A 144,179-nucleotide genomic window follows, 5' to 3' on the forward strand; every position below is an offset into this window, starting at 1 on the left:
ACAACAATTTCACTTGTTGTAACCGACTAACTTACTTTCTTTTATGACTCAGATCATTTATAAATTTTACAACAAAAATGTTGTGGCCACGTCCATCATCGTATGCCATATCTCTCCAGCCAATCAAGAATAAAAAACCTCAAAAACATGTAGATTATGTATACAGTAAAACCTGTTTAAGGCGGAATCGCAAGGGGCCGAGTAAAATTTCTGGTTTAAGCAGGTTTTCCGGCTTTAGACAGTGAACAAGCATTTCTTTAATTATATATAATTATTGAGCGGAACGTTATACCTGTGCGACTCAAGGGAAGTAAGACGTTTGTGAATAACGTTATTATACTGGTTATGCTATGTTTATCAGAATAAAAACAAAATAGACATTCAAAATATACATAATTATACAAACTTTTAATCAAATTTATTTGAAGAAAGTGTTCAATTTCAACCGTTTCATTTTTTAATGAGTTTTCCCATGCGGTTAAAATAGAACGCTAATTCTACGGCCTTTTCATGAAGTTCCTTTTCCCCCTTCATTTTTGCATACAATTTGATAGCGTTAATATAACTCAACACTTGCGATGAAGTAGGAATTTCTATTTCCTCACTATCCTTTTCATTTTGTTCATTTTCTGAATCTCTCACACTGTTACCATCTTGCGATTCTATTATAGTTAAATTATATATAAATTATAAATAAGAAATATATATTTAATCAAAAACATTTTCCCGCCTCACTCAGATTCTAATCCTACTTGTTTATAGATGAAGGTTGGTGAAAGATAGTTTTCCGTCCGCGTTACGCAGGTTGCGCCATATGGAGGGCCTTTGATAAGAGAAATCTTACGGTAAATACATCAAAATTTTCATATTTCTGGCTTATACGAGGTTCTGCCTTATGCAGTTTCCTACTTAGACAGGTTTTACTGTGTGTGTATATATATAGTGTGCAACAATACAAAAAAGCAGTACATATGAACAATAACGAAACAGGCAAAGACTAGAAGGAGAGGTGAAAAACACATTTACTGAGTACTGACAAAATCAAGCACTGTTGTTTCCTAATCATTGAAAATGTGAATCTTTAGTGAAACCTGCTGTTTCATTCTAACTTAGACCACATAAATTGTCTGTCAGCAAACTCTTGTGACTAGAAATTAGACTGCTAGATAAGAATCTTATTATAATTTGAAAGAAGTTTCTTTGTCCTCTAAGCTTTTGTATTTGGACCTATCAACTATGATTCAACCAACTAAGAATGAGTTGGGATGTGCCAAGACTAAGCTATTTTTACTTTTAAATGTATATATACTTCATAACTCCAGTGGTGGCTAAATAAAGACCAGTCAGTGGGGCCAGCCACTAGAGGTACTGATGGAATATTTTCAGTTTTTCATTATATAAGGTGTACATACAATCTATTTACTTTCATTTATTACTATCATATTTAGAACAAAAACAGCAATACTCTCAGTATTCTTAGCCAGTAAAATATTAATTATTCAATTGTATTCCGTTCTCAAATTTGAGGGATTAATTTTTCACTTTATTTATTCTTACCTTTAAGATAGACACAAATATGTTAAGTGAGATACTTTTTAAGTCACATGTTACTTATTACTTGTCAATAAAAAACAAACTAAAATATAAAATTAAATTAGCAAGCTCAGTGAAAATGAATAACTTTATTGTTATGCGTTTTTAATCTTCATGTTGCCACTGGTATATTTTGGAACAAAAGTTTCGTTTCAAAACCTCATCTATCATTCGAAAGATTTAATATTCATTGGTATTAACACACCTATCAGCAATGTATGGTTTATTATAGGACATCTGAATATACAGATTATTTTTTTCTGTTTTATATTTACCTTTCAATTGGAATGTGATTATACTAAAGGAAGTATGGAAAAGAAATTTATTAAAAACAGAAAAGACAACTGAAATAATAATAAAGAAATGTTGTGAGGGCTAAGAATTTTTTGCTGATAATGAATACTCAGTATTTAATTATTTAAGCATAGTATTATGTTTCCATGAAATATAAATTACTCAATTTATTTTTGTACTGAAATATTTGCTTCCATATTTTTTACTGAATGTCAATCTGTTATTACACAACCTGCTGTACGATAGAAAATGTTCAAATTGCACAGTTGTTAAATTGTAACTTTAAGATGAACATCTCAGAACCTTAGTTGGGAGGTAAGATGTCGGTAATCATGTAAATCATTAACGACCAATTTTCAATACTACTAATAATTATCATTAATTCCGTTTCTCTCTCTACTTTTATTAATAACTTAATAACTTTTTGTTTCATACTCGCTTAGTAAATTACTTAGAAAAACTACTATAATGGAAGATAAAACAGGTAGCTTTAAACTTTTAATGTAATTATTTATTGTCTTTAAAAAACGAAAAAAAGCTTTCCAATTTTTGTAAGAACCGACTGGGTCTTTGGTAGTTTTTGCTTGACAGTCTCAAAAGTTGTAATTGGCTAAATCGGGTAAAAAACTCGACAAAAATCTAAATTAATCGCACTTCCTTCACAATTTCTACAATAGAGGAGTTTCAGTCCTTTCAGTTTAGGTAAACAGCTATGAATATTATGCCTTTAGCTGAAAATAATCAAATAGTTGAGTAGTTTCCATAGCAATTTTCATTCTTAGAAGTGCTGTAAATTATAATAATCACAAAACACAGCTTCATATAAAGCATTTTCATATTTTATTTAAAAAATAAATTTATATGATAAACAATACTCAGCAAGATTTGAAAAAAATGTTCTCTCTTACAATGAAACATACTAGTTTTTCAAAAGCTTGTATTTATCATTTCAGCTTCTTACAGAAATGGTATAAAAGTTACACATGACATAGGAATTCAAATTGATGGTAACAAACTGATATTTTTCTGATTATGAAAAAATGACTAATGTTGTATTTCAAGACTTATTGCGTATTTCACCGAATTTGAGTTCCACATATGTTACTTTCCTGAAGATACTATTATATTGAAATAGACAGGATATAGAAATTCTTCAACCAGTCAAAAGAACCAGGACAGTCTTAAAGAGCAAACGAGAAAATAAATTTTTAAAATGCGTAAACTGCAATATTCTTAACTATTAGCCTCCAGTAGTTCAGCAGTAAGTCTGATAGTTTATAAAGCTAAAAATTAGGCCTTGATACACCAAAAATAGCTCATTGTGTAGTTTTGTGCTGAACAACAAAAACAAAGTTAACCATTACATCCTTCCAGTTCAACCCAGTTACTTGGGGAAGAACGGTATTGATCAGACATGTTAACCAGCTCAACTATTTGTTGTTTCTATTGTCAATCGACGGATGACTCACGAGTCTTTAAATGGTTGAAGTGACGTATTTAAAAGATATGAATAAAATAACTGCTAACATATCGCTTGTTGATGATTTCTCAAAAAAACCTGCTAAAGTTTCACTTCACGTATTGTAAAAGAATTAAGTTTTCTGAAAACATTTACTAATTCAACGTCTGTAAACAATTTATGAAAGCTGTAAAAATTACTTCAGTTCCTCAACATTTATTTCAGGCTTTTAAATCATTTTCTCCATTGATTTTGAAATTAACAGTGTTGTGTACCATGACGATTTCTACTTAAAAATTCTAAGAACATTCTTCGTCTATCCTTGTACTTGTTTTAGATAAAACCTTAGCTCTAACATTAAAAGTAGCAAAAATTCTTATTGCGGAACGATACGATACAATAAAGTGAAGTTTGATTATTTTCCTCATTAAAATCATTGTCAATTCCAGTTATTTCGTCTTTATGGTGTGTTCTCGATATTGTGGAAAACTGTTTTTCTACATCTCTCTGTACGATAAAAACCTATTCATCTATATTATGTCATTAGTGGAGAATTCTGTTCATCAAATAGTTTTTTGTATTGTGGCAACTTTATCAGTCTCTTTCTGAATTATGGCAGTCGTAGAAATTATAATTTATTGTATTTTTTTACTTGGCTAATAAAGCAATGTTTGATGATGTTTACATATATTACTGGATATGAAATTTCAACTAGAATTGCATAATGTGTGGATAACCGAACAAATATTTTCAAAAACTTTATTAATGCAGGAGTAAAGCTGGTCGTATATAGCTTTGTATGTATAATACTATAGGTATAATGAGTTATATCAATTAACACTATCATTAGTCAAAAGGAACCAGTTGCAGCGATTATACGAGCAAGCAACTGACATTTAAATGATCAGTAGTCAAGAAATGTGTTAACTTATTTGATTCTGTTGAGATCGAAATATAACTCACGTCATACTATCGATATAATACACTAATAACTTTTAGAAGATAAATAAAGTAATGAACTTGTAACAACTCACGTGCTGTAACTCTACAGTTCAAATAAGAGACGCGGACAACTATCACAACATCGAGCCTTTCCAATCAAATTATTAAACGCCAAGTTACATCAGTATATTTATAATTCCAACTACTCCTGAACAGAATATCCACCACCTTAAAAAATTACTAAACAGTTACTTCGTGTACGAGTTTTGACTTCTAAATGCACGATTTTATAACCTAATAATTTAATTCAAAATTGCTCATTCAAACCGTCAATTGTTGTTTAAACAACAATTGTAAAGAAACAGAACACATAAACTTGACATTGTAACAAGACTCTTATCATACAAGTTAAATAAAGAATAAGCTAAGAAGGATAATAATCGTGTGTTGTGTTTTCTTACAGCAAAGCCACATCGGGCTATCTGCTGAGCCCACCGAAGAGAATCGAACCGCTGATTTTAGCGTTGTAAATCCGAAGACATACCGCTGTACTAGTAAGGGGCGGATAATAATCGAAACTTGCTATAAGAAATCATAATTCTGCACAACATACATAAGTAGCTGTCTAGTTTTATATCAAGATGACGAACAGTAGTAATGTTTTTGTTGTCTTAGTTTTATAAAGTTCAATGAGAAGAAAAAAACAACGAAAAACATGATTTAATTCTATTTGAAGAGTTTAACAGTTTAGAACTTTCCATAAAACACATAACACACGTATATTTTTATGTGTTGAATTTAAACTATTAAACTGGATATCTTCTACATTATACTACGGTGTCACATGTAGCCATATGTGATATACCTTCACGAGATTGTCTTTCTCTCTTTCAAACAATAAAACTACACCTGGCGGCACCAAAACCCAACATCGTAAAATTGATTTACGTTTCACGTGATGCAGCAGACATTCTTTATACAGGTTCTGGTCTCCATTACCTCAATTTCAGTAAAGAAATATATAGATTTAATGTCCTAGTAAATTAAATTAAATATTTACTCAGAAGCATGGAAAAGAAAATTGGCTGATTAGCAGCTGAGACAGGATTTTTAGTTGTTGATAAATAAAAAAACTTTTCTATGTAGCATTAAAGAGAGAATTCCGTAATATCACGGCTTTGGCACGTTTATTACTAAACACAAAACTGCACAATGAACTATATGTTCCGTGTCCACCATAGGCATCGAAACCAGGTTTTAAAATTGTAAGTCGTCACACCACTGGGGGCTAATCTCATAACCAGACTGAGATGCATTTCACCACTATACGGGAATAAACCAAACAAACATCAGTTATGTCTACTGTTCTGATGTATGATTAATACGTAAAACATGTCACTACACGTTTGTGTTGGTTCACCAGAAAGAAATTCGTCGATTTTGCTGACTTTCCACATTTTTTCTTATCATGTATGACTACAGATGAAGCACAAAATAGTCTGTGACGGTATTATTACACATGTATACCGAAATATCATTTGATGATCTTATATGTATTACTAAATAAGAGCTTTCAATAGTAATCCATTCAATTTGGATATTCGAACAAATATTTTCAAACACTTAATACCACATGAGCAAAAGTGGCCCTTTATAGCGTTGACTAAAATTCACCAGTGGTAAAAAAAGCGACAAATGTGTTTACTTTTGCATCTTATAATTTATTTGTCTGATATTAGCATTCTGACACTTATTTTCACTTATAGTTAGATTATTTGTCCTTTGATTTTATTACTGATTAGCTATCTCCCCGTAACTGGCTGCAAACAGTTTCGTTCAGAATATTATGGGTTTAAGCACTTGAACCTTGCCCTCTAATAATTTTAAGCATGTTCATCTGTTATTGTATAGCAGATTCTTACCTCTGTTGTTGTATAATTGAAAATATTCATCTAGAGGGCTATCTGTGTTAGCCGTCCCTAATTTAGCAGTGTAAGACTAGAGGGAAGGCAGCTAGTCATCACCACTCACCGCCAACTCTTGGGCTACTCTTTTACCAATGAATAGTGGGATTTACTGTCACATTATAACGCTCCCACGGCTGAAAGGGCGAGCATGTTTGGCGCGACGGGGATGTGAACTCGCGACCCTCAAATTTCGAGTCGCACGCCTTAACACGCTTGGCCATGCCGGGCCAAACCGACATCAGGGAAAAAAAATCTAACATTTGGAAAAAACTTATAACAAAACACAACATTCCAGTAAACACCAAATTTATTCAAAAATCAGGCACAACACTACAATCATAAAGACAACACCAACATAATTTATAAAATATAATGCAACAACTGGCACGACTTCTATGTTGGAGAAACAAGCAGAAAAATGGAAACTAGATTCAAAGAACAAAAAAAAAAAAAAAAAACACCACACGTTTTTGAACACTGGAAATCAATTAAATACAACATAACTACAGCAAATACCCAGATATTAAGTAGGGAAACAAATACAAAATCATAGAAGCCTTACTTATAGGGCAACTAAAACCAAAATTAAACCAATGTAGAGAAACACCTTTATACCTATACTAATTAATAACCTAAGATCCACCTGCAAAGTGCCCTGCAATCCTGCACCCGTTTATACTCTCGCCTTATGACATTTGCCATCAACGGTCACATTTAAACTCTCTTTTTTAACCTGAAAATAACCTAGGAATGTCGAAACGTTATTCTCCCCTTATCAATAAAAGCCTTAATTCTCATACCAGCCATTCTGAGAGACTGGAAACTTTATTGTTTTTTTCTGTGAAACTTTCTGGGTTGTTATTTTCAGTTAGCATCTACGTATAGTTAAAGATATGAAAATACTTACTAACATTAAGGCTCTCAAAACACGAGTTGTTTCTACTTTTCACTTCTTTATATCTTTTACACATATACTGTCTGCATTTAGTTTGCCTACCGATTTCAGTCGGAAGGTAGCTTAATATATATAGAAATACAAAGTATATTATCTGCAATAGTCAGCACAATAAACAAAGGTTTCAATAAACAATATAAAATAATAACCTGTATAAATGTTAGCCTTTAGTTACTCAACTGTCAACTATTTTTGCAGATGCTTTCCTTTAACACTTTCGTTACTGAAACTAAAACTGTACACTTATCTTGTGTTTCACAAATTTCGTGTTCACACGTACTATTGCTGCTGAAATTAATTAAAATGAAGATTTGAAAGGTGCAGAAATATAATTAAGAGTTTTTAAGATTAATTTCTGTACTGAAAAATGAGGGGACTAGTAACTCTCTCTGATTAAGTTGTGGAAATGTTAATCTTACTAGCATTATTACTGAGTTTCTTCATTTTATTTTCAACCTCTAACGACACCTATGCACCTTAGTTTAAATAGAAACTTATGCTATTATTACATGAATCTGGTCCAGTGGGTGGGTAGCATGCTGGATTATGATTCCGAGATTCTGTTTACACGTATTTTGGTGTCGTGGATAAGTTATAAGAGTGACTGTCAAATCTCATTACTGGATGAAAGTAGCCAAGGAGTTATTGGTAGGTCGTGTTGGCCCAGCTGCCTTTCCTCTAATCTGTCACTTCAAAACAACGAACGGCTAACACAAATAATTCAAGAAACAAACTGCATGAACCGTAATAAACTGTAGGACGGTATATTTCGAGAACCACACACTCAAATATTTTCAATACACGGGAATAAGTAGATGTGTAAGTTTATACCTGAATAGATTTTTATTACTCCTCAGGATCTCTACCAACTTACCCTTAAATTGAAATTATTTTAAGCAGGATTAGAGTATATTAATCTATGAGATGAGACCTTTGGTGTGGTTAAATACGCGAATAAAAAGGGTTTGATCTTCTGAGTCGAAAACTGTAAGTAAACCTCAACTCGATCGAAAGATAACGGAGCTATGAGCTAAAATTTTGTACTTGTAAAACTCAGAACCGTTCTTTGAGCAATAACAAAATGCCAGTTCAGAAAATAATATTGATTGGACTAGTTATAATATTGGACGCTAGATGGCAATAAAGGGGCTTATACACTGCATATTTTAAGTCGTATAAAGACCTACACGAAGCATTTCGTTAGTTTTACCTTATAACAAGATGACTTTTATAATTACCCCGGCCTTAGCAGTGCAAGATTTCTGTCGTTGGAAAGTAAGCCTACAGCGGTAGTGCTCACGCATCGTCATGGAAACCAGGCTGTTATAAGAAGATAATTTCTGTCTGACAAAGAATTTCAACCGCGAACGATTTTAACTGCTTATGCCACGTAAATAAATTGATAAAGCTTATTACTTATTATGGCAGAAAGCATTTCATGACTGTATTATAAATTTCTGATTCACACTTTTCCGTAATATTACACCTTGATAAACACTTTTTCACTTACCAAGGTTGCAACGTATATATAGCTGTGTAAAAACAACACAAAAGAAATAAAAATACACTTTACGCAAATTTAAAGTACAGTTGTTTAATAACAATCGATTTATAACGTCATTTCTTCAACTATTTCCTTATCGTCTTCTTCAGTTCGAACTATGCTCGTTAGACTTGTTGATTCTTTTGTGTGCATTTTTTTCCTTTTTAAATTTTAAAAACAAATAAATAATAACAATACACTACAGAAAACTTACCCTGAAGTATGTGTTTTTGTATAACCGCTGTAACTATCCTATTAAACTGTTGTTACACAGCTGGCTACCATTCATTGCTCTTGGTTGCAGGGTAACGCCTGTACAGGCTCTACAGGATATTGATTTACACGTCAGTAATCTCGTGAGTGCGAGCAGTAGCGTCGTTCACTTTGCAGGGCTAAAATTTTTAAGGGGGATGAGGACTCCATGACGGCAGTTTGAGGAAATATGGAAAATGAGGTAGGTATGAGTTTTTTACTTAATTTTAGAGTAGTTTTTATGGTACAATACTGAGTTTAATTGATACATTATATCGCTGAATACGACGACTGTCATATAACACTGGTAGCAGTTTATCAACACTGCAGTGCTATCGTTGTTCTTGGCTGCGAGATAAATTATAATACATAACACCAACAAATAGCTCAGTTACCAAACTTGCATATTTTTCAGTTGATATGGGGTGTTCTTAAGTAACTTTGAGTATTTTCTTCAGTAAAAGTCTCATGCTCTTAAATATTTCTGTTGTAAGATCGAAATAGTTTTCTGCATTAAGAATATGCAGACTGCGCCACGTTTTTTTTTTTATCTTAATACAATTCAATCTAATCACTTGTTTTCCACAAAATGTACAGGGTGGCCCGTACGTCCCTATCCTTCCATATGTTGTTATGTTATATTCAATTATAAATATGCATTATAAATATGTTTCTTTTTTTCAGAGAAATATGGCCGATATAAGCCCATTTACACTTGAAGAGCGTATTGTGACAAATACGTGGGTACATGAGCGCAAGAATACTGGTGACACCACACAGATATACTGGATACATAAGATATATGGATGGGTAGGGACTTACGGGCCACCCTGTATATCGTCCCGATATTTCAAATTAAATTTGTTATTTAACTGAATAAATTCCACTCTTGTGAATATTATATTCATGTACTTAACGCATACACAGAGTAGTTTAATATCTGTCGGAAAACAACAACAAAACCTGATAAAACACGTGACCAAGGTTATCGTTAGCATTGCTACTTTGTTTGCACCATCGTATTATAATAAAGTTTGCGGTGTATACTCCAAAACTCGAATCTTGGTAACTACCCTACCGATCATAACTGGGTGATATTTTTTATACCTAAGCGGTATTTTCATAGTTGAACAATAAATAAAATAATTGGAATTTGTACAGAAATGATATATTTCAGATTTAACCAATAAAAATTACAAAAGAGGAAAAAGTTTCAAAAATAAAACAATCAATAAATTAACTTAAAAATATTTGTTTTTCTTTAGTGAACGTTTCATAAGTTTTGCAAAAGAAAAGCAAGGCACTTTTATTGATAAACTGCATCTACAAAAAAACGCTTCTAAAGTACAAAACAACTTTTCGACCTCAGGTCATCTTCAGGTTAACAAAGACAGTTTGAAACTGACCGTTATGGGCACAAGTCTCAGAGACGAGAGTGTGAACGGTAACGAGAATGCATGGGGCGTTGCAGTCAGATGTTAAAATATAAATAAATATCGATATAAAGATGGTCTTTTATGTTGGCTCAATTTTGGTTTGAGTTCTTGTATAAGTAGGACTTCTTTGATTTTGCGTTTGTTTATATTTGTTTCCCTACTTAGTATTTGAATGTTTCCTATAGTTTTGTTGTGTTTATTTGATTTGCAGTGTTCAAAAATGTGCAAAGATGTTTTTTGTGTTCTTTGAATCTGGTTTCCATTTTTCGGCTTGTTTCTGCGATATAGAAGTCGTGGCAGTTGTTGCATTATATTTAATATATAATGTTGGGTCCCCAAGTCTGAGGACCTATACTTCTAGAAGCCAGGTTTCGATACCCGATGTTTGCAGACCACAGATAACCTTTTGTGCAGCTTTGTACTTAACAATAAAAACGAATAATGCTAGCGTTATATTGTTTGTCACTGTAATTTTAATTTTGTTTACTGGAATGTTTTGTTGTAAGTTTTCTTCCAGAGTTTTGTTATTTTATCGCTAATATTAGGAATATGTGGTGTCCAACAATGCAATATTTCATAGTTCGTTGTTTTATTGAATTTATTATTGTTTGTTGTTGATTGTGTTTTTGGTCTAGATGCGCGTGTGTGTAATAATAATTTTTCAACGGTATTTTGAAGGAAATTTGTTGAGGAAGTGTTTTATTTGGTTAATTTCATCATTACTTTTATCTGGGGAGTATAGTTTTGTAGCTGTGATTATTTTGTGTGTAAATATGTTTAGTTTTTGTTTTGTTTCATGTGCTGATTCCACCCAGAGAATGTATACTCCATTATCGGTGATTTCTGTGTGTAACGGTTCTTATGATCTTGAGATTGAGAAATGTTATTTGATTAGTTTTCTCGTGTTCACAGGTAAACTTAATGTTGGGATGTGTGGAGTTAACGTGGTTGAAAAAAAAAGTAAGAGTGTGTTTTGTAGATGTGAATCAAGCAATTATATCGTCACCATATCTGTACCGGTATAATGGTGGGTGTAAGGCTGAATTGATGGCTTGAGATTCCGTGTCATGAAAATGTTGGCTAGAATTTATGACATGAGAATGCCCACACTTAAGCCTTTTATTAGTATGTAGTTTTGGTCATTGAACATAAAGTTAGTTTTGATGGTAGTGAATTCTATAAGAGTTTCTAATTTGTTTCTGTGAATATGTATTAAAGCGTTGAGGTTTTCAATATAAAATTCTAAAACTATATTAGGGGCTTCGGTAGTTGGGATTTCTGCGAAGAGGAAGATTACATCAAAAGTGGCCATTAATGCTTTATGATTTAGTTGATTAAGAATATATTTAAAGTTGAAAGAATCTTTGAAAAAGGACTCAGCTGATGTTACATATTTAAAAAATGCCCACGCTATATATTTATCAACGCTGTAGTTGACTGATTCATATGTCGACATTATGGGTCGTAATGGACAATCGGGTTTGTGAAGTTTAGGGGTACATTATAGTTGTTGTGGTGTGCCTGAGTCGGCCTTGTGACTAAAAGTTTTTTTGAGATTGTGTTTTTTTTCATTTGTAATATAATTTTTGTTTAGTTGGTTTCACGTGTTTTTGTTGGATTTGTGTTTATCGACTTAAAAATTTGTTTGTATCTGATAATATAATGTTCATTTTTTGAATTACTCATTTGTGTTTATTATTACTATTGCATTGCCTTTATCTGCTATTTGAATTTTGATGTTTTTGTCTTGTATCAGGTTGTTTATAGCGTTTTCTCAATATTAAGAAGTCAAAAACCAATGTCTCAGTTGTTTATACACTTTGATCAACAGAGATGGGACATATGGTATTTTATTCTTCTTATGATGTGAAGAATGTGGTTAATTTTGGATATGGCTACAAGTGTTTGGTCTTTTTCCATGAAATACGACGTTTTTGAGCACCACTTGGATACAAATTTCATTACTGAATTTTTGGGTGTATTTTTCTGTAAAAAATAATGTGGTAGGAATGTACTTTTCACTTTCTAAAAATGACACAAGTTCTATGTTTTTTTCTAAACTACAGTTATTCCTCAAATTGAGTTGTGTCTTTCCGAGTGTACTCTATTGCTTTTTCTATTGCACTGTAAATCCATTCGATCTCCACTTGATAGTACAGGCATTGTTAACTGAACAGTGATAAATTTTGCTGTGGCTGAATACAAGCAACAATATCGTTATGGACCTCCATTTTGAATATTTTTTTCTGTACCCTGTACATATGACGCTGTTTAGCCTCATGCACGTGAATTAAATGACAGACGATAGTTGGTTGCCATAGAGACCATGGAGTCATTCGGGGTGACGTTATTTACTACAACTTATGTGTTGCTTATTAAGTGATGCGGAAATAGAAGTGTGATTATAGTTCACACGTAATGCGGTATTGCCCTGGGATTAAAGTCATGAAGACCCCATGAGGCTAAACGATGTCATATCTACAGGGTATAGAGAAAAGTTCAAAATGTGAAGTTCATAACAATACTGTTCAATTAATTACGATGTTCCAAAGCTGTGTTCGGCAACTGAGGACACTATGAACACTGCAATTATAGGATAAACATTGTAGTACAGGTTGATGGCTGTGTTACATCAGTGAAGTTACTTTTACTGTTTTTTGCACACTTACTACACTTTATTTTGTGGTTTGTTTGATTGTTTTTAAAATTTCGCGCAAAGCTACACGACGATTATCTGCGCTAGACGTTCCTAATTTAGAAGTGCAAGACTAGAGGGAAGGCAGCTAGACATCACTACCCACCGCACTCTTGGACTACTCTTTTACCAACGAATAGTGAGATTGACCGTGACATTATAATGACTCTATTGTTTAAAGGAAGAGCATGTTTGATGTGAAGGGTATTTGAACCCGCGACCCTCAGATTACGAGTCGAGAGCCTTAGCCTTGCCGGGCTCCAACTTTTAGTTGATTTGTTACTGACTCAGTAAAGGTTTATTTTTCAAAACAATAATCTTTAATGTTTGATTTAATATACACTAATATGACTTTCACGAGTATTTTATTTATTTATTAAGTTTTGGTTTTGTGTGAGTTTGACAGCGTTTCGTAATTAAGTTTGGTTACATTTTTTGAAACTTGCCAAGTATCATGTATTTCAAAGAGAGTTTGTGGTATTGTTTCATCTGCAAATGATGTTCACTATGTTTAGACATTCCTGATCGAATAAATAAAAGTAAACTAAAGCTTTAAACAGAAATTAGCGCTGTTTCACTGCAAATATAAATGTTTGAAACTAAGTTTTAAGTGGATTTCATGAGCTTGTTATTGACGTTATGTAACGCATTTTTATAAATAGGTATTACAATACACTGTTTATGATGTTCTTGGTAGTGGAAACTGATGAGTCTGCCAGCAGTATAACTGTCAAAATTGGGCCCAAAGTAAATTTTCGTAATGGTACATCTCTCTCGTCTCACCTTATTAAATACATACGTATCAAGATTAAGTGTATAGTGAATGTATTAATATGTTTTTTTGTTTAAATATTTTGCATGAAGCTACATAGGTATCTCTCATTTCGAACTAACAGAGTAGAGAGGATATAGTTAGCAGCAACCACCGCCAAATCTTGGGATACACTTATCTCACTTCCATAGTATATAGCACATTTTGTCGACAAAGATCCACGAAGTCTGAGTTATTGGATTCATCTATCGGACACCAACCACTAGACCACGCCCAATGCTATTTTTACAAGACCTATCGAATTACTTCTATATGAACTTTCTCCAGCGCTAAATCCTCAGCCACTGTATTCACTTTCCTCTTAACATGTACGACTTCATTGCAGTCTTTAGTGGCTTAACGGTAAGTTAACGGCTCTTTATAACGCTAAAATCCAGAGTGTGATTACTCATAGAGGACAGAGTGCAAATAACCAGTTGTGTAGCTTTGCGCTGAAATAAACATCATTTCAGTGCAAAGCTTGTTTGTTTGTTTTGGAATTTCGCACAAAGCTACTCGAGGGCTATCTGTGCTAGCCGTCCCTAATTTAGCAGTGTAAGACTAGAGGGAAGGCAGCTAGTCATCACTACCCACCGCCAACTCTTGGGCTACTCTTTTACCAACGAAAAGTGGGATTGACCGTCACATTATAACGCCCCCACGGCTGGGAGGGCGAGCATGTTTAGCGCGACGCGGGCGCGAACCCGCGACCCTCAGATTACGAGTCGCGCGCCTTACGCGCTTGGCCATGCCGGGCCACAGTGCAAAGCAAGCTGACTTCTTTCAGTGTTTTTAAATTAAAAGTTAAAAATTAACTTATCTCCTGTAAGTATATTTACAGATTTGGTTGGATATTATATTCACATTATCATACTAGTTTAAATAAAAGTAATTGAAGTTTTGAACGCTCCATGGATGTTGTTTTGTTTGTGTTTTATGCCTCATGCTTGAGGAAGGTTGATTTATTGAAATTTTTACATAGAATTAAATAAACATTCAGCTTGAAAATACATTTCGCTGAAATATATAAAGTTAGATTGTCAATTAGAAAGTAAATAGGCTGCAACATACAAGGTAAATAATCACTCCTCTCAAAGCCTAACAATGATAAGGTTCAGTCTCAATTACTCACAATATTTGTGTCAGTTCTATTAGATAACATATAACGTTCCAACAACTTACTTGAGTAAGGAAAAACAATATGCTAAAGCAATAATAGGTAGGCAAGTAACGATTTATAAACATAAGAAGCAGCTGTTTTTATTTTGGAATAGACTTAGCTATTAGTACAAACAAGTTGCCAAAATTGATTTTCCAGTTCAAACATATACCCTAACTTCATGACATAGCCCAGGCCCAAATAGATGATGAACTTGTGTGTGTGTGTGTGTTTCTTATAACAAAGCCATATCGGGCTGTCTGCTGAGGCTACCGAGGGGAATCGAACTCCGGCAAATTTGGAGTATGTAACATATGAAAAACTTTCGAATTTATTGGAAAATATGCGAGAAGGATGGGTTTGTATTAATGTCTTCATAGTGCATGGACGAAATTCTAATAATTTTTTTTTTTCAGTTGAAAGTTATTCAACGTTATTGGTATTTCTATAACTATTTTTTCTAGTCAAATGTTAATTACTTTTTCTGTGTTATTTCTTCTTTTAAAGTGTAGAGAATCAATGTAGGATACTGCAGTAACACATTAAAAGGATTCTGTCTCTTATACTTACAACTGGAAAGACAAAAGACATTTCAAGTGCAATAAGTGTAGTTAATGTGGATATGACTATGAAAATATATTCGTAAAAGAGTTTACAAAAAGAAAAATGACACAAAGAAAACTTAGTATTCAAAAGAAGAAGGGAAAATCTGTTACTGTTTTGTATTTTAAAGATGCTAATTGAGATGCTAATGAAGCTCATCCTTTTGTTAAAACATTTTCTAAAACTTATTTCATATAAATGACTTCACTATTACTTACTCAGACGCTTCTGTTTTGTTTGTGGATACGTTTGATAATAACACATAAATAACAAAATACGTGAACTTCCACAAACAGTTAGTACGTGAATTATAAAGTTAACTAACTGTGTTGAGTATCATTCTAATTACTGATTTATCTTGAAACTCATCAATTCATGAGGCATTTTTTAAAGATCATTGTGCGTAGTTTGTTACTACTCTTATTCAGATACTTATGATACTAATCAACCCTTGTAAATATAGGTCAACTTTGACATCGAATTTAGAAGTTTTATCAAAGCCAGTTTTGGCTTCTTTTTTTTTTTTTCGGTTTTGGATTTCTTATTCCCAAGCCTAAATGATACAACAATCAAAAGTGAAAAATTATTGCTACCAGATCTAATAATGAGAAAATTGCTCACATTTGACTTGACTATATACCTTGACTTTATAAAGTTGTTAGTATCATAACTATTGTATTTGCGTCTGTTAATAGGTTTTTAATGCGTTTTGTAAAGTTCAGGTTTGGTAACAAATGTGTCAACGTCTGAAAATAATTTCAAATTCACTTTATAAACTTATATTAGTAAGTAGTACGTTATAAAGGTATTGACTGAAATTATAAATTTTTTTAAAGTGTTTGAAAGTACACCTTTGGATAAGTATTTCTAACTTTACACCGAGTTTTTATTTCCAGTCAACATTTTAAAAAATTATTAAATAACCTAAGAGATGGCGCTGCAAACGATATCTAAAGTGTTGAATCATATATGTTGAAACTTACAGTATCGGCTTTTCTCCTAATAAAAATAAACGTCATACAGCCTGGGCGCCATCACAGCTATAATTATTCCTGATACCTAGTCTTTAAATATGTGTTTTGTTTATCAAGTTGTTCGACTCGATAAGTTGTTAGAAAGAGGATAAAAAATTATTCTCTAGGATCTTCCATTTAGCAGCTATAGCAATAGGAGAAACTAATGCCCTCTTAATTACTAATCACAGTTTACCTCACCATCAAGTCTCTTTCTCTCTCTCTCTGTATATATATATATATATATATGCACAAACCTACACATATATAGTCCTCCAGGGAGTTAGCGGTAAGTTTACAACACTAAAATTCATGGTGCAATTCCTAGCTTTCCACTAAAACAGTCTCACATCCTCTTTCCATATATCTGTGTGTGTGTTTATTATGATACTCTTAAGTTTCAATATAAAAGTAAACAGTTTTCAAACTTGTAACAAATATCACTGGGCGTAATATGGCCTGAATGTTAACTTTCCTGAACTGTAGATCCAAATATTTATGGTTCATGACACGTAGCAAAAACAAAACAAAACAAAGAAAAACACGAAAACCAACAGTGGTTGTTGTTAAATTTCTCTAATCTATGAACATTAAGGATTACTATGTGCGAAATGCTGAAACAAGCAAACGCATACCAGTAACGATTTTCAGATATATATCATAATGATATTCTTAAACTGCATTGTCTTGAAAAAAAACAGGGAACAAATCCTGTTTACCATCGTGTATTTTTTTAAGTTCTCGTCCCTAGGCAGTCTGTCAATGGAAAAAAAAAATGTAAACACTATACCATGTTAAAACGTGGCGTTACTTTTCAGTGCAACTTAAATATGATAAACAATTTAGCACATAGAACTGTTTTTTGAAAGTATAGCCCTTAATTATCTAAAAAATATCTAAATGAAAATAATAGAATATTTATTCTAGAGATAATGTATTGAGCTTGTAATTCAAACATGCTATGGATTCTATAAAATATGTTTGTGTATTTAAACTGTGTAAATTTCTGTCCTTTTTTGACTCAAGAAATGTATTTCACTCTTTTAAACTTTTTTTTTCACGCTGCCTTGTACTGCTTATTTTACTTTTATCAGTGAGGACCAATTATTGGTGAACGTGTGTAATAAAATACAAGCAATAAATTATATGTCAAATAACATTATTTGTTGTTAATCCAACAAAAGAACATAAAATCACTTATTCCAAATATTCTTGCATGTAATCCAAACTTGTGATATGAAATCAAATCTTTTCAAATCAGTTTTTAAATAAAAATAGTCATGATCCCATTATTATATAACCTATTTTATTACTCGTGTAATTTTTATCATATCTTTTAAATGCACGGTGTAGTTTCCACAGTGCTCTGGTAGTAGCAACTTCTATGTGTTTTGTTATTAAATTGGGAAGGTTGATATTCATTTATGTGTAATGTGTGTTTTCTTGTAACAAAGCCACATCGGGCTATCTGCTGAGTCAACCGATTGGGATCGAACCCCTGATTTTAGCGTTGTAAATCCGTAGACCTACTGCTGTACAAGCGGGGGAGAGGGAAACTTGAACATTACATATGTGTATATGTGTAGTGACAAATAGATAAGGAGTTAAGTAATCTGAATTTTTATTTTAACAGTTGAGACAAATTGATTTCAGTGGATATCTTGAGCAGCTCTTTGAATAAGTTTTATTGGAATATTTCCCGCTAGAGGATATGTTTATCACGTGCTTCCCACTTGGCAGCCATACATTTCAAGCTTTACTTAGCTAGTATGTACTGGTTCTTCCTGGAAGAGAATATAATCCTTTAAATAGGGAAAGAAAAAGCTAGTGAGACGTTTTTGTATATCTGTACCACAATATTATATATTATGTTTTCGGAAACTAATCATTTCATCAGTTACGCTTTTATATTATCACATCTTTTTTGCTAGTTTCATTTACTTTGAGCGCCTTAGACCTTCTTAGTTTTCATTAATTTCTGTATCTGTGTAAATAAGTGTGGCATAATCTTTAACTGGAACAACCCTTAGCCATTATGTCTTACAAAACATTTCAGTTGTTAGTTTTTCAAACCATATATAAATCTAGTCTCAACCAAGGTTGTATGACGTATACGATAGTTTCATCATAGCCTTATGTAGAAGTTATTTCTTCCTGTGAATATTATTTGAGTGTTATATTATAAAGTTTTATTAAATTAAAAAATACGTATATTTTGATAATGCCCTTAATTGAGCAAATTAACCCAATTGCTAAGTAAATAAGTACTTATATTTCTTAGTTACCAAACTGTATGACATAATCACAAACGAATACTGTAAAATGGCTGATAATCGAAGTTATTTACCAATCTTCAGAAATAAATGTGTTCAGATACTGAAACCAATAACCGAAACTGTGAGAGATACAGTTTTGGATAAATAAGAAAGGAAAATTACTTTCTGTCACTTTTATTTGGATGGTATTCAAATAGTGTGGCGAAGAAGACAACGGGTCTAGCTGGAACTATATTCGCGACCTTGGTGAAGATATGACGTCACAAACTGCCTCTAAGTAGTTTTTCTTTTGTAAATGTACAGTTATAATAAGCAGAAAGAAACGACGGCAATATCGTATTACATAGGCATGCAACTGATATCAACATGAGAGGTAAGAAATGTATTAAGAAATTGGACTTCGTAAGGTGGAAACGATAATGCTTTGCTGTCCATGTGAAAAGCTGCAGTGATATAAGGCTGATCTCAGCCCGCATCAATTACAATTCCGGCATACGCTTGCCAAGGATTCTTGCGCTGTTAATTTTATTTTTCTACGTTGCTAGCCTCAGTGAAGACACAGAGCTGAAGAACGGAGCTAGACTGTTCAGTTCGCCCACATCACCCAAAGAATAAGGTCGCAGTGAAGTAAAATAAAAAGCTGTGTACACAACCACTTTAAGCGTAATTTTTCAGAGAAATTACAGAGCAATTGTTCTAAGATACCGTCTACTTAAATAAGTGGATATTTAAAAAGGCCTTCAAGATAACGCTTTCTACAGCCTGAAAGCTGTAGTCAAGGTGGGTGTTTTTTAGATTCACACGTGCGTTACGGTAACCATACATGTTGAGCCAACAACGTGGAGTTATATGTTGCTACTGTAATTTTTCGTAATCAGAATAAGATGTATCTTATTAATTTCCATGCCCAAAGATAATCTTTTTTTCATAAAGTAATACCTTCGAAACAGAGAACTAATCGTTTGCAGATATTTTTTTTTTCTATTAACAGTAACAAAGCATGTTTAAGGTGTATGATAAAGGTTATGAAAAATCTGTCTTTAGTAAATCTAACTAAAACAGTAAAGATCATTTGAATTTTCAGTAAGCTGATGAAATATTTAGTTGTTTTTTTAAAGGAAATAGCAACATAGTTTTCTTCATTTCTGTCGTTAATTGTTGTAAACAACAGCGTTTTACACATTTTTATCCCAGTTACCAACCATGCTCAAATTCGAACTCGCAACTCTTGGAGTTGCTTCTCGCTTGGAGAAGCGAAGCACCTTTTTTCTTTATTAATCCAATCTCCAAGAGGGAATATAAGGAAAACTAAATCAGTTATTCAAGACTTATCATGAAAATAACTGTACTTATCTGGATAGTAAAGAAGTATTAGTTAAGGATAATTACCTGAAATATATATACAGAAAAATACTTGTAACAAAGCAAAAACATTACAAATATTCCCACATATTAATATTGGGATGAAGTAAAATAAATTGAAAAATCGAGCGCTTTAACCACTATGTCATGCCAATCTTAATGATAGAGGAACACCATTAATCTTTTAAGTAGGTAATACCAATCTAGAGAATGGAATTATTTAAATGATTTTGAAGAATTTTTGCTTTGTAAGACTCAAACTTGTTTTAACTTTCATTAAGTAATGTTCTTTAACTTTTCCACATTCTTTTATTTCGGAATTTACATCGTTTAAGTTGTTTTCAGAAACAAACAATGAACATTATTTTTCTTAAGATAATGTTCCTACCTTTCATTTAGGAATGCTTAATACCCATGAATATCCTTGAAAACTAAATCAACGTTACTTAGAGAGGAGTTGCTGTTGCCTTCTTAAACTTCCTTTGTTGAAATGTTATTGATTTCTTAAAGAAGAAAACCTTTTTCTCATGTACCCCCTATCGAGATAAATATTTACGCGACCCCAGACAGCTCTGAAAACAGTATAGTAACCAACACATTCACAGTGTGATTTGCATATCGCTTTAGTTTTATAACAAAAATAGGCACTCAACTCGTAATCCGAGGGTCGCGGGTTTGAAACCCTGTCACACCAAACATGCTGCCCTTTCAGCCATGGGTTCATTATAAAGCTACTGTCAATCCCACTATTCGTTAGTAAAAGAGTAGTCCAAGAGTTGGCGGTGGGTGGTGATGATTAGCTGCCTTCCCTCTAGTCTTACACTGCAAAATTAGGGACGGCTAGCGCGGATGGTCCTCGAGTAGCTTTGCGCGAAATTAAAAAAAACAAACAAACAAGAACAAAAATATATACTAAATTGTAACCGTTTTCTTGCGACGCCATGGGCCCGGCATAGTCAGGTGTGTTAAGGCGTTTGAATCCCGGTCGCACCAAACATGCTCGCTTTTTTAGACAAGGGAGCGTTATAATGTTACAGTCAATCCCACTAATCGGTAGTAAAACAGTAGCCCAAGAGTTGGCGGTTGGTGGTGATGACTAGCTACCTTCCCTCTAGTCTTACACTGCAAAATTAGGGACGGTTAGCGCAGATAGCCCTCGAGTAGCTTGGGGGGAAATGCGAAAAACAAAAACAAACAAGCGACACGAAGTTGTGGAAACCGCTACACAGTTAACATAAATGAACAAGGACTTTATTTACTGGCTAAATGTTTCTGCCTTTGTTTTCAGATTTCATCTGGAATTATACCAACCATGTAACAATTTAATGTTAAGGTTTTGAGTAAATACTTGTTTCGTTATTCTCTTAAGAAGCAGTTGAACCTAACTCAAAATAAAAGTAGCAATTGAGGTCGTTTACCTTTGAATCAAAGGAATTTTGTTCTTATACCTTTTCAGAATTCTGGAAACCTGTGTTAATAGCAGAAAAACTTAATGTGTTTTTGTCCTATGTCAGTCGACATAATTTACAAGGCTTACGATGTTTATGACCACTAGACTGTGCATTATCCATGTTGCTCTTTTTGAAAGAGTAAAAAAAAATAGTGTGTGAAACCCAAGTTAAACTAAACTTTGAAAATAAGATATACTAAAACACTACACATATTACTAATTAAACACAAACACCCATCATTTTTTGTCCTTATTAATTCAGTTATAGTATTAATGAAGTGACTGTTGCATGATTCGGTGAAATATGTCAAAGTTACTTTAAACAATAAAAGTTAAGAAAACTTTACCAAGAAACACGAGAAATAGACTTAAAACTAAGGAAATAAATGAAAGACTAAGCAACTCTTTTAGAAAAACCTTAATATTTATTAACTCCCTTTATAACTTACAGTAAACAATCTTTGAAGACATTATAAAAAATAAATCTACCATCAAAGAACAATTTATCTTTCATTCACTTGTGTTAACAAAATATGTTTGTTAATTGTATGGTTAGAAGTAAGTTGCTCTGCTCTAGGTTACAGCGCTAAGTAATGCAAATGGCAAACGTTCTCATAATTAGAGGCCATATAGCACCATACAAACTCCATATGATGGCTGTCATTGTTGGCCGTCTGTAATTTTGAAATGATAGACTAGTTGGGAAGGCAATTAGTTAACATCAACCATCGCCAACACTTGGTCTACTCTAATCGAATAGTGGGACTTGACGACCACTTTTATAACGCATTCACAGCCTCAATACGGAGAAACATTTTTGTCGGTAACAGGACACGAACATGGATCCTCAGATAAGCACATTGACGCGCTAACTATTAGACCACGCCCAAACCGAAAACTAAAGAAAACTATGCTTGTTCCCCCACCACGCCACCCTAGTAAAATCGATTAGACAGTGTATTGAACATATGGCAAAGATACGTTACTATCTTTACGATATTCACAGCTGGTTACTGTCATTTCTTCAAAGAGTTTCTTACTGAACCAAGAATGATAAGTAAATACAGGATTTAAAACCGTGGCACATGACAAGCGTGCGAGAGATTGCATAGTACAATATAAAACGATATGTTTAACACTAGCAAAACTTAGTTAGTGTTAACTCAAAAATTAAACAAACCTTTTTCTCTTCATCCAGTTTTTCTGAACACTATTCATGGGTACAAATATTTTATGTGTTGTTTACGTGATTTCACGCGGTCTAGAAATGTGTTTCATAAATGTACTATCATTATGATAGTTTAAGGTTTATAGTGCAACCTGGAGAGGTGTATTCGTTGTTAAAAAGATACCTGAAACACGGCCTGTCGCTAGAGAAGACGCAATAGCTTTTATTCAAGCTAATGTTTTGCCTCTACTGCTTTACTGGGGCAAACTTGTTAAGTGATATAAGCATATAGGAAAATTTTAAAATAACAAGAGTCTGCATAATAAGGTGGACTTCACGCGATAATGTATATATGTATATATAATTGTTGTAAAAATTATATTGCTGTGCATGGTGAAATTGAAACTATGTGGTACATGCAAACAGAAAAAAGTATACTATTTAAAGTTCGCATAAACTATGTTATTATACTAATTAACTAAAACAGTAATAATTAGAAACTCCAGGGTAATTTTTTAAAGTAAGGCTTATTCTCTCAAATTATTAGGTCTTCTTTGCATTCTCTATCTGAAACCTTGTAGCAGCGAGTAAGAATGTTTGCTGCTATGCAACAATCAATATCGATTATACCATGTTTGTCAACAAAATGTTCAGCCATAGTACTTGCTTTAATATCTAATGTGTATAGAGCTCAAAAGTGGTTGTTAATTACATTTCTTGTAGTCCTGCCTCTTTTACCGATGTATACAGAACCACAAAATTTGCATGTTAATATGTATATTACAATCTTGTGGTAACGGTTTCCTCTTAAATGTGACATATAATCTGTACGGGTTTATTGCATCTTTTGGGTTTAAAGACTGATATTACCAATATATTGCTCAAAGTTCTACCTTGTTTCTATGTAACTGATGTCAAGACTTAATTGTCTCCAAGCCTGTGTAATATGAGCTATAATCTTAGGGCTAATATATGGAAAAACAAAATCCGTATAAAATTGCTTTATATCATGTTAACAAATATTTATGGATATCCATTAATGTTAATTTGTGTGCAAATACTTGTACAGCTTTGTATTTACCTTCATCAGTTGCACAAATCTTAGTGATACGGCTTAGTTGCCCGATAATAGTCGAACATTTAACGTGTAATGGGTGATGCCAGTGGTAATCTAAAAACAACGGTATTTCACAAGGCTTATAATACAAGTCTTTTAAAAAAAAAGACAAATTTGTAACAGATTTGTATTATACGCTTTGTGAAATACTGTTGTTTTAAGATTACCACTGGCATCACCCATTACACGTTAAATGTGCGGCTATTATTGGGCAACTAAACCGTGTCAATGTTATTAACAGTAAATTTTATAGTACGATGAAAGTTACTGAAGAAATCACAGAAAAGTAGTAAATTCTTAGAGTCATTCCAAAGATATCCTCAGTATGTCTGTCCCATATGTCTGGCTTCCTTATTCCAATGTTGTAAGGCTTGACTTTCTACCATATACATGTAGTTAACATAGAATTTTACGGCTACATGATTACTCAAAGCAACACCTGATAACTAACTGTTCGTAAGTCTCATTAAACCAAAAATAATTGTCTTTAATTTGTTGAATAGCGTATCTCGCTAAGTCTACATTGTCTTAATGATTCTCTACAAATTCTATGACGAAATCGATTCATTCATCAATATGAATGGAGAAATACAATGACTCAACGTCCAGGTTAAATAAGATACTATCGAAATTAATGACTTGTAATATGAGAGTTTAAGAAAACTGTTGGTGATTTATAAGTATGTAGAAATAAAATTCAAATAATTGCGAAGTAGTCTAGCTATAAACCACAACAGTTTTTACCGTTGGTCATTTATAGGCTGACACAATGGCCCTTGAAAAGATACTTTCTTTGTGGTCCTTGGGAAGATCATAAAATTCAGGTGGTCTACCGTTCTTTGGATTGAGATTATGTTACGCATTTATAAAGTGTTGAGTTTTTACTGACCTATTAAGTTAAATTTTTAGTTTTTTGGAAAACATGACTGTAGTGTTTTGTAGCTGCTTTCATTGTTGAGTTGGTCATTTATCTAGTTAACATTCACATCTTTACCCATATTATCCGTGAAATCCTTACCTTTATTAGAAACGTTTCTAATAATGTTGTTGCTACCATTTAGACTACCCAAGGCTGTCTTTTTCGAAAACGCCTTTTTAGTAAAGAGTGCTTTATATCTAAAGGTTATTGTATTTATGTTTAATGACTTCATCTATTTTTGGTGGAAATGAATACAGCTGATCAAACGGAAATTTTAAAATATTGTGATTATGTAAAACTTGAGTCTTTTCTTGAGTCTTCATCACCTTTATAAATCCACTCAGTGGATCTTTTAGATTTGTCTTTGGATGTTTGTTGGATCAGTACAGTCGTCAGTCTCTCGGTTATTCAGTGTAAGCCAATGTATAACTTTGTGATGACGTTTTGCTTCAACTCAGATTTGATAAATTGTTGATTGTAATGATGACATAATTTTTAGACCTACTTTGTCATTGAGTATAGGAGGGACTACAAACCTGGGCTTTCTTCGTAGGTTAAAGCAGTGGTTCCCAACCTTTTTTATGCCCCGTACCCCTAAAAAAATTAATATGTTCTCGCACCCCTCACAGTAATTATTTATTTAAGAATAAAGGTGAAGGTGGCCAAAACAAATGTTATCTCGCACCCCCTGGAACGCTATCTCGCACCCCTGGTTTGGAACTACTGGGTTAAAGCAATGCGTGTTTATTCAGACATTTTGTTTTTCAGGCATTGAAAATATTTTCCGACATGTCACTGTGTAATATCATGTTATGGTAAGATTAGTAATTATTTTGAACGTCTCTTTTTCTGTTTCTATTGCTCACTTTTGTGCTTATCTGTCTCATATAAAGAGCAATGGACAGGAAACACCAAAATAAAAAAGGATGTTTTAAAGACAATTACAGTGTTTCTTAAGTCATCCTGGCAGCGATTTGTTCGCATTCGTACTTTCCTTTTCTGAGTAAAGCGATGGTGTTATCATAATTAGGTTTAGCTTACATAAATGTTGTTATTACTATATTGTGTGGTTAATTCTTCCTTCAAGTTCATTGACCCTGGCTTTTATATCTGGTGATTTAGTATATATACATGTAAGCTCAATCTGACATTTACACTGTATTGATGTTTGTAAATTACCCTAAAAATAAACGATGTACGGCTAAGATATTTATTATTAAATATCAATGCATACTGCTTTTGCGGGAGTGTTTTTCATTGATATCTGTATACATGTTTTCATAGGCAAAGTGGTAATTCTGTGGACTTTTTATAAAGCTAGAAATTGTGTTTCGATGCTCGTGGGGGTGTATCATGGATGTTTGTTTATGTTTTTGTGAACCTGACGATGACCGAAGAAGGTCGAAGCTTTGTTCGCTCCTCTACATAAAAAAATTTTCTCAACCCAAACAAGCCGTTTTTACATATATACGATTATAACTCTGTTGTTGTACTCCCAACTACTTCACCACATTTATCTCGGACAAGGCATAATGTAGAGGAGTGGTTAAGAAAACTGTATATCTCCAAAGTACCGATGGCTTACATTGTATCATAGGATCGAAAATTCTAACTAATACATTTATGGATTTATTGGCATAATATTATGTCATTCATATTCGGTAGAGTATTGAAAAATGGTAATTCTCTTGCGGCCAGTATTATTTACGTGTTTTTAAAGTAAGATGCATATCTTAAATAAAAGTGAAAAGATACTAAAACTAGGTACAATAATAAGTAAGTTTGAAACAATTTTAATGATTATTGATATGTACTTAGCGTGTTTAGCGTGTATTACTTTAGAGGTTATAAGAGATTTGTTAGTAGTGTTGTCACCCTAAATCATTGTTGTCATATATTTGTTATTTTCATGCTTAAATTAACAGCGCTGTTTGTCGGTAAAATAATACTTGTTTTTTTAAATACTGAAAATATGTTTATGTTTTTAAGACGTAATATATGGACATTTAAAGTGTATTATTTCTCAGAGTGTACTCTGCAATAAAGAATGAGTTATTATCAAATAATATATAAAACGATTATTGTAAGTTATTTTTATGTTTACTTTAACTGCAGTGAAAGTTTAAACCAGGTAGTTGGATGTGTGTGGTTTTCTGTGTCCATCGCAGGAAATCGAATGTCTAATTTTAACGTTGTAAATTTGCATACTTACTGCTCTTCCATTGGGCGACTATATGGATATGAGAAGCATCCTTTTCTATCCAACTTTTATGGATTGCAACTTTATTAATAAGCAAGTTGAAGGCCTTTAAGGGAGTCTATTTATAAGTTCAAAACATTTGTTTGAGAAAATATCAATCATTCCTATGATTTTAACTAAAGGCCACTCAACTTTCTGTTTTAAATATCACAAAACGTATTAAAGACCGCGATGGTTAGGCCTACAAAACGCTATAATAAACATAAACCATTAAATGTTATAAAATATTTTAGTACGTATAAAAAGTATGCGTACTAAAAAGGAATCAAATAGTGTGTAATCAAAAATTTGTGAAGGTTGGTTGGTAATACTATAATTCGCTTTTGCTCTTGGATTCGGTCTCTGAACGTGAGCCAATGTTATCCGAGCCATGTGATATTTCCTACCTTTTATCACACACACACATATATCATATTAGCTCCTCAAAGTCATTACCACCTAATAACATGTGGTTTGACAGAGCATGCATACATGTATTTTAACAGAATATAAAATAAAATGCACGTTTAATATTACAGTACAGTAAATGTTCGAAAAATAATTTTATTAGATTTCAGTAAGTTTAGACAGCCAGACAGCAGCTATTCGTTAGTTAAAAGATCATGGGTAAATTGTTTGTTTGTTTTTGAATTTCGCGCAAAGCTACTCGAGGGCTATCTGCGCTATCCGTCCCTAATTTAGCAGTGTAAGGCTAGAGGGTTTTGTTTGTTTGTTTGTTTTGGAATTTCGCACAAAGCTACTCGAGGGCTATCTGTGCTAGCCGTCCCTAATTTAGCAGTGTAAGACTAGAGGGAAGGCAGCTAGTCATCACCACCGGGCTACTCTTTTACCAACGAATAGTGGGATTAACTGTACATTATAACGTCTCCACGGCTGGGAGGGCGAGCGTGTTTGGTGCGACCGGGTCGTGGGTATGAAGTTGATTTCTTTACAGCCGCGTTTGTAAATTTTCGTAGACTTCCATAATTCGACATGTAGATTTACAAATTAACAGGTAGATTAATAACGTTAACAATGAGAGACAAAGTGAAAGGAAAAGAAAAGGATCCAAAAGTATAGTTTGTGGATTACCTGGAAGAGCGAATGTGTTTTCACATAGCAAAGCCACATCGGGCTATCTGCTGAGCCCACCGAGAGGAATCAAACACCTGATTTTAGCGTTGTAAATTCTTAGACATACCGCTGTATCAGCGGGGGACAGAGAATTTGTCTAATTATGTGAATTTGTTATTCGTACGTTTTAATATAATGACATATTATCTAAACACCTGCCACAGTATAGTCAAAAGACACTTCAAGACTGAAGATTTGTCCTTAACCTACTGGTTAATATTTTAGTTTGTGCTTCAAAAGATCCGGGGTTAGTGGCATGATGCTAGAAAACACGCTTGACACTTGGAGTTGTGGGACGTTATGAAAATATAAAAGTGACATCAGTTTTGTTATTCATTTCAAATAGCCCAATTACGCTGTTCAGGCGTAAAGTAATGCTCTAGTTAACCATGTAAATATAATAAAGAGAATCTTTTCTCTTATTTTGTTGTCACCTAATTTTACAGTGGTGTTCTCTAATTGCCTGTTCAAACATGTACAGCATACTGTAACTCCTATTTATCGATCTAGGTTTTTGTAACCGTTAATGAATGCTATGATATTGATTTTTCCCATCAACACTGTTATAAGCACATAAAGCGTGCTAATTATTTTTCGTCACCAAATTAGTTGTAAAGATTTCATTGTGGTAGAATTATTCGTCTATGAAGACAGTTTCAACTACTTGCGACTTATTGGTATTTTTGCCTCGGTAGACACAGCAGATGTGGCTTTGGTATAATAAAACACAAACATTATTTGCTTGTTAAAACAGTTATAGTTAATACGTAAAACATTGTTTGTCCATTAAGACAGCGATAGCCTCTCACAGCAAATAAGAATTTTTTTTTCATAAAAATTGTATGAATAACAATGTTATGTAATATTTTTGTCCTTTTGCTGTTGTTATTAACTTCTAATGACCTAATAAGATGTTAATTACATTCCCTCCTTTGTAGAAAATAATAATTGACTCATTTTACTGGTTAACTATTTGTGTTTTTAAATTAAACGCCAAACGTCTATAAAAAGTGAAAATCTTCCGTATTTCACGCTGTTTTTTTATCCATCTTTTCGGGAAAATCCTAAATAGCCCACATACTCTGTCGGACACTTTCCAGTTACCACATAAAAATTACGGTAATCAAACCAACCAACTCTGGGTGTTAGATGTTAACACACACACACACATAATGAATAATCTTAATAGTAAGATATTTGAAGTCACAGAAAAAGGCATTATATGGACGAGCTGTTTAACCTTCTATAGCACATTGTAATCTTCCTGTAACAAATATATCCTTGTTATAAGTGTGTGTGTGTGTTTTTCGTATAGCAAAGCCGCAAAGGGCTATCTGCTCAGCCCACCGAGGGGAATCGAACCCCCCTTGTTATAAATGCTTCATTTTTGTAATTGAAAACTTTTACTTTCAGGTAACCATGGAATTATTTTTAGTCGTTCTTCAATTGAACACTATTGCTTTTAGGTAACGAATTTATTTATAACTTACCAAAGTATGTTTCACAATAGCATATTTTTGTGCAATATAAACTTTAGAAGCAAGAAATTCAAAAAAAACCTTTTTTCATCGCCGCATTTTTATAATGCGTGTATTAGATGGCAAATATTGAATAATGTGTAAAACAAAAAAGTAGGAAATAAAGTTTACTTTCCTCGAGAAGTTAAATCCGTGTGCGTTCTACAGACATGGGTAGGTAATGTTTTTAAACTTTTAATGGTAGTGTTTAAAGTTGACATAGTCTCATTACGGTTTTCACTAAATGACGAAGCGAGAAAAAGCTTACTGTAAACTGTAGAATGTGAGGTTTTGTAACTCTGGTTAATAATACAAAAAGAAATACATGTGGGTTTTAGAGAGTCGTTATCTTTAACGAGTTCAAAAACATTCATATCAAAATGGTCTTCCACCCACGCATTGATCCTTGTCGAAGGCTTGAAATCGTCAACGATGTGAGAGTGTACAGTGTACACCAACAACATTCGCATACAATATATAATACTGAACTAGGTTTTGATGAAGCCATCTACATTTAACATTTACGATGAGATGTATAGCAATAACACACGAAAGGTAGTGTAGTTCATATACATGCTCTCCTGTAAAAGAAGTTTAAATGTGCGAAGTTATTAATGTGCATGAAGGATAACTGCAGTTAAGACAGTTTCATGAGAAAAAAGAAAACATATGTTATTTATGAAAATAACCGACTCGGTTTACAAAGTGTATACGGGGCCTAGGAAGACACCATACGAGGTCTGTTCAAAAAAAATACGCGGACTGACGTCATAAAACAAAATGTACTTTATTTAGAAGTTACAGGTCTGGGACCCCTTCAAAGTACTCTCCTCCCCAACGCACACACTTATCCCAACGGTGTTTCCACTTGTTGAAACAGTCCTGGTACGCTTCTTTTGTAATGTCCTCCAGCTCCTTCGTCGCATTTACCTTAACCTCAGGGATCGTCTCAAATCTTCTTCCTTTCAAGGGTCTTTTGAGTTTGGTGAACAAGAAAAAATTGCAAGGAGCAAGGTCAGGTGAGTAGGGGGGGTGGGGAAGAACAGTGATCGAGTGTTTGGCCAAAAACTCACGAGTTCTGAGGGCTGAATGGGCTGGAGCGTTGTCGTGATGGAAAAACCAGTCGCCACTCCTCCACATTTCTGGCCTTTTGCGACGGATGGCGTCCCTCAGACGTTTCAGAACTTCAATGTAGTAAGTTTGGTTCACTGTGGAGCCTTCGGGGAGGTACTCGTGGTGAACAACACCCTTAGCATCGAAGAAAATTGTCAGCATCACCTTGACCTTGGATCGAACTTGGCGAGCTTCTTTGGGTCTGGGGGGGATGTTTCACCCATCCACTGGGACGATTGGACCTTCGTTTCAATGTCATAACCATAAACCCATGATTCATCACCTCCTATGATCCTTGACAAGAAGTTTTCATCTTCTTCTGAACGATCAAGCAGTTCCTGACAAACCTGGACGCGATGGACTTTTTGTTCGTTCGTCATCAGGCGTGACACAAATTTCGCAGCAACGCGGTGCATCTTCAATTTTTCGGTCAAAATCTCGTAACAAGATCCAAATGATATCCCACACTCTTCAGCAAGCTCCCTGACAGCCAGACGTTGATTTGCCCGCACCAGGGTGTTGATTTTGTCGACGTGTGGGTCGTCAGTTGACGTGGAAGGACGTCCAGGACGCTCATCATCTTCAATGGACTGTCGACCATCCTTAAAACGTTCATGCCACTTGAAACATGCCGTACGCTTCATAGCAACATCACCGTAAGCCGTGTTAAGCATTGCAAAAGTTTCAGTCGCAGATTTTCCAAGTTTAACACAAAATTTCACAGCAAGTCGTTGCTCCTTCAGGTCATTCATACTGAAATCCGCCAAACGAAAAAACCGCGTAGCTAATACACAAATGAAGATATCTGCAATCGGGAAATGGCGTCATAATCAGCTGATCTGTGCGAACCTAGCGACACTAAGCGGATTCCCCTGGAACCAACTGGAGCCGCGCAATTCAAACAGTCCGCGTATTTTTTGAACAGACCTCCTATTGTAGGATGGATACATTTGGTATATTAATATTTCAATATGTAAAATAATTATATATGAAGCATCTAAAAAGTTGCCAGTGATTTAGACCAAGGTTAGTCTATAAAAAGGAAACTTTCTTCGAAAGATTGTAATTTTATTTTCTCTTTTGGCAATGACTCTGCATGACATCACTTGCGAGTTGTTGTTTTTAATGTAAAACCTCTATTTTTTTTTTAAATACGCGAAGTGTTAGTTACTGTTTTGCTATATATAATCATCAGATTTTAATATTCTAAACAATTAGCCAGTATCCATTTATTTATTATTTATTACTATAAACTATCTCATTTTTAGATACTATTCTACTATAAACATGATTTTAGCACCCAATTTTAGTTACTAGTGCAATCAACTCACAGAAGTTGGGTGTGACCTACGTGGTTAACGTGTCTGGCTGCGTATCAAAACCGTCGTGATTTGATCTGTGATATGCAGCTAGTTACACACACGTCGCATTTTCTTGGAGTTGGGATATTATAACCGTGACTGTCTATCCCGTCGTCTGGTTAAGAGTTATGAGTGCCGTTGACTTGTTGTCATCTTTCTCGTCAGAAATTTTTAGTTAGAGATATTATTCTTGAACTTTTAAGTCTTTTTCCTTGGCCGGTTAGCCCATATGTCGTCTAATGTTTGTTTGTCTGACTTTAAGCTATTCATTTTAGGGATCCTTTTGAATTATTAATCTACTGACTATAGTCCTGAGACTCGGGGTGAATCAGTGGGCTTATAACGCTAAAATCTGGTTTCGATACTCGCAGGGAACGAAACACCGATACGACTACAACAAGGTAAAAGTTTTGTTATTAAATCACCACTACCCCTCAAATTGTTTTTTCCTTATATGAAATGCAAATGCTGTTTTTAGAGGTCTTACACAGTTTGTCTAATTTATCTCTTTGAAGTGGATCATGGAGTTCAGAGAACTTTAAAAAGTACTTATGAGCCGAAGGTGGACCTAAGATAAAACATACAAATGTTTCATTCTTGCGAATATATATGAGACAAATGGAATCCAACTAATCAAAATTTGAAGTTGAGACGTGGTTTCAAGTTTTTCAAAGTGTCAGTAGCAGAATGTGGAGACGTTTCTAAACCAATGACATTAGGGCAGTGCTGACTATCGTTCTCAATACAACCAGCCAACCATTTCCTGTCGATTCTAGCTAGTTCTAATTAAAAATACTGAACTAACTGTTTTCAGCTACATGTGAGTTCAGGGTCAGAGTAACGCTGTTAAAAACATATTTCACAAAACTGTCCACTATGCCAACGCCATAAAGGGTGCAAAAGTCTTCCAGCAAAGATAAAATATCTCGCTTGTAATAGTCTAAAGGATACATCCAATGGGTCAAAAAAATATACAACAAAGCAAATCACTTACCACGTTATAGACAAATAACAAATGTATATTTAAATATTTTTTCGAATCTGGAACCAGATCTAAACCCCATCTTAAAACAAGAACGTGATGTATAACGACATGGTAACGGCAGAAATGGACATTGAAGAAAAATTGGTCTTTACTTTATATAGAATGATGCCAGTAGTGACACACGGTATAGAAACCATGTCTTAGGATCGTTCGTAATGTGATATATTGACGCAATTGGTTTTGACTTCAACTTCATGGATAATGACATTTCACCGACTGTATTAAATTGGTTAAAACTTTATTTGCAGAAGAGAGGAATGACAATGTTTTAGCTTATAAAAGCTCAGTGGACTTCAGTTCCATCTGGCATTTATTGGCAGGATACTCTTGTAAGATGAGTCGCATCTTGTCAAGTGACTTCAAATACTAAAAATTCAGCTGTTTTAAAAGAGTTATCGAGGATACCTTATGACCTTGCCAATGCCGATTTTAAGCATACAGCATGCTACTACTATGGCTGTACTCTTATGTTCAAAAAAAATATCACCATGTAAAAATCTAAAACAACGTATACCAAATGTTCATTTTTAACTTATATATTCACGATACCTAGTTATTAGTCATTTGCAAGTCAGATCACATAAAGTATTGTCAGTCGCCTCATTAAATAAATGAACTAAGGAATTTGTTTTATTTTATAATAATGGTTTTACTTTTGCATAGCTAAAAATATTAAAAAGATAGTTATCATTTAACTGTCTTCTGTACGGTTATATTACTTAAGTCGTTGAGGTGTGGTTGTTTTTACTGTTACGATTGGTAGATTTTTGGGTTGTGATAGTTAATTGTTGCTCCACTTATTTGTATGCTCATATTTAGTTTGTAGTTACCATTTGTAATTTATATATTCACGACACCTAGTTATTAGTTGCTTTTCTAGCATATATATTTCTTACAAATTTATTATTATAATTATATTTCTATTTCCAAATATTAAGATTTAATTGATACTTCACAAACTATTTTTTGTGTTTTGTTTAGCAAGAGTTATAAGGTGTGCATATTCTGCAAAAAAAAATTACAAGATCTTTTTTAATGTGTTCTTTTCTCGTTGATCTGTAAGGCTGTATAAAAAATAAAATTGTGAAATACTCTTGACCCCACTCTATAGGTCATAGGCAGCGAGAGTATATACATATGTGTGTGTGTGTGTGTGTGTGTTTCTGTGTTTAAGCAAGCAATTTAACCCTACGAATGCTGTATTGAGTTTGTTCTCATCTGGTCATCAAAAAGGAAATACTGTTATATATTTTACGTTACGTTTGCAAAATGGTTTTTGAGGTTATAGCGGGAACTGTTAATTCATATTAACTTACGAGTAGAGAAAGCTACCTACATAGATCAAAATTAAAAATCAACGCGGTCACGAGTATAGTTAATTAAATATATTTTTCTTACGTCATTGCTTATAAAGAGTGCATTGTTTCATCAGTTGTATACCCTCTACTTAGTGTGTATTTCGTTTTATGTTTATCCAGCTTATTTGTTTGACGATATGTATATCTGTACATTTATACACTTAATACATTGCACATTTAAAACAGAAAAAAATATGAAGGATAAAATGTTTTAAATAATTTGAGGCTTGAACCACAATTCTAAGTTTTATATTTACAAGAGAGAGAAATAAAGATAACAAATAAGCACGTCGTTTGTTCTTTTGGTCGTATCGAGACAGAATGCTATTGTGCAGACAAACATGCACACAAATGTGCAAAATGTAGCTGTTGTGTTTGAACCATCATTTCACACGGAAAAATTAAAATAAAATAATTATTTATATATAATTTAATAGCTTGAAAAGTTCTGAAATACAAATATTGTTTTTATGCTATTTCATACGTACACCGAACTCACTGTCGAACATTATTCTAATATAGGCAGGAAAGTTTTGTCTATCTGTTTGCTTGTCCTAGGTCAACAAGACACTTTCAGGGGGATATAAAATCCCAAATTCTTTATTTTATTTTTACGATTACAAGTTTAATAGCTATTTCAGTTGTTGCCCTCTGCTTTGCCTACCTGAACCAATATTGACACAAGAATCGGGAAAGTCCACTGCCAGGTTGTGAATTAAATGATTTAAGATTCATATCCCGTTGCCACGAAAATACACTCCACATTTTGTGCTTTTTGCTTTTAGGAGCTCTGTGACTATTTTTGCATTTGTTACTGCGTTAGTGATTATTTTTAAAATCGTCAATTACTTTTTCTGTAAGTTGAAATTATTTCTGAATAAAATGAATTACTGAAGTATGTAAAACCGCGTAATATTTGTCAGCAGCTATATTCATTCAAATGTGAAGCTAATTTTCTTACAACTTTTGAAGTTAACAAAAATAAATATTACTCGAAGTGCCCACGTTTATTAGTTTAAGCAAGCTTAAGAAACTTTAATCATAATATAACACTTATGCCAAGTGTCAGTGGCATCTAATTTTAGTTACTAGTGCAATCAACTCATGCTCAGTGTTCTGTGGTTTTGTTAGATAATAGAAAGGGACAGTGGGAATCTCGTTAATCCATTCACGCGCGTCACTAATTAGATTTTCCGTGTTCTTGTTTTTTATAGTCATAAAATAAAAAATAATAACGAATAACGTTTATGAAAGTATAATGCTTTGTTTTTCTTTGGAAATATTTGACGACCAAACTGAAAGTATCACGCTGTTTGAAAAACAAAAGCCAAAAAAGTTGTTATGGAGGGTATTTAATGACATCTAGGCATGTTATATATTTTCAGGCAGTCTTCTGCACATGTCTTCAGAGCCCACCGCCGTATCCAAAATGGATGCCGGTGGGACAAACATGGATGCTCTGACACCTACAAAGGATGAGATACAAGTACGTTTAATAAGTTTCATTGCTGGTGAGAAGTCCGAAAACCAGCAGAACCATTGTTTAACACCACCAGTTCTGATAACGGTTAATGGCCGGAGTAGTCCACGGCATGAAATTCCACCTTCGCCCAAGTCAGAAAAAGTTAAACTAATAGGCTTTGCTTATACTGATTATCACCGAGATACTAATGGATCGGCGACAATGAATGGTAACTTCAAAAAATCATCAGAAGGGTGTTTTAAAGACTCTCAGTTCGAAAAAGAACGTAAAGAAAGACTCGCACAATTGATGAAAGAAACTCAAGAATGGTTTTCTTGTATGCGTGAAGGTAATCACAAATGGCGAAGAGGAGTGCCATCCGGAAATGCATCAGAAAAAATGAAACAGTTTTTTGAAGACGCTCGAAAGAAGTTTTCTGCAGGTAACAGTGATCTCTTCGCTGAGTTTGTGCGCGAAAACCAAGAGAGTTTTGTGCAATTGTTGCAAGAAAACAATATGACTTCTGTGTTTAGCAACTTCCCCCAGAGGCCTACAAGTGTCTGTTTTGACAACACTACAGTGCTCACAGAGAAGGAGAGACTGACAAGAGCTAACGAGAAAAGGGAAGCATTTGGTCAAGCCCGAAGCTTTAGTGCTGGTATGTCAGTTTATGATAGGTTCAGAACTAGAAATGAAAGTAACGGAATGACTGACTCGTGTTATTTAAATGGCACCTCTTCACAACAGTGTTCCCCACAGATTGAGACTGAGACTATCACAGGTGACCCTCAGTCAACTTTCACTCACGGATTCACCAAGTCAGTCAGCAGTAGCAGCTTCTCCACAACTTGCTACTCCGAGACTGGATCCTCCAATCATAACAGAGAGTCTAAATCAGAATTTCGTAATTCCCAATGTACCAGTTTCCCAAATTTTCCTACTTCTTCTCCAACAAAGATTAACCTTTCTTCTCCCACTAAAATTCGCTTCAGGGGAAGTAGAAGTGGAGCCTATCATATGACGTCATCAAGAAGTACTTTCGAATATTGCGGAGATACTAACACGTACAGGTAAGACATTTTATTAGAGATATAGAAAATAGAATACTTTAATGATCTTATAATTTCTTTTCCCGATATCGAACAACCAATTAATTCGACTATCATAATCCTCGTTACTTGTCTTAAAAAGTCAGTGCAGGTACAGAAAATTACCCGATGAAATACATTTGTAAGAGCTTATTTGCCCTAAACATTACTAAATTACCTTTTTCTTTCTGTGTTATGTAAATACGTCAATGTTATCAATATATATATACACTATATTTCACCGTTACTTTCTAATTTGTAATTTTGATCATATGTCTAATTTACCCAGAACGTATCATGCCTTATTAATTAATGTTACCGAAGTGGCTTTTCTGTTATAAATGGCCCGGCATGGCCAAGCGTGTTAAGGCGTTCGACTCGTAATCCAAGGGTCGTGGGTTCGAATACCGGTCGCACCAAACATGCTCGCCCTTTCAGCCGTGGGGGTGTTATAATGTGACGGTCAATCCCACTATTCGTTGGTAAAAGAGTAGCCCAAGAGTTGGTGGTGGGTGGTGCTAAATTAGGGACGGCTAGCGCAGATAGCCCTCAATTAGCTTTGCGCGAAATTCAAAACAAACAAATAAACAAACCTGTTATAAATACGTGTGTTTTCATTGAAATATTAGTGTACGTTTGGAAATTATTAACCATAAAAGCAACTTAAATCAAATACACTTTGAACCACTGAGAAACATTATTTCTAATATACCGCATTACTCGATAAGTAATATTCATCTTATTAACTGGAATACATATGTTAGATATTTCAGTTTTCTGAAAAAAGACACTATGTTTATATTATGAAGTTTCGTAACCTAAAATTGCAGATTGGGTCCATATGCTTCATTGTATTTTAAACGCATTTTTATAAATAATTTATACACCAAATTGTTTTTGAGTACATGAGTTAATTTGTTATAGTAACCCTAACAGCATACTACAGGAGTCACAAAAGTGTAAACGGTTAAACTAATTACTACTGCTGATATTCCTTACATATTTTGCATACGAAATGAATGATTTCCCCAGTTTGGCCAGTTATCTAGACTGAGTGTTGTTACAGGCAAAACTATGAAATTATTCTATATACATGATGCAATATGTAGACCCACTGGTAATGAACAGTATGTAAACAAATTAGTAATTTGAAAGTTAAAAACTAGTTATGTAGAACGTAAAGAACGACTTAACTGATATCAGAAGTCCAGTGGTCTATGGTGAGCGTAACCTTTGTTGTGGAATTGCATAAAGGGTTGCTTAAATTGTATCAAAGGACAAGTGACTCACAGTGAAAGTAGCCATCAGCTATGGAAGTCTATAAAAATGGGCATCATTCGGCTGATGATGTTTTTACCCATTGGTCATGGATAAAATAGTGTTTTTTTATCAAAAACTTTTAATTAATTAAAATAACCAGTAAACGCTATACTTCAAAATACAAATACAAACTATTTCAGAAGCAGTTTTGCTTAAGGGCAAATCATGTTCAGTTTCCACTAAGTAGTTTATACTGAAAGTGTAAGACATGCTACTTTACACTATCGACAAAGTATTTCACCATTTTTCTCTGTTTTACAAATTTCACCTTTTTCGTTTTTGTTTGTTTGTAAAGTGATGACTTCAAAAAGCTTTTGTTCAAATCCTGGAAGATCCTTGCGTGCACTGTTTTATAACATTTGCCTAATCTTATGTCAATCTTTTCAACAAACTCACTTGTTTTGTTCCTAAATGTTTTCTAAATTGGCTTAACTTCGATTTTGAACTGTGTTTTAAAATAATTTAACTTCAGTTGTTAAAACTGTCTCCTATACCCAAGTATAAATATTTCTCCAGATGTTTTTGTTGTGATAAACTAACAGAAGTATTAAGCACAACATAAAAGGTAACAATAAATGTTTGCAATATTATGTTATATGGTTCTGCTTCTATTTATTCTTTTCGAAAGAATTAGTGGAAGAAGTTAATGATTTCAGTACCTCCAAGGCTTAATTATAAGCTTATGTAATCAAACATTGTAGACACTATGTCTATACTAAACAGTACTGTTTAATTTAATTAATATATTTTAATTTAATTCTGAAGTTACCAATTTTTATTGTTATTATTTATTTTTCTAGGGTTTATATATCATACTGTATTGACTCATTTTATATTTTTGCATGTTAGAACGCCATATGTAAAGAAAAGATCAAAACTCTGGATACAAACCACTTAATTTCATTTGAGAATAGAATGCATAGAGGACCGCAAATGTAATTAGTCGCTTTAATTGTAGTATTGGCGTTATTTTCCTTTTAAGTGTCTGTGCGACTGTAACTTTATTGTGGACCATATAAACAACAAAGTCACTAACCCAAAAGCAACTTCGTGCATAAAAGCTTATAAAAATGTATTTAGAAAAGTCGATGGGATCCTGGACTCGATGGCAGTTCTAAGGCTAAGTATAACGAGCACAGTACGTTTTCATCCAGACATTTTCAACTAAATAGTAATAAATGAATAAATGTGGGGCGTTTCTCAAACTTAAAAAGTGTATGAATTTAATTATAGAAAATATGAAACTCGAGTTTCTAGGTTGGATTTTTGAAGAACGTATCAAGGTTGGTCACATCTATATTTATGTTAAAGTCTATAGAAAGAGCTCTATAATCGCTTTTCTTTTTATTTAGAAATTTTAGCATTTTTTTCCAAATGTACCAGCCTTTCACGAAGGATACTTTGTGTTTATTAATGTACAGAAAAAAAAAACGTATCTTGATTTAACAGTATAATGAGGCATTACAATAAGGAAAAAAAAAAAAACTTATGTTATTTAGCACCCTAAGGAAGGCTGCTAAGAAACTACACAGACTCAGTTTTGAATAGTTTGCCTGCGTAACATATAGCAAAACATAATATTCCTAATGTGGCAATATGGAAAATAGTGCAGAAAAGTGTGGTAATGGGTGAAAGAATTGAGCGGACAGTTAATCTTCAGAGTTAGCGCTGAAATACAGCATTGAAATTTATTTTTAAAAAAATAGTTCAAGGCGGGTGGTTTATTAACACAGCTGAACTTTGTGAATATTCGTTAAGAATATTCGGAAACGAAAATAAAAACCTTTATAAGATGGTAGTAAGAATTTATAATTTATATGAGTGCCTGTATGCCATATACTCGTCCCGAGTATACAATAGGACCAATGGTACGAAGTTTCCGTTACCGGTATTCAAGCGTCTTTAATCATGTGACTTGAGCAGTTAGAAATTCAACTGTTCTTCCCAGTGTATTCTCGTGCGAATTTTTTTTTTTTTTTCATATCAAACCAAACTGTAAGTTATCTGTAAGTCCACTTGATATGACGGCTATGGAAATTAATTAGTTGAACTCTAGGCTTGTTATTTGTTATAAATTTAATGAGAGTCGGCCTCAGAGGAATATATTATCAAATTATAAATAAGAATATGGCAGAGGTGGACGTGGAAAATGCTTTCAGAATATAGGTGAGAAATTATAAGGAATATTTTACGTTACATTTCGTAGTTTTCTAGGGGACGGGTGAAAAAAAGCCCAGAAGAGAAGACGACTCAAGAACAAGTATCCAAATTCTCACTAGGGGATTTGATATTCTTTTTAAATGTTTCCTTATACAATTAAAACTAATTTATAATATTAAAACTTGATTTATAATCTATCATTTGATATCACATTTGTTCTTATACCGTAATAATTAATTGGTTTAATTAAATTTTGAATATAACTCACTAAAACTTTGTGACATACGCAATTTCACCTGTCCGCATGCAGTCAGTCATGTAGGAACATTCACCTTCTCTTGCAGAGCATGGGAGTCACCACTTTCACATATTTCATGCTATTTCCGATTTTCAATGTGGGATTTACTTGTCGACTGAAGTATGAACTCAAACTACCAATTCAAACATTTATAATTCTGTAAAAAGTGAAGTTGAAACACCAGAGGATGTGTTCCGTCAAAAATACAAAGATGAAACATGATAAAAGATATTACCTTCAACATACTGATATATTCTGTACCAGTACTGGTACTGGACGTCGATTGCCGCTGGTACCAATAGTGGTACCGACTGAAACCCTGATACCATCCCATATCAGCCCACTTTGAGCACTACATGTGTGTATATACGTATCTGTTATAATAATACCAATCTTGGGGTGCATTTACAACTATTGTTTCTGCTCTTTGAGCACCAACAAAAGCTGGGAATGAGGATTGAGAAGACAAAATCACTGACAAGGGGGTCTTGAAGCGTGCTGATATACCCAGCGTATAAAATATACTTAAAAGACAACTGTTCTTGGCTGTTCATATTGTACATACGCGAGAACATAGATTTTTGAAGACTCTACTTTACGAAGAACCTTTCTCTGACCAATGATGAAGAAGTGGGCCAAAGTTGCCTCACAAAAGTGTAATAAATCATCACCTGATTATAGCTAATATACCTACTACCCATTGGGAATTCCAAGCCAACGATTCCGCAAAATGATGCAAATCCATCAAAGACGATTCGAAGGTTGCGCACACAAAATGGATGAAGGTCTCTCAGGGTCATCTCATTTGCAAACACACCTTTCCTAAGTTCATCACACACTACAAAACAACATTTGTGAAAAAATATGTAGCAGCATTTTTGGTCTGCCATTGTACAAGTGCTATAAACAGGTCGACAATCCAAATGTTGATGGTTTCTTCCCTCCTTCTCTGTGTCGTATTCGACAATCAAAGGACTGCTCACGACAGAGTGTAATAATATTTAGTTTTCTGTCTGTTCTCTTAGGTAAAAGATCAATAGGATAACACCCCTAACACCTTTTTGACTACTTTTTGTGTATCTTCAATAATTATCATATTTCCCAACTGCGAATTACTCCTTTCCTCGATCGTTTTACAACCAGGGCGACTATCCATTATCTTTTTTACACCCCAAAACCTAATCCTCCAGCAGCTCTATTCACGAGCAATCGCTGTTAATAAAGGGACCAAAAATGGTAAAAAATATATTTATTTTGTTTTAATTGTGATTTTAATATTGCAATCCTCTTTTCATATTTTAACTGTTTAATTTATTTTTTTGTTTATAACACTTTTTGATTTGTTTGTTTGTTTTTTAATATCGCGCAAAGGTACACAAAGGCTATCTGCGCCAGCCCTCTCTAATTTAGCAGTGTAAGACTAGAAGGAAGTCAGCTAGTCATCACTATCCACCGCTGTCCACCGTTTTGAAATTTCTCGAGAAACTTTTTCATATAAACTTGAATTTTGGATAACGTTCATATCTTCTATCAATTTTTGATCAGATATATGTATATCAGCTGTAGCTTTTGATTTACCATTCTGTTAATGCCAGTTAAACGTTTTTGAAGTTTGGTAAAGAGCCCACAGTATTGAAATCCATGGTAAATGCATTTCATGATGAATAAATTTATCTTGCATCCAGTCAACCAGATCACCTCGTCTCATTTATATTATTTATCTTTGCTTGTTTAATATAATTCTCTTTTGGAAAGTATTTTTAGTATTTGTAGGAAACCTTTTCTTTTACGTTAATTTCGTCTTTGGTAATATTTTACATTTAAGTAAAGTTAGCAGCTGTTTGCAATAGTTATGAGACATTTTATGTTCTTTTTCTTGACACATATGTTTATGTACCTATCAATTGCTGGAATGATACCGGTTACTAAACATAATGCTGCTGAAGGAAAAACAGTAAATGCTATTAAGCCGGAAACACTGAATAAAAATTGGAAATGAAATAATTACAGTCATTCTAACTGGAACTGGAGTTGATTAATAAGACTGTAATAACTAAATTATTGATGCATTTTTATTTCTTTATCTGATGAAAAAATTAAGTATTTTATCTTGTTTCTTTTCAGTTGTATATAATCGTAAAAACATTATTTTTATCCACAGGATCTAAGCTAGCAACATCTGTCATATCTTCTTTCTTTCTTAAATCTTCTGTGTAATATAAGATGCATAAATTTTGATATAATACAAGTATTTAACTATGAGCTGAACTAGAAATTGAAGTATAAGTTAGATACTTTTAATTATGAGTTCAACATAAATAAATAGTCAGTGCCTCTGGGGGGGGGGCAAATTCAAAAAGAAAAATATCCAGGAAGAATAAAATTATTCGAAATAGAGAAACAAATATAAGAAGTAGATAAAGAAATCAAATGAAGAGACACTAGATCATGTCAAGTTATATATCAAAATATTAAAATTTTTGGGAGGTACTCTGAAGTTATAAGAATCAGTGGTGGGTGATTAATCAATGAATAAGAGACATTAAGTAATATGTTAATAAAAGGAAACAAAAGTAAAAGGTTATATAATCAAACTATGGCATTATTAGGTATACTACTAAAAGAAAACATGATAATAAATAATGAGTTTGAAGAATATTACAGAATTTTTTTAAATATATAAATAAGTTATATTGCAGTGAACATTTAATTAACTGCTGGTTTGGGACATAAACTACGTCAGCAAGCAAAAACAAGCTGTTTCACTTAACATAGATGAGTACAAAATATCTAATCAACAAGCATTGGCCAGGCATGACCAGTGAATTCCATCAGCGCATAGGAACGATTCTAGTCATAAAGACGATCAGCCCGAGAGGAAAGAGGCGATCGTTCTGCATGAGTCTTGATGGCTAAGAAGGTGGGGGATAAAGCAGAAGTACTAGATCCATGGGAAAAGCTTTGGCCGAGAGTATCGGCGATGCTTTCGTTATCAGCAACTTTCTGGACATCAGAGAACAAGGTTGAAAGGAGGGCGAAAGCATACTGTCACTGACCTTCCGAATCTTGTCCCATATTACTTTGGAATTGGTGGTAGAAGAGATACTAGTTGTGTACTTAATCCAAGATTCCTTCTCGCCTTGACGTGTTAATTGCCAAGTATGTGCATGAACCATTGAAAAGCGTAGGTATCCCAGGCTGATTTTTGAGCCTTCCGTGTCATGTGGCAGGCAGGATTCTACCATAGATGAGGATACCGTGTTGAGGTTTTAGGAATACATTGAAAAGCTGCTTGGACATAACAGTCAGTCACTGCTGCTACTCAGCCGTCTCTCGATGGCTTAAAGACGATGGCAGGATCAAGTTTCAAGGGTAAGTGAAAGAGGGCCAGTTGGCCTTGTCCAGATTCCATCGAGGCACACGGGTCGGATGGCATTAACATTAGTAAGCAGTATAATTTCGTCTTTGCAAGTGGAAATTTGGCGCACCGCAGAAACGCCTTGACTGGAGAAATCCAGCAAGGATTTTCGACTTGGGAAAGCTCTTCAAGTCCCCCTCAACAACGGCTCTTCTTGAGGAATTCGGGGTAGCATAGGAAGCAACCTAATGCTTCTTGAATTCAGAAGGAATTTAGTATGTTCTGGTGAAAATGTTTTCACCAAAATATCTCCAGAGCACAGCTTCCTTACTCACTTAAAGGAGCTAGCAAGCCTCTCTAATTCCTTTCGAACAAAAAAGGGAGACACCTGCCCTAATAATTTCTTAGATAGTGAATGCATAATGAGAAATTTAGATACAGAAACCGACTGTGATGGTGATATTTGAACAGAGTCATCCATTCGTGGCCGTTTACCAGTTATCGTTTTGTTTACTCAATTTTATTTATTTATTAGTCTTCATTTATAAGAGTATCTATAATAAAGTATGAATATTTCAGTACCCTCTGTCCCCACCCACCACGGAGCCTTACGAGGGTACGCACTGCCATGCGAAACAAGGACATTGCAGCAACGCCAGAGTTTCGTGAGCACTATACCCAAACACCAACATGAGAAACCGTGCCACAACACATGTTGAGAACGTCTAACACCTACTTGTTGACTCTAGTACTAGCCAATTGACCCTGGGGGAAGGCACTCCAAGGTCATTTGTCTACAGGAATTCGAGGTCAAAGTGGTGTGTTAGGGTTGAACCTCTCAACCACCAGGATCTTCTCCTCTCTGTATTCACGGTAAACATGTGGGTGGATGTTCAGATCCCAGAGGAGGTAAACAAAAAGTACAGAACCTTCTCTGGACAGTCCTCTCGAGGTAGATTCATATATGTGGTTAGTTACTTGGTATTACCGGCGCACAACAATACAGCTAATAAAAAAGTTGAAAAAACAACAAACATTCTCATACATTAATTTACTTCAATACTACCCTATAGGGCAACAAAACAGATTTTTAATATTTTCATTTAACGATGTTGTTTTGGATTACTTTTGAGTGATATCTGGTTATTAAATATTTGCATTTTTTTACCTCTTAGGTAGATGCCCTTTCAGCTGTGGGGCGTTATAATGTTACGGTCAATCCCACTATTCGTTGGTAAAAGAGTAGCCCATGAGTTAGCGGTGGGTGGTGATGACTAGCTGTCTTCTCTCTGGTCTTACACTGCTAAATTAGGAACGGCTAGCGCAGATAGCCCTTGAGTAGCTTTGCGCAAAATTAAAAACAAACATAAACAAACAGCCTTAAATAGATAGTAGTATATATGTTATGTTTTTGCATTATTTGAGAGGATGAAGTTTGTTTTCGAAGTTGATTTCCATTTCAATGGAAAAGGAAATAATGGTTTGATTTCATACAGGTGGGGCAGAATCATTGTAATATATAATATATATAAACTACTCTTGTGAATGTAGGCTACTGAACTGATGAAAAGTATGGCCAATTATAATGAATTTTGTCAACTGACCTTATATTAGGTTGTTTTCTAGAAGATAACTTATGTCATGTGACATAAAGTGTTTTTTTTTTCAACTTGAAAATTCTTGATAAAATTGTCAACCACTATCCATTTCAAAGTATAGCACTTGTTTTTATTAATAAACTGTGTAGGTAGAAGTGATGTCATCATGCACTAAGCTGAAAGTGACATAGCTGTAAAATCTGTCGCCGTATTGTTTGTGTTTAAGCACAAAGCTATCTGCGCTTCACCCACCACAGGTATCTAAACCTAAGTTTTAGGGTATAAGCTCTTAATCTTTCCACTGATTTACTGGAGGAGGCGTATTATTCTAGGAGTATATTTCATTCATGTCCAGATGGATTGGTACATACTTTACTTGGCTGTAAATTCTTGTAAATACAAAAACTGCTTTTGCAAGCATATTACTAAAATTGTCATACATTATGTAAAGAAAAAGTTATAGTTACGGAAGAAATGGATATAAAAGTAATAAACTTCGTTTTATAATAAATAAACCTGCATTGCACTGTAAATAACTTATTTTGCACTAATGTTTGTCAGCGTTTCAGCAGTCCATCATATAATATATAGAAATTTAATTATATTTAAAGGTTGTAGGTATTACCGTTTCACCGAAAATAAAAACATATTTATATGAACTGAAATGAAAACCATTGGTATATGTTGAATTTTTTTTTGTTGAAGTCTTTATTTTCAACGTTCCATTTTCTTGCTGCTTTTATTAGCAACTTTGTAGCCAGAAATACACAAAACCACGTGTTGTGGTCCACACTTTTATCCACATTTTTACTGAGTTTTAACACACTACACTGTAAGTTCTTAATGGTAACATACAGATACTTTATTTTCAACTTTTCATTTACGTAATATGAGAAATTTACGTCGAAATTCAAATTTATCACATTTTACGCCAGCTGTGAGCTAATTATGTCCAATTATGACATTAATGAAGCATCATAGTTTTGCCTCACTGGAATAAAGCACTTTGTTTATGAAAATGACTCAGGCTATTCTCATAGCATACTGATTGTGTTTCTTGTTTGGCACGATAGGACTATATTTGAAGAATATTACTATAGGGGTGTGTTTATTCAAAATGTATATTGAATGTGAAGTACATATGCACCCCTTCTTTCATTCTTATTAGAATTGTTAATATATATTTACAATAAAATGTATCCGTATGTGAAAAATGTTTTTGTACTCAAAAATTATAATTTGTTGTAAAAGTGTTTTGTTTGTGTAAAATGTAAATCACCTTTCCACTGTTATTGGGATCAGCTGCAACTATTCCGCTACATAAAAAATTTAGAAATATTAATAAATATTGTGCAAAAGATATAACAAATCCCGTTTAAACTAAATGTTTGTTTTTTATATTCCCTAAACCAACAAATTCAAATACAGTGCAAAGTATGTTCCAGTGGCACTTTTAACAAGATAATATTTTCATTTTGGTTTATTCAGTTGAACTGATCCAACAAATCTGAAAGTTCACTTTTAATTTGTTAGCTGAACTAAATAAGTTTAGATGATGTATTTATTTCAGGTTGTTCGACTGACCTTGTCCACTCTACTAAAGTATTTACTCCAGTAGTTTGAATGACTTGTTCACTCTAATAAAGCACTTCAGTGATGTGTTACAAGAGTAACATTTAATTTTGGCTGAAGTAATGACTAAAATCATGTTGTGTGTGGGTTTAATTATAACAAAGCGACGTCGGGCTATTTGTTGAGTTTACCGAGGGGAATCGAACTTATGATTTTAGCGTTGTAAAAATCAACAACACTGAAATAGTCTTTCTTTAGAACTTTCTTGAAGAGTAGCAGATTAGCAACTGAACTGTGGGATAAAAACTAGTTAGTATCTAGTTTTGAGCAAAATTAGTTACTATTTTATTACTTTACCATACCTGCATAGTTAAGGCACTTGACTCGTAATTCGCGGGTTCGAATCCCCCTCACATCAAACATGCTCGCCCTTCCAGCTGTGGGAACGTTATAATGTGACGTTCAATCCCATTATTGGTTGGTAAAAGAGTGGGTGGTGATGACTAGCTGCTTTCCCTAAACCAAAAATTAAGGACGGCTAACGCAGATAACATTCATCTAGCTTTGCGTGAAATTCAAAACAAATATTTCTTTCCAGTGTATTTGACTTATCATGTCCACTGTACTAAAATATCGAATTTTTTTCAACTCCACTATCAAATACTTGTGTTGTTTATTAAAATCATTTTTATTTGTCAATTTTTGCTTCAGTGTACAAGATCATCCAAAGAAGAATTATTCGAAAAATGTATAACTTAATTTGATTACATTGATATCAAAAACCCACTAGACACATTTTTCGAATAATTCTTCTTTGGATGATCTTGTAAGTACCATTGTTTTACTGAAATATTAAAATAATCTTTCTTTGAAACCATTTCTTGATTGTGACTCAGGATTTGTCGTTTGCGACCAGTTGACGCAAAAATAAATACTTTCCGCACTTTGAGGTCGTAGGCACGCTATAGACTTGACGGTAAAAATCCCATTATTTGATCAGAAGACAGTAGTTGATGCTGGATGCTGTTACCTTACAGCTTCTCCTGTAGCCTTTCAGTTCAAAATTAGGGCAATTATGCATAGGTAACCTTCGTGTAACTGCGTAAAATTTCCATCTAAACAAATAACCTGTTTAGAGTAAAGAGCGTGAGTTGACCGTCTGGTAGCTTTTTTAAGTTATTTGAAGTTAACTTTCTGTATAAATAATACTGTGCAAATACAAAACAAAGGTGTTTGATTTTATGCAAAGTAGTAATTTAGAAGTTACATGTTATGTATTATAATTAATCTCGGACGAGTCACCGATTTATTATGTTATGTATAGTATGTATTAATATTTCAAACAGCCGAAAGTTTTAAATTAGAAGTTAATTAAATGTTAACATATGTCAAGTTTATGACATTTGCCAACAAGACTCATACAATTTTCTTTCTTAATACAAAAAATATTTCAGTATACAAACAGCAATGCAATTTATAATAACGGTTGTTATAAATAATGATTTATATAAAACAGTTTTACAAACTTACAAACTATACTGAGTTTTCTATCTTGTCTAGAACTGAATATTTTATCAACAATCCAGGTTAATGACGAGCAAATTGATTTTGAGTTGATATTATCACAACTCGCTTAAGCTAGCTAGCTTGATTGGCCTCACACCCTTACAAGCTGACTTTTTTTGGCGAAGATATTTAATGTCTTCGTAGAAATAATGGAGTTCGAAATTAATTCACTGAAGTTGAACAGTTTGTAATGTTTGAAATCTATAGATGTTCCTGGTCAGATTCTGTAATTTTCCTATTAATAGGCATTAATCACAATTATATCCTCTAAGACTTATGGCACACTGTGGCTATCCAGTAACGATACTAATAACACTCTTCTTGTTTCTTGGCGCGTTGCTTTCATACGATTCACGAGAAATTCTAGAATATTCACCAAAGTTCACTTGGCAACAATACTGTCAATCACCAGTTTTGCATACACACCTAGTACATTGTTGATTCTTACATACAACAGTATTCTACAAATTTTGAGAAGAGGCGGAACTTACGTAATACACAGCAAACAATATACGTTGCAACAATATACACTAAAACAAACGTAGGCACTAAAATAAATGTACAACAGTAAATCTGTTACAGGTTAAAATTAAGTTCATGGTGTGCTAAAACACGTAGGTGCAAGAAGTCTTGATAAAACTGAAACAGAAACCCTTATAACCCGAGCTCTTTCAAAAGGTGGAACTTTCTTCTTCAAGGGCAATCTGAGAATGCCCACTATAATTGAACGAGTGATATATAAAGATTTAGTTTAGTAACGTCATAGAGGTCATCATACTTTCCAGGAATTGTTTATTTCTCTGTGTAGTGTTGTAGTGTCTACCTTTCGAAAGTGCTCGGGTTATAAGGGTTTCTCTGCCAAGATAAACTTAGGTATGGCGAATTGCGCATACAGCTCATATATAACTTTGCGTGAAAATCTGAAACAAACACAGAAAAACATTTCCATACTGTAAAATTTGTTTTCATTGTGTTTCTGAAACAAATAAAGAACTTGCTGGGAGTACTTGCTTGTCAATTTTCACACAACCGACTTTGCTACTTGTGATATAATTTTATTTCAATTGTCCAATACTGTCGGAAGCTATACATGCTCTAATTTTAATGTAGAAAAAAACTATAATAAAATAATCGCCATGTTAAAGCTTTGATATAGTTGAATACTATTACTTCTTTTAGTTAAAGTAAATTCGAAACTTATATCGGATTTTTTTAAAGCGCAATTTAACTGCGCGAAGTACAAAAACTATGAATAAGACTACACGAGGTTTGTGAGCGCCAGTAATTCTTTTAACTAAAATACAAGTCAAATTAATATTAGTAGGCATGAAATAATTATTTAATTCTATTTCAACTGCTGAGTGGTCTGGTCATTAGCAAATGTTGTTTTGGTTAGTGGTTTATACAATCACATAAATGAATCTTACTGAGTGATCTTGTTGTAACGAATCTTGCCACGGTTAGTGGCCGACACGATCACTATTTTATTTATTTTGTCAACTTTCGAGATGTTTTGTCTATCTTTATGATCTTATTCTTACTTTGCTATGGGCAGTACATTCAGTGATGTGTGGTGGTGTGACTCATTTTTTAACAATTCTAAGATGTGCCTTTATAAACGGACTTCTACAGAAGAAGGCATCAAAGTAACTGCTGGAACATAGGATGAAAACTAAATGATAATTAGTATATAGTAATTATCCGACCTAGAAATGAATATTTTGTCGACATTCCAGGTCCACGACGAACAAAGTAACTCTGAGTTGATATTTTCACACCTCGCTTCGCTTAGTTAGCTTCCTTGGCGTAACACAACTGACTTTGTATCGAAGAAGATATTTAATGTCCTCGTAGAAACACTAACGTCCAAAGTTGATTCACAGAAATTGAACAGTATGTAATGTTCGAAATCTATAAACGTTCCAGGTGACGTTGTGTAGTTTTCCGATTAATAGGCGTTAATTAGAATTATAGCTTCTTAGGGCTATAGCATACTGACTGTAGCTGACTAAGAATAACAATACTGCATCTTGATGCATTGGTTTATATAGTTTAAAGCGAGTTTCTAGAACGTTCAGCAATGTTCGAACACTCTAGAGTTTTTGTAAAACAAATATTGATGATTCTTACTCACAAGAAGTTTCTACAAACTTAGAGAACAGATAAGACTTGCGCAGAACACATCTAACAATATACGTCACACGCATCAAGCTAAAAGAAACGTAGATATTCAAATAAACGTATGACTGTAAATCCTTTACAACTCCCTTCTCAGGAATTATAAAATTAGCGTTAGACAATTTGTAACTAAAATATATGTATATACATTGATAACAATACATTAAATATAATACATTTTGAAAGAATTATACAGCTTGAATAATCATGACAATACACAACACAATCAATACAAATAACTTGATAACTCCATTTTTTTCTTGAGCACACCATTTTTGAAAAGTAACCATGTGGAACTTTCTTCAGCTCATCTTTCGGGAGTGTATATTAAATAGTGAAGAGATCTGTGGATTTTTTTCTTACTCATCGATCAGTCTGCTTCTAGCAAATGGAACTCCCCCAGTTGAATCGGATCCCTCACTTTCATCATTGTCACTCATCAATGAATTGCCAATAGGACAGTTATTCATAAGATCCCCATCGGATCAAAAAAAATGTTTAAGACAAATTTATAATGTCGTCCTTTGAACACATGTGTGTCTTTTTTTGTTTTGTGCTTAATTTATCTTGATCATGAGTCACAGCATGCGAGGGAAACACGTTTGAATTCCCCTCAACAACAACATCGTCCTTAGATGAAACAGTGATCGGCTCGGTACCCATTTTGGGTTCGGCAACAACTTTTCTCCAGTCAAATCGTTTCCCAAAAAATAATTATACCCACTTAATTGACAGAGTAGGACTTACTGTAACCAAACTTGTTCCAAAAGTAGGTCTGACGTTAAATAAATGCTATGAAGAGGAAAATCAACAAAGTCGTCCTCAAAACCCTGAGCAATAACAAATTCATCAGTGGCAGAACTCGTAAATACGTATGGGTCTGGGATTATCAGTGTCATTTGTCAAAGACACAACCAACAGATACAAAATGTCTAAATTCCTTCCTAACTACACAACCAACAGATACAAAAAGTATAAATTCCTTCCTAACTACATCAGCTTTTCGACAGTGGTCAAACCAATAACATAGGGTGATCTGGTGAAACTACATCCATATGTGGACACAAATATATTGGGTGCTGCCTCTTTTTCCTTTTCAACCTCCAACAATCGAACATAACGTGACCAGGTGTTTTGCAGAAATGGCAGACAGGCATTGATGATATTGATGAAGTTGTATCCTGACCGTCAGAAGCTTATAAACTAGAGGAGCTTGTTTTTATAAGAATTCTCACTTTTAGGGGATTGAATAGGTGCAGGTTTTTGCTCAGATTACAATAATATCTTTTTATGAAAAAGCACAGATAGCCTTCGAGTAGCTTTGTGCGAAATTCAAGAAACAAACAATTTTATGAAAAGTGGGTTTATGAGTTAAAGTGCAATGGTTAGGAAAAGTATTTTTTTGTGTGTTGTTTCAAGTTTTTTTCATCCAAATAAGCTTTGAGGTCGTCACTTGTACAACGTTTAAATTCTTCAATTAAACATAATTGTCTTAGTTTTTCAAAACTGTTGCCAGTATGCATAGAATTACACCATTGATCAAAATAAACCTCTTTTTCGCGGGCGAATTCCATATAAGTTTGGCTGTCTTGCATGTAAAACCTCGAAACATTTGGTGATAAGCCTCCAGTTTAAACTAGAGGCTTTGAGGATAGCTACTTTAACCTTATCATAAATAATGGAATCTACTAGAAAGAAAGCAACATAACCATTTTCCAGTGGCCCATTCCATGATTTGGGCAACTTTCTCAAAAATGTTGGAAATATTTATCGACTTCATTGTTGTTTAATGGTGATACTTTAATATACCGATTGAGTTCAATGTTGTCATTTTGTCTTGTTCAATCTACGTTGAGTCTAATTTCCATTTCTTTCAACCTCAGCCTAATTTCTTTTTCGGCCTCCAGACGTTCCTTCTCTCTTTCAACTTTGATGGGGGCTTGCTCTTTTTGGGCTTCGATATAGGTTTGTACAAGTTCAATTTGTATGAGTTTTAATTGGATTTCTGACTTATCTTTGATTTGAGTTCGCTTTGGTTTTGAATTTCGTGCAAAGCTACCCAAGGACAAACTTTGCTAGCCATCCTTCTTGTAGCAGTGTAAGACTAGAAGAAAGGCAGCTAGCAATCACCACCCACAACTAACTTTTGATCTACTCTTTCACCAGCGAATAGTTGGATTGACCGTCACATTATAACGCCCCCCATAGCTGAAAGGACGAGCATGTTTGGTGTGACGGGGATTTCAACTCGCGACCCTCAGATTGCGAATTGAGCGACGTAACCCATTGGCTGGTATAGACAGTAGAGTATTCCTCTAACGCTTCCTTAGACGAGAAATAATCATCGACTAATATTTCAAAAATATGCTTTTTTAGTTTATTTTTCCCATTGATTTTTAACCCTCATTTCTAAAATTTAGGCAATTTTGAGCAATTCACTTTTTTTTCTTTTTAGTTGTTCGAGAGAAGTGATTTAAGAAAACCTTGATAATCTGACATGATCAAATCTTGTTCGCATTGATACAAATAAATTGAATTAAGATCTGAATTTGAATTCAGAAAGAATTTTATCATTGATTCAGATCTTGGACGCGAGACCCCAATTTATTATATTATCTTTACTACGTATTAAGATTTCAAACAGCCAGAAATTTTAATTTAGAAGTTAATTAAATGTTAATATGTTTCAAATTTATATTTGCCGACAAGACTGATACAGCAATTTTCGTTTTTTAATACAAATATATTTTAATATACAAACAACAATAAAATCTGTAATAACGTTATTACAAATAATGATTTATGTTCAACAATATTACATACTTACAGACAATAGTTAGTCTTATATACAGTCTAGAAATGAATATTTTATCGAAGATCCAGGTCCACGACGAGCAAATAAACTCTGAGTTGGTATTTTCACACCTCGCTTAGCTTAGTTAGCTAGCTTCGTTAGCATCACACCACTGACTTTGTATCGAAGAAGATATTTAATGTCCCCGTGGAAACACTAACGTCGAAGTTGATTCACATAAATTGGACGGTATGTAATATACGGAATCTATAAATGTTTATTGTGACATTGTGTAGTTTTCCGATTAATAGGCATTAATCAGAATTATAGCTTTCTAGGGCTATAGCACACTAACTGTAGCTGACTAATAATAACAATATTTCCTCTTGGTGCATTGGATTATATAGTTTAAGGTTCTAGAACGTTCAGCAATGTTTTCTTCAAACAAATATTGTTGATTCTTACTATCGAGTATCTTCTACACATTTAGAGGACAGTCTGGATTTGCGCAATACACATCCTACAATATACGTCACACGCATCAAACCGAAAGAAACGAAGATATTAAGAAATAACGTATAACTGTAAATTTGTTACATGTAATAGAAGCCTACGACCGCCATACGGAGCAGCACTTAAGAAATGACTAAAACAGGAAAATTTGGTTTTATTCGGTGTTTATTTTTCTTTATAAGTACTAACCATTTTGATGACTGTTAAATATTTCCTTTCAGTTATGTGTAACGTAACTGTTGTAAAGATTTTATTTTTCTCGCGGTTTCTGTATTCAGTAAAAGTATAGTCATCCCAATATGTGTTTATTCGTTTAAACTGTGATATTGAAGCACGCTCTTTCATATGTAGGGCTGTTATAATGTACAGTCAGTCCAACTATTCGTTGGTTAAAATTTTAGTCTAATAATTAGCGGTGGGTGATGATGACTATTTGCCTTCCCTCCAGTCTCTCACTGCTAAATTAGGGATAGCTAGCCTTGATAGTTTTCGTGTAATTTCACATGAAATACAAAACAAAACTACGATATTACACTTTCAGCGGTCTCCTTGACATTGTTTTTCTAATTAATACGCAGATAAGGATATTAAATAAAGCAATGAATGAAAAAAGTTTTAAATACAGTTTATTTTAATGGTGCATTTAATAAGTTATTCTGTATAAAGAGTTTACAGAAAGTGACTATGATTCTTAGAAAGTTTACAGATTGAAAGAGTTATTGGAAATTACTCGGGTTGTTGCTTCATAAATTTTAAAAGTCCAAGAGACGCGGTTTGCACAGCAAACATTCAGAGTGGCTAACATACTTTTGTAGGTTCACAATGCGTAATGATAGTATATTACTGCTATAATTATATTGTATAACTAGTAGTAAACTAATTCGAGAACAATTGTTACCGGTACCAGTGATCGTTATTTCAGCCCAAAGATGTAATTTTGACATAATTAGTGTTTTACGTTAATGACGATGTGTTTGTAAGAGTTAAAATGGGAAATATTGTAGGAAATGTGATGAATGCATAATTAAGCTTGAGATTAAATATATATATATATATTAGTTCCTAATTTCCAGAGAGCTAATGTTGAGGTCACGAGGAAGGATGTCATTTGTGAATGGAAAGAAAATGTAATGTAGTGCAGATCATATATTTAAAAATGAAATTGATTTTAATTAAAGTAGGCATATTTCTTTAAAAAAGAGAAAAGAGAAAACCAGAGATAAATTGACATATGGATAAAAGATTTGCAGAGCTACACGTTACCATGACATAGAACTTGTCAACAGGAGGTCTCAGAGAGATTTGCGGTGGAATTTAGTGGTATACAAAGATGACTGTACACGTTACTGAGTGCTCCTATAGAGAACGAGACTAAAAACTCTGCTCTGAATTCGTAATATCGAGATGCCTGTTATTCGAAAATTTAGTTTGCTTACAAATAGTAGAAAAAATAAAAAAGACTAAAATTTCTGCCCTTAATAGCACTGTGCTCGTTGTTTTGAGGTGTACATCAATCGAGTATCTACTGTATATTAGAGGTAAACATAATATTAAAATGGGAATTGGGCCTTTAGAGAATGGTGATGACCAGAATTTTGCTGAATACTGCGAAGTGGCTGAGTTTTTAAAGGTTCTTTTTTTGTTTTTACCTTATTCCTAATTCTTTAAGTGTTGGTGGGAAATTGACGTGAATCACGTATACTAATTGCTTATTGTTAAGTAGAAATACTGAGAGATTAAGTATGGAGAAAGCAGTAGAAGCATACAAAGACTACCCTCAGAATTCGAAAAGAGATCAATGATCAGAAGTATGAGCCTCTTTCTTTCATTTTGGTAGGTCAGTGACAGTGATTAGATTCCTGAAGACCGGAAAATTGCTAATGTTATTCATATTTTTAAAGGGATGATAAAAGTTGCCCTGGAGTCTATAGACCAGTTAGTCTTCTTCTATAGTGGAGAAAGCCCTAGAGAATCTGATTAGAGAATATTTGGAAAATCATTTTGTGAAATATAATATAATAATAAAAGAACCAGCCTGGATCCGATAAAGGGAAATCGTACCTACTAATCCGTTAACGTTTTTCCGCTGCTGCTGCTTATTATTTGGGTGGAATAGAAAAATGTAGATTTCAATAAAGCTTTTTATCAGTTATACACAGAAGATGAGGTGAGAAAATCCTATCGGAAGGGTTGGTAGATTGATATTTTTAAACACAAAGCTGCACAGTGCTATGCCCACAACAGGTATGGAAATCTGGTTTCTATTGATGTGAATTTACTGACATACCATTGCGCCACTAGGAGGAGGGGAGCAGGAAAGTTTGAGGAATGACTAGTTAATTGGATTTAGGGTGTTTAGGTGAGATAAAACAATAGGTTGTTAATGGGATCAAGTCATGATGAAGGTTTATTACCTGTAGCGTATCTAAGGGGTGTACGTTTGGGCCTTTATTTTTTACATTGTTTATATTGATAAGGGAATAATTAGTACATTATTAAATTGATGACATTAAACTCTTGTGAATTTTGTAACTATTTTGAAAGTGTTGATGTATTAAAGAATTACTCGGATCAATTGGTAAGTTGGACATATGGTTGTAAAATTGCTTTTATTCATGATAAGTATAAAGTAATGCAATTGGATTATTTTAGTTTGGGGTACAAATCTCATGTAGATAGAGACTCACACAAACGGATAATGCAGCGCTTTGTTGCTAGTATTAAATCTAAAAGAATTTTATAGTGTATTTATAGAAATATTCATTACAAGTGAAAAAGGAGATTGTCTCTCTGTACAATTGCTATATAGGCCAAATTGCTATAAGTGTATTGTATACACTTTTGGTCTTTTTACTTAATAGGGATATTATCTTATTGGAAAAGGTTCAGAAGAGAACTTCTGCGGTGACTCCCAGAATGAAAGGAATGATTTTCTTACAGAGATAAGTTAATTTCTTAACTTATTTTCTGGAGTGAAGAGGTTTGTTTGTTTGTTTGTTTTGGAATTTCGCACAAAGCTACTCGAGGGCTATCTGTGCTAGCCGTCCCTAATTTAGCAGTGTAAGACTAGAGGGAAGGCAGCTAGTCATTACCACCCACCGCCAACTCTTGGGCTACTCTTTTACCAACGAATAGTGGGATTGACCGTCACATTATAACGCCCCCACGGCTGGGAGGGCGAGCATGTGTGGCGCGACTCGGGCGCGAACCCGCGACCCTCAGATTACGAAGCGCACGCCTTAACGCGCTAGGCCATGCCAGGCCCAAAGGAGTGAAGAGGAGGGTAGAAAGTGATCTTATTAACATTTATAAGATTATTCAGAGGATCGTTAGGATAAAGGTCTGTGAATTCTTTGTGCTATATTCTTTAGATAAAACGAGAGAAAACATTATGAAAACCCAATCTAGTTTCTAATTAAGACAGTTTTATTGGTTTAACAAGGTGACTGGCTAATGGATTACTTTTCATCAGAAGTAGTGGAGGCCAGCACATGAAAAGGGTTAAAAAAGGAAATCAGTAATTTTCTGAAAAATAAAGGGTGGGCTTAATTTTATAAAATTAATGGTAGTCTTAAGGGATCGATTGTTCCCTTGTTATCTGTATACTATGTTGTTTTATTTTCTTTGCTTGTTTGTGTTTTTGGTTAAAAAACTGGCACTTGGAACATACTAAGCAAGTAAACTACGTAACTGGCATTTATTATAAAATGTTCTTACAGTGGCACAGCAGTATGTGTACGGGCTTGTAGTGCTAGAAAACGGGTTTAAATGCTCGTGGTGGGCAGAGCACAGATATCCCTTTGTGTAGCTGTGTGCTTAATAACAAACAAGAAATCTCCCTCTGGGACAGCGGTAAGTCTTCATATTTACAATGTTAAAATCAGGGGTTGAATTCCCTACGGTGGACACAGCAGATAGCTCGATGTGGCTTTGCTAAAAGAAAAACACAAACATATAAACAATAACTTACAGAGATAAAAAATATATACAACTTACAAAATTTCAAAACTACATAACGGTATTTTTGTTTATTTTTAGTGCTAAAGTACACAATGCGCTCTATCTACTACAGGAAATCGAACCTCGGATTTTAGCATAGAAAGTCTATAAGGGGGTACGTAACGAGATTAGTAGTTTCCTTGTTGTTCGTATGTTACGTGTCTTTGGATTTACAATGCTTAGGGGCCCGATTCGCCTCGGTGGACACAGCAAATAGCACGATGTGGCTTTGCAATACGAAAACACATATACTCGTTTATTATGTTATTGGTTATCTTCAGGTTTTATGATACATACGAGTTACTCATAGATTTGGAAAAATTATTTAGACAAACTATGCCTAAACCATGGTTTATGTTTAATGTGAAACGTCAATGCATGGATACAAATAAAAACAATCTTACGCAACTTAAATATTGTGAAAATATCTAACGACGCCAAGAATAGTGCCAGTGCCTTATATGTAACACGTTGAAAATTACATGTCCGATTTAACTATGACACGTATAACTAATATATCAAATGTATAACGTTAGAGAGTTCAGTGTGTTTGCTTGTTAGATTATTTATTGGTATTATATATAAACATGATATATAGTCTTCTGTTAACATATTTTTTGTTTTTTTCCCTCATGTGATGAAGAATCGGGCGGTCTTCTGACTGTTAACTTATATTAAGCTTTAACTACTTTATATAAAAATATGTATATACCCAAAAACTACTTGCAAACGCTTTGGTTGATTTTTTTTTTAATGTTACTCTTCGTAGTGATGTTAAATACGATTTAAGAAAAACACGAACGTATTACTAATCTATATTTTAATTCTCAGTAGTGTGAATTTTTGACACTTCTGATTAGCAACCAAGTTTGCTTCTAAAAACGTTGAACTTACGTAAGCAAATGAAGTTTCTCTGAATACCAACATGACGTATTTCTTTTGGTTTACGGGAACTTTGTTTTGTTCAAAAGAAAATGTGATGAAACTACATTATTACTCTCGTACACCTATAAATGTAGTTTGTGTCCTACATAGTTTTTCACTTTAATTTTCTTATATAAACAGTTTTATAAGTCCCTACCCGGGTATCGGAAACTATACCTTTGGTTTATTCTCAGTTCACTTTTATAACCACTCAGGAACATTTTATATATTTAGTTGTACATAATTAATAAAGTGGCAGAAGAGTGAACTTTGCTCTGATTGGTTACAGTACGTGTAGCTGGACGGTAAAATTGCTGCAATTTTGTATCATTTGGTGATTTAGCTTTTTCATGACGATAATACAAAAACATATATAAATAAATGTTTTAGTAAAATGTGACTTTCATACGTAAAAATAACCTTGTTTTAAAGCACCCATATTCTCTTTGTAATGATAATCTATAACAGGCCTAAAATTAATTAAAATATTAAAACAAGTTTAAACTAAACTTTTCAAGCATATTTTTCACAATTCTTGAAGTAAAGACTTACTTTTATAGGTCAGTTAAACATCAACTGTTGAAATGATGGAGAAATTCTATTGCATTCATATTTGTCTGGTTAACAACTAGTTATTTTTCGCTATAATATCCTGATATTTGGGCGTGTAGAAGAATATTTCCTTTGTTTGATCTACTACAAATCGACGAATTCTGCTGAAATATATAAAACATATTAAAATAATATAAAATGGCTTAGTGAAGATATTTAAATAAAAACTTGACTGGTGACATGATAGCTCTGTGTGGACAACTTTGGAGATACCGTGTTTCTCCGATAATAAGACCTACCCATAAAATAAGACCTAGTGTGATTTTTGGGGATAGTTTTAATATAAGCCCTACCCTTAAAATAAGCCCTAGTTAAGAGTGGCAGGAAGAGGAAAGAAATAAAAAAAAATTAATTTATTAATTAGTTTAATAGTTAGTTAATTAGTTTGTTTAAGTATTAATCAGTTAGTTTAATAGTTTAATAATAGTTTATTTCAAATGGTTAGTTTAATAGTTTGCAACATTAAATAGAATATAATTTTTTTAGTCATTTTCACTCCAGAACGAGATGAATGTAAGAAAAAGTTATTCGATCGAGTATAAAAGAAGCATAGTGGAGGAATCACAGGGCAAGAATCTTACTGCTTTCTGTAAAGAAATGTTTTTCGTAATTTCTATTTATTTAGAGGTCTTATAATTTTTACTTTGTAACTTCATTTTTTTAATATATCAAAATAAGACATCCCCCGAAAATAAGCCCTAGTGTCATATTTTGGAGTGAAAATTAATATAACCCCTGTCTTATTTTCGGAGAAACACGGTAATCAGTTTTATACTTTAGTGTTTGTATGCGTTAAAGGACGGAACTAGCATTTTAATTACTTAAAAGTTTATTTGCGATTTAAATGAATGTGATTCTCCATACTCATTTATCGGAACTTTTATCGTAAACTTAATGCTAAGTATGAGCAAATCAATATCGTTTGTTTTCTTTGTTATATGAATTAATATTATATTAATTTCTATTTATAATGTAAATAAGGGATTGCTGGTTGCATGTATTTTTATTTTAAATTTCTAGAAAATATGCATTACATCGCAAACTTCTTGAATTTTGACAGCTGTTTGTTGCAATGTTCAAATTTATAGTGGGCTTTAATAGTACATTATACTCTATGGTAGTAGGTTTAGTAGTAGAGTAAATCACATGTAATGGATATAGTAGTACAGTAAATTCCGTTCCAACTTTATAGAACCAACATTTTGAAATACTTGTTTTTCCAAACAAAACAAATGATGTTAAATATCTTTCTGAGTTTGTATTCACAAAAATAAAACTTCCTAATAAAAGTGATATATTTATGTAAAATTACCAATGACGTATTTCAGGCTTCCAATAAATAATTAAAGAGATGTGAAATGAAATATATTTGTACACAAGAGAGCGTACACAATTGGGAAAACCTTCAATATTTCCTATAATACTCTTTAAATGTTTACTAATCAACGCCTTATAACGAACGTATGTGTTCAACTCTGTTGAGTGAGACAATCTTTCATTTCCCCTTATTTTCAAAAAATACCGTGTATAAATAAACACGCGACTAACAGTTATTGAACGCCCCTCTGACACACAAAATAAGGGAAAAGTTAATAAAGTCTATAGACTTTGATATTTGTGTTTCACCTATGTGTCACTCGTTTCTGTTATTTAACTCCGTGGTTCTCGATTATTATCGTTCGCGGACCACCTGATTATTATTTTCTTTTTATATTTCGATGGACCTATTTGGCATACTGCCACGTTCTTTTTCATAATTGTTTAACCTTTCCTCGATCCATCTGAATGGGCGGCCCGGCATAACCCGGTAGTTAAGACACTCGACTCGTAATCTGGGGGTTGCAGGTTCGAATCCCAGTCACACCAAACATGCTCGGCCTTTCAGCCGTGGGGGCGTTATAAGTGACGGTCAATCCCATATTCGTTGGTAAAAGAGTAGTCCAAAAGTTGGCGGTGGGTGGTGATGACTAGCTGCATTTCCTCTAGTCTTACACTGCTAATTTAGGGATGGCTAGCACAGATAGCCCTCATGTAGCTTTGCGTGAAATTAAAAAACAAACAAACCATCTGAATGGATACCGTGAATCACATCCATGAATTGAGAACCACTGATTTAACTTATTAGTGTTAAATGATATGTTGTAATATGTTGGACTGATTCTAATTATCATTATGTTAGCAGGTTTTATTTTGTAAGGACATTTTATGGAATTAGATAATCTTGACAAAAGTCTTGTTTGATTCTTTTTTTATGCAAATATTTATTCTAGATTTATTTTCTTTCCAGATTTAGTACTGAACATGTGATACAGAGGTATGAACAAGGATATGAAAGCATTTCGGAGAGTGAAGATGAGGAAGAGTCTCTGGAAGATGCAACTAACACAGTTGGAGAACCCAGTGAATTTGATAACAGCAGTGTACAAGATGTGGACATTCATAATGACTCAGGTTGTTTGATGGCTCTTGAGGTGAATATCTATCTACATGTCTGTCAATAAATGTTCGTATACCTATTTATCTGGTCTGTCTGTCTGACTGTTTATCAGCTTGTGATTATGTACATACTTATCTCATTTGTCTATTTACTTGTTAATTTGCATATGTAACAAATATTATGTCTTTCTGTTCATTTCTGCTTTTATATCAATATGTCTTTAATATAGATAACTCCTGATTAGTGTAATAAGGACAGTTTTAATTAATATTGTTAATGTAGCTAATGCAAAAACCACTGTTTGTTTCATGTATTACATTACCAGTTCTCAGTTCCTTGAAAATTTATGTTTATCGTATTGTGTAATTTACTATCTTTATATTGTACTGTTGGGATGTTTACAGATTTACAGAGAAGAACCCCCCAGTAGCACAGCAGCATATTTGCAGTCTCACATCTTTACAAAAGTGGTTTTAAAACCCTTGGTAGGCAAAATACCGATAGTCCTTCGAGAATGTGAAAATATACGTTACCAAAAGATCCTTTAAGTAAAATTCAGTCACTGTTTTTTACTTGCAAAAGGTTTAGAATTCTCTGATCAAGTTTAACTTTTTTAAACTTTCTAATGTTCCATTGGATTTAAATAAGTATATATGTAGACAGATAATGTCATAGTCTCTTTTATCTATATAATTGTGAATAAATATATGTCTTTAATGTTTATATTCTGTTCAAATCTTGTGTTTCCTGTAAAAATTGTACTAGAAGTAGTTGTTAATATCTACAAATTTTTATTGACAACTGGATAGAAATAAATGAAGTGCCTTTTTGTTTTTGAAATAAATCATCCGAAGTCACTTTTGTTAATAACGTGATTTCATTTAAAACTGTTTGGTCTTGAGAAGAGTATGTAACAGACCTTTCCAACACAAACTATTTATATACTAACATTACAAAGATGTTTTCATATCGGGGATTTATATCTTTCAAGACAAAAATAACCCTTGCATTTAATAGCTTTGGAAAACAACAGAATATTGATCAACTTGGTCTACCAGGTCTTGGTCTTTCCCGAACAGGGAAAGGATATTTAACAAGACATATTCCAGCCGTGGTAAGCGTCTTCTAACAGCCAGTGGTTTACAAAAACAAAAAACTCAATAGCAAAAACCTTTCATGTGCTCCAAGCAACAGTACACAATGCAATCAAAAACTATCTCTGTCTCTAAATGAGTCCAACAGTGTTTGTGTTCGTAAAGATAAGGTTTCCAATCATACCTCTCATTCAACCAAAGCATACCTTAAGAATTAAAATCAAGTACTATTCATGCTATTCTATACAAAGACATACTGTCAGGTCACTGGGTGTGATGCTGTGCATGAGAGGACTGTTGAACCAGGTGCTGGAAAACCATTGCTCCTGTGCATTAGGTGGATTATATAAATTAAGCATAAAGGAGAGTAATGCTTTATATATGACAACCTTAAGATGGAATCTTTTTCAATGAAACTACGATGCAGGACTATTATCAGATCAAAGAATGTGGCAACATGGCCTGTTATGGTGTGAGGTGGTTCTAAAATTCTTTTAATATGGAATCTTTTGCAATGAAACTATGATGCAGGACTATTATCAGATCAAAGAATGTGGTAACATGGCCTGTTATGGTGTGAGGTGGTTCTAAAATTGTTTTAATATGGAATCTTTTGCAATGAAACTACGATGCAGGACTATTATCAGATCAAAGAATGTGGCAACATGGCCTGTTATGGTGTGAGGTGGTTCTAAAATTGTTTTAATATGACATACTCAGTCACTGTATTGGTATCCAAAATTTCAACCCAATAATTTTATGTAACATTACAAAGAGATTAAATTAATGAACATGAATTATCATCAAACATTTGAGGTAATCAAGAGTTTGTTTGTAGTTAAACACCAAGTTATGCAATGCGCTATCTGTAATCTGCCCACCACAGGTAAAGAAACCCAGTTTCAAGTGTTGTAAGTCCACAGACATACCACTGTACCATTTGGGGGGTGGGTGTCATTAAGAGCCCAAAATGATTTATTATATCATAAGAAACATAAAATGGCAGGTAAATATTGTTTTAACTGCTGTAAATAATCTTGAACATGTTATCTTTCATAAATAATGACAGAAACATGTTATATCTAACATATCGTGTTAAATAGGTCCAAAGTTGTCCTTTCAAATAACAAGTTGAGGAAAAATGGAAGACAACTTTCAATGGCTTTTTATAAGTTGTGAAAGGAATGGTTATATACAATATTCTGCTTATAGAGTATTCATTAATATGTAGCAAAATTTGTTCTGTGATTTACTAAAGAAAGAGAAACCCAAAATTTGAAAGGTACAAAGCAGGTATACAGAGATGGCTGTAAAGAGCTGATAAGGAACTTATTCTACAAAATAAATTTTAATGTGATTGTTTTAATGAGCTTGATCACATGTTGTTTGTAGAACTAAATTGTATCTGATGGTACATCAAAATGAACAAGAGTTGGAGGTTGATGGTATTGATTAGCTGCTTTCCCTCTTGTGTACCACTTGCAAATTAAGTATGACTAATAAACCAAGATATAAGCTTTTTAGAGACTATGTTGTTGAGTTATCCATTGGTTATTGCCTCAAAAACGTTCATAAGTTAATGTCACAATATTTTTGGTAATGTATGTTGGCCATCTATAACCTGAAACTTTGAATGTTAACTATTTAGAGTTTTTGATTGATATTAAACCTTAATCTTTCTCATTAATTTCCACAGCATGAAAATAAGAAAGGAAAAATAGACAGGATACCTCAAATTCTTCATAAAATTGCTTTGGAGATCCTAACAACTGAAAGGACATATGTATCAATCTTGTACTTACTGGACCAGGTCTTTGCTTTCCGTGTTGATCAAGAAAATCGAGCTCACCCAATGTTTCCACAGGAAGTTGTTACACAGATGTTCTCAAATCTGAAATCAATCTACAAACTCCACCATGACTTTTTACTTCCTCAACTTAAGGAACGACTAGAGAAATGGTAGCATTTTATAACTATATCTTAATTCTAGAAATGGCACATCTGTTCTAATAAACAAAGTTGCATATGTTTTTGTTTGGTTTTAATTTTCATCATTGTTTCAGTTTTATATACATTGTAGATTTTTTTATTTTTAGCCCCCTGCTATTACAGTGGTATGTCTATGGATGTGCAATGCAAAATCAGGGGTTTGATTCCCCTCAGTGGGCTCAGCAGATAGCCCAATGTGGCTTTGCTATAAGAAAACGCACACAAACATACACTTCATATTTTTAAATATTTATGAAGCTCAGATTTATATCAAAAATTGATGAAGAACAACATATTTTACAAAAATAAATTTTAATGTGCCAATTTCAGCTGTTTTGATCAGTTGTAGCTTATGGAACTAAATATTTTCTGATGGTACATCAGGAAGAACAACATACAAACTTTTTCTTGCAAGCATGTTGCTTTATTTATTTTGAAGAACTGTATTATATCATTATTATGCTATACAAGATATTTAAAAATGTACAGTGATCATACATATGAAAATAAAAACAATTTGACTAATACTGTTATGGCAAGAACAACGCTTTGTGATAAATTATGTATTTCAGGGAAACAGAAAGAAGAATAGGAGATATCATGAAGAACTTTGCCCCTTTTTTAAAAATGTACACTGAATATGTTAAGAATTATGATAACTCCATGAAGCTTATCCACTTGTGGTACAGCAAACAACCTCGTTTTAGCCTGATTATGGATGACATTCATGTAAGTACTGTTTTTCAAAGGCTTGCTTTTATGTTGTATCTGGATATAACTGAATTAACATTGTAACTACACAGAATAAGTCCACTTGTTTACCAGAAACGTGATAAGAATATCAACTACAAAGTAATCCTAAAACTCTTACTGACTGGATTGATGTTAAATGAAATGAAGAAACTGGATACAAAGTGTAACACAAAATAAAAAATCTTTATTATGCAAAGAAACACAAGCATAGTGCATACATCTGCTTAGATATTTTAAACATATTGTGCTGTCACTCTCACTGCATCATTGGATAGTCAAAGTTCTATTAAAATGTTCTGTAACAGACTACCAAATATCAGTTTTCTTAATTTCAGAAATACCTGGCCTTTATCAAGCACAATACACTATTCATATGATTGACTTTATTATCATTAGAACATTGCTGATTTCTAACCTGTGGACATTATCTGTCAACTACCTTACACAACATAACTTACTAATCATATGTGCACATTGTTGGTCCAATAGACCATCCGTGTATTGGAGAAAAAATGTTGATTGTAATTCCAAATGTGCTACTGTGTGAACATGAAATGTGGCAATCTTTTAATGTACACAAGTCTTTTGTACACAAAATATCAGATGTGTTACAAAGTAATTTATACTCAAAATATTAATATTTTATTTGAATAATATCTAGGGCCTATGAAATGCATATTTACAGTTTTTATCACTATTTCTGTACATTAGACCTGATGTTTACTTGCCTTCACCATGAACTATTGAAAAGTCAACAATGTAGGGCAATATGAATAGATGATAACCTTGAAATCAGATACATAATACCATGTTAGACGATGCTCTTTAAAAGGTCTTTGCATATACACATTGACCCCACACAGCCACATAGATTTAAGCAATTTTCACCCTGGGCGATAGCCAGAGTATACATCCCTCTTCATTTTAGGTGGGGGGTATGGTGCATACAATCATCCCCCCCCCTACAGTTTGGTCTGTTGAATTATTTTATTGCATCACAGGCCTACAAATTGTGCATTTGTTCTTGTGATTCTCGTGTTCTTACCAATTAAATTACATAATTAGGCCTAGATGTAGACTTTTTCAGTAGCTGAAATGTACATCTTTAATATAGGCATGCTTCTAAGCTTTTTGATCTAAGCGATAGTTCATAAGTATCAGTTAGTAGGCCTAAGTATACATGCAAGTATCGTGGCAACAAGATTACTCTGTGACTGCATGTTTACAGCTTTCAGGTTCACATAATCAGAGATTACCAATTTACAAATTGAACAGTCTACATAAATGGTTGCAAGAATCATCCCCCCCATCGGGTGTAAAAAATCTACGCCCCTGGTAATAGCAGGTATCTAATACTTTTTAGAACAACAAAGGACCAAAGTTAACTTGAAACTAGATCAAGTTAAGTGTTTCCATGACCATGTATCATGTGAAATGTACAAACATATGGTATAAAGGAGGAATTCGGAATAAATATAATTCTATAAAAAGAGAGAGAAAAACCAATGGTATATTGAAATACCGCATTGTTATAACTTTTTGCATGAAAAGCTTATCGAAAGGTTTCATATCGATAGTATTAAGCTGAAAAAACTCGTTAAGAATGTGAAATGACGTTTGATTATTACTATAAGAATGTTTTACAAATATTTTACTTTTTTAGGCAATATTGATTCATGACAACTTAAAGATTTAATATATTATTTTAATTCATTCATTTTTCTAAAAACACCTTTTAATCACCATGTAACAGTTCCAAGTATGTTCTTGACAGAGAATGGAAGAGTGTGGAAACTTGACCTTACAACATCATTTGCTGACTCCTGTTCAGAGGGTCCCAAGGTATCAGCTCTTGCTGAAAGGTAAGAATCTTTCCATGTATTTCTGAAGGAGAAATAAGCATCTTTTCTTTTACCATGACATATTAAATTGTTTTTATGTCATATTTAGTTCAAGAAAACTAAATTGTATAAATTTAAGATGGACAAGATAAATAAAAAATTGAAAATTTAAAAATTTACATATAGAGATTGTACAAAAATAAGGAAGCATGGCTGAAGGTAATGTAGACTTATTTAATCAAACCAGAAAATCTATTTTGGCTGTATTCTGTTACCTAGAATTGCATTTAATGGAGCCAAAATAAGAATTTGTAATTTGAGTAAATAATGTATCTGCAACCTAGTTTCTTTACTTTTTATTACACTTATTTTCAGGCTTTTAAATTCCAAATTTATTTTATTTACTGCATTTTGTTATGCTCAACTATGATTTATATGGTACCTAACTGATAGTGTTTGTGATTATTTACTCTAACTATTCAATATTTGATCACATTAGTTTGAGATGTAAAAGGTTAAGCTATAACTGAAGGACTGTTTGATAATATAGTGAGCACTTATAGTTTCTATGTAACTAAAGTCTGTACATAATGTATAGCAATTAAGACAAAACCCCACTAAGCATATATACAGTTTTACCAGTAGCAAAGCAACTTTTTCAAATAAGATATATATGTCTAGATCATCACTTTAAATAAACCATTGTGTTTTTATTAATAATTATTCTATGAGTGTGTAATAAAATTTAATATTATGTGTATTGGTTTTTTTAATCATTCACTTCACACATTATATTGGGATTGGCTCCCTAAAGACACCAATTGTATAATGCATAAAGCATTGAATATTTATATGTTAATGTCATCTAATGTTTATCTGTTATTGATTGGTTTTTCATGTTTCACCCTGTACTTAAGTATTTAATAGAACACCACCTATTTATAAGAAAGTTAACTTCAAGGGATAATGATAGAATTTTGATATTGTGTTTGCTTTTGTAAGCTGCAGAAGAAACAGATTGACTTTTCTATACTACAAGACATATACTATTCTACAAAAGGTTTGGGTGTCATATACCAGCAGTGTTTGTTGTAGATTGGCAATATAATAATAATAAGCAGAAGAATTACAAATGGTCCATTTTGAGCTGATTTTATTTTTCTTGTAAGGCTAGCATGCATGCTTTTTTGTGCATTTTTATGAATACAATCTCAATAGTCAGAGAAAATGTTTTAGTGCTGTTTGAATTGAATCTTTACTGTTTAAGGTGCTTTTTGCCTGAGTATTTTATTAGGGTTTTGTACAATTTCTTGAGACCTTTATTACAGACCATTATCATGGTTAATGATAGTTTAAACTAATTGTTGTACTTGTAAATTTCTTCCTCTTATGATGTGACACCTAAAACACATTTGTTAGTCAGAAGTTTAACAAATCTTATTGTTTGGTATATTTTGATTTATACAATTTCTGATAGAAGTTTCAAGGAAGTAATGAAAAAATACAAAATAATATATACTCCATTATCTCATAGCAGTAAAATTGCTTAGAAAACAAGAACTGTAATGAGTTTGAACTTTGCTAGATTCTGAAAGGTTAGTACAGAACTTTAAGTTACAATTCTGGAGTAAATGGGTCATCAAAGTAGAATAAACAGCACTATTGTTACAACTGCAAAATAAAACACTAAGATATCTAAATATAATTGAAAAAACTAAAACATCCTCTGAAAGATTTTAAATCTTAAAAGAGTATTAATATTGAAATATCAAAATAACTTTTAAACTTTTTGACACATTTTCATAAATGTATATCAAATACTAATATTTTTTGTCAAATTAAAGGAGATAATCATGCTTGTGTTTTACTTTATAATTTCTTTATATTATTTGCAGATTATTTGAAAAAATTACCAGAGAACTCACCAGATAAAGCTGATACTGAAAGTGAGTGTAATTCTTATAAAATTGCCAGTTATATTCACAAAACTTGCTCCTATAAGTATTTAAAGTACAAGAAAGTCACTTATTTTAGAAGTCCATCACTGATTTTTCTGTCTAAACTTCTCCAAAACGTGACTAAGTTTGACCTATTGGTTAGCATGCTTTATTGTGGGACATAAGATCCAAGATTTGATTCTCCATCTGCCACTGAATAAGCTGTGCACTTCTAGTTTTAGAGGTGTTATGAATGTGATAGTCAGTTATAAGGATTAAGGTATGGGCTTACAGGCTGAAGCCCAGGTCCTCACACTAATTAGGGGGCCTTACACTATGACTATAAATGTATTGCATGTAGAGGTCCTGTCTTGTGGGGGGCCTTTATAAGTTGAAAAGCCTGGGGCCAATAAAACCATTAATCCAGCCTTACTTTGACCTGTGAAATGTGATGCAAAAATTGATATACACACACACACACAAACTTTTTTTTTTTTTTTTCCATTTATTTGAGTCTTAACTGTGAACAGCATTTTTACTATAATTTCATTCCAAGGTTCCAGTAATCTTATTGGAGTTTTATTGCATTAGTACTTCATATTTACCATAGTTTTACTCAGTTTTAATTGTAATTGCTCTATATATTTTTTCAGTATTATTGTAGTTTTACTGTAGATTTACTTAACTTTTATTATAATGTATTATACTTTTACTATAAACCTACTTTAAATTTTGAATACAGTTTTTGGGTTTACTTTAAAACTGTAATATTTTCAAGTGTATTTCAAAACTGTTGTTTAGTTAAGTGATATAAAATTTTGAATGTTTTAAAGCTTGCTTCAGACTATCTACATTTGAGGAGAGAACTGTTATCAAGATAATTTAAAATCTACTTCTAACTGTATTTCATTGTTACATAGTTGTGCTCTGCATTATAAAAGTGGTTTAATATCAAAAAATGTAATACTACTTCAAAGTATAGTAATTTAGTAAAGTAGTATGATATTTTACATAAAAATCACAGTGTAGTGAAGTGATATATGTTGGGAAAGAACTGTAATTTAATAAAGTTATATATCTTTTAAGAAGATTTTAATTAATTTATGCTAACTAATAATTTAATATAGTGAGAAACTGGAAAATTTTTACTAAGTTAACATTTAAAAATTACAACCACTTCTGTTAAATATGCAGTATAAAACATTAATCAGTATGGCTTTAACTGTATTTTAGTTGGCATGAACAGTGGAACAGAGTATCATGATAGGACCTAAATTCAATTAAAAATTTGGTATCTCAGGGTATTTGCAAGTTTGTTAATATATATTTTTTTCTTTCTGGATACAATGTTAAATTTATTATATGAACACTGATTACCTCTTTTAGAAGCACTTGAGCTAGTGTCCACAGCAGCTATACATGCAAATGAGGCTATGAAGAAAATTGTGAGTAATTTTATAACAACTTTTAAGGGATTATTATTACAAAATCTAAAATCTAGTTCATTCATTTTTTGTCAGAACTTTTAAAGTGTCTTTTTATAAGTGTGTTTCTCCCAGCATCCAACATAAATATTGCATATATTAACATTATACAACTTCAAAAAGTAGGTATTCACAACTAACAACCAAGAAGAAACTCCTTATTGTAAAGGTTGTTAAAGATTAAGTATATATCATTAAGTCTTTCTCAAACTTATTTGCACAACACTCTGTACAGTTTGTTGTAACAAACTTGTATACCTGATAGCTGCACTCTCAAAAATGAGATATAAAAGATATAAATTGAAATTATTATGAATTGTAGGCCTGCACATGGAATAGAAATATCCTTCAAATTGTCTCCCAGTGGCACAGTGGTATATCTGTGGACTCAACTGCTAGAAACTGGGTTTTGACATGGTGGGCAGAGAACAGATAGCCCATTGTGTAGCTTTCTGCTTAATCCCAAACAAACAAATACTTCAAATTATTCATTCCAGTACAGTCTTACCTCTCACACAAAATTATCTCAATCTTCTTTCTGCCCTATAAATATTTCTAAAAAATCCTTCATGCTCAGCACACTAGTTTTTGTACCCCAACAATTTCACATTGCTACGACATCTAAATAATGTATAACTATAATATACTCTCTACCAATAGCATTGTGCAAACAATATTGGCACAGCACTATTTAGATGTGTGTTTTTTTATTATGGGGCTCCTATTTATAATTGTGCTTTTTTTGCCTCTTCAATAGTTTTAGTTTACTGTGTTTGTACTCACCTGTTACATTCTTTTTGGCATTTGTTTCTTGTTACCAAAGTAAGAGACATCTTAGTATGAATTCGTGAATCAATGTATTGACTATGAAAATTTCCGTTACAGCTGATAATGCTATGGGTTCAACTTTATCTGCAGAGAAAGTACAGGTTTAAATTTGCTGAAAACTAGATTCACATATTTGGCTGGTAATTTCTTATTTTATCAACTTGTCAATGTTTCTGAGGAAGAATACAATCAAGGATGAGACCATTTGTGCTCTTTTTTTTTTTCTGGCACTTCTTATGTTGATGTATTACATTTTACATCTCTTCGTGAGTTTTCCCATTTCATGTTGTTACAGCTATTTGATCAGTCTAGATTGATGCCTGTTCTGGTTTTGCTGTATAAACGTTTGAGACGTGGGTGATTTCTCTAGTTTTTTTTTCCAGCTCCAGTTTCTGTATTGCCACAATGTTAACTTCAGTGGAGGCTTGGTCTTCTCTCCCTTTATTCACATTGCTTCCCAGTGGTTCTGAGGTAAGTTTGTTGACTTGTACACTTTACAAATAGTGGCTATATCCATGATTGGAGTGGGTCAGATTCCCTTTTGGTGGCTTTGTTGTTCATTACACATGGAAGATTTAAGCATTTCATATTATTAATATTTGGATTTTGTTAAGTTAGATATTTATGCATCCTTTGTTATCTAAATTAATTAAGATGTTCTTTATTACTTGGTTTTCTAGGTAATTTTAGTAATTTTGCACATTTGTTAGTATTATAAACTTTGTAAGCTCAGCAACTTTCATGGGTTTGCTAGTTCATTATTAATAGGTATATTAACTAGATATGTTTGGATTATTTGTAAGTAACATATCATTACTATCAGTAGCATCTAATTCTTTGTTCTATTTGAGTTCTTTTTTCATCACAGTTAACTATGTAGCTTGTCTTTCTAATTTTCTTATGTGTTCTTTGTAATCTAGAGTTAATTTAGATGACTAAAGATAATGATTATTACTTTTTTTTCAAAGTGATTTTATTAATTTTGCACATTCATTAATATTGTGACTGTAAATTCCGAGGGTTTGTCAGTTCAGTATTAATAAGTATTTTAACTAGGTAGTTTAGATAGTTTGTAAGTGTCATATCATTACTACTAGTTTCATCTAATTCATTCATCTAATTTTTCTTTTGCCATTATTAAGTATGTGCCTTATAATCCTAGTTTTTGTCAGTGTTGGCCTTACTTGTGTCTTTTATCATCCAAGTTAATTTAGATTAATTGTAAGTTAGATATTGATTATTACTTTGATTTATCGATAATTTTTGGTTTGCAAGTTTGTTGTTATTATGTACTTTGTGGACTAGGTAAAATTAAATGGTTTGGCAGTTCAATATTCACAAGTACAGCTAGTACCATCTAATTCTTTGTACTAGCTCAATGAATTTTATTCATCATTGTTAACTATGTGCCACATAATCCTACTTTTCATCAGTGTAGAACTTATTTGTTTTTTGCTTTAATACATTGTTGATATGCTCGTATTTTTTCCTGTTTGTATGGCTTTAGCTTTGCTTCAGTTCCTTTTCCTACATTCTTGATTCTAGACACCAAATTTTCTTCTCATAAACTACAATTTGGGTTTCATTCCCACAGTGCCTACATTGTTGATAGTTTTTTATTGCTCAAAGTCGAGTATTCCCATTCAGGGCAATACTATTTAGACTAGCCTTAACTCTTTGAGTGTTTTGTCGGGTGGTACGAGCTTTTGCTCAACATCTTCACTCAATAAGTCTTTGCATTAAAACTTGCGTGGATGACTGGCTACTGCTTCCTTTCTTCAATTCAGTGTGAAGAGAGCATACATTTGTGGTTTATAAGAAGTAGAAGTTGTAGGATTCCTGATGAAATGGTGGGAGTCAGTTTTTAACCCCACTCAATTCCCTGTTCATATGGTGTTTTTCTTCATTCTTATTTTCACTTCTTCATCTTCACAATATTGTACAAGCAGTTCCCAAGACCCTCATCTCATATTCTTTTACACCTTGAGAGGTTCTGTCTCTTCTGGGAATGTAGACTTCCTTGGAAGCTCTCACATTCATGGGCTAGGTTTTTATGTGTTCCCTTCAGTGGACACTCCTAGATCAGTGGAACTGCTTTTATCAATTTAACCACCCTTTTACCATTCATTCCTGGAATAGAGCAAACCTGGCTTAGTGGTTAAACAGAGACTAGACCACAGCAAAGGTGCTGCTTACTCTGCCTCATCTGAACGTACATCTGTTCATGGGCTCGTCTTTAAAGGCACTTACCTCAACTCACAGGAGATTTCAAGCATATGATTGATCAAGAAATCTTCTCTCCATATCACCATTCTTGAGTTTATGGCAGTTTGTTGAGCTTTGCCCCATTTTTTCTTTCTTGCAGGGAGGGGTGGTCATGTAACACTCTTAAATCTGCATAGTAGTCACTTATATCACCAAGCAAGGATGTATCAATTCCAATTCTCTGTGATTTCCGATCCTGGATTCCCTTCTGAACCTACAATCACCACATTGTGGTCTAAGCTTGCAATGCTCCTGGTGTCCTGAAACTGGTTGCAGTTCAGTTATATTGTCCCATAAAGATTTTCCCCACAGAGTGGTACCTTGATCTACAGGTTTTCAATGCATGTGTTTCCAAGTGGGGGTACCTTATATAAGTCATTTCCACCCACTAGTACGCAAAACTTCCTTTCTTTTTTCTCCCATTCCACACCTGCTAACTTTGAGGGTAGACACATTCATTGAAGATTGAAGGGGTCTTCACATTTGTGCTTATCCTCTTATTTGATTTCTCTCTAGAGTTTTATCCTTAAACCAAGCCACTCCATGTCTAGTCCTACTGGTGGTTTCATATTGACTAACACAACCATCAATCCTACTGCTCTGACTTTTACTTATACAACTTTCTCTACTCTTACCTCTCTCTGTCTCAATTTCTAGACTGTCAACCACAACCAGATATTATTCATCCAGACATCACTATACCCTGTCTTCATGCATGGCTTTTGTCAGGTCTATTGCTCCAGCTTAAAAACTGACTCATGTCCCATCTTACCCTTCTCATTTCATCAGATCTTCATCATGTTCATTTACTAAAGGTGATGGTCTATCTTCTGCTTTTGGTCCCTTCAATGTGGATTCTGTTCTTCCCACCCTCCCATTCCTAATTTTTCCTTAATGTTCACTTGGTTGTTTGACAAAGGCTTCTCTACTTTTTAATAGAACAAGATTGTACTGAATGTTTATTAGTTTTATTTGTTCAATTCTGTATGCTGTAATTTAAAAAGAACTTATAATGTACTGAGATAACTCTATGGATTTACAATGCTATAATCAGAGGTTCAATTCCCCTTGGTGAACACAGTAGATATCCCAATATAACTTTGCTATAAGAAGAATACACAAACATGGATCTTACTAAGAACATACTAAGAACACAAAAACCTGCAAAATTTCAAGTATGTATATGAAAAACATAAAAAACTAGTAAGTCTGGAAATTTTAGAAATAAATATATAGCAAACAAACTTAGAAAAAGTTATAATTGACCAAATCAACTTAAGCATTTCCTCACTAGGTGAATGTCAAGGTCACTTCCAGACCTTTGTTTAAATTATATATAAACCTGTTACAAAACATTTCGGTCTGTAACTAATGATGTCTTTATTGGCAAAACCATGGTAATAATAAATAATGTATGTAAGAAACATACAGTGGTCTTACTTTTCCTCAGTTCTGTATTACTCATCATTTACTTTCTTTCAAATATTTGGGTAAATCCTGCTGTTAAACCGTAAAGAAATTTATTTTTAACAAATTATTTCTTTGTACTGAAAAAAATCTCTCATTCTGTAATAATGTATTGTTTGTTATGTTTTAGGATAAGTTCAAGAAACTACTTGAAGTCCAAGAAATGACAGGTGGTGTTGTGGATCTTGTTAGTCCTACTCGAGAACTTGTTAAAGAAGCAAAGATCATTAAGATTTCTGCTCGAAGTGGTGACCACCAAGAACGCCATTTGTTTCTGGTATGTATGCTGCAATAAAATGTTTTATAATATAATATTCTGGGACAGTGTGGGACTTATTGGTCTATATAGGCTATCCAATCCCATAAACTAAACTAAAACTAATAATGAATAAATTTAAAAAGAAATAATCTTCAAGCTAGCCATTATCATTCATATACTTATCGAGCTTTCTGTTAAACTCAAATCTATTGCCTCCACTACATTCAAAGGCAAGCCACCATGTCAGAAATTTAAACTGTCTTAGCTAAATATATATGCAAAAATGGCTTGTTTGGGTTGAGAAAATATTTTACGTAGAAGAACGAACAACGTTTCGACCTTCTTTAGTCATCGTCAGTTCACAAACCCAAACGAGCCGTTTTTGCATATATATTTCTCTACAAGTGGGTTTTCTCGACATCACTGTCTTAGCTAAAGATTACTCCTACATTGTCAAAATCTATATTTGTTTTCCCTAGTCCTACTATTTTCACTGCTAAATAAGAAAAAAGATGATGATCAACACTATCAGTTCCATTTAGAATCTTAGACTTCTCAATCAGATCACCTCTAACTCTTTGTTTTTTCAAGATAAAACAATTTGCGAGATTTCAATCTCTTCTCTTATGACAACCTTTCCATCCCAGGCACTATTCTAGTAACCCTTCTGTGGGTAACCTTTCCAACAATTCAATGTACATTCAAGGTATGGAGTCCAAAATGGAACACAGTACTCCAAATGTGAGATACCCAGTGGCATGTGCATTGAAATTATAACCTCTTCAAACTTGTATTCAATATTTCTCCAGCTACAGCCTAAAATCCTATTTGCTTTACTATAGTAAATGCACAATGCTTGGATGGCTTAAGAGACAGATCAGTTATTACACCAAGAATCCCTTTCTTTCATGACATTGTTATGGTTATTCCCATCCAAATCATACTTATAATTCAAACTACAATAACCCGCATGCATTATTTTGCAGTTATTATAATTAAAACCCATTTGCTATTTATTTGCCCAACTCACTAAAGTTCTAAATTCTTTTGTAAATCAGCCCAGCAAGGGAGTTCAAATTCCCATCACGCCAAATATGCTTGCCCTTTCAGCCATGGGGCATTATAATGTCATGGCCAATCTCACTATTTGTTGATAGTACCCCAGGAGTTGGTGGTGGGTGATGATGACTCGCTGCCTTCCCTTTAGTCTTACATTGCTAAATTAGGGATGACTAACATACAGGGGCATAGAGTTTTTTGCACCGAAGGGGAAAATGATTTTTGCAACCACTTATGTGGACTGTTCAATTTGCAAATTGGTAATCTCTGATTATGTGAACCTGAAAGCTGTAAACATGCAGTCACAGAGTAATCTTGTTGCCATGATACTTCAAGGTTTCCATGTAGGTTTGTATAAGTGATGTGTTGTGAACAGTTTTCAAAATGTTAATAGAATAAAGATAAATGTGTTACAAATTAACTGCCACATGAATTTATTCCTACACACTGCACAGTATAAAAGATGGCCATTATACTTGACAAGGTTACTAATAACTTTCATTGCATGAATTACGTTTTCAAATATTAATAAAATTAGTAATTACCCTTGATAAGTTTATATCTACTGAAAAACTCTTCATGTTGATTGATAAAAATAATTAAAATGTCTTTGCGAAATCTTCAAAATTACACATCAATACAATGTAACACATAATTATTCACACTTTTCATTGAAGTAAGATTCATTTAGTCCTCTACTCTACATGTTCCCAAACGTAGACCTCCTTTGTGATGATCTGTTTATGAATTCTTTCATAAGCTCTTCTATATTTATCTTGTCAACCTCATCTTTGTCAGTGTGACAAACTGCTACATGGTTGAGGTGGCACTGAGACATAGTTGACCTTAACCACGTCTTCAACCGTTTTAATGCAGGTAAGCTGCGTTCACATTCGCAGATGGATACTGGACATACAAGGAAACTTTTCATGAGAAGAAATACTTCACTAAACATCTGCTAGCTTGTTTCATACATATTACAGTAAGCATTCTTCACACCTTTCAGAGATACTGCTTTTGGTGTTCCTTTGAACATGGGCAACTGAAACTCGAGCTGTTGTGCAGAGATTTCTGGATAGTAGTTTATAAGTGAGTTATCAATCTTGCCAGATGTGATCATGTTCTCAAGTGCCAGATATTGCCTGAAGTCATTGTTGTCTGCATTGAATCTATTGGTCAGATGTTTTATGACTGTGTCCACAAATTCAAAATATTGGCTTCTGTAGTAATCTCTAGCTGTTGCAGATTGCTGTGCTGAGCCATCATCTGTGATCCTTCTGGGGGGGTCTGTGAATGCATGGTAGTTTAATAGGCACCAGATCTAGGGAAGTTACCTTTTTCTCAGATTCATCATATATTGTTTTGTAATTTTCCTCTGTTCACAATACCTGCAATTGCTCAACTGTCATTGCAGATGCTTCAATCATGCCAGATACTGTCACTGATTTTGCTTGGAATGCATGGTTAAGTTCCTCTAATGCAGCTAATGAATGCTGAGCCATCAACAATCCTAAAACTGTCTTTCCTTTGTCAAATCTGTCCAGCAGACCTCGTTTTTTCACTGCTACATCTGATTTTTCATTTGCTAATTCAGACAAAGAATCAACAATGTCACTGTAGTGATCATTAGTACATGTAATTACAGATAGGTGGCACAACCAGCGTGTTGGACACAGTGGGCGGATTGTCTTGTATTTGCCTGACCTCTGAAACAAGACACCAAGTTCATGTACCCACTGGATAGAATCTCGAACACATTCACAAGCTTCAACTGCATGTTGCATTATTAAATTAGCCTTGTGTGCTCTGCAGTAAAAAAAAAGCTGACGGATGCTTCTCTTTTATTTTTGTCTGGCATCCACTGTACGCACCACTCATGTTAGCGGCTCTATCATAAGTTTGTGCTCTTAATCCTGACAGTGGTAAATTGAGTCCAGTCAGTACATCAAGTATAGTTGAGGATATTGTCTTACCAGTTGTATTGGAAACACTGTACAAACCAAGAAATGTCTCATGGATGTCAAGATTCTCATCTACATATTGTACACATATTGCTTTCTGTTCAGCACCTGTAACATCTTGAGTACCATCAACCATTAATGCAAAAATTTTACTTTATTGCACTTCATGTGCTATGTTTCTTAGTATTTGTTGGCTGAACATTTCCATTATTTCATTCTGAGCCTGGGGTGATATGAATGTGGTTTTCTGTGACAAGTAGGTCGTCAACTCAGGATCTTCCTTTTCCAGGAGCTTCATTAACTGCAGGAAGTTCCCCTCCGTATCAGTATGTCCACGTAATGCTAAACCTTGACGCAACAAGAAATGTAAACTTCTGAACATTTTGGCTAGACTTCTTTTGCATTCTTCCTCCTGCTTCTTTTTTCCATCATGTAGCTGGACAGTCACTGGAGTTACATCAAGTGAACCCTCTGGAGATATAGTGAATCTGTGCTGAGAGGAGGATTGGTGTTCGTTGAATTTCTGTTTTGCCTTTTTCCAGTTGCAAAAACCGGTGGATATGAAGGTATACTCCACTTGCCTCTCCAATTTCCCTGTAAAAAGGCCTCTATTTTCCTCCTTGGCACAATGAAAGCATATGACGTTTTGAGTCTGATTGTCAAAGTGCAGCCATGGGAACTCATCAAACCACTTGCCCTGGAAGTTGATATTTTAAGATTTTGCTTTCTGTCATGGTATTAGTTGTGAGTCTGGATGGTATGGCTTCTCACACTGTATCTGTGCAGTGTCAGATTTTTCATAACTGCACAAACTTGTTTCACAACTATCTGTTGGTTCATGATGTAAAATAGTTGCACAAGCATTTTCAGACTCATCCTCTGATGAACATGATATTTTCTCTGTATGGCAAGTTTCTATTTCTTTGCTTGAGGTTGTTGGATTATCTGCATCTGCATTGCCACTTTTAGTACTTGTAACTGGCTTGCAGAACTGTCTAATATCGGAAAGTTTCAGACGCTTGCTTGTCATAATTGGAATCTGTTTCCCAGATGATTCAACAGGCTAAAATACAGTCTTTATTGAAAAACTCTAACGTACAACAAACAAAGATAGAATAGAATGGAAGTGGGACATAACTGTACAATGTATTTAAGTCGGACGCGCGAACCTCACAGTGACTACCGAGCTGAATGACTGCCTGGGCATCGCTGGGACAATAATGTGTGCTAGTTACAACACAAGTAATTGCAAGTTTCTCAAAAATACTTAAACAATCACAAATATATTATATTCCTGTTAAAGCTCATCAAAAGGCAAACACGTAGTGATATAACGTCAATAAACACATCTATTAAATAAAAACTGGCAATATAATTCAAATAGAGGCTTCAGGCCATTGAAATCGCTTCTTTTGTGTTCTAATTATACAAGAAAATACAATATTTTTACTATATATGATAAGAGAATATATTGTTCTTTTACTATAAAGCACCAGCACTTTATTAGAGGACAGTTTTAATCTGAAATTTTATGGATTAATGAGGGCCACAAACACAGGTCTAATGACCTCTGTTGTAAAATCGAGGCTCAGACTAAAGGGAGCGGAGGGGGGTGATGTAGGGCACATCTGGATCCAAGCGAGCAAGGGTGCATCTGGATCCGAGCGGCTCGAACCTGTCATTAACTGTACACTAAACGTACACTATGGTCAACGGCTTTAGCAGCTAAGGAGAGTAAGGTGTTCGACAATAAAACCGGTTAGACACACATAAGAACAAATGGCGTAGGAAAACCGCACAATATATAGTCATAAGATTGATGCAGCTACAAGCTACAAATGGCCTGCCAGATCTAGATTACAGGAGTTTATGCTTGGGAGTAATATTTTCGAATTTCATGCTCTGTTCAATCTGTTGTGATGAAAATTTTACTTAATCTTACACTATGTACAAGACGTTGGTAGATTCTGTGATGGTGCTTGCAAGCCTTACATGTATACTTAGGCCTACTGACTGATACTTACGAACTATCGCTTAGATCAAAAAGCTTAGAAGCACACCTATATTAAAGATGTACATTTCTGCTACTGAAAAAGCCTACATCTAGGCCTAATTATGTAATTCAATTGGTAAGAACATGAGAATCACAAGAACAAACACACAATTTGTAGGCTTGTCATGCAATAAAACAATTCAACAGACCAAACTGTAGGGGGGATGATTATATGCACCATACCCCCCACCTAAAGTGAAGGGGGGATGTATCCCTCATCGCCCCAGGTTTTATGCCCCTGCTAACGTAGATAGCCCTTGTGTAGCTTTGCAAGATATTCAAAACAAACCAAGCCTTTTGTACATCAGCATCATCCTCTTCATAGCTAGCAACACCAAAGACCTTAATATCATCTAAAAATGTAAGTAATTTATTAACCATTTCTTCATCTATGTCATTTATGTAAATCAAAAAGAGTAAAGGTCCTAAGATTGAACCCTGAGGTACCTCATTTGTAACATTAATCCAGTTTGACTGAATTCTATTTATAACAACCCTTTACTTTCTTCTATTCAGTTTGCTAACTTATCCCTCACACCTGTAGAGATAATTTGTTTTACAAGTCTTTTATATGGCACCTTGTCAAATATTTTCTAAAAATCCAGATATGCCAAATCTATACTTTTACTTTCACCTGCATAAGCAAAGACAGATTTCAAAGGCAAGGTTTTTCCTTAGTGAAACCATGTTGATATCCAATAAAATTTTAATTTTGTTAACAACTTTGCAGAACATCCTTTTTTTAGACTATCCATATCTTTTTCCATGACTAATGTAAAACTAATGGGCCTATAATTACATCACTTTTATCACCTCACTTGGAAAGAGGAGTGACATTAGCAAACTTCCAGTCCTCTGATATTCCCCACTAAATCATTATTGAGGACATACAAAAAATAGTTGCGAGTGGCTTGCATATCCAATCCTTAAATCTCCTTTAAAATCCTTTGGAGAATATAATCAGGCCCAGAAGACTTATCTTTTTCAAACTTCAAACGTTTTGTTAAATCATACAATGTAATTACCATCAATTTAACTGTAATATAAATATTATGGAATATTCAGTAAATATAAGATAAATTGGTGTAACTTTCATTTTCAGATGGTAAATTCTCTTAGAAAACTTTTTATTATGAGGTAACTGAATATTAATGTTTTGATGTTAAAGCCAGTATTCTCTGATGATTCAAGTTTATATCTTTAATAATATATAATAGTTTAAATAATTATGAAAACTATACACAAAAATAAGTACGGAACAGGCCAGCTGCACCATATAAGAACAATTCTTGACCCATATAGTAGAACAGCTATATTAATATGGTGTTAGTCAGCATGTGTTCAACCACTAAGAAACTGCCATCAGTTCCAGTTCCCAAGTATTCTTTATGTCAGATATGTAGCAGCTACTATTTTAGGTTGTGAAAGTTATTCCAAGTAATAATTTAAAGTTCAGTTATCTAAGTTACATTGAGGATGGCAAGAAATGCTTTGGCTCAGTACAGCCCCAGTAAACATGGGAATCTTTGCTGTAGAAAAGCATGCATCTGTAATACTGAAGTACAGCAGCTGAAAAGAAACATACAGTGAATCTATGTAGCTTTTGGGTAGCATGTCTTCTAATGGTACTGAAGGCTTAGTGAGGATCAATGTGTAATTGTTTGGAATCAGTCTAGCTTTTTAATGATTTAAGGGGTTAAGTATTTAATTACATGTATATAACTGGATAAAAATAAAATTCTCACTGCAGGACATTTTGCACAATTAAATCAGTTTTTATTATAAGTGAAAAATGAAAATATAAAATTTAATTAGATATCTTAATAGTAAAATGATCAGTTACTTTTTCTAATATGTAAAAAATATTGTGTTGTTGTCCCATTTTTTAGCAGAGTGTTTTGAAAGCTGTTTTTCTGTTATTGGAATGAAAATGAGCAGTGTGTATTGAAAGTTATTTGTCTGAAATTAACAATTAGTTTTAATAACATTTCTGTTTTTTATCTTTTTTTGTAACGCATGTTTAATTTTATCTCTTATTTGGCATCATGACCACTTGGTCATAGCTTGCAGTATCAAAGGATCAACAATATCAGTTAAGTGACTGTAATTGACTATTTTTAATAAGAGAAGGGCATTCAATATTTCCATTCTTGATCTATCCACCCCCAGTAGTATAGTGCACATATGATGCTTAAGGGCATCGTCATATCACAATTGAAAAAGATCTTTAACTGTTTACAGCAACAGTAACTCTTTCGTGGAAATGTTTATAAATACTGGCAATTAAGAAAGTTTCTTCAAATATTTGATAATAAATATGTAAATCTTTTAATAAATAAATTTTCCATAAGGATAATACTTTTTTTGATACTAGAAGTAATTATCTACCATAGTTAATACCAAAATTAAAATTTATTCAGTTTCGCAGGAACTTGAAAGATTAACTTCAAGTAATGTGGTTGGTCTCAGATATCTCATGCTATACTTGAATAATTTTAAAAGAGGAATATGGACTACAAGGAAAGTTAAGGTAGAGTATGTAGGTCATTTTAAGATTGTTTGTACATTTTTGAATACTTTTGTCATCTTTTTTAGAAAAGGGTGGATGTAGGGAGTAATCTATTGTAAAATTTTAGGGTGTTTTTTATTGTTATTCTTTTATTTTAGGAACTATTAGAGATTTTAATGGTGGAGGTTGGGAGGAACTTTTAATAGAAATATTTTTAGAGTGGTCTTATTATTTTTTCCTACTTTTAACATTAAAAGAACTTTAAAGGGTAACTACCTTTCCACAACTGGCTGGGAATAGTGAAAGGCAGTTAGAAGTTGAGAAACTGTGGATATGAGCACTTAAGTCTGCACCCTTATTGGATTTTAACTAGTTTTTTTTTTATCTGCTTTTGGATTTTGTTCAATAAATGGGATACCCTCAATGCTTTTGGGTGCTATTACCACAGACAGTTTGTATTATGACTGAAAAAAATGACAATGGAACACTAAAGTAAAGATAATTTTAAAGTTTAATTCATATAAAAAAGACTATATACATATGTTTTCTTCATTAATATTTAACCCTAATAACTCTATCTTTGTATCATTTTTCTGTTTTATTCAACTAGGTAAAATATTTGAAAAATGCTAATGGTCTTTTCTTTTTAACAGTTGTTTGTCTCACATATAGTTATTTAACTTATGATATTCGCTAGTAAAGAGAATTCCCAATTTAAAGAAAAATTTGAACTAATGAATTTCAAACAAAATGTTGTTTAAAAAATACTTTAGTGAAAGTTTGTGCTTATATTTTTTCTCTACAGTTCAATGATCTCTTGTTACTATGTAGTCAGCGTTTAATATCAAATAGAGTGGTTTCTGGTCCATGTTTCCGAGTGAGAGCTAGACTGAGCGTTGAAGGTCTTGTGATAGAAGAAGGTGACAACCTCGAAACAGCTAATACATTTTATATACGCAGCACTGGAAGGTCTATTGAGCTCTACACACAGTAAGAAATAAAACAGTTTTTGTTACTTTTGCAGTAATTAAAGTTAAGCTTCTAAGTTTGATGCTTAGTGTATTCTGCACTTCTGAGGAATTTAGATTTCTGTAGTAATTGAGGGGCAGACCTTCAAATGATGTAGATTTTGGATGAGCAACTTCAAAAATAAATTTTAAGTGAAATGTTGTCTTGAAAGGATTCAGAAGATGGAATGATTAATCTCAAATAAAGTTTATTCTTGTTTTATTAATGAAACAAAGGATATGAATGTATTAGTTTCAATTCCCACTTTTTAAAAAGGAATGGTATATGTATCAAACTGTTAAATAAGCTTTAACAAAACAACATAAGAGTTAAAAGTTAAAATTTGCACCATTGTTTTTCAATCAATGACTGAAAATACTGTATTGATTTTCAGTACACAATAATATTGAAGAAACTGCAAAAAATACAAGTATGAATACTTTTGCCAAGTTATTAGTAAAAACTTTGAAAAATAATGTATTGCATTTTAGAGCCAGCCTAGCTTTTGTAGAAATGTTTTCAGTCTGGTAATCCATCATTTAATTCTGTATTAAACATAGCTTAAGAGTACTGTCAAAACATAAATATCAGATATGAACGTTGAAACATACTTTATTTTCACCAACAGTGAGCAGTGTAATTTTTTCTTTACTTTATAATTCTGCAAAGAAGTATAGATATTTAAGTTGTTAGTGCTGTTGGTAAGCTCAAAGTTGTATGGTAGGTAATTATATGTGCTATGCTCACCACCACAAATATCAAGATCAGCATTATAAGTCTTTAAACTTACTGCTCAGCTCATAGGGGTATTTTATGTAGACATGTTTTTAAAAGGAAAATGTTTCATAATGTAGTGAACTTTGACTTTTAATGTGTGTAATGAGTTAAATAACACATGCTGTTTTTTCCTTCTTTGAGCAATTTATGTTAAATGTTTTATCTTTGGTCAGGACTCCAGAGGACAAAATGGAATGGATGGAGGTAAAAACCAAAATTTAGTGTCCTACTCTTTTATTTTAATTAGTTGAGGTTGAAAATTTTAAAACATGCCTGACCTGCAAGTAATTTCATTATTACTGACATAATTCTCTGTAATATCTAATCATTTTGAAAGTAGAAATAATTCAATCGTCAAGAGGTGTATTTATTTTTATGTAGCTTTATTTTTTATAATGTTCTTTTTATAAGATAGTATGCATGCTAATGTAACTGATGCATATGGTCAGAATTGCATTTTTGCTGAAACAAACAAATTAATATTAGTGTACAAAGGTGTTGCTAAGTGCTTAAAAGATTCAGTGGATGCCCAGTAGTTGTTGGGATGTATCTAACTCCTATTTAATCTTCCTTGTTAGATGTATTGTTGTTCATCTTTATTTCTTGATAATTTCTTGGTAAACAAGATATCCTTATTACTTTTTGGGGCTGTTAATGTTGAAAAACATTATAATTATTGATTTTCTTGTTAATTGCATATTACTAGCATGATAATGGATTTATTTGTATTTGGGTTATGATCAACTTTCTAATTTTGATTGTTTTTTTGTGACAGTTCTGGTTTTGATATTTTCTTTTTCTTTTATATATTAATTTCTTTCATAATTGTAATATAGTGTTAAGTTAATTACTATATATACTTGATGTAGATTATAGTATTCAGCTTTTTCATTAATATAACTTTATGCAAAGCATGTGAAAATCATCAGATGACATTAGCAATAAGTTCAATCAACTGTAATTCATATCATATAGCTTAAAGTGTACTTCTAATTTTCAAAGTCTTAATTTTATACATTCAAATCACACTTAAATCTCATTTTTCAGGCTTTAGCTAAGTCAGTACATGATCTGATTCAGAGGAAGAGTTCCTTAAGGATTGGTGAGAATTTGGTAAGAAAGCTGATTTTGCTGTTGGAGTATAAGCAAACTTATATGTGGCCTTACTGAGTGTTTGCACTTACATCCAAGTAACTTGAAATTTTACACTTTTTTAACATTCATTTAATAGTCTCACTATCTTTTGGAAGGGGCTGATAGTTTTTGTATGTTCACTGCACATATAATTTGTTTCTTAACATTTATTATTACACACTGTATTTTTTCCACTGAAGTGATACAACACAATTCAATCCATTCTGCTTTATTTTTATGATTATTCAAATACAGTAACCTCTTTATCTATATATCAGCTGTTCAATGCTACAGGTTTTCTGGACTAATTCATATTTAAAGTTTAGATTTTTTTTTGCTTTAAAGAGTAGATAAAAATACATTATTTTTGCCCATAAAATTGTTTTCACTGCAGAAATTATACTTCAACACAGATTATATAATTTATAATTTAACACTTGGGTAATTAAGGAAATCTGTTTCATAAATATAAAAATGTTTTTGATATTAAAACTTTGAAATATTACAATTCAACCGGAAATTTTGTATTCTAAATAATCATTAAAGGTAATTTTTTGTTACATTTTTCATACTTTAAAAAAATTCAAAGTATTTAAGCACATTTGAAACCTTTTAAAATAAGATGTTTAAAAGTATTATTGATAACCAAAAAAGGGTACTGTACAACATATTGTTTCACTAGATAGAAATTACATACATATTATGAACTTTCATGAATGGTTCACTGCAGTTTCTCAATAATATATTGAAAAGAGTTACATTAACATTCACAAATTTACTGATTCTTCACAGCAACTTTTTAACAGCACATTAGGAAGACTTACACTAGCACTAAAAAATTAAAATTCATGGTTTCACCACTGCATATTTTTATGAGTGCATTAGAAGAAATAAGCTAACGCTTAGAGGTTTGTGATTTTTCAGTGCAATTTTTTAAGAAGAGACACACTAAAATTCAGAGCTGCATGGATCCTCATATACAGAATTTAAACATTATGGTGGTATGAATTGTACTAACATTCAAAGGTTCAACAGTAAATTGGAAAGACCTACTATAACATTCATAAGGTTACTGATTCTTCACTGCAGATTCTTAACATTATTTTCAATTGAGAAGAATTACTCTGACATTCAAAAGTTCATAGATCCTCCAGTTTAGTTTCTCAGCAGTAAAAGTAGAATAGTTGCATTAACATTTACTAGCTTCTAGATCTTTCACTACAGGTTTTGAATAGAATTTTAGGAAAAATTACACTAACATTCACAAGTTCTTGTAATATCTCTGCAATTTTTTAACACTACTAAGATAAAAAATACTATAACATTCACAGGTTCAACAACACATTAGGAAATGATGCACTAGTAATGATAGGTTCATGGATGCTTCATTGCTGTTTTTTAACAGTGGATTAAGATCTTAATTTGTGTTTTTGAGAGGAAAGTCACTTTTGACTATCTGTTGGGTCGACCATAAGAAACCAAACTACAAATTTTAGCATGGTAAATCCTTAGGTTTACTGATATCCTACTGATGGGCTATCAGTTTGGAATAGTTAAACTAGCATTCACAAGATCTTGGGATCTTCACTGAAGTTTTCCAACAGCGAATTGGGAAGAGCCACAGTAACACTTTTAAATTTGCAAATCCTTCAGTAAATGGAAGAGTTACACTAACATTCTTAAGTTCATAGATTCTTACCTACAGGTTTTCAACAGTAAATTGAGAAGAGTTATTCTAATATTCATAAACTTTTCTCTGCTATTTTTCAACACTACATTAGGTAAAGTTACACTTACAGTGATAGGTTCACTCCAGTTTTTATAGCACATTGCAAATTTGGAAAAGATATCCAAACCTGCACAAGTTCAAAAATTATTCAGTGGAGTTTTTCAACAGTGCATTAACATTCACAACTATATATAGAGTCTTCCCAGAGGTTTTACCAACAGTATGTTGACAAGAGTTAAACTAATATTTACATGTTTGAAGTTTTTCATTGCTGTTTTTCAACAGAATATTAGGAAAATTTACACAAATACAAAGGTTCATTGGACTGTCAGTGCAGTTTTTCAACAGTAAACTGGAAAGAACTACACTAGCATTCACATATTTACTGATCCTTCACTGCAATTGTTCAACATTACATTAGGAAGAGTTATATTGACATTCTCATGTGCATGATTCCTTCACTGCAGTTTCTCAACAGTGTATTGGAAGGTAACACTCACATTCACATATTAAAATTTGTAGGTTCTTGGATCCTTCACTGCAATTTTCTAAAAACTATTAGAAATGTTGAAGAGTTATACTAACATTCAAAGGTTCATAGATCCTTCATTTCACTTTTTTACAGTACATTTTCTTGGTTTTCTTTGCTGGAGTTGTACTACAATATATTGAGAACCATTACTATAACATTCACAGGTTCATAGATATTTCACTCTACTTCTTCAACAGTACATTGGAAAGAGAATGTCACCATTCCATAATTCTTGGATTCTTCACTCTGTGTCTTCAAGGGCACATTGAGAATAGATACACTAACATTTGTAGATTCAGAGTTCTTTATATTCAAGTTTTAAACATTAAATTTGGAAGACTTACACTACCATGCACATAATAATTTCATTTACTGAACCTTTTTAATGATACATTAGCAATTTGAAAGAGTTACACTAATATTCACAAGAACTCCTATATTCTTCACTGCAGAATTTCATTACTAAATTCAAAAATCACTCTAACATTCATAGGCTCATAAATCCTCCATTGCAATATTTCAAAAGCACACTGAGAAAAATTACACTAACATTCAGTAGTTCATTGAATCCTCACTGATGTTTTTCAAAAATCAATTGCAAAGAGTTACAGTAACGTTCAGAATTAAATAGATCCTTAACTGTAGATGTTGGACAAAACCTTTATCAATAGAAGAGTTACTCCAACATGCACATGTTCATATATCCTTTACTGTAGTTTTTCTACAACACACTGGAAAGAGTTATGTTAATGTTCCATAGTTCTTGGTTTCTTCACTGAAGGTCTTCAAAAGTACTTTGGGAAGCGATACACTAACATTCACAGATTCATAGAAATGATTGAGAGGGTGGAAACTGGAGAACATCTGGGTGTAAATGACCATTGCTTTATTAGATTCAATGTTTTGCTGCATATGGCAATAAGAAATAATGATATTTTGGTTACAAATTTTTAGAAAAGCAAATTTTGAAGGTATGCAACAAGAATTATCTATGAATTGGGTTGTTGTGTTATGTGGAATAATAGAAATTTTTTAAAGATATATATATTCCTTATAGGAAGAAAAGGGTGGCTACAAGCAAAAAATTAAGTTGGTTTACAAAGAGTATAAAAGTATAAAATTAAGAAAAGCATTACAAATTTAAAAAAAGATTAAATATTCTGGTATTATAACAGATTTGGAAGATTGTATAAGATAAAAAAGTGGTCAAACAGGAAATTTGGACGTCGAAATGAATATATGAAAAAAACTTGGTTGAAAATTTAAAACTTAACAGTAAGGATTTCTTTATATAGAGAAAGGGTAAACAAAATGGTAAGATAGGGTTAGAACCCTTTAGGAATGATAAAGGAAGGCTCATGTGATGATGCTGAGATGGCTGGAATAATAAATTTATTATTTGTCAGTGCAGTTACTTCACACTGTATTGAGAAGAGTTACTCTAACATTTACAGGTTTGTAGATCCTTTATTACAGTTTGTCAACAGCATGTTCAGATGAATTACACGAACACTGTCAAGCTCATCAATAACTCACTACAATTTTTCAACACTAAATTGAGAAGTTACCACAGTATTCACAATTTTATAAATCCTTTACTATGTTTTTTCATCAACATATTGGGAAGAATTATACTAACATTTGTAGTTTCACAAATCTTTCACTGTAATTTCTCAAAAGTACATTTGAAAAAGATGAAATAACTTCCAACTTTGTGGTATCTTTGTTATAGTTTTTTTCAAATATACTTTGAGAAGAGGTACACAAAATTTATAAGCTTATAGTTTGTTTACTACTATGTTTTTCAAGAGTAAATTGGTAAACGTTATACTAACATTCACATGTTATAATTTTCACTGCAATTTTTCAACAGTGCATTAGGAAAAGTTATGCTACCATTCATAGTTTCATAGATACTTCACTGTAATTTCTCAATAGTACATTGGGATAAGTTACTCTAATATTAATAAGTTACTGTATCCTTCACCACAATTTCTATGCAGTACGTTATAAGATGTTACACTGACATTTACTGCATTTTTCCAATAATGCATTAGGAAGGTTTATACTAACTTCCAAAATTTGTGGAACATTCACTGGAAATTTTCAATAGTAGGTTAGAAAGAGCTCTATAGTGTTTCAATAGTACATTTGGGAGTTTACTCTAATATTAAGTTAATAGATACTTCAGCATAAATGTTCAACCAACTGTACTGTTTAAGCAACCAGAAAGTAGGACAGTTAAAGTTGTAACTGTTTGTACTACTGCTTGTTAATTTAAGTTTCAAAAGTAACATTGATTTATTTTTTGTAGGTTCTGAATAATTTATTGTTAGATAATTGAGGGTTGAATAATGTTTACAAGTTTTATGAAACTTTCATTTTAACAATATATTGCTTCACAAAGTGCAAATATGTGTAAATCCTCAGATGCAACTAATTTCTTTGTATATGCTCATCAATATATTAATATAAACCATTTATTCAATATTAGATATCATAGTTGAATAAAATAAAATAGGTTAAATTTTCTGCAGCAATTAACAAGTTTATCATACAACATATAAAATATATGTTCAGTGCAAAGTTCCAAAATGATAGTTCTGTTTGAGTGTAATGAAAAGGAGTGCTTGTAATTTTATTAATTTTTTTTATTTATTATTCACCATTTATACAATTACTATAAATTGTTTATATGACAGTTTTTGTTTCAATTTGAAATTAGTACTCTTTCCAGACCAATTTTATGTTTGTGTTTTGTTTCTATACAAAACTCTTTTCAGTGGCTTAGTGATAGCTCTGAGGGCTCACACTGCTTAAAACTAGGTTGTGATAATTGCAGTGAGCACAGAACAGGTAGTCACTTGTATAGCTTTATGCTTAACAATAAACAAATAAACCATACAAAACATGTAGTTAGTGTTAAAATATCAGGAGTGCAGTTATTCATCAAATACAATGCAAATTTTAGAATGAAGAAAAAGTAACTGTGCTATTTGTTTACTTGTTTATACTTAAGTACAAAGCTACACAAAGGGCTATCTATGATCTGCCCACCATAGGTATTGAAACATGGTTTCTAGTGTATTAAGTTTACAAAGGTACTGCTGTGCCACCAGGGAGCATAACTGTACTCAAGAGTTTTTTCTAATATGTATGTTTCAATGCATACACACACACACACACACACACACACTTTTTCATGGATTGCTTAAATGAAACTTTTGATCTTCACTTAAATAAGCATAATATTTTTCAGTTACTGAATTAAACATGTACCAATAATTCACTTAATTTATTTGTCTAAAAAAAATAGTAACTGTATTTTTAATGAAATAAACATAGTATCAAGGTTTATTTAAATTTAACTTAGAGGGCAATATCTTATTTAAACATGACACTGTGAAATATGACACACACACGTTTTGAAACTCAAAATGGCATATAAATATATAATCAAATTCTTATGCCATTAAAACATACATTTATAGGACATTAAACATTGATTAATATAATGAAATTTATAATTCTAGTTGAAACTTGCATGCTACTAAGCTAAGTGAAGGTATGATAATTGGTGTGCTTGATTTACAAAATATCTTTCGGAAGCTCCAAGTTTTAGTTGTTAATATTGTACTTTGTTTGAATAATTAGTCACCAGATGTCATGGAACTGGGAAGTCAAGCACCAATCTTCATCAAACAGGATTCAGTAAGTCACTGTATGGTGTGTGGTAGCCAGTTCAGCACTTTTTCCCTAAAAAGAAAACATCATTGTCGAGCCTGTGGAATAGTAAGTCATTGAACAACTGATTCTGATTTTCATTTACTGTTAAGTTTTGTTTGTTTGTTTGTTTGTTTTTTTCAATCAGTTTTGTGATTTCTATGTGCATAAGGGATAAAAAATGACAATATTAGCTTCAGTAAGCTCAAGACAACATTTGGTTTCATGAGAACTGTTTATTTATACATTATACATAGCATAAGACACAATTCATATAATTTCAACAAGTGACACATTTGTGTTGAATATTGAGAACTGTGTTCTATAATTTCACATTGTAAATTAATATAGGCAACCTGTTAGAACTATTAATGGCAGGCACTTATAAACTGCAATTTATTTTGCAAACAAAACAGTTTGTCTTCAGTTTATATGGTGATTGGTGAATTCAAATTAAGAGATTTAAGTATAGTTTTATCCTGTAATTACTATCCTAGCACATTGGAATGGTGCATGTACCTATGTTGGAAGAAGTGTTTATATTAATGAGAATAGATTAAAATAAGCTGAAAGGACATTATCTTACATAAATAGGATATTGTGAGATAGAACACACACACATTTTGAAATTCAAGATGGATCAACTTTTATAGTGGTAATGAATGATGTGTATGGATGATTATTTACCAACAAAAGCTTGATTTCAAATTACAAATAATGCTAATAATAACCTTAATTACAGGTTTAGGGTCTGTTAGGTTTAGAAGGTCATCAGGTTTAGGGTGTTGTCAAAAGTTGTTGGGTAGGTGATAATTTCCTTCAAAGGTTGTAAAAGATTCTGTGTATAGAAAAAGAAAAGCCTCAGATGTTGTAGAGTTTGGAAGATCATCAAAATTAGGGGTTGCTAGCTGGTTGCTTGGAACAGAAGTGAAAGCCTTAAACTCTCCATAACTACTGAATTTAGGAGAAAGGGAAAAGGGCTTTGTAAGTGTAGAAACATGACTTACAATTGTATCAGAGTTTCTGAAAATGGTAGGATTCTTGGGTTATGTGTTAGGTTCAGAGTGTAGGGAGAAGTTTTTAGAAACAGGAATGGAAGCCATAATTTCCACATAAATGTGACACTTAGAAGAATGGACATATCTAGTTCTCAGAGACACAATGATAGAAATGGGGCATGGAAGTATCAAATGTGTGGTATACAGATATATGCTCTTTGGATTGAATCAAAGGGAAACTATAGCTAGTGATAAAGAATCAGAAGTTACAGGACAGAGAAGTAATTTCTTTGAAGGAAAGATGTAAACCATTCTCTACCAAAAAATATATCTTGTTTTGAAGTTTTAAGTTGGTGTTGTAAAGAAGGTATTAGTGTGAGGTATGTTGGTAGAGGTTGTGTGAAAAACCATTAAATTTGTCTGTTTTCTGGTTTAAAGAGTTAGTATCATAGGTCTGTTGTCATAAAAGTAAATCAGTATCTACTGACTTCACAGTAGATGATGCTAGAGAAACAAAAATGAAGGTTAGTACAGTGAACAAAAATATGTACTAGTAAGGTTTGTAGGTTATTAAAGCAACTAAGCCATTATTCTATGTTGTTTTAGGTCATAAGTCCCAATATGAATAAAGTATTTTACAGACTATGGCAGTAAAGTTAGTGTCTACAAGGCCAAGTAACGTGGCTCCACCAATTGAATTAATTAAAATATTTTGGTCATTAATATAAGAAATGTGTTGATGGAGGATTTCACAATAAAATATCCAAAATTGGCAATGTAAGATGAACGAAGATGTAGTTTACCTTCAGTAAACCAGGGACCATGGTCCATGAGTGGAATATAAATTTTGTGATGGTTTTCACACAAGATTCAAAACTCAAGTACTTTAAAATAGTTCACTATTCTTTGTCTTGTGTGCTAACTTTTTAATCAGAATTTACAATTTACATAGCATATTCACCATATATCTTGTAGGTGGACAGGTGACCCACTCCCATTACTCTCTTCTTATGAGAGAGTTAAATATTCATGTTTTGCAGCTCAGTTATATGTAGAATTCACATGTTTACAATACTTTATATATTTTTCTTCAAAGGTTTGATTTGATTTGATTTAGTGTTTTATGGCACAAAGCAGCTAGGCTATCTGCGCCAAACGTCCGGTAAAAAGGTAAAAATAAAGTAAATGTAGTAAAATACGGAAAAGGAAATGAAGGTAAAACAAAACATCATTGAAAAACAGACAAAGTATAAAACCAATGTTGACACCTTGTCTACTATGTTAAGAGAGAAAGCAAAGTAAAAGAAGTTGTAAAGTACTTACTCTAGCAAAATAGTAATGAGCATAACCCGCCAGGAAGACTAACAGGTAAGTTCAAGAAGACCGGCAGTCAATGAAGATGGCCTTTCCAGTCCTGGTTCCGGGTTATGTGTCATAGCAGCCATTATCAAAATGTAAAATAACAGAAGTTTTAAAAGACACATAGCAAAATCGTAATAATGAGTAGCCAAATGTCCAGTAAAAAGGTAAAAGTAAATGGAGTAAAATTTGTAAAAGTAAATGAAGGTAAAAACAAAACAGCAATTAAAACAGAAATTGGCGTAAAACCAATGTTGACATCCAGTCTACAAAGTTGTAAAGGACTTCCTGTAGCAGAATGGTAATGATCATAACCCACCAGGAAGACTAACAGGTAAGTAGAAGAACCACCAACAGTCACCTGAAGTTGGTCTTTCCAGTCCTGGTTCCGGGTTATGTTTCATTATGGCCAGTACTAAAAGGTAAAGTAATAAAAGTGTTAAATGACATGCAGCAAAAGTGTAATAACAACTACAAAGTTGTAAAGGGCTTCCTGTAGCAGAATGGTAATGATCATAACCCGCCAGGAAGACTAACAGGTAAGTATAAAAATCACCGTCAGTCACCTGAAGTTGGTCTTTCCAGTACTGGTTCCGGGTTATGTGTCATTATGGCTAGTACTTAAAGGTAAAGTAGTAAAAGTGTTAAATGACATGCAGCAAGAGTGTAATAACAACTCGCCAGGACGACTAACGAGTAGTTCAAACGGATAGTTCAAACAGCAGCGTTAGTCACCTGAAGTTGGCCTTTCCAGTCCTGGTGTCAAGTTATTTAATGTTCTGGCCATTTTCCAATGTCAAATTGAATTATAGAGAATGAAACTGTAATAAAGGAACCACAATTAAAAAGGTGTAATGAATAAATATGCAACACTTAAATGAGATTAAAAAGATTAATGGCCATTAAAAAACTAAAAACTTTATCAAGGTGGACAGTGTCACCATCACCAATAACACTGTCCAATGTTACTGATAAACCCTGGGAAAAAACATGTTCAAAATATTGCCGTCGTTGAGAATTGTAACGATGGCAAGAAAGTAAAATGTGGCTGATAGTGATTTGAGTGTTACACAAACTACACATTGGTGCATCAGTTCAAGATAAAATAAAACGATGAGTTAAAAAACTGTGACCAATGCGTAGTCTAGTTAGAACGACTTCCTCCTTCCAAATTTTACGGAAGCTAGATGGCCAAAGCCCAATATAGGGTTTTATTTGAAAAAGCTTGTTGTCATGTTGCTCACTCCAAGTGGACTGCCAGCTGGCACGGAGCCGAGCCTTGAATACAAGACCATGGTCCATGTAAGGAATAGGCACAGTGATGATAGTGCCGAAGCAGATAGATTTAGCTGCCGTGTCAGCAAGCTCATTCCCGCGAATACCAACATGGCCTGGTATCCAGAAAAACTGGATAGAAGTAGCAGTTAATGAGAAATGGGCCAGTCGGTTTTGAATATCAGCGAGAACAGGGTGTGAGCCAATGTGTAGCGATTCCAGGGCCTGTATAGAACTAAGCGAGTCAGTATAAATAGTGCAGTTGGAGTACTGCTCAGCTGCAATATGATCCAGGGCAAGAGATATGGCATACAGTTCAGCAGTGAACACAGAAGCTGTAGAGGGGATTCTACCGTAACTACCGAACCGCAGCAAACCATAGCAGAGCCCACTGAATTACCTGATTTGGAACCATCTGTATAAATGGGAACGGAATGATTGTTTGAAAGATGTTCATGAAATAAAAGACGGTACTTCCAATCTGGAGTATCTGCCTTTTTCAGATGACTGAAAGAAAGGTCACATTTGGGGGCTGTAATAAGCCATGGTGGGATGAGCTGACCTGTGGAATCTGCAATGTTATCCAAGGACAGACCCAATTCATCCAATTGTGCCCGGATGCGAAGGCCAAACGGAGCAATGGCAGATCGTCTGTTCTGAAAAAGTACGGCCCACCGAGGAAGGAAAACACATCCCCAGGTGAGGATGCTTTGTTAAGGAACAAAGTTTCGAAGAATATTGTAAAGATAGTTGCAAACGGCAAAGGTTCAGAGAAGGTTCATGAGATTCAACGTATAAGCTTTGAACTGGAGAGGTACAGAAAGCCCCAGTGCAGAGTCGAAGTCCTTGGTGACGAATGGGGTCCAGCATCTTTAAGGCCGAGGGTCTGGCAGAGCCATAGACCATTGATCCATAATCGAGTTTTGATCGAATAAGAGCACGATATACCTTTAATATTGAACATCGATCTGCTCCCCAACTGGTAGAAAAGAGAACACGGAGGATGTTCAGTGCTCTTGTGCATTTGATCCCGAAGCTGCTTTAAGTGTGGTTTAAAGGTCAGCTTATGGTCAAAGATAAGCCCCAACAACTTGGTCTTAGGGACCACTGGCAGCGAAACTTCACCGATATGAAGTATAGGATCAGGGTGAATACCCCGTTGGCGGCAAAAGTGCATGCATGCGGTTTTAGAGAGAGAGAAATTAAAGCCGTTCACCATAGTCCACGATTGAGAGCAGTTTGTAGTTGCCACTCAATATATCTCATGCTTGACGACTGACATGAGATGTGAAAGTCGTTGACATACAACCCATTCGCAATAGTGAGAGGGAGTTGTTCAGTGATGGCGTATACTGAAGAGTGTGACACTCAAAACACAGCCTTGAGGGACTCCAAGTTCCTGTACAAAAGAACAGGAAAGTGTCGAACCCACACAAACTTGGAATCTCCTGTCCATTAAAAATTTTTTAATAAACATGGGTAAATGGACATGTAACCCATATGTATGGAGGTCTCGCAAAACGCCATACCTCCATGTTGTGTTATAAGCCTTCTCAATGTCAAAGAATATTGATACAAGATGTTGCCGTTTGAGAAAGGCTTCTCTGATTGATGTTTCAAGACGAATTAGGTGGTCTGTGGTGGAGTGCTGTCGTCGGAACCCACACTGGGTGGGCGAGAGGAGGTTGTGTGATTTGAGGAACCAAACAAGACGAGCATTAACCATCCTTTCTAAGGTCTTACAGAAACAGCTCGTCAAAGCAGTTGGACAATAGTTTGAAGGAATCTTGGGATCTTTCCCTGGCTTAGAGAAAGGTAAAATAATAGCCTGGCACTAGGCATCAGGAAAAACATTCTCCTGCCAGGTTCGGTTAAAGACAATCAGAAGGACATCAAGAGAAGCAGGTGATAGATGGTGTAGCATGTCATAATGAACATCATCAGGTCCAACAGATGTACTGGCAGACTGCTGAAGGGCCATTTTCAGTTCCACCAGTGTAAAGGGACAATTATAGTAAAGGAAACAGTCAGTTCGAAAGGAAAGAGGTGAACGCTCTGCCCGAGTCTTGATGGCCAAGAAGGTGGAGGAACAAGCAGAATTGCTAGATACCTGGCAAAAGCTTTCATTTAGAGTATCAGCGATGCTCCGGACATCAGCCACCTCCTGACCGTCAGAGAGTAAGATCAAGAGGGGGACAGAATTGTAGTGTTCATTAACCTTTCGAATCCTGTCCCGTATGATCTTGGAACTGGTGGTAGAAGATATGCTAGTGGTGAACTTAATCCAAGATTCCTTCTGGCTTTGACGTCTTACCCACCTATCATGTGCACTGGCCCGTTGGAAAGCGACGCGGTTTGAAAGTGTGGGATATCGACGAAAAGTATTCCAGGCCCGTTTTTGAGCCTTTCGTGCTAAGTGGCAAGCAGAATTCCACCAGGGATGAGGATATTGTGGAAAACGCGTCGAGGTTTTAGGAATACACTGAGCAGCTGCTTGTATAATACAGCCAGTTACCGCTGCCACACAGTTTTCTATTGATGGCTGATTTACGATGGCAGGATCAAGTTCTGCGAGAGCAGTGAAAGTGGACCAGTCTGCCTGATCCAGTTTCCACCGGGGCACGTGGGTAGGGTGGCATTGACCACGGCCAGTCTCTCTCAAAAAGATCGGAAAATGATCACTGCCTAGTGGATTACTGTCAACCCTCCATGAAAAATGGGAGAATAATGAAGGGGAGCAAACCGAGAGATCAATAGCGGTAAAGGACTGACTAGGTGCATGAAAATAAGTGGAAGAACCAGTATCGAAAAGGGAAAGATTGTGATCAGAGAGCATACGCTCTACAGTGCAACCCCTCCCATCAATAGCAGCACTTCCCCAGAGGGGATGATGTCCATTAAAGTCCCCCAGGATTAGAAAAGGAGATGGCAACTGTTCAACGAAAGCATCAAGGTCTGATTGATCATATGTCTCTCCAGGGGACAGGTAGAGAGAACAAACAGTGATGGTATGACCCAAGGAAACACGGATGGCTACGGCCTCCAAGGGTGTGTTGAGCGACAAAGACAGGGTGGGCACATGCTGATCAACCAACAGTGCTACCCCTCCATGTACTTGTCCATCACACAGCCTGTCATTTCTGTACAGAGAAAACTGCTGAATGGTGACTGTATCAGCAGGTTTGAGAAATGTTTCTTGTAAGGAAAGACAAACAGGATGGTAGGAAGCAATCAGCGTTTTGATATCATCCAGATTAGAACGTAAACCTCGACAGTTCCATTGTATCAAGGTGGCCATTTTTAATGACGGTTAGGTGAAGTGGCTGGAAAACCCTTTTGCTTACGACCATGTCTTTTTTCCTTACTGTCCTTAGTCGGAGGAGGTCTATCAACCTCCATGGATCCTGCCCTGGGTCGAGTGGGCAGGTCTTTGTTATTGGAAGGGAATTCCAGTGACTGAGAATGCAAACGAATGATTGTTTTGCCTCTTGGGGTGGGAGAAAAAGATCTATCAGAAGAAATGCCTGTATTTGAAACTGAAGGATGTGGATCTTGAGGTTTGTTGGAATGTATGGGAGGAACAGAGATGGGTATTGAAGTTGATTCATCAACCTTTTTAATCATGGAGGTCAAAAGGCTTTTCATTTGTTTTGAAAACGATTCTCTTGGAGGCACAGAGAGATCTGTCTGCACTCCCACTGTAGTTGTGGAATGAAGTGCAGCGGCATATGTCCAAGATGGAGTGGTGGGCAGCAATTTCCGAGCCTCAGGATAACTAATGTTATGTATCGTTTTCAAACGTTGCACCTCTTTTTCCTCCAACCATTTTGGGCAAGAACGAAAGTAGGAGGGGTGAGAACCATTGCAGTTGACGCAGTGTGGGTCCATGTCACATTCATAGGCATCGTGGTACTTGCCCCCACAACGAGCACATGTCAGGGAATCACAACATGATATCTTTGAGTGGCCGAATCTCTGACTTTGAAAACATCGGAGAGGGTTTGGAATGTATGGCTGTACCCTGCAAATGAGATAACCTGCCTTGATGATGGCAGGTGCACGTGATGAAGTAAATGTCAAAACGAGGGTATTGGTTGGCAGTGTAACTCCATCTTTGCAAGTGGAGATGCGCCTCACTGCAGCAACTCCTTGAGTGGAGAGACCAGCGAAAATCTCTGACTCTGGGATGTTCTTCAAATCCCTCTCAACAATAACTCCTCGTGAAGAATGCAAAGTAGCATGAGGTGTAACCACAATAGGTATATCCCCGATATACAGTTCACTGTGTTGGGATGTGGATGTTTCAACCAATATGTCTCCAGATCGAAACTTCTTTACTGATTTTGGAGAGCCAGCAAGTCCCTCTAGTCCCTTCTGAATAAAAAAGGGGGACAATTGCCCTGAAGGATTTTCCGAAAGAGAATGTAATATAAGAAAATGAGGTACATGTGTTACAGATTTTGAAGATTGCTGTCCAGAGTCTTCAAGACGTGGTCGCTTTACCCATTGACTGTTTTTTCACTATTTTATTTAAATTTTTTGAAGGAGGATCCATAGGAAAAAAGAAAAATTTCGGTACCCACTGACCCCACCCACCATGGAACTCTACGAGGGGACGCACTACAAAGTCATGCAAGGACAATGCAGCAACGCCAGGGTTTCGTGAGCACTATGCCCAAACACCAGCATCAGGCACAATGTCCACAACACCCGTTGAGAACTTCCAACACTGGTAGTTGGTTCACTCTAGCCCAAGTCTAGTCCAGCCGATTGACCCAAGGGGAGGCACCCAAAGGTCGCCCGTCTACAGGAATTCAAGGCCAAAGTGGTGTGTTAGGGTTGGACACCTCAACCACCAGGATCCTCTCCTCCCCTTCACGGGTCGCCACGCACGGCAAACACGTGGGTGGATGTTTAGATCCCAGAGAAGGTAACCAGACAGAACAGAACCTTCCCTGGGAGGTCCCCTCAACACGTACAGGAATCCACACCGAGGGGTTCTTCAAAGAACAAATCAACAATGAAGACATTGTACATTATACGGAATTAAAGCTGTGTCAGCCATTATCATATGGCTGACTGTTGAATTATGACATCACATAGTTTGACTTGTAATAGTTACTTATGCTGTTGAAGAAAAGGTTGTTCATAAGGTAAGCAGTAAGTAGTATTAACATACGTGCAATATATTATGTGACTGATGTATGATAGTGATAATGAATGGTGTGTATTGATGATTATTACCAACAGAAGCCTGATTTTAAATAACAAATAATGCCAAATTAGTTTAAGTTACATTAAGAAAGGAGTAAGCAACATATTCACATAAATTGTAACCCATTTTTCAGTAATAACTTAGTTTTACTATACAAGTGATCATTTTACAAGTTATTAAAGCTGAGTCAAGTTTAAATATGGTTATAATCTCTTATCCTCTAAAGAAATTGTAAATGAAAATGATTTTTTTTCATCTAGATTTTTTTCTTGTGGAATTAGTTATGTTGTTCAACAAAAACTGTAACTAGTCTTATTTTGTTTTGCAAATCTAGTTCTTAATGTGAAAGCATTTCAAGAGTTTGTTATTTTTCTATTATGACATGAAAAATAAAATTGTGTTTGTTTATTTATAGATGGCATACCTTTTTACTTTTTCCAGATAGCAGACATAGTTTGGACTAGCATTGGAGGATGTTCACTTTATGTTACATCTTTGGCATTAATAAACCTATGTTAGCTCAGTGTTGGTTAATATGGTGTAAATGACTATTAGGTAGTTGAAAACCTAGATAGCAAATAAAGGTTAGTCCAGTGATGACCCAACATGGACAGTTGCAAGGTTGGCAAATAGTATTGACTCAAATGCAGTTTGTACATTTGTCCTTAGTTTTGCCACTGTAATCATCCTCTTTTTCTTTCTTTTTTTTTTACTGTTGTTCTAATATTCTGGTAACATTGGCTCAATAAATTTAAAAAATGTATGAATGAACTATCAGCTTATTAATTAATTTTAGGTAACCCATTATATAAAAAAGTATATAGTTATACAGATGGAAAGAGTTATATTAATGATTGTTTTTTTTTTCTTGTTTTTCTTATCACTATTATTAAAATCCTTTCATTTTATTAAATGACATTTAAGTATAAAATAAAAGAAATAGAACTTATAAAAATGACTGTCAGAGTTTGAAATGGCAGAATATATCTCCTAACTCCAATTAATCAACCTTCTCAGTGACAGCTTATTGTTAAGGTCACTGTTAGAAACCACTGCATGCCCTTCTCAATGAGCATGTATATATCAACCTTTAAATTAATAAATTTACACCATAATACATTTGTAATGCATTTCTAAGTTATGTGTGCTAAATTAACGGATTGACTGAAGGCTATACATTGTCTGTAGAAACAGATAATGTACATGAATTTAAGATACGATGCTTTAGATCTTGTATTTGCAACGTATGTGGATTGGACCTATGGTAGAACTATGGATTAATTAGTTGTCTAGCCAGGTTTGATTTTGTGCAATACCTCAAAATATTCACCACAGTCTAAAACCATACATAAGTATGTTATAAGACATACAGTGAAATCTCATTATTCAAGAGCAGCCGCTGATTTTCTTTATGCAATATTCAATACACAAAATAAACTACTGGGCAATGTTTTATTTACATTTTTATCCAAAGGCATAATTTTCTAAATGTTTAGTAGGTCGTTCAATACCAAACAAAATGGATCACATGTTGGTCTAACAGTTAAAAAGGTAGTTGCTTAAGTTGGGCCAATCTTGGTCTTTTATCTGGGTACCATATATTTATAATATTAAAAGTTGGAATGTTGTTAACATCATATTAGTTATAAATGTTTAGCTAACATTCTTCCAACATTGGACTGATGAGCAAAATGATGTTGGTTTAAAGTAATAGTATATGTTGGCCCAAGATCCATTTGCTATTTAGATTTATTTCAGTCAATTATTGGAGATAATCTTACAAGTGTAATTTACTTTCATTATGCATTTAGTAGTGCTGCACATAATATACAACATTTCAAAAGTTAAATACCACTTTTTATTTTTCCTTTCCCACTTGTAAATTATTTACTCCTTTTATAGAGTCTTCTATGAAGTCATGTTGCTGCTCTGTGTATGTATATATATATATAAATTAATTATTGTCATTTTAGTTTTTAGATGTCAGTTAATCTGTTCTGCAGGTGGCTTGTAACAAGTGTCTCACTCAGAAGTCTCCATTACCATATGATAATAATAAAACAGGTCGAGTATGTGGCCAATGCTATGATACTCTTTCTCAGAGTTTGCAAGAAAAAGTGGAACAGACAGGTGGAAGCCAGAAAGAAAATATTGAAAGTCCTGTTGAAAGGAAGGGAATTCTAGAGGTAAACATCATTTAAACTAGAATAACTCATATTTTTTTTATAGTTTAGAAGATATGTTTTACCTTGAGATAACACAACAGTATTACCACATTCACTTGAATAATATATATAACTTAATAAGATATTTTATTGAAGTTTCATTTTATAAATTAAATTGTGCTCCCTACAAATTTAAAACTTGATCTTTCAATTTAAAAGAGTTCTGTTTAGATTTCTAGATATATATTTTCCCCAGTAAGTTAGAATTTAGCAACTTCAGATAAATTAGCTGAGTTGTTCATGTTTCAAACTACTTTTGCTAGTCTTCATGATTTCAGTTGATCATTTATTTTTTAAAATTGGTATTTCATTTACAGCTATTATTTTGTAAGTACTCAAAGCACAATTTTGATAAAGTAAAATTTGAGATACTCTTTTGAAGATTCAAACTTAATTCCTTGCTTATCAAGAAGATAAACATATTGACCATAAGGCACTATAATTTTCAAGTGCCTGATACTTCCATATTAATCTAATTTACACTTGTTTAAAACTGTTCTGTCATTTTATTTTACAAATTTCTAAGTACCTCTATAGAAAAAAAAATAATGGTTCGTTGCAGTAAAGTTAACACTCATAGTATCATCAAAGTTTTATAATAAAATTTTAAGATATGCTGAAAAACTGTTAATATATGTGTATGTATTTCTTTTCCATACTAAAATTCTTTCTGAAAAAAATGTAGGAGGCAGAGATTAACCTATCTTTTAGATGTTATATGAGAAGGTTATTCTAATTTTTAATATGAGTGTTCTTCCAATAAAGTCACTAGAGGCATATTTGGAAAGAATATTTACAAGCACGTGTATCTTTCATTGAATTATTTTACACCTTTTCTCCAATTTGTTGGGTATGTTTTCAGATATCAATCTCATATTAAACAATAAAATACAGATATGGCTTAACCTAAAGTATTTTAAAGAGGTTCTTCATATAATTTAAAATTGTAGTAAAAGACAATATCTAAATTACCCTTGATTATACTGCATGAAGCCTTTTAATATTTTTTTAATTTCTTTAAGTTTCTTTTTTCATGAATTGTTGGTTCTTATGACATACAATCATCTTTTAAAAACAACTTTTGTTCATTAAAGAACTTAACAGCAACCAAAATGTAGTGGCGGTGCCAAGGGTGGGCTTGAGTCCCCCTCAGCTCCCCAATATTATTACCTACATATATTCATAAAATATGGAAAACATAGTTGTCGTTGTTGCTTAACAATTAACATCAAAGAGACACAGATCTGTAGAACTCAACGTCTTCATTAAGATGAAAGATGGTTAGCCTGATAGTGACCTTACTTTTCCTCAGAGTGTATTAACTTCACATGGGATAATTTGTTTCTGCTATGCAAACTATGTCTTTATGTTATATTTCTTTTGATTTGTAGCTTTACTCTTAATGGTATATTGAATGTTCAAGCTAAGCTAATCTTGATTTTCTTTATTATTATGTATTACCTTGGGTGGAATTTAGTTGAGATTCCTCTTTTACATGTATGCATATTTTCATAAACAGATTATTTCTAATTTGTAATAATGAATTATTAATCAGAGTATGAGTTTCCAGTGAAAACTGCATTGAAAACACAGTTCGAAATAGCACACCTTTCTGAAATGTACCTTCATACGTAAATTATTATAATTTACCATTTATACTTCATATTGATGGCATTTTGGGAAGCCCCTCCACAGTTTACTTCAACCCCCCCCAACGAAAATATCCTGGCGCCGCCACTGCCAAAATGAGAATTTTATGTTTCATGAATTTAAAAATAATTATTAAACCATGTGGCTAATAAACTATTGAAATTTTTCATTTGTAAGCATGCATATATACAAACACGATAATTTTATGTGTAATTATATGTGTTATATTTTGTGTAAAATGACCTGTAATATTTTGTATGTGCCTGTAAAAAAGCTATACATATGTTAATATTATTTAATCTTTTGCTTCTTTAGGTTAAACCATCAGATTCGTCTGTTATAAGTAGCTATCTCCAGCTGAAGTCTAGAAGCCGGATGTGGGTATGGAGATGGTTCTCACTACACGAAGATTTTGTGTTGTATTCATTTCGGTCACATGAGGTGAGAAATAATATTCTGTCTGTAGTTTCCCAAAACCATATGTTTAAACAATCTCTTCCACAAAGTTAAACTGATACAAAATTCCAGTTAATTGATAATAAATTTATTGACATTTTTGCTATAATAAATTTTGTGTTTTCAATAAAATTTACTTAAAGAAATTACTGCTTCTTCAAAGATATTCATTATGGTGGGACATTTACAAATATTTATTCTGGTGATTTTTCATCAATAAAAATTTATTTTCATTCATAATTTTTCAGTACTATGTTTTAGTATCTAATCATGATGAAATCGTAATAAGAAATTAATCTAGTCCTGTTATTTCACCATTTTGAGAACTCAGAGTTGGTTTGTTTAGTGAGATTTAATATCATCTGGTAATGTAAAAGTACTTACCGATTTCTTTACATACGTCGATAATCAGCTCATATTAGTAGTATGATTTCATGGTATATATATGCTGTCTGATGGTATAAGTAAAATTTTTTTAATAGTTCAATTTTTTTTGGCATCTTATATAATTCTCAAAGCAATTTTAGTAATTTTGCATTTTTATACATATATTCTCTTTCCACTTTACAAATTTTCTTTTATATTCAGTTGAGGCACCCTGACATGAAAGTCTAAACTCGCATGGTATAGATTCCACAGGAAATCATAAAGAATCTTGTTCAACTTTTTCATCTTTACTAAACAGTATGGTCTGTAATTGTATCACAGATACTACTAGGAAATATGATAATGAATGCAGTATCAAAGTTTATATTAAACAAATGTCAGTTCAAATGAATTGTGGCAATTGTAATAGCTAAGAATATGATTGAAGTCATGCTCATTTAACCAGTTTCAAACAATATGAACACACAGGGATATTGCATTTTTATTTTAGAGAAGTCCTTGTTTATAAAAATAGAAATGCACCATTATGGACCATATATGAGGCAAAAATGCTAAAGAACACTGAATTTTTTTGCCTTCTAAGGAAGTAAAATAATCCAAACCTTACCATAACGTCAATATCCACACTATTACATCATCTCCAGCAACTTGTGCTATTGGAACCACACAAGCAGGAATCAGTTTCCTTGTGTGATTTTGTTGATATTTACACTCTACTGTAGGTATTAAAAGTATATGTAATGAAATATGCCTCATCAGACAACACTGCAAGCTTCTATTTATTTGGTGCCAACAGCTTACCATCTAAAATAAAAACCACTGTAGTTCTTGGTTTGGCTTTCAACTGCCATATAATAGTTGTTGGAATGTCTTAATTAGGAAACAGTCTGACTAATATCTGCTGCACTTTAAAAGCTGGTTCAGTCACTTCTTCCCCAGTTGAATCATCAGAGGTTGGCAGCCACAGTTTTCTCTTAGCAAATGTATTCATCTTGATAACTGCTACTTACATACCTTATATTTGAAGCAGCGAGTCAAAAAATAGCCTTGATAAATTTTTCTGTCAAAAAAGTCAAACAAATCTTCACATACTGTTTTGCAAAGTTAGCATTATGTGATTATTAATGTATGTCTATAGTACTTAATCACCCCAAAAATCACATGATCAGCCTGTTTTTCATGTAATAATAAATTGTGTTCTACAAGTGTGTGAAAGTCCTAATACAAGCAAGCTTTTAGTATTTTTTATATAATCAACTTGTTATAGTGATTTTATCTGTACTTGATATCATCTGATGATATATGTGGACTTTCTGATTCCATTTCCTTAAGTTTATAGTAATAATTTAATGTATTGTTACCTTCAGGAAGAGAAAGCTGTCACATCTATGCCAGTTCCTGGTTACACTGTAGCACTACCTGAGAAATCTGACAATGTTGATGGAAGAGAAAATGTTTTTAAACTTTTTCACAAGAAAAAAGTATATTATTTTCAAGCTGCTGATCCTAAAGAACAAGAAAGGTAAAAATTTATAAATCAATTTTTATTTTGATTGCACTGGAATGTGGAGTTTTTTTTATCACAAATTAGATAAATTAGGTAGCAAAAACAATTTTATTCTTGCCACAATAACAAAATGAAAAGAATAATTTGTGAAAGTGACTATTTCAGTTTTGAAATTTCATTTTGTGAATAATAGCATCTTCTTTTGCAGTTTACTTTCCATTACTCAAATAATTGTGAAACATCAGTGCCAAAGAATTAAGTGATGATTTGAAGAAAAGCTCCATGATAATAAAAGTATTTTTATTTTTGTTACAGGTGGGTATCAGCATTGGAGAAAGCATCACGAGCTGAGTTCATGAGCTGACAATTCTGTGCAACTGGTGATTTTCTTTCCTGATGTTATCTTCTGACATCATAGGTTCTAGTCAACAAATGGGCATGTTTAATGAGTTAAAACCTTGAAATTACAGCTTTGATCAGTTTTTGGAACTCATATTGGTCAATGGTCATTAGTTGTCTACATCATTTACACTTTAAACTTGTTTTGTGAAATGAGTACTGTAAAATTTTAATCTTATTATCATAGGTGGTGGAGTATACTATAAATAACTGCTTCTGGTCTGGGATTCTTCTTGCCATAATTCAACTACTTGATGAAGTGCATTCTTGTGAGGAAGAAAATAAAATCATTTCATACTTGAAAAGAATTAATCCCTAAGTGTGAAGAACCACAACTGTAGCATAGTATTTCATGATACAGATTCAATGAAGAGATTTATCAATTTATTTCGGTTACCAAAATAAACCATGAAGTAATTAAGAATGCGTGCAACATGAGCATGTGATGTCTTACAGTAGATTCTGTTTGTATAAAAATGATAATGTATGGAAGAATATTTGTTTTAATATTTATGTAAATATCATTGTTTGTGTATGGGTAAAGAAATGTTGGAAAGCAGATAATTGTTATTGAGGGTAGTTTAACCCCCTTGACTACATGGTATACCCTCTTTTGTTTAATGATGATTACTAATTTCATAGGCTGCAATAAGGTTTATGGTATACTCATAAAATTTGGAAATGTATATTTTCATTTTGGCAATAAAGTTATGAGAAGCTCATATACTGCTAGATCTAACAAAATCACAAAGGCAAAATGTTGACTGAAATAAAAGTTTTTATTATTATATGAAGATTAAAAGTCCTTTTTTTAACTTTATTGTCAAAATGTTTAAATCTCTACAATATGCACTAAAATTCTGAAAAATATTTTGATTTATTTACTGTTTTCAAAATGTCTAAAAGGCTTAGGTAAAATTGTTTTTTTATTACGTTATTATTGGTAAAATCAGCTTCAAGCACAGTATGTATGTCTGTGTGCACTACTCATTACATTTAATGTGACTTATACAAATTCAGCTTTATTCAGTTGTTTGTTTATTTATAATTAAACAGAAATCTACATAATGGGTTATCTGTGCTCTGCCTACCACATGAATCAAAACTTGGTTTCTAACGTTATACATTCACAAAGATACACCTCTGTGCTGCTGGAGGACAAATTCAACTTTAAACATGTTATTTAATACTGACAGTTATAATAGAAAGCTTTCTGATTATTTGAAATTGGTTGATTGCAAGAGAGTTGCATTACAATAAAAATTTTGAAAATATAATCTAAGCATACTGTTTACTGTATGTTCTTGTAAGTGTTAGCTTCCTCGTCATTAGACCCAAACAGCATTGGACAGTTTTGTCTGGCTTTTAATAATTCAAAATGAGAAGGAAAAATGAGTTTAAGTTAAATTATTAGAAATAAAGTGTAGATTTAAAATTAATGATTTATTGTTACTGTTTTCTTCCATATGTTACTGTATATTATTTCTAAAATCAGAAAAAATGTACAAAAGTGAGTTAATTAAAAAATGTGAAAACTTAGCATTCAACTTGATTCTTCATAAACTCCATTTTAGTTATTCCAACTGGTAAAATAACCAAATATGTTTTTTTGTTGGAGTGGTAGAACTTTTAGATGTTTTTGAAAGCTAGATTTAAGAATTCTTTAACAAAGCATACAAATTAAGAACTTAGTTTTGTGATTTTTCTTATTGTACTTTATCCTCTTTTAAAATTATGAAGTACATCTTTGTTTTAATACCTGTATGCCTTTGTATGCTAAGAAATTTTAGTAAGTTCTGTATGAAACTACTAATTTTTCACCTACAAAGAGCCAGCAATTGGATATTCATTGTAGGAAGAAATGAATAACCAATATCACAAACAGAGAGTAGCAAAACTCAGTGATTTTACAATATAGGCATCAAGTGTCCAATCTATGCTTCTGCTACTTTAGTATGGATTAAGTGCAAACTAAATATCAATGTTGTTTCTGAAGTTTATAAGCTACACTCTGAGAACAATTTAGAAGGCACATGAAAATATAAATTATATGAGAATTTTGCAAAAAATGGCCTTTTATTCTGCAGTATTTTTGTTTTGTGCATAGGTATTGTAGGTCATTAGTAAATCTGCAAAAGGCTATGATTTGCTGATTGCTATACATCACACGTTTTCATTGATTTTATAGAAATGTTATTTACTTTTGATTTGGTTAATGGTAAAGACATGATGTCTGGTGTTCTAGGCAGTTTAGAATAGTGTGATGCTGAAGTATACTGCTAAACATAATTAATGGATAATCAGAAATTGTAGTTATCACAAGGCAAAAAACACAGTTATAAAATACTACAAATTCATCTTTCATTCCATTCATTTTAGTTTCATACAAATCAGACACCTTATGATTAGGCATTTAATCTAACATTCAAAAGATTTATCATTAAGTTTACACCCATAAATGAATGTTAGATCTTCACAGCTCATGAAATTTCATTTCCATAAGGAGCATGGTCACAACAAATAGAGAGGAATATCTTATACTGATGATGCATGCTTGAAATCAGGGAGTTTACAAGATCTAGACCCCTCTTATGACCTGTTTTCAGGACAGTTTTGTGGTATGGTGATATTTGACTGAGTTCAAGACCAGTTGAACAACTTATAGTAGCACATAGAATGTGGTCTCTCTCGTCTTCATTAATGATGCAGTTTTATAAGATGTAGAAGATTAGTGCATTTTTCAATGCTTAGTTTTATACATAACATATTTCCACCACTTCCACCATCAGAAACATCATGTTATTGTATCAAATTTGAATGAATTTAGATCCAGGTTATCTCAAACTGGTGATAATCTTATTATGTCTTTAATGTGAAGCACAACTCATCTATATAAAGTATTGCTCCACATGATCTTGGTCAATTGGATATTTCACTGGAACCACTGCAAGTGAATTTTTTATTTTGTGTGTGATTTGCTGTAACTGAAGTACATCTAATTTCGTGTCTGTCACAAGAACAAGTTTGTGACTGCAATTTATAATAATGGATACACTGACACAATATCCATTTGTGGATACAAACATCTGATTCAATTTCGAAGCTTGAAACTTACAATTGCAATAAGCAAAAATCAACAGAGAGTAGTTAACCTAACAACTATACCAATGAGTTTGACATTTTGTTAATGACACCTTAAAACACTTGGAACCAGTTTGCATAGCTTGTTGTTATTAGCTGGTTCTATTTATCCAGTGTCTCTCCACATGAGCACAACATCTTAATGTCTTCTCAGGATTCTTTAAAAACTTTGAATACTTTGTAATTTACTCTAAAGAGACAGGGGAGTCGAAATTATATGTAACTACTGTCTTCAGTATTGGCTGAAAGACCAGTCATCTTCATTTCAGACCATATGATCTTCAGATACCCAAGTTTCGTAAATCAAATATAAAGTAATAGCAGATTGTAAATGCATTTGCTTTTGTTTGATATTTTAATTTATAATGTATTATACTAACTTAAAAACAACATCTCTTATGATTTACTTGCAATTTCTTACTGATTGTGATTCCTGTTTATGACCTATGTGTTTCCATAATTATTGCTCATAAGGTCTTTTGTGGATTATTTATTGGTTAATTACTTAAATATGAGTAAATAACAAAATGATATTTTCCATTTCAGTTATTTTCTTTCTTGTTCTCAGTCAAAATAAACACAATTTGTATGGTTGTCAGAGCAATGTTTGCTACATGTGAATAGTGTTATAATCAGATCAACAAAGGATCCATTTTCATTAGTAACACTATCAAATCTTCTATCTTTCTAACTCATTAGTAAATAGCATTTTATACAAGTTGATTCCAGGAGTCACTTGAAGATTCTGATTCCACCAGTGATCTTTGGTACCAATGGTACCAAAAGTATTGGACATTCTGTTTTTCTAATAGCTAATTCGCACATGAGAGTGACTTACAAAACTAATGAAAGTGTATCATGAATTGGCATTCAGAGATATTTCAAACTTTAAAAGTTTTCAAGTTCTTGATATGCAGATGACCTAAGAAGGTCAAAATGTTGTTTTGTATTTTATTTTAATTAAAAATTTTAATACCCATAGAAAATTTCCAAATTTTTCTGTCCTTCAACTATTTCTCTATTTCATCTTTAAGAATTATCCTCAAAGTGGCTCCTTTTGAATTTCTTTAACACAATATTAAATGTTATTTATTTTCACATGCTTAACTTACTAGGTATACCCTGGTTTGTCATCCAATAAACTCATCTTTCACATTTCCTCCTCTTGGTAAGGGACTACCCCTTCAAAATTTTAAACATACCCCACCTGTCCATAGGAATTAAGATATCTTTCTGTTCACTGTCGTTACTACTAACCTATAAGCAAGTCATTCTACAAGTTTTAGGTACGATTCTAGTGTACCATGGCTTAAGCACATCACCTGATGTGTTTGTTCAACCACTTATCTTTACACCTACCTCATCAAGAAAAACTGGATGTGGGATTTCATCTACCAGCCTTACGACTATTTCATCTTTAAAAGCTCGACATTTCAGTGTTACCTTATCTAGTGATATAATACTAGATTGTTCGAAAAATAATGGCGGATTTTTATACTAAAATTTTAGTCATTTATAGGGGTAAGAAACCTGTCTTTTTTTTTTAAGACTTGACATACACCACAGAAAAACTAAAGTTTTCTTCTATTCGTTAGTGCTTTTATTATTTTCTATAATTTTACTTCCAATATTTCATACTCTTGCAATTATTGATGAAAAATAGTACATCATTTTATTGCATGAATTTAAATTTGATCAAAATGCATCGCAAACAGCTCGCAATATCAACCAAGCATGGGGCGAAAGAATCACTTCCGAACGTACAGTACAGTGTTGGTTCAAAACGTTTCGTAATAGAAATGTGAGTCTTGAAGATAAGGAGGAGAAATGACGTCCTTCTGCTGTTGGAAAGAAACCCGCGCCAAACTGTGCGAGAAATAGCACAATAATTGAATGTTGGCCTTTCCACAATTTCAGACCATCTCGAGCAAATTGGAATATTGAAAAAGCTCGACAAATGGGTTCCACACGAACTTTGGAAATAAAGAAAATTGCCGTTTTGAACTGTGCTCTATGCTGATTTTGTATAACAAAAATGGTCTTGATCGAAGTTTCACCTGTGATGAAAAATTGATACTTTACGACAACAGAAAATGATCTGCGCAATGGCTCAGCTGTAACGAGACTAGAAACACTTCTCAAAGCTAAAATTGCACCAACAGAAGATTATGATCACTGTATTGTGGTCTGCGGCCAGTATTATCCGTTACAGTTTTCTCAATCATGGCCAGAATATTACTGCAGAGATTTATTGTCAAGAATTGAAAGAGATGCATAGAAAGTTGCATGAAAAAATGCCAGCACTAGTCAATAGAAGAGCAACAACATTTCTTAATGATAATACTCGGCCACACGTTGCTCAAATAACGATCTAGAAGCTTATCGAACTGGGCTATAAAACATTGCCTCATCTTCCTTACTTCCCAGTCTTTTTCAAACATTTGAACAACGTTTTATAGGCTTCGAAGAATTTTTGAGTTTTAGGACTTCAAAGTTTTATCGTCATGGCATAAATAGTATAGCTTCTCTTTGGCAAAAGTGCATAGATTCACTAGGTTCCTATTCTGATTAATAAAGTTACTTTTGAATTTCTCTTTATTTTTCATTAAAATTAAAATTTAAAACCCGACATTATTTTTCGAACAATCGAATATATCGAGTCCTTCCTGTTGTGATATTAAATCCAGTTAAATCTAATCATCCCTTGTATAGTAATTACTTTTTACTAACCTTTTCTCAAAATTTCCAATTAGAAGTATTTCTAATACACTTACGTCTTGCTCATTTATATATATTCAACTTCTAATTCTTCTCCTTTCATTAGGTCTTTTCCTAATGACCTTCATAGTTGTCTAATTCAGTTTTTACTTCCTTTAACAGATTAATGACATGGTTTTATTTCTTTTCAGCATCTTCCACCCTAATTCTACTTAAGTCATCTATGATAGAGCATTATCTACCTGATCGATGTCTAACTTCAAAAATCATCATTCTGTAATAGTAAAGACAATCTAACTAATCTAGACAACGGGTCTTTCAATGTCATTAACAATCGTAAAGGTGCATGGTCGGTAATAACGATAAATGTTCTACCATATGGACAACGAAATGTTTCAGTACTGAACCACAGCTAATAATTGCTATTCCATTACTAAATAATTAATTTTAGTTTTCCTAACTGACTACCTTAAAAAGCAATAGGGTGTTCCTTTCCATTCTTATCTAACTGAAATAATACACCTACTACAAAGCCTGTGCTTGGAATAAATTACTTAGCGCAGTCTGTGTAACTCAAAATTGGAGTTTTCAATAGTGTATGTCTTAAGTTTTCAAAAGCATTTGCCCCCCGCTAGTACAGCGGTATGTCTCCGGATTTACAACGCTAAAATAAGGGGTTCGATTCCTCTCGGTGGGCTGAGCAGATAGCCCTATGTGGCTTTGCTATACGAAAAACAAACAAACAATCAAAAGCATTTTGCCTTTTGCTTGTCTAGTGAAAAAACATATCTTATCTTAGTCAATTCTGTTAAAGATTTGGCTAACATTGCAAAATAAGGAATGAATCTTCTGTAAAAGCCCTAAAAACCTAACAATGCATGGATATCTTTTACTATTTTTGGCAATGGATAATTTTTATATAATTTTAATTTCTTTGGAAGAGGTTTTAATTTTCTGTGATTACCACGTGACCCAAGTACTGCTGACGAAAGGCGAACGTTAAAAACACCTGTCTAGAACAATTCACATTGTATTAAACACCTTCTGCATTCTAATGAGAAGCGAAAGGATTCTAGAAAAAGGTTATTCTAACTAGACAGTTGTGTCAGTCAAAACAAGTGTGTTCACGGATGTGAATATGTCCACAAAGTACCAACGATGTAACAAAAAATGTAATCTACTTAAAACGATGTTCATACAAGATACACCAGAAATGATGAGCAATTGTATACACAAGTAACCTTTCCCGTAACCTTTTACGTCCAGTCTTAGGTTACTTAGCACCAATCACTAAAAAAGGGGTCCACTCTATTTCCTGGAATAATCACCTCAAAGTCTACCCCTACGAGTTTGAATGGATTATGCTGTAATACCATATAAAAAGTTATGTCTCTGGCCCAGAAATGGTTGGTTGGTTGTCCCAAACATCAAATTGTCCTAGCTTCATCGTTGCTCCAGGTTTTCCAGATGTTCTAGTTTATTTGGCTAAGTTATTGAGATATATAGACAGAAAATGACAGTTTATCTATATGGCATGACTTGCACTATACTAACTCCATGTAAGTTGTAACTGCTCCTCTCCTTTCGTTGGTAATATTGCCAGATGGAAATATGATGTGTAATGCAAAAGTCATTAAAGTTGTATAATTAATTCTGATAAAGTTAGAAATATTATGAAACGAATGCAAGTCACTGAAAGTGTAAACTTTAATGTAATCGATGTTATTATTTTTCATTCATCATAAGCCTTCATACGTTAATCATTGATAATAAAATGTATATCTTTGATGTAGAATTGAACTTAGTATAATTTATTCCTTGCTTTAGTTGTAAGTGTTCTCAAGTTGGTTGCCTTTTGTACCTAATCGTGGCTGCATACAGTAGGTATGTAAACACATCTGTTGCAATTGCTTTCTTGTCACCCCAAACTATGCTCCTGTGTTCTCATGATAGAATAGTTTATTACAGATGCGTTATTAGCAGCACATCATTTAACAAGACGTATAGGTTCTTTACCTAAAATGCATTATCAATAGATACTTGTAAGTTTCCTTGAGGAATTGAAAGTGATTTTCACTATTTGTACTTCAAAGGACATATAGTAGTTCCTTTGTGAAAGGCTTTTGCGTCTTACAGAACGACTGAAGGACTGATTTTTACTTTTGTAACGTTTTAGAAGAATTTCGAAATCTGAGTCATTACTTGGTATAATATAAAATCCATCTTCATTTCATACGAGGCATAGTTTTAGAGCAAAGAATTTTTTTTTTTGCAAAACAATATCTGAATGTAGAGCCAACCATGTCAACAATCTGATTATCTCGGATATTTAGGTATTAGTCTTTGATTCTATCTTTATCTTCATTAAATGTAAAATTACCAAAACTACCTGCTGTGATGCCCTTTACCCACATAAATGCAGTCAGATGGCTTCTCCTTTGCATCTCAGTAATGTTTCCGTGTAGGCCTTATAAGAATAGAGATTGTGACACGAAGAAACGAGTTTGTCTTTTAAGTGTATGTGGACTTGAGAAAATAGAGAATGAAGAACTAACAGACTAACAGGAGCAGACTTATCTTCATCTTTTTTTATGTCCATTCCATTACTTTTAACAAACTTTGCGTTTACATGTAAATACATTTGAGCTGGATCAATGTATAAATCTCCTGATTCTGATATATTAAATTTGATGGGTCCACTCTCACTCTCTAATGACAGAGAATAATATTTTGTTCACTAACTCTCTTCAATCACAGTTTATGTAAGAGGAAGTAAAAATAAATCTGTACACTGACAGAACATTTCTTGGTTATAGTGATTGTATCTCTTCCCTTTATGAGGTAGAGCAATCTGTCAGCTCTCGAGTCCATTCTTTTGCATGTTGTTTTCCATCATCAGCGACATCTAATGTTAAATTTAAGAACTTGTTTTCATAAAACTATTGCTCTCTTTTTCAGAAAAAATATGGTTGAATGACATAGATTGCTTAAGACATCTTCCAAACCATGTCTTTACTGTCATTGGATACCTGCAAAATATGGTAATTGTAATACGTCTTATTATAGTAAGGTACTCTCGTGGCGGCGATACAAGTGAAATATAATAACACTCCTATGTCAAAATAGTATACGCTGACTCATCTTTTATATCTATCTCAATAGTTTGATATATCTTTATTTTCAGATACAGGTCTGTAATGAAATTTTGTAAACATTTTAGTAATCACGTCTCTATCCTTACCATTAACTAGAATGATTTGTAACAGTGGCACATATGCGTCAGCACCAACAAAACAAGGTGTCACAATATCAGAGTAAACACAAAATGAATGAAATACCCCATTCATATTAACAGTATGTGGAGCTATAGTGAGTTGTGATATTATACGATCATTCTCAAATCCAAATAGTGCAGATAATACAAGATCAAATAATATAAAGAATTCACCTTTGAAATTAACGCTTATTTTCTGGGGAATGGATCATAATCAAATATCGCATATGTGTGTGTGTTTGGAATTCATGGGCTAACTCGTCTAATTCTTTAGTACTCTAATTAGATTTTCAGATTATTTCCGTAACTCAGTTAAACCAAACGTTTTAAGTTATGATGACCATTTATAATCGTTGATCACTCTGACAGTAAGGGGTGTGATGGTCATTGTCATTATCTTTCTACCATTAGTAACGCCGGTTTTTATCTCCATTGATTACTATTATATTTATGATTAGGAGGCTTTCCGAGACGTGCCAACCTGGAATATCAGTTAGCACAGAAGATATTGTAATCGTTATTCTTTATTATTAGCGCTGACCATTTTTAAAATTATCAGCCCTAATATTAGTGATCTTACAACGACTGTTACCTACAGGCATTTGTAAAGTTGGGATCTCAGTTTTAAACAATTAATCTAATGTTAACTCTTTTCCATTTTGCTTCACTGTTGTTGAAAATACATTTTATTCCTCAGGAGCTCTCGTTGTTGCTCACAGTATTTCACTTTCAGTAGTGAGATTAAATCTAGGTAAATTTTCAAGCCTTTATATAGCATGTGTAATTGTCAGAAAACCGAAAATACTATGTATTTATATTTTTTATATATATGTATTCTGTATGTATTTATATGTATGTATATGAACTTAGTATGCTTTTTCCAGGCTGTAATATATACACTGGAGGTTTTTTGAAAACCCTTAAATTGTATATGTGAGCATTATGTAATTATTTTCAAGGTTTTATAGAACTGGTGTTGTTTTCAGATCATACCTACGAAACTGTAATTACATGCTGTAAGTGCTTCCTACTTACTTGACTAATTGGTCATGCCGCTAGGTGGTGCAGGTAATGAAGTTCATGTAATGTAGAATACTTGTTCTCTCTTTCAGCTGTTTTACTGACTGTTTGCCTAAATGACACACGAAATCAGTTGTTGATTGTTAAATAAGTTTAAAAGTATATATTTCCACGCATAGAATTTGAAACTGTTGCAGTAACATAACTTATCTTTTTAATTAAAAATTATACAAATCAGTGTTACTTATATTAAAACGCTTTTAATTATAGCCTAATGCACTTGTTATTTTAGTATATATATATAAGTAAAATATCATTCTCAAGTATAAAATATACTGAAACAAGTGTTAACAAAACTTCAAGATACACCAATATAATATTTAGGAGAACATCTTTGCTTATAATTTACTGAACAATATATGTCTAGCTTAGCCTTTTATCAGTTTCTAATTATACGTGCACTCACATCTTCTCTTTTTTAGTATGCGTAGTACTTAAAAAAGAGCCTTTAAATTTCTTATGTTTAAATAAAATCATTGTTTTCGGAAGCATATTAGTTTTCATCTTCATTATCTTCTGTTTGAATCCTCATCTGTTTTGGATAATAACAATGGATCAGTGAAGTCAAAATTATTTTTTATTCCCATGTAACTGGTTGCGTGTGGGCTTACACAACTATGCCTATAATTATCGTGCAAGCCATCAAGACCAATACTATTTTTGTGTAATTACGCACACATTTGTTATTCGTAACTTATATATACTGATGAGAACATTCACCCTTTTTTACATCAACATCACAAAGATAACTTTAATCTTCATTGAATATTACTGTTTTATATATAGTCCGTTATTATTAATTGTGACCAATACATGCTGTTTCTAAATATAATGCAGAATTGTGCATCATCACGCCTTTTTCTGGTGGGATGAATCATCAGAATATTCTCATATAATTACACAGGGAAGTGACTGGTATATTGCAATTATACTATGTAATGAGGAACTTAGATACAAATTCATCAATATAAAGACTATAAAAATAACACATTACATCCTACTAGAGAATGTTAAATGCAAGGAAGTTAAATGACTGATACAATCAGCAACTGAAATTCTGAAGCCTTTATTCTGGATCACTGTAAATGTATTATGAGTGTTTTATGCGATGAATTATATGTACCTATCGCATTTACAGAACAAAATAGCATTAAATAAAATATGTGAAGTTTTATATCTTTGAAAAAGACTGATTCGTAGGTTATGTGATGTTGTATTGATTCATACTTAGACAAAACAAAATCAAACATTATATCTAATATTAAAAGCTTGTTATTCAAAGTACATACAAAACCCAGAAAAATGAATTGCTGAAGCTTTGAAATTGATGATCTCAGTTAAACTAATCATGCATATTAGATCATGCAATGTTAGATAATGATGAAAGTATCTGGTTATATCTGAGGTCTGCTCTAACTCAAGTGGATAAAAATAATATATTAGAAGTTTTTCAAATTAAGTTTGGTAAACTGATTATACATTATTTTAAGAACTTAAGTAACATTGTGTTCATTGAGAGTGATGAGCTTATTTAAAAGTTATCTGACTACTTCTGTAAAAATAGCTAAATGTAAATATTATGATTAAACAGTGATAGACATGTATCCATACAAAAAATATTGTCCCAGTTTACATCTGATAAAGATATTCATGATGTATTGTTTATACTCTGTTACAGGGTAATTCAATGTAAAATGTTTTTACTACACATTTTGTATAGACGTACAATAAAGATAATTATGCACGTGTTAAAATTTGTTACAGAAGACGATTTAATGTAAAAAATTCCTCTGCTAGATATACTTTTTTATGTAAGTCCCTAAGACTTACTGTCTGTTCCCTGTAACTGCTTTGTTTGTAACAGGGAACAATATAATGCAAAATATACTTGTATGTACACAAGTATCAAACTTCTTATTGCATTATGCTTAATAAAGGTTTATATAATTTTTTTTGAGGTGATTTCTATTAATCATTTCATACATAATATATGTTTTAGATGAAACTAGACAAATCCCATAAGAAAAAACTGCGTTTATTTTATATACACAAATATAAAGATCCTTATTGTATGAAAAATAAATGCTTTTAAACTGAAGACATTATCAGAATGCTTTACGTGATGTAGAAGATAAGAAAACAAATATTTTATTTATCATATTGAAATAAAGTACAGTTACTCATGTCTTGATGACGAGAAACCCACTTGAAATAAAAATGTATCTCAAAACGGCTGAGAAAGTCGAAACATTGTCCTCTGCTCATTAATAAAAGTGTTAATACCCATACCAGCCGTTCTGAGATACAGTTACTCAGTCTTATACAATTTCACGCCCGCTGAAGTTGATGACGTAATCATATTATATTATCTAACAACATGCCCTTGATGTTGGTGACTTATGAAAGACGTAAATACTAAGTTAATACTTTACAACACATTATACAAACCTGAAGCAGGTCAATGCCCTCGGCACGCGTCAGTATTGAATGAAGGTCATGTTTGTTTACTTCCGGCTTCCAATGGACGTCCACACCACTTAGGTGCACACGATATCAAGATACAGGGCCTATTGCATAATATGTTTTGCAGACCGTATTAACAGCTATTGAAACACGTGAAAGTCAGTCTGAAAACCCTTATATGAGCCATATATCGTAAAGGCAGGATGATAGAAGTTCAGATGGACAGTTCTTCCACATTTTTCATTTAGACGTGACCAGCACATTATAACTTTGGTTCTCCTTAAGGGCAGTCTATACTTACAAACTTAAAGCAGATGTATTCATTTGAATTTGTGTAAATGTATTTTTAACGTACTTCATGATGGAACTCAGAAGGAAAAACAATTCACCATATTTAACGGGAACTGAGTCTGAGTGTTTCTTCTTGTGCAAATCTTCAATACCATTAATGTATTTTTGTTGATCTTAACCTGCTATAGATAGCGCAGAAATGGGCAACTCCATGGCCACTGGTCACTGGCCACATGTGGCCAGCTCGAGTTTAGAAGTCAACCTTTACTATTAGTTATTTTTTATCGCAAATTTGATAATCAGCAACCGCACTGCCTCACGTCATCTCTAGTGTCGAGCGCTTCATTACCGCCACAGACTCCGCTTATTTTGTAACGTCAGTCTGGTTTAGATGTTTGTTATCGAGTGTGCGTTGTTTTGCATACGCTTGCGAACATATTTTATTGTGCAACTTTCAATTATTTAAATATATTTTGTTTTCAATCCCATAATATGGATAAGTGGATAATTCGAAAATAAAAGAATGCAGATGATGGTGAACACTGAGAAAATAAAGACAATTTAACTGATTCTGGCATTGCTGCCGTAAAGAGAATGGCGCGTGACTGGAAACACGTGAAAAGGAGAATTTAATGAAAGTTGAGATTTGAAATTTGTAATGATTGAAACAAATAAGAAGCCAGTGTGTCTTTTGTGTAACAAAGTTTTTAGGAATAATAAAGTATACAATCTTAAGCAACACTTTAACAATTTTTACAACGAATTTGAAGCAAAATTTCCAGTTGATAACAAAAATCGTATGAATAAAATTAGCCGTCTGAAAGTACAACTTCATGAAAAAAAAGGGAGGCCTAAAAAGATTTTTATCATCGATACAACTAGTTACGTTAGTTTGCTATAAAGTAGTTTGGATTCTAGCTCAAAAAAATAAATCATTTTCTGATGCTGAACTAGTAAAAGAAATATTGATTGTAGTTATTGAGAATTATGACCACTAGAGAATTATGATTCAAAAAATAATTGTTGTTGATGAAACTATGGCCTAATGATCCGTTGCATGGCGTATTAGTTTTACACAGAGTGCTAGAGTTAGCGAAAGACATAGAAAATCAGTTGCTTGAACAACTAAAAGACTATTTGTATTTTTCTTTAGTACTAGGTGAGTTAACAGATGTTAGTAACACTACACTGCGGCCCGGCATGGCCAAGCGCGTTAAGGCGTGCGACTCGTAATCTGCGGGTCGCGGGTTCGCATCCCAATCGCGCCAAACATGCTTGCCCTTTCAGCCGTGGGGGCGTTATAATGTGACACTCAATCCCACTATTCGTTGGTAAGAGAGTAGCCTAAGAGTTGACGGTGGGTGGTGATTACTAGCTGCCTTCTCTCTAGTCTTACACTGCTAAATCAGGGACGGCTAGCACAGATAGCCCTCGAGTAGCTTTGTGCGAAATTCAAAAACAAACAAACAAACAAACACTCCACTGTTGATATTCTGGATTCGATATGTAACTTCAGATCTTCAAGTGAGTGAAGAAATGCTTAGCCTTTGTGGATTACGAGATCGAACATGTGGAAAAAACATATTTGAAAAATGTGTTGAAATATCAAAACATTTCAATTTGGGTTTTAAAAATTGGTTTCTGTCATAATAGACGGTACTTCTGCCATGACTGGGGCGAAATTAGTATTTGTTTCTCTTTTGAAGCAGCATTTAATTGAAAGTAATATGAAGTCCACGCTGCCATCTTTTCATTGCATTTTTGCATCAGGAAAAATTATGTGCTCAGATGTCTAAAAGTGATGAATCGAAACATTTGACGGACATTGTTGTAAAAATTGTGAATTATATTAGAAGTGGAAGTTCTCTCATCCATCGACAGTTTGTTGAGTCTTTGAAGAAAAGCAGTGACTGTATTTTTGATGATCTTACTGATTTTGCAAATATAAGATGGTTAAGTAGAAGAAAAGTCTTAGAACGAATTATTTCCCTATTCCCCCAACAAAAGAGTATCTTGTTGAGAAAGGTATGATTGAAAATTTCCCTGAAATTGAAACTTTGTCATGGCAGTGTGATTTGCACTTTAAAATGCTCTAAATGAGATATTAGTGATTACTTGTTCTGATTCAGAGAGAGAGTTGTTTGTAACTCACCTTGAATAAGAGTAAAATTGAGTTGTTCCATAGATTACTGAATTGGTGACGTTTTAACAACTGAAGGCTAAAATCTTAAATTATACATGAATTTATTTCAACTTTACTGAATTATTGTAATTCTTCTGAGGTAGAATACGATATATCGACCAATAGAAACAATGGATTGAACAAGCAAGAAATGATTTAAAACACAGGCGGTTTACTTTACATTTCAAAAAATAATAGCATACATTTTCACAATAGTTGTAGAGATGTGTGATAAGTGGGAACACTTAGTCAATCACTATTTTTTAAACTTTATATATATTCTTCTGCAAGTTAAAGACGAGATAAAAGTTTGTCTAATATAAAATCATTGAGATCGAAGAACAAAATGTTATCTATTTTGTTTATTCATGATGTCAGAAAAAACACGTAAGTTCAAGAAGTCTTGACACGAAATGATAAAAATTCTATAACCCGAACTCTTTCGCTACTTTGTTCATTTTTCTCTTTTTCGATCTCTTAGCGAATTGCAAACTTAATACTCTAATTTTATTACGAGTTCTTGTGACGGCAGACTTTAAGTCAAATATATATTTCTTTAATACATGGCCTATTCTATCATTAATTAACATATTCTAAAAACATTTACATCTACTGTTTAGATTATACACTATTATGTATTTGTGTACAATTGACAAATTATTTTATTTGATTTGTGGATATTCGCGCAAAACCACTCAAGGGCTATCTGCATTAGCTGTCTCTGATTTTGAGCTGATGGACTAGATGAAAGGCAGCTAGTTACCAGTACTCACATCTAACTCCTGGGGTACTCTTATCAGACTGTCATACTTATAACGCATCTATGGCCCATAGTTATGAGAGATAACTGTAGACAAACGTAATATCTGCAGATTCATAGTCAGGTAAGCTATCAGCTCGATCAGATATTTTTAATGAATTCAAATTCTACGGTTCACCATAATAAGAGATTCTATGCATTATTACAGTAACATCTGAATAAAATATACTATTAAGAAGTTTGTTAAAAAATTAAGGTAAAAGTGTAAGGTCATATTAAAACCATATCCACCAAAACAGATTATTTAAAATAAAGGGTAAAAACAGTTTTAACCGTCAACGTCTATTTAAATTTATGATCTAAGGTTCCTCATCTTCGAACTAATGACGTTCGGTACGAAGATTTGCACAAAAACTGTATTCAAGCTTTATACATAAATAGCTCCTTAAAAAAAGTATAAGAATAATTCCTAAACATGAAAATATATTCAATATTCAAACATTTCGCTGTAAACAAATTTTATCACTTATCTATAATTATATAAAGAAAAAGTGATATAGCACAACAAGTAAAATTGTACGTAGTTAAAGTTAAAGTAGAATAATATATATGTATGCGTAAGTAATAAGAATAGCTGTTAAACATGAAAATACATTTAGTATTCGGACATTTCGGTGTAAACTAATTCTGTCAATTATTTCTAATAATGTACACTAAAAGTGTAATTAATACATAGTTAAAGTTAAAACAGAATAATGTATATACGTACACAAACACATTAAATAGTTTGTTTGTTTTTGAATTTTCCGCAAAGCTACTCGAGGGCTATCTGCGCTAACCATCTCTAATTTAGCAGTGTAAGACTAGAGGGAAGGCAGCTAGTAATCACTACCCACCGCCAACTCTTGGGCTACTCTTTTACCAACGAATAGTGGGATTGACCGTTACTTTCCACGGCTGAAAGAGCGAGCATGTTTGGTGCGACCGGGATACGAGTCGAACGCCTTAACACACTTGGCCATGCCAGGCCACATGAAATAGAGTAAGTAATTTAAAATAAAATGGATGATAAGAGCGTGTGTTTTTCTTATAGCTAAGCCACACTGACCTATCTGCAGACTTACCGCTGTACTGTTATTTAAAGCTCATCTTCACTTTCTTTAAGGAGTAGTTCAAAATCAGAATACCCGAAAACAATGATAGAAAATTAGCAATACAGATATGGTAAATGGATTCGTTTATTTTTAGTCTAGTGGAGGAGATAACATTAGTTTTGGACTTCTGTTGATAGTTTCATATGTTCGTATGCTAGCATTTTTAATTTTCGTTTAGAAATGCTGAAACAGGAGGCTTTACAGCCACCATAGTTCTCAAACGCATGAAGATTATTAAATATTTTAATGTTTTGCCATGGTTTTCACACTTTTTAAAAAATAAGACTTCATTTTCCACCAAATGAATTACTTGCAAATTACTCCTTTTCAATACATAAATCATTTTCACTTAAATCTAATGGTAATTTAGTAAATTAGAATTTCATGTTATACTTATTTTAATCAATTGTAAATTAAAATTATTTCACATAGTCACCACATCAACCTATTTACTTTACCTTGTAATATATTGTTTTATTTAGTCTTAGATATATGTTTTACGTGTTTAATGCCAAGAGTAGTGATATTTCGAGTTTATGCTATGCTACAATCATATATTTCTTGTTTCGCATACCACTCTTTAACGATATTAATGATACTTCAAAGTTAATTTATTTAAAAACTTGCATGTACATAAACTGCGGTATTAATAGCCAATTTTATAAATTTCCTGATTATCCAGGAGTTAGTTGTAGGTGGTCAATTCTCTCGGCAGTCACTTTCAGTAAACAAGTATGATTCTATATTTCTACTTCTGTGTGGAGTTTAATATCTGGTCTGAACAACTGCTTGCATCGCTATATTAAAAATAATATTAGATCGCACCAAAACTTATAAATCACTAATACATACAAGTTTTTGTGACAGTGGCTGTTATAAAATTATTTAGAACAAAAGTGTCATTAAAATAAAACTTAAAAAACAGAAAAGTAAATTTATTTAAAAAACATATACCTATTATCAAACATTTTCATGGTATAAAGAATAGTGACGATGAATTATAGGAAATCCTTAGAACAATAACACAGCTTGTTTAAATATATGCCGATAGTGTATGTGGTCTAGTTCTACCCCTCCCAATCACACAAATTATTTGAGGGTGACATTGCTAAACAAAATCTGCCCAACGTGCAGAATTGAAGGGAGCTTATAAACGGAACAAGCCAAACATGAACATTTTTAAAGCAGAAGGATAATTTAAGAAATATTAGCATAAAATGTAAGCAATTCAGGGGTAATGACTATAGTTTTAAATGTCTGTGATATAATTAACGCTTAGCCTTGTGTTGACGTATGTAAAGTTAGGATAAAAAAGTTATAACTACTAATAATGCTTAATATTCAGTTATTTAAACAATCCTCAAATACGCAGTACTTGAGGCATCTTCAAAACGCGGATGACTGAAGAATTTATTATAAATCTTGAGATTTAGTATAATTGTTATTGGGGAACTACTATGACACATCTTCTTTTTTCTGTAATTAAATTAGTTATTCACAATAGACGTCATAGTTGATCATAAGTTAACCGTAGTGGAAATGTCTTTCCTATAGTTTCATCATAAAAAACGTGAAACCGCATTACTAAACATCCCGTTCTCACATGAAGCCTTCGTTTACATTCACTACGATGTGCAACATTAGAGATTACTTTCCAAAATGTGTTAAATATAATTCTTCAAATTTATAACAAACGTAATTACAGTATTAAAAATTGTTATCAATATAACTTATCCTTACTTCTTTGACAGTACCAGGTGTGATAATAAAAAGATAAATGGCATACGTGGGTACTGATGACAATGCCAATAGCCAACCAGTAAGCTGACCCCACCACGGATAGGTGTAGTAAATGTAGACCAATAATTTATACCGGACCAAATTAAAGAAAAAGACTCCCTAAATAAAGAAGCAGAAAAAAAAGTGATGTTTGTTTCTTTATTTTCCAGCGTATCTTAGTTTTCATAAGTTTATATTTGTTTCTTACATTTTATCAAAAACGTAATTCAAATAAGATGAAAGCCGGCGATTGACTGTTGCATGTGAGGCCAAACAGTTAAAAGAATGATGAATTTCTCTTACATATCGTTTATTCTAATATGGTGTATATTATTAAAATGCCAGCAACTATTAATCTTAACTAGTACAAGATATTATTTGAATCCTGAAGTTTGGCGACATATTAAAATAAGGATAAGTTTGCGAATACCACACGTCTTGTGTTTCGTCAATACAGAATGCACTAACGAAGCGGATGTTTAGCTAATAAATACCATTGTATAACACTTTTGTACAGACTACCAAGCTAGCAATAACGTTATTTAATTGTAAAATGAGCTTTCTCTGACAAAGTATGCGGTCATACTGCTTTAACCAGTATTTTCTCTAACAATCTTCTGTAAACTTAATGTAAAATGGTGTTTTAAAGTTCAAAAGTAATATATACTGCAGGACAAATCATCATCTTATCACAAAGCTGTATATTAGCTACAGTTGGTAGTCAGAACAACTAGTACGAAAGTTTCTATTGTTTACTTTTGTTTGTTTTTAGAATTTCGCACAAAGCTACTCGAGGGCTATCTGTGCTAGCCGTCCCTAATTTAGCAGTGTAAGACTAGAGGGAAGGCAGCTAGTCATCACCACTCACCGCCAACTCTTGGGCTACTTTTTTACCAACAAATAGTGGGATTGACTGTCACATTATAACGCTCCCACGGCTGAAAGAGCGAGCATGTTTGGCACGACGGGGATGTGAACTCGCGACCCTCAGATTACGAGTCGCCCGCCTTAACACACTTGGCCATGTCGGGCCGTAGTTTCTATTGTGTGTTCTCAAACGTTTTTGGTGTATTTGACTGTCTTCCAAGAAGCAACAGCATCAAGTAACAAACCTGCCATGGCTGAAACATAGAATCTTGGTCACTAAAGACGGAATTTAATATCCATGACGTTTTTATTAGAAAAAAGGAGAAAGTATTGTTTTTCTATAAACATTGGAGAAAATAATGCTAATGGTTCTTCCCATCACATTTCTGGTAACCTGCTCATACATAGTAAAAACCCTGGCCCTTTCAAAATAAAGAGATTGTATCTTACTTGTCTCATCATAAAAGTGGTTGAGCCAAAGATATTTATGTTGAAAATATTTCAACAAACTAAAACAAGCTTATGATTGCAGGTGGTATTAAATACCATGCCATTTAGGATCTCATTTCAACTTCAGTAAACTTTACTAAAATTTAATAATCACAAAGTTGCGATATCATGAATCGAATTTCTCGATCTAATAACCAGTACTTTGCCACATCACCACACCTGTTGTAACAACAGACAAAACTTTGAAAGCCACTAAAAAAATACTTTTTATAAACCATTTCATAATTAAGCATGAAAAAATGACAGAAATACATATACGGATAGTTAACTAGAACTTATACGTTACCATGAATCGCAAAAAGAGTAGAACAGTATTTTTTTATTCTTTTTTTCTGTGCCTGCTCCAAGGACCACAAATAAAAATAACCACCAACTGAAAAGTCAAGTGACAATAAATCTATTTAAAAGAGTATATCATGTATTTGTTAGTTCTTACAGTATTCACATGATTCCAATAAACTTCCTGAAATATATTTATGTGAATTTCTTTTACAGTTTTCTACATTGAACGTTTGAACAAATATGACCACAGATTATATTAGAAAGCAACTCTGTTTTCTATCTACAACTTGAAAAATTATGTGATTAAGACATTAAATCGTAACCTAATAGCTACTGTGTTGCGACTGTTAATCCGAAGATCCATAATTTGCGGTCTATTTTCACAAAAACCATGTTGAGGTGGTGCACTATAAAAGCAACATTCAAATCTTAGTTTTAACTCAGAGGAGACTGCCCAAAGAGTTGGTAGTGGGTGTTTTGTTAACCACCTGTCTTTCCAGCAATGTAGTTTTTGGAAAAAAAGGCTAATATAATTTTAATATCTCGAAATTTGCAAGCTGTGGAGCAAAGATGAGGATTTTGATAACAAAGCAAAAGTAACAACAAAGATTTAACTACATCTCTAATTATTTTAAAACTAACCACAAAAACAAAAAAACTCGTGATTCGCCAATTTGGAGTTAATTCAAGAAGCAGCCGGCTTTTGTTTAGTATAACACACAGGGTTACGAATTTAGTTTGGAGTGTTACAAGTCACCTCCTGATGATCCCAATACAAACTCGTCCTTAAGATTTACTTTTTCTAACATTATCGTAATGTTGACAATGTATATTATACACAGTATATTATAATATGAAACCCACAATGAAAACATACATGATGCCCAACCCTCTGAAAAACCGAAAGATAACACTTGCTGATACATTTACAGTCTGAAACATATGTAGGAATAAAAAACACTTTCATAATCAAACAATCCTTTACTTGCATGCTACGACAGTTTACTTACTGCTTAACCTGTGGGAGCTGTGGATAATTCTACATTGGATAAAATGGTTATCCTCTCTATTGTAATAAACCGTGGACAGCTGCAAATATGGCAACAAAACAGACAAAATGTGTGAAAGTATTTCAGTGATTTCAAACATGACACTCATCATTTAATACTCTCTATATATGTGACCTTTTGTACTCTCTAGTGTGACTAAAATAGAGCTTTGTATTATTTGATGTAAAGGGTGGCATTATTGTGCCTTTAACGATTTACTTACTGATGTACATATTAATAAGTTTAGTTTAAGAATTTCATTTTGTTGTTGAAAGGGCTAATTATCATGGAATTTTCTATTTACAAACCGTGGCAAGTTTCAAAATTTCTGTTGGGCCTGAAAAAAACAACACACGTATACCCAAAACACTACCCGTTTAATTAATACACTTATAACTAGAATATTCAAGTTTTATGAAAGAACTGGCCTAGGTAACGGCATTTTAGCCAGTTTGCCGAAGAATATACTGTACATATGGCCCTTGTTTCCAGAAAATTTAAGAATTTCGTCTAATCCGTTATTTGCTAGGCCATCAATTACAAAGTGAGTCCAGCCCCACGCTTTACCAACCCTTGGGAAACCTTCATTATATCTACTACACATCAGTCATTTAAGTCTATTTATGAGAGATAAAACCTCAATTATTTGGTGTGGAGGGAAAATTATTGTTATTTGTGTCAGAACTGATAATTCTTTGTTTGTTTCGTTTAAGAAAGATTGTATTGTATGCTTAGATTCTTATCTTGAAATTTGTGTGAAGTCTGTGTCTTTTATTCTCAAAACTATACGTTTTACTAAAGCATCTCGTTTTAATAACCAGCAGTAATCAGCAATCATGCTAATGTTACATCTTCCTTTATACCTCCTCTCCATTTCCCTGATGTGTTGATGAAACTATTTTTCCCCGTTATTCTTCGACAGACGGAGATTTTTAGGCAAATAGTCAATATGTGAGTGCAAGAAATGAACTTTCAAGCTCATATCCCAACCTAACACTCTGGATTTATCGAGCATGCTTTTGACAACACTTTCATAATTTGAGTCCTTGTTGTTTCCTAAAATTTGTTAATGACACCTTTAAAGGTAATCCATGGTTTGTTTTCTACTTTCCTCATTTTTCTTTCGAACTGTTTATCAGAAGTCAAACAGTTGTGTTCTCCATTAGTAACTTAAAATGAGTTTTATAACATGCACATTGGGAGATTTATATCCTCTTATTGCTATAGCGTCGAATAAATGATACTGAAAGAAATAATGCCAAAACACACGCACCAATAAATAATATCCAGAAATGATACATCATGCAGCCTGTTAACTGTTTATATACTATCGGTGTGTTTCTATTGCGTTCTAGAACAATCGTCATGATTGGTCTAGAGAAATCTTCAGCTAGTAGTTGTCAGTATTTCAAGTATAATTAAATGTGACCCAATTTTGATGAAAATGATTCACTTATGCAAAAGTGTCTATGATATTTTGCAAAAAAAAATCTGTACGTGACGAAGAAAATTTGATACTATTTAGTGTATAGAAATGATTGTGAAACATGTAAAAAGTTCAAGACAATAAAACCATCGCAAGCCCCTGTTTTCTAACAAACTTGTTAATGTATATATACATATATATCGCTTATTTTATATCTAATCACGTGGAGATATCCATATCAAATGTAATAAATATTAAATACTCCAAATAACAAACTGTTCTAACACAGAAAAGCAAAGCCCCCTGAACAGCTTGAAAATATCAAAAAAATTGTTGAAACTGCAATCAATGATCATTGATGGCACACTTCTTATACTTACTGTACATATCAGAGGGGTAAAGATGCACAAACATAGCTTCCACCACACACAGGGATAATAGCCAATCATGTGTTTCAAATTGTCGTAGAATCGATTTACTTCTACAAAACAGACTATTTTAATAACGATTCATATTAAAGGTTTTTCATTCATATAAGTTTTTGCTGACATTACCCTATGATTGCTTTATTTTGACATCATAAATTCACGTTATAATCCCATATAGATCGAAACAATTCATTTTCATTTTCGGTAGACTTTATAAAAATATTTTACTCAACTTCAGCATACGTACGTCACTAGAATATGTAGCTGAGGGTATCTCTTAAAGAAGTAAGAATTGTATAAAGGAGGATGTTCACCTTCCTTTTTTCTTTTCCAATTAAATCCGTAATAATTTCCTTAGATGCCAATTGTATATCCTGTTCTGCGGAAGGTGAAAATTGACATACTTAAGCGATTAATTACTTACGAAAATAAAAACACCTCAGTAAAACAAATAAATCCTTCACTCCAGTAAACTTGCAGCTTACTGATAATAGATTTTTAATCATATACATCATCTTATTGAAGAAAATATTGTAAGTTAAGTAACATCTAATTATCTTGAATATGTGAAAATACAAGCCATTGTTGCTAAAGAAACAAATAAATAGTGTTCAAACTATGCACTGACCACTCAAAAACATCATTTCTTTATATTTATGCAACTGTTTTCTGTTTTATATCCCGGTCGCACCAAACATGCTCGCACTTTCAGCCGTGGGGGCGTTATAATGTGACGGTCAATCCCACTATTCTTTGGTAAAAGAGTAGCCCAAGAGTTGGCGTTGGGTGGTAATGACTAACTGCCTTCTCTCACTGCTAAATTAGGAACGGCTAGCGCAGATAGCCCTCGAGTAGCTTTGTGCGAAATTCAAAACAAACAATCTTGTTTAGAAACTGAATCTTTGTAAAAATTTAGTCATGTGATAATTATAAAAATATGTTTTCCTAAAGATATAGAGGACATTCTTTTCACTCTGGAAGACGTCTATCTACACCTATCGATTAGAGTACCAGTGTATTTTAAAGTTTCTATTACTCACATTGTTGTAAGTTGTTTTTAATATTTTAATTTAAATGTTTGCAAGAGGAAGTTACTAACTGTGATGATTAATCGAGAAATTTCGATTAATATCAAGATTGATACATCAATCATAAGTAAAAGTAATTAATAATGAAGAGGCAGTTAGTTCGGTTTGTTTGATTTAGAGCAAATTTCCATAGAGTTATCTGCCGTGTAAACCGCGAGGAATCTAATACTGGATTTTAGCGCTGCCTCATCAGTGTGTGACTAATTGACCAAAGTTTTTGATTTTTTAAAGGAAGTTCTCCAGTTAGTGATGAAATTTAAATACATTTAAGTCACAATTAACATACTAAGGACACCATCTAGAAGTTATGGGATCATTATATCCTGTAGTATTGAAACATCAACTCCACTAACGATAAACTAGAAAGTTAAAAGAATTAATCATAAAGGTAGTTACACCAAATATCGAAAATATACCACAAAAAAACAGATATTTTAATTGTAACTTAAAATATCATATCACAAGGAACTGCATGTTAAAACCTGTATAGAACAGAAACTCCTTTTAGAGGATACTAATATAAAGGAATTGCTATGGCTATTGCAGCTGAGGCTGTAAGAAATAAACAGCTCTTATTAAACCATGTAGACAATACTTTGGGGATGTGGCTTATAACCAGAGCTAAACAGACATGAAAAATGAAGAAACTAGCTGGAATTATAAAATTTCAGCTGGAAATGCTCCATTCTACCGCAAATGAGATAAGAAGTTTTTTTATTTGAGATATATCATCATATCATCCATGAATCCAGCATTTACTAATAGAAAATCTTGCATTATGTTGATTAACACTGATTCTACAGCTACAGTTGTTTGACTCGATTTCTTTTAAAGAGGAACTTGCCTCCAAAAAAAAGAGAGACTCATGTAAACAGCACGTCGACATAAAGTTCAAGACAAAGAAAAGTTAAAGTTATCCTCACTGTAAAAAGTTTTTCTATACTTCGTCAAAGAATAAAGTATTTGGAAATTAACTTAATGTGGAGAGATTAATACAAGGTTAGATTAGCTTCAGATAGTTTCACAGTACATGACCCTATATCTGAAAGTAGCCTGATCAAAAAAGATGTTTTCAGTGTAAAGTCAGTCTGCTGAAGATTCCAAAGTTCTGATTGAGGCTATTCCAAAGGATCATGATGGATAGCTCTTTATCAAGTTGACAACTTCTTATATGAAGTTACCCAGCTCACTGCTCTCTCACCAAAGTATTCTAAAAGACAAAATAGTGAAAGACCTTTTGGATTGGAAAACCTTTCCTTTTGTATTCTATAAACCCAGCTTTAAGGCTTTAAGCTGATTTAAGGCTTCCTCAGGTCAAGTCATACATTACATTAGCTGTGTTGCTTAGTTTCTCTGCATATTCTACGTAAGACTTTGCTTAGTGAATATCCTCCAGATATGTGTAGAAAATGTCCAATAACCCTTTAAGTTCTTTCCCAGACAAAAATGATGATGGTTTTTTGCCGAAAGATTCATGCAATACTGTTCCATAGCTCATAAGTAGCAGTATAATATCTTGGCTGTATGTTTTCTTATGCTCATTTACGTAAATGGACCTTTGATTTTAAAATGTACAGTTTTGTCTCTCCACCATTGGGAATGAATGAAAGAATGTATCCCTATTCTATTTGATTTCAAGAACCTGAAACATTTCTACAAACAAGGCTGATTCAAAGCTTCATCCCTGATCTCAGGGAACTTCTGTAGATACAACAAATTGTGAAACAAGTTCATTGACAAGTTTCTTGGCTAGAGTCACTGCTCTCTGGTTAAAAATAACACATGTTCTCGCCATTTAATGAAATAGTTCACCACAGCCATGATGTATTTAACTAGCTGTCAATGCTGTTTCTTTCATGAACCTTTTCACTTACAGCATAGTTCACATAATGTATACCAGTTCTCTACAGATCCCCGTCATCTAATTAAATAACAGCATTTTCGTACTATCTCCAGTGTCTTCTTTATACGTAAGTTTCAGCTGTTGGAAGGTTGTGAAGATAATGATGAACTTCAAAATAAAGATATTGTTAAGTATCAACTTTAGTAGCTGTTTCTGTTCACTGTTATCTTCTCATTTTTCATGTAACAGGTTCTCTTATAGGTACATGAATTCTACACTGCCAGGTACACCTTTGTATAGAGTATTTGTTTGCCATAAAGGGTTTTCTGCACTTTTTCTGATCCAGTTTCAAAGTTGTATCATTTTCTTAAGCATCTTTTAGTTAGATTACATTAGTTATTTACCATCTCTTGTGGATGTTTCGTCTTAGACAATACTCTATTTTACTTTATGTTCCCTCCTTTCATATTATTCAATTGTTCATTAACACATTCTCTTTGGGATAATGCACAAGCAATTCCATGTTTTTTTTACTGAGTGATGCAAAATGTATTCTTAAAGTTTCCGGCACTATTTTGCTATTTTAATAGCTCTTTAGAAATTGTGCAAAACCTCCCTTCTACACATTCATTCATTTGTTGTGGTTTTACATGTAATATTTCTGATAATATTGCCATTACTGTAAAATCATTGGCATCTGAATCTAATATAAGTAAATCTTCAAGAGTTAGATATGTTAATAAAAAGCAGTAGTCATTTCTTTTCTTTTGTTGAATGTTTGTTCATAACCAATAGTCCACCAAAATATATTTAGTTTTCAAGTAATTTGTGCAGAGGATGAGCTATATCTGAAATATATTTTACAAAGTGATGATAGTACGAGAAAAGTCACAGTAATTTTCTTATTTCACACAAGAAATTTGATGTTGGCTAATTCTGAAAAAGATTCAGTCTAAGATGGATCTGTATACAGTTCATCTCTGCTAACTATATCTTCCTAGAGACTCACCTGTTTATAGAATTCTACTTAATGTTCTCTTTCCTTTCTTAACTAGCTACGAACTTTTTTATAACCTTCTTACATGTGCTTATATCGTGCTTAGAGATGAGTATGACATTTCAAGGTATTTCAGAGAGAATATAATCTACTAGTCATCCGAGTAAGATTATATAATTATTGGACAAGCCCTTCTAAATTTTCTGCGACTTTAGGGTTTTTTCTCTTCTTCATATCCTGCTCTTAAACTTTGCTTTGGTACTTCCTTCTAGTGTATTGCTCCAAACTTATTGGGTAAGGCAGCTACCATTCTTCAATAGTTGTTACAGCTCTCAGCTGAAAATTGGTTTAATGGAATTAAAGCTAGTCCTTTTAAATAGTCAAAAGGAAGAATAGCTTGTTTTGCACTATTCTACCCACTAATTTTGGAAATAATGTCGAAATGAACCTAATATGTTGCCAATGGTACCTTTCCTTAATAGGTTATTAGTTTTTTGATTGGAAAATGTACTTAAACTAGTCAACTAAATTATGGAACGTGATTTAGTATTGTCATGGTTGTAATAGTCCAAGAAGATCCTATAGTTACAAATGGCACAGTGGTAGTTAAACCACTTTCTGTTAACAGATTATTTATCATGGATAAATAATAAATCCTATAAGCACTTGTAATCCCTTTGTACATTTCCAAAGCTTCTTCATTCCTGTCTACAGTTAGATTTATCTTTATTCTTAGTTCTTCTTGAAATATTGTGTATCTTTCTTTCATCTCTTATAAGTATACATCTCTAGCTTAATGATGTTTTAATTTCCTATAATTTTTTCTTTAGTTCTTTAGTCTACAAAACTTGTATTTGCAGAAATCTCCTGCCTATTTTTTGTGTCAATACTACATTTTGGATAATGACTTAAATTGGAATTTAGACAGAGAAACAGTCTACCACTCAACATGAATCAGAGAAAAATGAACTGATGAATAAGATATCATAAATCAACTACAACCACCTGCTTAACATGATTAACAACATTAAAATCAAAACTGAATTCTTCCTAGAAGACAAGTAGGACATTGACCCTCTCTCTACAGGATTTGCTGAATTGTCCAATTTTGTGACACCAAACTGAGCTTTATTTCTTTCAACTCTTATAAGTATACGTCTCTAGCTTAATGATGTTTTAATTTCCTATAGTTTTTCTTTTTTACAATTAAAAGCAGCGTATTATTAAAAATACCTAATAAATAATTATTAAAAACAGGGACCTGTCCTTAAAACCTCTGCATATTTTTCAGTGTCAGTTCGACTCCATCTTCAGGATTAATGACAGAAATAAAATTGGGAATTGTATACCCAAATAATCTTTGCATATTAAAATGTCATCTAGACTCAAACTGTCCATAGTTATGACACATTTGTCTAGTAATTTATTATTTCCTTACTAGACCAGGTATGTCGTTCAATTTTTCTATTTCAGTAGATTCTAGAAGCTTACCACAGAATATTAAGCTAGACATGTAATTATTTAACCTTTAATCTAATCAGGCTTCAAGTATACTTGTTAAAAACTTGTTAAATTTGAGATTGAACACTAATTGTAACTGATAAGAGTTGACTTCTTCCAATAAAAATAGTTATATTAACTCCGCTGCATTAAGTAAATGGTTCTATATTTATATTCAGAGACCCTTTATCACGTGGAAAAGAATGTTGATATGAATCATAAAAATAAACTATTTTTGCTCTTGTTTAACGATACTACCCTTTCTTTATCTTGCACTGCTTTATTACAATATAAAATTATATTTGAATAATAAAATTCGGTGGGTTTTTTTGTATATGTATAAAAGAGAATACCTTACATGTTACTGTAACACTGTTTACAAATATATGTTAAAATGTTTTGGGGTAAATTTACTGTCTCTGTACAACAATAAAAAATGCAGACTGTAACTTAAATTGTAACACGAACATAATATATAAACATTGTATGAAAGCTAATCACGTATTTTATAAGCTAATATGTTTCGTATGATTGTTCCCTAGTTTTGTGAATAAATTGTGAAAATGGAATAATCAAATTAACATATTATTAAAAGAATTCTAAGCCAACTGACAAAGTCTGAAGTTTTCACTGACTGTTGTAATGTATGGTTGCAATACAAGAATTACACTCTATTGTTTATAAACTAAGTTCATTCTTGTTGCCCAATAAATTTAATTGTTAGAGTATACAAAAACTGGTTTTGAAAGATACAGAAATATACTTTTTTATTTATCGCCTAATATACACATTTGAAAGTTTCATATCTCATACATATCATTATAAAATAGTAATATATATACATGTATCAGTGAAAATGAATACATTTTAATGAAGTTAAATAAGCAAAATCACAAGGAAGGACGCGTTAAAACAGCAAATCCAAATCTCTGATTAATTATATTAGTTTGTTATGACTTAAAAACAAGCCAAAACAAAATTAAATTAAACAAAAAACCGCTGCACTAATTGAAAAGATCCCAAGACATTGTGGGATTATAAAATTTACCCTACGTTTTGGAGGTGACTGAGGAAGTAGGACCCACATTGCGGTGGGGTTACACCGTCTATCAGTCTTAAACTCCATTCGCCAGTCTCACATAAGAAATAAAAGTGCAGAAATATATATAGAAATAGAAATTAGGAGAGCTAGATGTGGGTGCTCAAGCCCACAACGTCCCACATCTACTTCATCCTTCACTGCTTGCAGACTGTTGTGAGAAGGTAACTGCTCTCCTAAGTAAAGAAGAAAAAAATTGAAATAAAAATAAGAAAAATAAAATAAAATATTATCATTTGGGATTAAGTAAGTTGAAAAGTTACTTATTGGAGTTAGCATTCCAGCCCCCAATATGGTAAAGGCACTAACTGACAGTACAGCAAACGAACTATACTAGCATAAAGCGTCCCATTCAGCTATCCAAACAAATTAGTATAAAGTTCTTGAAAATTCTTCTAAGTTCGAAAAATTCTCTATCAGCTACTTAGCACTGAATCTACCTGAAATGCTATGGAAAATGGGTAAATTTGAAAATTTCATTACCCAGGTCACAAAAGCAAAGTTTGAAGAGAAAAATAGGTCTTTTCCATTTACTTTAGGCATAAGCAATTGGGAAATAACACTTTCTGCCCAGGATCAAGACAAAGTAAAATATTTTTTACATAGTGCACTATGTTATACAAATTTTGTTCCTGGATAGCATGTGTTATTTTTTAATTGCTTCTGTTGTAAAAGTACAGAAAATAATCATTATTCCTTTCAAACTTTGCTTTTGTGACCAGGATAATGAAATTTAGAAATTAATCTATTTTCTATGTAAAAACGGGCAAATTTGCATTTTTACTTTACATAAGGTCAGAATAAAACGTGAATCTAGATTTACATGTATTTATACTAAAGTTATATAAAAATGTTTAGAAGTGATTAGATTTTCGAGATTTGCGACTGTAATGTGAATCACTTTCACGTATCAGCCCTCAAATATAGCAAACGAACTGTACTAGCATAAAGCGTCCCATTCAGCTATCCAAACAAATTAGTATAGCTCCCAACCACCACTCATTCACCATGTCTACTGTGACAACCATGTTCTAAACAAGCCCTTGTAAGCGTAAAGGTGTACATCCACATCAAGTAGTGCTAAGTTGTTAAATGACCTTACTCATAACTAAAAATAGTTATTAGAAATTTTAAGTAAAATTTTTCTCATTTTTATTTCTCTATATTTATTTAATACGCTCTTATATTTGTTACTCAATAGTTTAATGATTTTATTTAAAGTTTCTTTTTAAATCCATTTACTATTAATTTTTGTATCAGTATTTCATTGTTTGTTTGTTTTTGGAATTTCGCACAAAGCTACTCGAGGGCTATCTGTGCTAGCCGTCCCTAATTTAGCAGTGTAAGACTAGAGGGAAGGCAGCTAGTTATCACCACCCACCGCCAACTCTTGGGCTACTCTTTTACCAACGAATAGTGGGATTGACCGTCACATTATACGCCCCCACGGCTGGGAGGGCGAGCATGTTTAGCGCGACGCGGGCACGAACCCGCGACCCTCGGATTACGAGTCGCACGCCTTACGCGCTTGGCCATGCCGGGCCGTCAGTATTTCAATATTACTGATAAAATATTATAATTTATTACAAAATTTACAATATCTGAATAACTGCGAAATTATAATGCTTATAACAGAAGGGCATGGTACATTGGAAAGGCAAAATATTTTCTTTTATCAAAAATATATACATTGATATCCTTATCAGTTAAACTATGTAACACAAATTTTGTTCCTGGATAGTATGTTTTATTTCTTAATTGCTTATGTTGTAAAAGTATACAGATAATTACCATTATTCCCCTCAAACTTTGCATTTGTGACCTGGATAATGAAATGTAGAAATTCACATATTTTCTAAGTAAAAATGGGCAAATTTTCACATTTTCATTTACATAAGGTTTAAATAAAACAACATATGAATCAAGATTTACATTATTTATACTAAAGTTATACAAAAATGTTTAGAAATGAGAAGTTTTTCGAGATTTGCGGCTGTAATGTAAATCACTTTCACGTATAATGTTTTTGATATACGCTCCTTGGTAGCGGCATTCAAATTCCAGTATATTTTGGTGGAAGCGCTTGCCTTGCTGCTCTAAGTATGTTCCCATATTCTCCTTGAATTTATCAAGATGAGCGTCAAGGGTATGGACTTTCAGAAACATCCTGCAGCTCATTTTGCCGTAATTCTTCACCAGAGCCTCAACTAGTTCCACTTAATTTTCGGCCTTGTGATTGCCCAAGAAATCTCATATAACTGCGACAAAGCTGTGCCAAATTGTCTCATAAGACCCAATTTTATGTGCAATGGTGGGAACAACACCTTCTGGAAGTCTACAAGTGGCTCACACTTGACATTGTGCCTCCCCACAGAGAACTAGTTTCGTTGTGGCCACTGCTTCCTCTTGTAGTGTGCTGCGGTGTCTCTGCTGTCCCAAAGGCAAAGATAACAGGGAAACATGATAAAACCTCCTTGGAGACCCATCAGGAATGCCACCATTTTAAAGTCTCCGATAATCTCCCAGCCATACTCATCATACTTCAACGTTTCTAGCAAGGCTTTGACGCTATTGTATTCCTCTTTGAGGTGCACCGAAAGATATTTAAATTTTAAAAGGTGTAAAATTTGTATAATATAAAGTATTACTATTCCAGCAAGCAAAATTGTCCGTCTTACCTTCCAGAGTTTTTTGCAGGGCTCGCAGGTAAAATGAGGTGCCCGGGGTCTGTCTTTATTCCCGGCAGGCATGGCGAAATATGCCTTGTAGACGTCTCACATTTTAGCAGATGTTGTCACAAGAGTACTTTTTCGCTCTTGTCTTTATAAATTGGCCACATACACTGCAGAATGCGTCTGGAGAATGCTTGCAGCTTCTTGATGAAGAAAATAAAATCAGATAGGTCTATGTGTTCACTTCGGCAGCTTGAACTAAACTGAAGTGGTGAGTGGTGAGCCCCTGTATGTATATTACTATGGAAGCTTCTTGAAAATTATCGTAAGTTCTACAACACTCTAGAAACTTCGTGTAAGTTGTACAACATTCTAGAAAGTTTTTGAAAATTCTTGTAAGTTCGAGAAAATTTTATATCAGCTGCTCAGCACTAAATCTACCTGGAATGTTGTGGAAAATGGGTAAATTTGAAAAGTTTGAAGAAAAAAATAGGTCTTTTTTATTTACTTTAAGCATAAGCAGTTGGTAAATAACACTTTCTGCCCAGAAACAAGAAAAAATAAAAATTTTGTTACATAGTGTTATTTTAATTTCTAAATCTAAATTATGTATTTCTCTATTAACATGTGTTACAATGTTATAATACTTGTTTTGGTAAACTAATAGCTTTCTTGTAACTTTTGGAACATAATTAAACCTAGACATTGATGACAATCACATTACGATGGACTCATCACTCTCCATTTATATAAACACTAATCTTAGTAACATGGTCAGCCTTTATAAATTATATTTAATGCTTTACTTATAAAACTAAACTGTAAAATAAATGTTAGGTTAAATTATTGTTTTGAGACTTTGTTACTATAATGTCAAGTCTACATGCTTATCATACCAACTCGCCCTTTGGTGCCACTACGTGATTCTATTAACATACATTCGTTTCAAATGTTATGACAACATCTACTTGTCATCTTGTTTACGCCTTTCCTCCTCTTGGGGTAGCCAATTAGCGCGTGTGTCTGAAAAAAAATCGAATTAACTACTACTGATGTTCATTAATTACTCTCTTATTGGTTACTTTACCAGTTCTGGAATGTATATCTTTCTCATATTCTACTTAATGTATGGAATTGCTAAATCACTACGTCTTCATCAGCAATGACACGTTCCTTCCAGCAAACTCATACCTAAATTAAAATATTATAAATATAGTTTGGTGCTGTATAATAATGTATTAACCACACTATTTACATAATAATATTCAATGTATCTGTGTGTGTGTGTTACGTAACTCCTCTTAAACCGCTGGTCGTACCAATTTCTATATGGTACCAAACGAATCGTTTATGTCTCTACATTTGCACAAAGGCAAACTTTTCGCCTAACTACTTAGAGAACCTGGGTTTTTCGCGAAAACACTTTACGGAGATTCCCGGACCCCAGACCCTAAATTTGGCATATAAACACCTTAGGTCTACTAAGTACCGTCCGTAACTTGGTTAAATAAATTAGATTTGCATTATAGCGGCCTTGTGAATGGGAGCCACAAACCCACTACTTCGCTAACATCTGTTATATCCAGTACCGACAAGGCCTCTTATCCAATACCAAGGTTTTTCAGGCTGACAGATATAGTAGTGGCTGAGAGCTATTTATATTAGTAAATAATTTGACAACAGCTATTTACCTTGAAACTGGATTAAGTTGGTGAAATGTAATTGTTTTGTCATAGCAAGTCATAATTAGAATAAAGATTTTAGCACTATGTTATTCATTTAATTTTAACACCACATATTATTAATTTTGGGTAGTAAATAACTGGAAATTTTATTTGTATCTTTGTTTCTTGTTAAGCACAAACCTTATCCTTCCAATGTTATTGAAACTTGAATTTTAGCGTTATCAGCCGTCAGTTGCACAAATAAGCGAATCAGTAAACTAATCTTCTTGATCTTGGAGCAAGTAGGTATTAATTATTTACTTTTCAGAAGAACTGGCTAACCAGAAACTTTGTATTATTTCTTCTGTAACAAGTCAAACTTCCAAAAATCCAACAGGAAGAAATTCAGAATAAAATTAAGGAAAAGTTTGTTTGTTCGTTTTTTGTTAAATTTCGCACAAAGCTACTCGAGGACTATCTGCGCTATCCGTCCCTAATTTAGCAGTGTAAGACAAGAGGGAAGTCAACTAGTCATCACCACCCACCGCCAGCTCTTGGGCTCTTTTTTTTACCAACGCATAGTTGGATTGACCGTCATATTATAACGCCCTCACGGCGAGCATGTTTGGTGCGACGTGGATTGGAACCCGCGACCCTCAGCTTACAAGTCGAACGCCTTAACCCACCTGGCCATGCCGGGCCTTAAGGAAGAGAGTAAATATTATTTCAATCATTATGAGCTTCATACTTTGGTTTATTAACGGTATCTAATGGTCTAGCTTGAGAATAGATATTCGTTTAGAATTAAAGCTTACCTGAGATATAAATCCAAGACTAATAATGTAAGAAGTAAAACACACGATAGCTATAAATAGTTCTTTGTGGGGACGCAATATTCTTGGCCACTCGTCAGTTATGGCCGTGACAAACCTTTCATTGTGCAGGACTGTCAACAAGTAAATAGAACAAAGCAATAATTTTAATTTACCTGGCGCTTTCTTAAATATATATAACACGAAACTTCAAAAACTAACCAGTTATTATGTTCTAATATTATATAGAATCCTTACATACGTGTAATTCAAATGATTTTTGTCAAGATGCTTGAAAATTAAAACTTCATGTTGCAAGACTGTTAGTTAATATTGTTTGGTTATTTTATATTGGGCTGTATCCTCGATAATTATAATAAATAATGACATTCTAATCGCCAAATAAATTATTTTTTTCCATAGTTTGATAAGTGAATTAACTTTGCTTGATTGGTTGATTACTAGTAAGTATAAAGCTATACAATGAGCTATCTGTGCTCTTTCCACGATAAGTATCGAAACTCGAATTGTACTGAAATAATCCTTCAGTCTCACCCATGAACCACT

General features: G+C 33.2%; 2 protein-coding genes and 1 long non-coding RNA gene across 10 annotated transcripts in view; 1 reads left to right on the forward strand and 2 right to left on the reverse strand.

The window, feature by feature from the left end:
• Positions 1-9,068: 9,068 nt before the first annotated feature.
• LOC143222177 (FYVE, RhoGEF and PH domain-containing protein 1-like) lies at positions 9,069-110,069 on the forward strand. 8 transcript variants are annotated; one of them, XM_076448253.1, is made up of 18 exons: positions 9,126-9,207; positions 32,654-32,779; positions 36,167-37,313; positions 62,511-62,694; positions 65,451-65,713; positions 66,316-66,472; positions 68,271-68,358; positions 70,233-70,283; positions 71,661-71,719; positions 76,449-76,595; positions 84,965-85,149; positions 86,118-86,148; positions 86,992-87,057; positions 92,994-93,131; positions 103,913-104,095; positions 106,100-106,225; positions 107,995-108,149; positions 108,450-110,069. In XM_076448253.1, the coding sequence occupies exons 3-18, from the start codon at positions 36,181-36,183 to the stop codon at positions 108,496-108,498; spliced, it is 3,015 nt and encodes a 1,004-aa protein (XP_076304368.1). In that variant the 5' UTR covers positions 9,126-9,207; positions 32,654-32,779; positions 36,167-36,180; the 3' UTR covers positions 108,499-110,069. The 8 variants fall into 8 exon arrangements, 7 of the variants coding, with proteins under 7 accessions (XP_076304366.1, XP_076304371.1, XP_076304368.1 ...); XM_076448251.1 differs by lacking the exon at positions 32,654-32,779 and having other exon boundaries at positions 9,069-9,207; XM_076448250.1 differs by lacking the exons at positions 9,126-9,207; positions 32,654-32,779 and adding an exon at positions 19,118-19,371.
• Positions 110,070-117,021: 6,952 nt separating this feature from the next.
• LOC143224128 (uncharacterized) lies at positions 117,022-121,388 on the reverse strand. Its single transcript, XR_013013228.1, has 3 exons — positions 121,195-121,388; positions 118,702-118,798; positions 117,022-117,421 (listed from the first exon to the last, which is right to left on the reverse strand). It is a non-coding gene; the product is annotated as an uncharacterized LOC143224128 (long non-coding RNA).
• Positions 121,389-138,117: 16,729 nt separating this feature from the next.
• The window catches only part of LOC143224129 (sodium- and chloride-dependent GABA transporter 1-like), a gene marked incomplete at its 5' end in the record, with an annotated part of 10,512 nt that continues 4,450 nt past the window's right edge, over positions 138,118-144,179 (reverse strand). Inside the window, 2 exons of the mRNA XM_076452580.1 lie at positions 138,118-138,640; positions 143,616-143,746. Of these exons, the coding sequence (XP_076308695.1) occupies positions 138,602-138,640; positions 143,616-143,746 (170 nt within the window). The remainder of the gene's footprint in view (positions 138,641-143,615; positions 143,747-144,179) is intronic.

This window comes from Tachypleus tridentatus, chromosome 8 (assembly GCF_004210375.1).
Source record: "Tachypleus tridentatus isolate NWPU-2018 chromosome 8, ASM421037v1, whole genome shotgun sequence".
Classification (NCBI taxonomy): Eukaryota; Metazoa; Arthropoda; class Merostomata; order Xiphosura; family Limulidae; genus Tachypleus; species Tachypleus tridentatus.

Excerpts from the sequence above, each read along its gene's own strand:
- LOC143222177 (XM_076448250.1), top strand. Across the intron at positions 70,284-71,660 it reads AGATAAAGCTGATACTGAAA|AAGCACTTGAGCTAGTGTCC; the intron begins GTGAGTGTAATT and ends TACCTCTTTTAG. Across the intron at positions 71,720-76,448 it reads ATGAGGCTATGAAGAAAATT|GATAAGTTCAAGAAACTACT; the intron begins GTGAGTAATTTT and ends GTTATGTTTTAG.